The 144179-nt window shown below is 38.6% G+C and overlaps 2 protein-coding genes across 3 annotated transcripts; both read left to right on the plus strand.

The window, feature by feature from the left end:
- Positions 1-8066: 8066 nt before the first annotated feature.
- Positions 8067-21265, plus strand: PSMA1 (proteasome 20S subunit alpha 1). The gene is made up of 11 exons (XM_012552486.3): positions 8067-8188; positions 8386-8562; positions 10054-10098; positions 10389-10490; positions 10624-10727; positions 15895-15983; positions 16544-16614; positions 18001-18130; positions 19414-19493; positions 20331-20441; positions 20902-21265. Exons 2-11 carry the CDS (start codon positions 8560-8562, stop codon positions 20956-20958), a joined length of 792 nt encoding a protein of 263 aa, XP_012407940.1. The 5' UTR covers positions 8067-8188; positions 8386-8559; the 3' UTR covers positions 20959-21265.
- Positions 21266-27910: 6645 nt separating this feature from the next.
- Positions 27911-59964, plus strand: COPB1 (COPI coat complex subunit beta 1). 2 transcript variants are annotated; one of them, XM_031943984.1, is made up of 22 exons: positions 27911-28040; positions 29517-29662; positions 34359-34588; positions 35077-35246; positions 36941-37055; positions 37467-37559; positions 38508-38645; positions 39940-40059; positions 43646-43753; positions 43843-43989; positions 46053-46198; positions 47223-47319; positions 48401-48561; positions 51404-51524; positions 52120-52347; positions 52475-52654; positions 54601-54745; positions 56070-56189; positions 56854-56999; positions 57862-57951; positions 58417-58572; positions 59577-59964. In XM_031943984.1, the coding sequence occupies exons 2-22, from the start codon at positions 29572-29574 to the stop codon at positions 59634-59636; spliced, it is 2862 nt and encodes a 953-aa protein (XP_031799844.1). In that variant the 5' UTR covers positions 27911-28040; positions 29517-29571; the 3' UTR covers positions 59637-59964. The 2 variants fall into 2 exon arrangements, with proteins under 2 accessions (XP_031799844.1, XP_012407954.1); XM_012552500.3 differs by having other exon boundaries at positions 27911-28033.
- Positions 59965-144179: the final 84215 nt, after the last annotated feature.

The raw sequence follows: 144179 nt of genomic DNA on the forward strand, positions 1-144179 counted from the left end.
CAGCAAAGAGGAGACATTTTATTTGATATTTAAATTTATATATTTAGGTAATAAAAGATATTTAAAATAAATGAGAGATAACATGGCTAGGCCTATGCTTTGGGAAATCACTTGGGGAGCTGAGTGGAGGATAAATCAGAGAGGTGAGAGGTCTTTAAACAGGGATGCAAGTCCCCACTACCATATCTCTGGTCAGTTTCCTGTATCTGGAATCCCCTTCCTTACCCCTCATCCTCTCCCAATGTTGAAATTCTATTTAGCTTTAACAATCCAACTAAATGCTATCTCTTCCATAACATCTACCCCAATTAGAAATAACCAAACCCAAAATAACATTGAAATTGCCCATCTTTTACCCATTTATCATATGTGAAAGACTTCCTGTTACAATAGAAAGCATGCTATCAGAAGACCTGGATTCAAATGGGAGCTCTGCCTCTTATTGACTGTGATCTGAAGAAAGTCACTTAATCTCTCTAGGTCTTAGTTCTTCATCTATAAAATGAGGTGGGAATGATTACATGACCCCTGAAGCCCCTTAAGGTATGGAAGCAAGGAAGGAAAGAAGGAAGAAAGGAAGGAAGGAAGGAAGGAAAGAAGGAAGGAAGGAAGGAAGGAAGGAAGGAAGGAAGGAAGGAAGGAAGGAAGGAAGGAAGGAAGGAAGGAAGGAAGGAAGGAAGGAAGGAAGGAAGGAAGGAGATAGATAATAAAAGAAACAAGAAAGCTTCAGGACTTTGGGGCAAGAAAACTCTTTTCTAAGAGTAGTCTGTGTTTCCTTACTCTATCTCTTTCCTTGACAACCTATAGAAGGCCAGAGTAGAATAAATGTCTTAAGACACTTAAGACATATAAACACTGACTTTGGTATATGGGAGAAAGGTATAATTAATTATGATATTGAAACTGTGCCCCTAAATTCTAATGAGAAGCCAAATTAGGCTTTGAATGAACAAATTCGATTTCTACAAAGATGCTCAAATTTGGGAAGATTTCACTTTTCTTTTTATAACATCGGGGAAAGTTTTGAGTGATAGTAAGGTGTAGCAGAAAAACTTAGGAGATCTGAGATCATTTAACATTTCTGAGTTTGTTTCCTTATATGCAGAATGGAAATAACTGCATGCTACATCAAAGACTCATGAGGAATGTGCTTTGTAAACTTTAAAGTGCTACATAAACATCAGTTTTCAGTATCCTGTGTGAGGTTGAAACACTCATAGAATACAATCATAAAAAGTACACTTGCACCATCCCTTTTAAGGATAGTGAAATACATTGGAGAAAACAAAATAAACATACTGAATTAGAAAAGATGAATCAAAATAGTATCTATTTTTTGGTTTGCTTCATTAGTCCAACAGATCCTACCAAAGCTTTATTGACTACTGGCTTTACAAATTATTAAGGAAACAGAAGCATACAGGAATAGTGCAAGTGAACCTCAACTATTATCAGTTGTTCGTTTTTCTAATGCAATCTGACTGATAGGTTTGATCAGCTTAATGATCACATCAAAACTTTACTGGCCACATAGCTCTGTTTGCTACAATCTGGAGTTCTTGGAACCAATAAGCATCTCTGTCCTTAACCAAAAACTGAGAATGAGGCCTGTGAAGAAATTTTAGGGGGGAAAATAAGCCATTATGGTAGAATTAGACTCCTATTTTGGCATTATTTAGTAGATGGAATGCCGATTTTTTAGTGCTTAAATAAAAATAAATCCAAAATAAAGGCCAAGTTTTTTTTTTTTTTTTTTTTTTTTTTTATGACCATGTAATGTTTATGGTGTTACTCAACAAACTACATGAAATTCTGTAATAATTGCTTAATTTCTGAAAAAAAATTTCCAAATAACTATATTGCTTGCCAATGGCTTTTGTACAGACCTCTTTTTAGTTCCCAAATGAGGGGTAAAAAATTGTTAAACAGTTCACATACAATGCTGAGTGATTTTTCTTCCATAATTATCCTTCTTTCATAATATTCATGTTTTACAGATATCATCTTTGATCCTCACCATAATCTGTTGGGGAGATAATTTTTAGATAATAACAAATAATAATCTTTTATTATTAAGACATAGAGAGTTCAAGACAATTGCCTAAGGTGACAGAAGAGCAGACTCCATGCAAATCTTCTGACTCCAGACTTAGGGCTTTCTCCATTGTGCTCTACTGCCTCCCTGTGTTTATAAGAGTTGACCACTGGTGATTATTAATTCTACCTGAAAATTTACAATTCCAAATTTGTGCTAGTACATTAAGAGACATTTTTTAGTCTCAGTTAATTAACAATCATTTACTAAGAGCCTACTTTGTGCCATATCCTGTCCTAGATTCTGGAAATATAAATACAAACATAAAGCTGTTCCTGACTTCACATGCTCACAGGTAAATAAACATAGAATATATGTATGTATGTGTGTATACACAGTAATTTGGAGGGGTAGAAGAATATATTAACAACAGGAGAAATAAGAAAAGATCTCTCAGAGTATTGAAGGGAGCTTACAGTTCTAAGAGGCAGAAATGAGGAAAAGGAAAACTTCAAAGGCCTTGAGGCGAGAAATAGAAGGTTGTACACAAGAAATAGCAAAGAGATAAGTTTAGTTGGTACAGAATACACATGGTCAACCTGAACAAATAGACTGAGATGAGACTATGCAAGAGTTTAAAAAGACAGAGGGATTTGTGTTTTAATCTACAGGCAATATGGAGTCTCTGAGCCTTCTTTAAAAAAAGAGTAATAGAATGAGAGCTGCACTTTAGGAATATTGATTTGGCAGCTATATGTAAGACCCAGGAATTGAGGATAATCAATTAGGAAGCTATTGCAAAAGTCCAAATGAAAGGGGTTAAGGACTTCAACTGCCCAGCTACAGTTTGAATAGAAAGAAAGTACTCAAGGAAATGAGGAAGCCCAATCAACAAGATTTGGCATTGGAAGTGAGGTTTAACAATAGAAGAGTCAAGGGAGATTCCTAGGTTGCAAACCTGTGCAACAAAAATAATTGTATTATCCTGAACAGAAATACGGACATTATGAGGAGGCATCAGTTCAGGAAGAAAGATAAGTTCTGATTTGGACATGGTCAGCTGAAGATACCTCTAGGACACTGAGGTGGAGATATCAAACAAGCAGTTAGAGATGTGGAAACTTTTTAAGGATCAACTCATTCAATCTATACTTGAACAAAAATTATTATTAATATTAGTAAAACTGTATAAGGAAATAGACTTCTTATACATAAAACAGTTTATATACGAATCAATCAACAAACATTAATTTTTTATAGTGGATGAAGCACTATGACAAATATGCTCTGGAAATACTCAAGAACTTACATTCTAACATACATTACATATGAGTATATACAGATATATATATGTACAGATACATACATGCAGAGAATAAATAGAAAGAACACAATATACAAAGTAGTTAAATATGTGGTAGTTATAGGAAAGGAAGGATGAGGAAAGGCCTATATAGACAGTGATGACTTGAACTGCATCTTGAAAAAAAAGGAGGATTCCACTTACCTCTTCATACTAGTTCCTAGTAAAGTGTAAGAAAAAAGAGTAACTGTCAGGCTTGTGTGATTGCCTATGTGACAAATAGAGAGACAAGGGTTACTGGATCTCAAAAGTTTGGGAAGATAAGTAACAATAAGTCTGGAGGGATCGTCAACATGAATTGTATTAAATACTTACTAAGTACCAGGTACTATTCTAAATACAGGGAATAGGGGGAAAAAAAAAAAAAAAGCAAAATCATGGTTCCTGCCTCAAGGAATTAAGAGTGTGATATATATAGATATAGATATGATATAAAAAGAGCCTATGAAAGGTAAGGAACTAGTATGAAGAGGTAAGTGGAATCAGGAAAGGACTTTTAAAGAAAGTAATATCTGAACTATCCTGAAGGAATAGCATGGAGGTAGCTGTTGAATTGTAAAATATGAGTGACAAAATTATAAGAAGGAAGACTACAAAGATAGGGAAAAGGTCCGTTTGTGAAAGGCTTTAAATGCTAAACAGGATGCTTTGCATTTGATCTTAGAGTTAATAGGAAGACACTCAACTTTATTGAATAGGAAGGTGACATGCACTTTAGAAAAATCACTTTGGCAACTTAGTGGAAAATTGGAATGGGGAAACCCTTGAAGAAGGGTAATCAACCAAAAAGATATATATACTGTTGTAAAAGTAGAAAGGCAGGTGGAAATAAGATTATGAAGGACTTTTTAAAAACTGAGAGGAATTTTTTATTCTAAAGGAAATAGGAAATGACTAGACTTTATTGAGGAGGGGTGAGAGATATGATCTGACCTGATCATTAGGAATATCAACTGGTAAAAATATGTTTTATATGATTGCACATAAGCTATATCAGATTGCTTGTTGTCTTAGGAAGGGGGGAGTGTAAGGAGGGAGAAAATTTTGTAACTCAAAATCTTATTAAAATGGTTGTTTAAAATTGTCTATACATTATGAATGTTATGGAATATTATTGTTCTGTACAAAATGACCAGCAGGATGAATACAGAGAGGCATGGAGAGACTTACATGAACTGATGCTAAGTGAAATGAGCAGAATCAGGAGATCATTATATACCTCAACAACAATACTGTATGAAAATGTATTCTGATGGAAGTGGAATTTCTTTGACAAAGAGAAGATCTAATTCAGTTTCAATTGATCAACAATGGACAGAAGCAGCTTGCATTTGGTTTTTCTTCCCAGGTTATTTTTACCTTCTGAATCCTATTCTCCCTGAGCAACAAGAGAACTGTTCGGTTCTGCACACATATATTGTTTCTAGGATATATTATGACATATTTAACATGTATAGGACTGCTTGCCATCTAGGGGAGGGGGTAAAGGGAGGGAGGGGAAAAGTTGGAACAGAAGTGATTGCAAGGGATAATGTTGTAAAAAATTACCCAGGCATGGGCTCTGTCAATAAAAAGTTATAATTATTTAAAAGAAAAAAAAGAAATAAAATATATGCAGTTTCTAACATTTAAAAAAATAAAATTGTCTATACATGTAATTGGCAAAATAAATACTATTTATATTTTTTTAAAATATCAATTTGGCAGCTGTATAGAAGATAGAATAAAAGACTTGGTGCAAGGAGACAAATTAGTGGATGTTACCATAAACTAGATGAAAGATGATGGACAACCTGCCTAAAGTAGTAGTTGTGATCAGATAGTAGAGAATAGATGAGCTGCAAGAGATATTGTAGAAATAGAAAGAACAAGATTTGGCAATGAATTAGATATTAGATATGTAATGTGAGAGACAGTGGTGAATCCAGGGGAAAAAAAAAAAACCTAGAGACTAGAAAAATGATGGTATCTTTGAAAGAATTTGAGACCATCAAGAGGGATGGTTTGATAGATGATATAATTTGGGGGGTGGAGCTTAAAACATCTAGCCAATAGATAAATAGTGATGATTAACGTTCAAGGAGGAGGCTAATAATGGATAAATAGATTTGTAAGTCATTTGGATAGACATGATAATTAAGCCCATGAGAGATAATAATGTCACTAAGAAAAAATATCGAGAGAAAAGGGGACTTAGGACAGAAACTGGGGCAACATCCACAATTAGAAATTATGCATGAAAAGCCAGCAGAGACTGAGAAGTGGTTAGACAGGTAGGAGAATCAAGAGAGAATAGTGCCATAAAGATCCAAAGAGGGAAAGAGTCCAAGAAGAGGAGGAAGTCAAAAGTGTCTAATTCAGGAGACAAATCTAGGTTGAGAACTGAAGACTATCAAATCTAGCAATTAAGTGACTATTGGTAATTGTGGAAACAGCACTGTCAGTTTAGTGATAGGGTGAAAAGCCAAACTGCAAAATGTTAAGGGAGAAAAGTATTAGAGGTACTAAAAGTAAACAACTTTTTCTAGTTTGAATAAGAAAGGGAAATGAGATATAGATGAAGGAATTTTGAGATCTAATAGAGATTTAAGAGTTTGTTTGTTTTTTTTAAGATGTGAGAAATTTGGGAATATTTGAAGATAGTAAGAAGTAGACTTGAAAACTTGAGAGAATGAGGATGAAAGAGTTTATAATCTGATGGAGGAGGAAAGGGATTAAATTAAGGATACATTTATTAGAGCTGACCATGTTAAAAAGGACCACTTCATGACCAGAAATTGGGAGAAAGGTAGAGAGTGAGAAATGATATTGAAGTGGGAGGGAAACTGTTCCCTTTACTGAAGCTGTGTTCCCTTTAAGATTATCACTCTGAAACTGTGTTCCCTTTTATTGAAACTGTGTTCTCTTTAAAATCATTACTCTGAAACTGTGTTCCCTTTTGATCTGTGATCCCTTTTGGAGTCTTAGCCCCTTCTGGGGAAGGCTAGATAAGTTATCTTTCGGGGACGCCAGACCCTTTGATTCAATTAGAAATCCTGGTCAAAAAGCACCCCTTTGAAGTTATTAATTGCAATTGTTAATTGTTATTTGTTATTGTTAATTGCAATAGGAAATGAACAACAAGAAAACTGTTTAGTTCTGCACACATATATTGTATCTAGAATATACTATGACAAATTCAACATATACAGGACTGCTTGTCATCTAGGGGAGGGGGTGGAGGGTGGGAGGGAAAAATCGGAACAGAAGTGAGTGCAAGGGATAACGTTGTAAAAAAAAAAAATTACCCTGGCATGGGCTCTGTCAATAAAAATAATTATAAAAAAAAATTGCAATAGGAGATCAGGGCTGGAAACATCAAAATAAGCATCTAGACTGGGAACTTTGGCTTCTTGAAACCTCAAGACTACTTTTAAAGTTCAGTTTCTGGACTCACTCCTTGCAGAGGCCCAAGCAATTTGCTAGGACCCTGCCCTCTGAGAAGGCATTCTCTTCTCAGTACCCGAATCCATTTCCCTAATAGGATTTTGCCACTATAGAAGTCAGTCTCTTAGCAAAACTGGCTTTCTGTCCAACAATAAACTTTCATTTCTGCCAATAATATTCCAGGATAAGTGAATTCTTTCACTTTGAACCTGCCACCGACCAAAAGGAGATTTTAGCAACTCTGTTATTGCCACTAACCTCATCACCCTATCAAGAGGTTTCGAGGTGAAAATTGTAGAAGACAAAGGGCATTTTTAAATGGTCTCAATTTTCTCAATAAGTAAGAAATGAGAAATTTAAAGAGAGAAAAGGAGATTTGAAATAAATTATGTGAAGAATAAGAGAAGTACTCTGGGAGGGATAAAAGTTGGATGACACAAATTTATAATGAACACAATTAACAAAGTTGTGTGACTTTCTCCATCTCTATTTAGCATATGAATAGGAGGAAACAAGGCAGAAGAAGGGAGTTACCCAAGCCTTAGGCAAGGAATAAGTGGTAATAGAGATTTTGAGAGTAGAAGACAGTGTGGAGTTTGAATTGACTAACTTAGGGCTCATACTGGAAAGGGAGGACTTGAGCAGGGAAATAGTCTGAAAAAATAATGATGAGCAGAACTAGCGGTCTCAATGAGTGAAAAATCCTTATCCATATTGATGACAAGCTCCATACGTTTTCCATTCAACTGCATGTAACAGCTGGCATTTTTCATCCATTCGGTGTTTCCTATGTGACTAGGGTTCTCAGCTAGAGAATGTTCTGGGAACCGGTGCAAACAGCACCTTATCACCCAGAAACAAGAGGGTTTGGAGGGCCTCCCCCCAATCCCTCTTTGGCCGGAGTTTTCTGTTGGACTCCTCCACAGCCGGGCTAAAAATCTCTGCCTTGTGGGATAACAGCGATCAGAAGTTGCCTTTCAAAATCTCGGGCGAATTTTGGCACGCCCTTGCCAGAAACGAACCTCTACGGCTTTCCTCTACTCCATCCGGTGCTTTCTTAGTGTCAATCATCAACACACACAGGATTAAAGCGTTTTAAAACGCTTTAAAACGAAATAGCGTCTTTTCGGGCAACGCCTCCCATTTTATAATCACTCCCATAATACATAGCAGCAGGTCCAAATATCGAGAGCGTGACCCCGTCCGTGAGAGATAACGTATAATGCTCCCCGGTTCAATGAATTAACCGTAACCGGCGGCCCTTTCCACGGCACTTGGGGGGTTCCGACAAGCACGGGGCACACACACACAAATACCCGGCGTCCCTAGGGGCGGAAATCGCCTCCGGCTCCGCACGGGCCCAGGTCACCAGAGAGGGAGGGGTCTCCCGGCTCTTTCCTTGGGCCTGAGGAGGAGACTGAGGAGGCCGGGCGGGGGATGGACCCGAATTTAAAGGAGGCCCTGCCTGGACGCATCCTTGCTCCAGGCTTCGAAAGCGCCTGGCGGAAGTGCACGGATTTCCCGCCCAGGCTGAGCCTCGATCCCGTTTGTTTTTTAGCAGGAAGGGAGAAAAAGCGATGGAGCCGATCGATGTCTCTCTCTTGGATTGCTCCTGCCTGCGCCGCAGCCGCCGTCGCCCCGCCCCGCAGACCCGCTTTGTCGTGCACAGAGCAGCAGCAGACTCGCCCGGTGCCGCCGCTCCACAGAAGGTCTGCGCTTAGCCAGCACAGAGAAAATGGTGCGTCCGGGGGAGCATGGAAGGGGAGCGGGGGAGGGATCCTGGGGGGGGGCGCCGCATCCTTCCAGGGATTGCCGGCGGGCGTAAGTTGACCGGGCTCCTCGGCCTGGTGGGGAAGCCGTGATTCAGCATGTCGGGCCGGATGCTGGCCCGGCCTCGGCCTCGGCGCTTGCGGCCTGCTGCTGCCCGCCCTCCCGCCGGCGGCCCCGCTCTCTCGGCCTCGGCTCCTTGCCCTCCGGGGCCCGCGTGGGTGGAATTCCCGGGGCGGGGGGGTCTGTCCCCCACGGGTCGCCCCGCTTTACGACCCAGCCTTCCTGTCCAACCCTTTGACTTCCGGGGAAACAGACCCAGAGTGGGAAAGGGCCTCAATTCTCTGACCCCTCGGGCCATCACTGACTGCCGGGACAGGGCCTCAGCCAAGACCATTCGGCCCAGTCCCCCTGCGCTCTCAAATGACTTCATTGTAAAGCGCACGGATTCCCCCCCCCTCCTCATTATATTATCGGAAATTGACCCGAGAGGAATATGAATATTCATGGCAGGGCCCTGCATCCTTTCCCTCCCCGGAAGCTTCTGACACCGTCCCGGGGAGTCTTGGCAGAGGGAGCCCCCGACGCCTGCTGGGGGCGATTGTTTGTATCCGCGCAGCGCAGCCTTTCTGCTTCTTGGAAAGTTACACATTGCCCTTACTACGCAGCGTGCCCAAGGGAACGTGCCCTCCCTGCCCTCCCGTTGCGCGATCTCTTGTCAGACGGCTCTTTTTGCCCTGGGTGGGGGGGAGCGCCCTTAAAAACTATCGTGAACAGAGCTGCTGGTTTGAAGTTAGGGGACCTGGGATCCAATACACAAAGGTAGGCAACTGCTGTGTATCGACCTCTCTGCTTTTGCTTCTTCCTCTCTAAAAGCAGGGGCTTAAACTAAGATTTCTTAAAATCTCTCCTATCTCTGCGTGAACCATGAGCATTATTAGCTGAGTTGGAACATTATGGAAATTTGAGAGAGCCTGTATGTTTAACAACATGGAAATGTTTTGTATGATTTAACACGTACATGTAATATATCGATTACCTTCTTTTTATGGAGGGGAGGAGGTATGGGGAAGAAAGAATTCAAAACTCAAAAATTTTTTAAATGGGTGCTAAAATTTTAAACTATTCAGTGAAATAAATATATTTTGAGGTTAATATTGGAAATTATTTTTTCTTTTTTGATCTGATTTTTCTCGTGCAGCATGATAATTGTGGAAATATGTATAGAAGAATTGCGCATGTTTAATATATATTGGGTTACTGGGCTTCCAGAGGAGGGGGCAAAGGGAGGGAGAAAAAAAAAATTGCAAGGGTAAATGTTGAAAACTATACATATGTTTTGGGGGAAAAAATATTAAAAAAAAAGAAAATTAGAAAAAGAAAGGATATGTGTTGTTAGATCAACAGCTAGGATTTGCACTGATGCCCTTTATACTTAATGCAGTTTTTCCTTTGCTTTCAGTTTCGTAACCAGTATGACAATGATGTCACTGTTTGGAGCCCTCAGGTAAAAAAAAAATTCCCCTCCTTTTCGATTGTTGGGAATATCTTGGTGATTTTAAAACTATATTAAGAACACATCTCATGAGATCCTATCATGTGGCATAAATCTCATTGAGTAAATGGAAGGTGATAGATTTCTGTAGATATTTCTGAAACTTTGTATTTTTTACTAAATTGGAAGCTAAGCAAAAAAATTGACAGACTTGATTTAACTATATATATAAAATAATACATTGATTTCACATTACAGAGTTTCTAGAATATTTATTATTTCCTCTTTTTTTTCTTTTTTAGGGCAGAATTCATCAAATAGAATATGCAATGGAAGCTGTCAAACAAGGCTCAGCTACTGTGGGCCTGAAATCAAAAACCCATGCTGTACTGGTTGCTTTGAAGGTAAGTAAAGTAGAAGATTGAATTTTTAGAATAAATATTTCACCTTCTTAGAAACTTTGATAACTTCAAATTTCATTGCAGAATAACAGACTAAAATTTGTTTTCTTTTTCCTTATTGTCTCCACATATGTAGAGGGCACAATCAGAACTGGCAGCTCATCAGAAAAAAATTCTACATGTTGATAACCATATTGGAATCTCAATTGCTGGGCTCACTGCTGATGCTAGGCTCTTGTGGTGAGTACGGAGTGTTTGGGGGCCATTTCTGTGCTAGGAGAATAATGTCCTTTCTGAGTTGTGTAGCAACAAGTTCTGCCAAATGATACTCAGATTAGCATTTACTTTTTTGAGAGATGGCCAAAACCACATCTTAAGGGCTATTATTTAGCTACTGTGGAGGAGGCAGTTTGACAGAGTGCCAAGCACTGGATTTGGCGTTCTCTCCAAGATAGAGGGCTCGGACCAGATCAGAGGAGTAAACCCGCCTGAACCAGATGCACTTGTAATTGGCAGATAGAAGTCAGTGGGCTCCATTTGAGTTTGACATCAAACCTCTAGACGATCTCTACAGCTCCTTCCAACTTATTGTGCTTCCACAATCATTTGAAGGAAGGCAGTTATGCTCTCTGAGCCAGACCATGTGGAATATTGGGGAAGAGACCTGAGTGGAACCCCAGGCAAGTCATTTAATCCTAATATTAGCACCGGGTTATTCCAGGGTTGTTGAGAAGATCCAGTGAGACAGTCATAAAGCCCTTGGGGCAGAACCTGGCACCAAGCAGCTGCCTTAGAAATGTGAATTGCTACCATTCTTACTGCCTGTGGGACGCTAGACAAGGCACTCGACTTCTCTCAGCCTCAGTTGTCTCATCTGTAACATGTAGATAATAGCACCTGCATCTCAGGGTTGTTGTGAGAATTAAACTGGATGATGTATGTAAAGTGCTTTGCAAACCTCAGAGTGCAGTGTCAATGTTAGCTATTACTTATACGACTATCACACACCTGGATGAGAATCCAAACTCCTATATTCAATAACTTTGAGCAAGAGTTTGACAAGGATTTTTTAGCACCTACTATGTGTTATGTTCTGGGCATCTGGAATGCAAAGTCAAAAATGAAACTGTCCCTGTCCTCAAAGTGTTTGCATTCTATGAGTAGAAAATAACATGGAAATAAAAATCAAATACAGACTATTTATCCTCTCATTTCTGTGGGAAGGGCACAGGTATAAAGGAATTTTGTTAACAAAGGAACGAGAGTTCCAGAGGGTGCAATGGAAGGTTATGAGAAAGTGGGATGGTTTGAGGAAAGGTAAGCACATAGTACCATAGAATCACAGTGACAGAGAGACATGGGGCACTAGACTGTTAACCTTTCATGGTAGTGATGCTTGTTCATCCAAGAGGGAGAGGAGAGCAGGTGTGTTTACAGTAACAGGGAGGAGCCAGAGGTTCTCCTGCTTGATGGTCAAAGCAGAATATTGTATCCTGGGGCCTGCCTGGTTATGATTCCTAGTTACAGTTTCCTATGGCTTTAGTGGTTTCCTAATTAAATGGAGAGGAGTTGATATCAGATATTGCTAAAAGAGAACTTCCCCTTCCTTCACATCAGATAGACATTAAGGAAGATGGGTTTTAGTTGTTTGATTTTTTTGTTTTGTTTTGGGACTCTGCCCAAAAAAAATCAGCTTATTTTTAAAAAATAATATATATCCAACTTATGTTTTTTTAATTTTACTTATGAATCAGAGTCAACAAACAAATTTTCGTGTCAATCAAGGAAGAAACTCTTATTCAGATAATTCATTTTGGTCATAGAAAGTGAAACAGAAACCTCATGTTTGCTTTCATCTAGGCAATAAGAGTTTTGTCTTCAACTCAGATACATACACAAACATCCAGTCATACCCAGAAAGCAGTCTCTAAAGAAGTATACCATTTTAGCCACCTATTTATTTTTGTGAATAACTAGCTGAATATCTCTTTAAATGGTGGTTTATTTCTCTGCAGCTGTAAAATTAGTCCAAATTACATTTTGAGATATAGAGGACTTATTTACCAGAAATATTTTGCATTATATAGAATATCTCTGTTCTTTTTAGAACTGTTTTGAGTCAGACAAACACTTCATTCAGTTTGACATTAGCACTGGGAGAAGCATTTTGGTGGGACATAGTTGTCTTCAAAAAGTTAAGGATGTTTTCCAGATATCCCCAACTTCCCTTAAATTCATGCGTGACAGATCCATTAGAGGTTATTTTACAAACCCTTCTTAGGCATATGTGTGAATGTATATCAAAAAAAAAAAACCTTTTGTTACATATCATTAATATATTCAACAGTTTGTTTTGCCACCCTCTAAAGTAGCAATTCTTAGAGCATCAGACTGTACAATTCAAATAGTATTCTAGAATGATGGAGAAGGAAGTGCTTTCATGCTTTAAGTGTTCCCTGTTTCTCTGGGATTTATCGGAGAAGTCTGTGTTGAGGCTTTTTCAGTGTTAGGTACCTGGGCTGTAGTTCTGGAGACTTTATTCACATCCCTTTTCTCTTAACACTTTTCCGTAACTAAGTTTTGGCCATTTTTTACTATGTCCTTGTGCAAAATCCTTTTCCTAGAACTTTAGAATCCTGGTCCAATCTTCTTGTGATTCCTCCAGAGTCATGTAACTGATTAGTGACAGATGCGGGATTGAAAGTCAGAGCTCCCGAGTCCTGACCCGGCATTTTTCCTACCATACTGCTTTGCTGATCTCTTCAGTTGCTTTCTTCTGTCCAAGGTGCTCAGGCATGACTCGCACCTCTGACACAAGGGACTGCCGACCCCCTTTCAGGGCTACTCTTCCACCTGTGGTGTCCGCCTTCACCCAGCTCCCACTGGGGCTTCAAGAAGCTGCAGCCTGGGCCGCAGTCACACCCACTCAGACTGGTCACGCGTCCTCTTGGTGACCCTCGGGCCTGTGAGGACTTAACCCTGAGGAAGGGGGACGAGAACAGTTTGTTCCAATGGCCATGAAAGTGGCTGAAGCGGGTGTTTTGGAACCTTTGGAGCTTGACCAGCATTAAATCTGCTGGTGCCATCCATTGGCATCCCTGGCATCCCTACTTGTCTTGCCGCTGGACTTTGATGACTCAGGAAGAGAGAGAAGCTGACACCTTGGTACAACTTTGCCTAACCTAAATCCAGTTCTTCTGCGAGTTGAGATGTTACCCTTGATGTCATTGGTTCTCCAAAACAAAGGACAAACAACCCTTTTGTTGAGGGGCAGCAGCTAAAATGGAACACACTAGGCAGATAGACCATGATTTCCTACAGGTTTTTTTCTGGTTCCCAAATTTTTGCTGGTGCTTAGCATTTCCTTGGCCAAAGACTGTCCCAACTAAACCCTTTACCAGTTAAGTGACTAGCGGGCAGCCCTCAGATGTTGGCTTTATCTTGGCCCCAGCACAATAAAAGCAAACTCCCAGCAGTGACTACTCAGCCCCTTTCCTCAGCTGTAATTTTATAAGTATAACCTGGAACAGTTTTCCTTAAATATACTACCTTGCATCTGCTGCTCATTATGAAGCTCGATTGCCACTCTTTGGACTCTTCACACATCCTCAGATGCTCTTCACATAGTTTAGTCGATAAAATTCAGCCAGTATTGGTTGAGGACTTGTAGCATGCTATGTGCTTGTGGCAGCCTGGCACTCTGCTCCTAGGAGAGCTCAGGGTGAGCTGCCATCTTGGAAGGTTTGCTGCATACTTTCTTCTAGATTACTTATAAAAAATTAAAGATCAATTTGGCACTCAACATTCATCTCTGGAGAGGGTGATCCTGTTTTTATGGGCTTCTGGAGCACCTTCATTTTTCATAGGCTCTGATCACAGCACTTTATATTCCTATTCTAATTTAGAACACATTTATCTGAGTGCTTGTTTCTTCTCCAGTACACAGAGCCATCCCAGTGTTCTGTACCTTCACAGGAAGGGAGTCATGTATCCCAGGCCCTGGATACACTTACTGATCCCATTCCACAAATATTTACTAAGTGCCCTCCAGTGAAAATCTCCTGCCAAGGACTGGGGGCACAAAAACGAATCGGGGCCTGCCCTCATGGAGCATCAATAAGTAAATATAAAGAATGGTGCACTTTGGGGTTGGGAGAAGGCAGGGCCAAGGCCTCATGGAGAGAAGGAAATCCCCAAAGGCCAGCAGGCAGCAGAGGCGGAGCCATGCTGGTCTGTTTGGAATCTGTTGTGAGTGAGGGGGAGTCACATGATAACAGATGGGTTAGTCAGCCAAACAATGGCCACAAGGAGCCACTGCAGCTCCTTGAGGAGAGCAGACATGGTCAGGGCTTTCTGGGGGGAGAGGAGGGGAAGGGGGAGGGCTGGATAGGAGAGGGAATCTGCTAGGGAGGGATAGGTGGGACAGGATTGCATAGTGCAGGAAAGACAAGAAAAGGCTGAACTGAAGGAACGGTGTGGCAGACTGGGAAGAGAAGACAGGAGACATGGTGCTGAGGAAGACCAGGAGTCCCAGGGGACTCCTCATTTTGAGAGCTAAGTGATACCTCAGCAGGAATGCAGAAGGTGAGGAAAGGGGAAGAGCCACTTTTTTATAGACCTAGGAGGTTTCGAGCTGGAAGGGTCCCTTCATTGTACAGATAGGACATTGAGGCCTGCCTGGCCTCCTGCCTCTGAGTCCAGTGCGTTCTCTCCCAACCATGTTGACATACTGAGTTAAGCCTCATCCCTTTGGGACATTCAGACAGATGCCCAATAAGTTGCTGGCAAGGTAGTAAGGTCACCAAAGCAACCCAAGGAAGAAGTTTGGCTGAGGCACACAGATGGTGAGAATAAGAACCAGCTTGGAAGGAGACCACAACAGCTTCTGTTCATGAAAAAACGGAAGCAGATCAATCAGAAATTACTTTTACCTTTCAAGAGTCATACTGCCTTCTCATCACACATTTTACAGGTTCTTTCTTTACTTTTCAGTGGAGACAATCTGCCCTTGTAGATACAGAACAGGAAATTTTGGCCCTTTATGGGTCAAGAATCCTGTCACTGATGAAAGCAATGGACCTCTTTTTAAAATCATTAATGAAAATGCTAGATGTCATTTAGAAATAAAGATGTAATTTTTCTCATCCAAGTTTATAACAACATCTTGGAGGATTTATACATTCCAAATTGAGAACTATAATTCTGTATCTATTTCTATCATATATCTATAATTCAGTACATTTACCTTTATTGATCTAATAATTCTGACCTGTTGGCTTCAAAAGGGAATCTTCCTGATTTTTGTCAAAGTCTGAAAAGAATCCCCAAAGTCACATAAAATTAAACCAACATATTCATTTGGAGAAATTGTCTTGGGTTCTAAAATTCTACTTTTTTTGTTTTCTAGCAACTTCATGCGTCAGGAGTGTCTGGATTCCAGATTTGTGTTTGATAGACCTCTTCCGGTGTCTCGCCTAGTTTCTCTAATTGGAAGCAGTATCTTTTTGTGTTAATAGTTATGGGTATGAGCTTGGAAGTTGTAAATGTGTTTAAGACAAGGGATTTGGTTGCCTCTGACCACATCCTTGAAAGTGACTGATGTTGCCTAGAATCCCACATACATGTGCATATGCGCATACTTACTGCTCCTGGAGCCATGTGGAAACTGGAGATTTTAAGTCCCAGCAGACTATCCCAAATAATGCATAACATTCATGCTTCTTGAAAGTTCTGCACCATGAAATGGCATCCTGCATGAGAAGAGAGTCCTTGGGGATTCGTGCTTTAATTTGGTGAAGACCCCAAAATGTTGAATTTTAGTCTAAAGAGAAAACTCAGACCACTGTGTTTTATCAAACAAAAAAATGAGGTGATTTCACAAATTTGTACTGGCATATGAGGGGGATTTTTAGTGTTTATCATAAAAATGGTATAATTTGAGAGCTAAACCATGATGATACCCCAAGAGTCCCATGGTTTCCTTAGATTAAGGAAGACATCTTGAAAAGAAACAGCCTGTTTATGCATATTTCGTAAAAGTCTTTAACTAGATTAAGAGACCCAGATACCAACACAGCGTTACGGCCGGAGACCATATGGCGTGGGACTGCTTATTGCTGGCTATGATGTAAGTACAAACTCATCTCTATTGAATGAAATTAAATGTTTAAAGTAGCTTTCCTTTATGAAGTGCTTTTCGTCTCGTAAGCAGATATAGATATATGCCTATAATCTGTATTTGCATATTTTTAATCAGAGGCTGTGCAGTACAGTCAGCAAGATTCAGATTTAGTCCTGCTTCTTACACTTACTGGCTCTGTGACCATTAGGCAACTCATTGGAGCTTTGCCCAGACAACTCCCTTGAACTTTTCTGTTAAGCATTGTAATGAAGCAGGTGGAAGGAGTTCCCACACTAGAAGTCCTTCTGCTGCTGACAAATCTCAAATCCTTTGCATATTCATATGTATACTAATAACCACTGTCTGAAGCAAAAAGGCACATTCACATTTTGACTTACTGAAATGTTTAAAGAGTAGCATGGTTGGCTTAATTGAGTTTTTATAAAACTGCATTTTAATTGGAAAAACTTTATTTCAACTTTCTTTCAACTACTTTTTTGAAAATCTTTCTGAACTGTGAGTCTACTTTTCTGCTATAGTAGGTATAGTGTCCTGAAAAAAAAAAATTGAGTTCTTAATGTTAGATATTTTGTTATCTTTGAACTGTCATTCTGAGCTTCATTGGTAATTATATGGAATAATAACTTCAAAAGGTACTTAATAACAATTACACCAATAGCTAGCATTTTTTCCCCCATGTTTTTAGGTTCCCTAGGATTTTATAGTTATGATCTCATTAGATTCTTACAGCAATCCTGGGAGATTAGTGCTCTTAATATACCCATTTTACAGATGGGGAAACTGATACAGGCAGCAGTTATATGACTTGGCCAAAATCACTCTGCTACCAAGTGTCTGAGGATTTGAACTCAAGCCTTCCTGACTTCAGGTTCATTGATCTGTCAGATTCAGCAGCTTGAGCTGAATGCTTATATACTGAGAATTGGGTTAATAGGCTCATATAGATGAGGAATTCTTTTTTTTTTTTTTTTTAATATTTAAACCACTGGTGTAAGCATGTTTTATATACATATTTTCTGCAAAACAAAACCAAAACTAGTAAACATGGTTGTGGTTGGGAGTTTGCTATAATTTATCTCCTTGGAGGCATTTTAGTCTGTCCATAAATTGTTTTCTTATTTAAGCAAAATTTATCTTTTTTCCAGATTACAAAGTGAAATTATCATGTACTTTGTATTTAAGAAATTTAAAAAGAAATTTTAAAATTGCATTTAAAAAATTAAAAAGGGAAATTAAGAAATTAAAAATAAAAAAATTAAGAAATATTAAACTTTTAATTGCATTATACCCAGATTTATTATAAACATCATGGAATTTTTTTTCATGCATATTTAGCTTAAGCAATTAACATGTATTTTTTTCTTTTTGCAGGATATGGGTCCTCACATCTTCCAAACTTGTCCATCTGCAAACTATTTTGATTGTCGGGCTATGTCCATTGGAGCCCGTTCACAGTCTGCCCGTACTTACTTGGAGCGGTGTATGTCCAAGTTTAGTGACTGTAAGTCATATGCTTGTTCTTTTTCAACTCTTTAATGAGAGGGTGAAAGTTACAGTCCTTTAATGAAGAAAATTAACAACCTTATTATGAAAGCTCCCTCTGCTGAAGTGTCCTGCCACGGATATAACCTACCTTCCTTCCTTCCCCTGCCATACTCTGGTCTTTACCCCTACTCAGAGGCCTTTCTGAAAGCCTGAGATTCTGCTCCTTCAGCTAGCCAAGTCCATAATCTGATAATAATCAGCATCTTTCAACTTCCAACAATTGAGAGAAAGACTATAAAAAAGAGAGCTAAGAGATGAGACTAACAAAAGGCTATACTTCCCTATAGTGAGGAAAAGGGGTAGGGAATAGGAAAGGAAAGACTAAGGGTAAGGTATATTAAAATTCCTTAAGCCTTTTTTCTGATTTCTTTTTTATCACTGAGTCCATTTTGACCTTTATATGTAAGGCATCTTGGAGAGAAAATAGCAAGAACGGAGTGAAATTAGAGAAGTTAATCCAGAAGGCAACGCTTGCCTGGCAGGCTCATTCTTTTTTTATTTTACTGTTTTCAATTATTGTTTTTTGTTTTAATTTCTAATTTTTATTTTTATTTTCAAAATACATGCAAAGATAGTTTTCAACATTCACCCTTGCAAAACCTTATATGCCAAATTTTTCTCCTTCCCTTCCTCCCATTCCCTCCCCTAGACAGCAATCTAGTATAGGATCAACATGAACAACTCTTCTATAATTTTTCCACAATTATGTTGCACAAGAAAAATCAGATCAAAAAGGAAGAAAAAATAAGAACGAAAACAAAAAGTAAGCAAACAACAACAAAAAAGGTGCAAATATTATGTTGTGATCCACATTCATTCCCCATAGTCCTCTCTGGATGCACTCTCTCCATCACAAATCCATTGGAATTGGCCGGAATCACCTCATTATTGAAAAGACAGGCTCATTCTTACAGCCTAACTATAAAGACTATGTGTTTTTATGACCCAAAACCTCAGTGTAACCTCACATAGTAAAACAAACTGAAGAAACCATCGAGTATTTTCGCCAGAAGGCAAGCTTAATCTTGACTGATCAGGTGCTGTTGATGAGTGTGTTTTTTTGTTTTTTTTTTTGTTTTTTTTTTATTAAAGTATTTGTGACTAGTTACTGATTTTGATGGCTGGTTTGCCTGATAAGTGCTAAATATTTGGGCAAAACATGGATTTAAAATGGCAGGTTTGATAAATGGAAGTTTAACTTGTAAGGGAAAGCGAATTCATTTATTTTTGCCCTTCTAGGCAATTTGAATGAGCTGGTGAAGCATGGTCTGCGTGCCTTACGGGAAACACTTCCTGCAGAACAGGACCTAACTACAAAGGTAAATTTCACTGCTTTTCAGTTACATTCCATTCATTAATGGAATTGACATGACATCAATGAAATTAACGTCATGGTGCTGAAATAAAAGTCATATAGCTTGTTTTAGATTGGGAAGAGGTAACTTGGCTTGTCTTCTCACCAAACAGTTGTACCTTCCAACCCCAATTTTCCTAGCCCTCTTCCCAGATGGCCATAATTGAGTAAACATTTTAACCTGTCTGGGGCTTAATTTTTCTAGCGAGAGCTAGCACTGTACATCTAAAGTTTTGTATGCTTTATTTGTTATTTATATTTATAATATTTTTATTATTGTTTAATTATATATTTATATTATGTATGCATTATTTATAACAAATGTATTATTTATTATGGTCTGTCTAGTGTTATAGGAAATGCTGTATTTTTTTCCCCATTAATTCTGTAATTTCTTTTAGCTGATAAATCAAATTTTTTTTTCCATTTGCTAGATGTTAAGTTTCCTACTAGGGAGTTGGTAAATTTTGCAAGTAGATTATCTAATATTTCACAGAAATCAGAAAAAGGAAAAAATATGGCTATAATCTGATTTTTTTTTTAAAGTTTAACTTTATAAATGATCAAATTTTTTAAATAGATTTTTATTTTTTGTAAAACTGTCTATTCCATCCCCTTTTTTAATTTTAAGACAAAATCCATTAAATCCAATAAAGAATTTCCATCTTTCTTTTCTTAATTGGGTGTTTCTTGGCCTGATTTTTATTTCTGTCTCCAGATGGAAGAGTCAATTTAATAGCAGCTTATTGAGGCATTTATAGCTTATTTGGTATCTTGATATTTTTTTAATTCTGCTTCCCAGAATGTTTCCATTGGAATTGTTGGGAAAGACTTGGAGTTCACAATCTATGACGATGATGATGTGTCTCCTTTCCTGGAAGGTCTTGAAGAAAGACCACAGAGAAAAGCACAGGTAGGTCATGGAGCTCCTTGCAAACCAGACTTTTTTTTTTCTATCATGTCCTTTGTAAAATATATATATCTTGCAGTCCCATTGAAAAGATTTTTCTAACCTTTTGCAGAAGTATAATCAGATTATAATCTAAATGATGGTTAAAGAATAGATGAATGTAAATTCTGTTTTGATAGGAATGAGTATCAAGTAGTTTCAAGTAGGAATGAAAAAGTACTTCCATTAATATAAGAAAATGACAGAAAACAAAGACAGAGGTGAGATCTAAGTGAACATTAACACTAAGTAGGAGTCAGTGATGGGAAGTTTAGGGTCAGGCCTTAATTCTTGTCAGTATAATTTTACAAAACAAAAATTACCCCATGTTATTCAGAATTTGGCTTGGTTTACTGTCTGGAACTAACCACCTGCTGTGTGGTTGCTGTTGACTGAATGTCCTCTTTGTGTTTTTCCTCTTCAGCCTGCTCAGCCTACTGATGAACCTGCAGAGAAGGCTGATGAGCCAATGGAGCACTGATTTGTGTCGGCCAGTCTATGTCTATATTAGCAAGTCTAAAAGGAACACTTCTCTCCATATGCCAGTTATTATCCATGCTTTCAACAAGATGCAGAGTTACAGAATGAGACGCTCTTAGGAATCAGTCCTGGAAGGATTTTCCCAAGAAACCTAACTGAAAGGTTATAACTGGGTGCATTTTCTTTAAGAGGGAGGATGTAATCATTTTCTAGAAAGAATGGGGTATCAGCACTCCTGTTTTTATATGGGAAACATTTTGTCTTTATGATTTTAAAGGCAACTGTGAAATAAAATTGTTTCAACTGATCATGGTATTTTTTTTCTTTGACAGTTTCAACAAAAAAAACTTTTGTCACTTGATGTCTCCATTGTTAAAAGTTACTGTGTGTGATTTTAATTTTCTTTTTTTTTTTTTTTTTTTTTTATTTAATAGCCTTTTATTTACAGGATATATACATGGGTAACTTTACAGCATTAACGATTGCCAAACCTCTTGTTCCAATTTTTCACCTCTTACCCCACCCCTCCCTAAATGGCAGGATGACCAGTAGATGTTAAATATATTAAAATATAACTTAGATACATAATAAGTATACATGACAAAACATTATTTTGCTGTACAAAAAGAATCAGACTCTGAATTATTGTACAATTAGCTTGTGAAGGAAATCAAAATGCAGGTGTGCATAAATATAGGGATTGGGAATTCAATGTAATGGTTTTAGTCATCTCCCAGAGTTCTTTTTCTGGGTATAGCTAGTTCAGTTCATTACTGCTCCATTAGAAATGATTTGGTTGATCTCGTTGCTGAGGATGGCCTGATCCATCAGAACTGGTCATCATCTAGTATTGTTGTTGAAGTATATAATGATCTCCTGGTCCTGCTCATTTCACTCAGCATCAGTTCGTGTAAGTCTCTCCAGGCCTTTCTGAAATCATCCTGTTGGTCATTTCTTACAGAGCAGTAATATTCCATAATTTTCATATACCACAATTTATTCAGCCATTCTCCAACTGATGGACATCCATTCAGTTTCCAGTTTCTAGCCACTACAAAAAGGGCTGCCACAAACATTCGTGCACATACAGGTCCCTTTCCCTTCTTTATAATCTCTTTGGGATATAATCCCAGTAGTAACACTGCTGGATCAAAGGGTATGCACAGTTTGATAACTTTTTGAGCATAGTTCCAAACTACTCTCCAAAATGGTTGGATTCGTTCACAACTCCACCAACAATGAATCAATGTCCCAGTTTTCCCACATCCCCTCCAACAATCATCATTATTTTTTCCTGTCATCTTAGCCAATGTGATTTTAATTTTCTTGAAATTTGCTTTACTGAAAGGGGAAAAGTATATGCCCTTTATTCTCGGCCCAAATGAGAGTGACAAGGCAGTGAGGCTGGAATAGAGGATGGGAGGAACCACCAAATTATCTAGGACTGATTCTTCTTTAAAAATCACTTTTGGGGGCAACTAGGTTGCGCAGTGGATAGAACACCAGCCCTGAAGTCAGGAGGAGTTAAGTTCAAAACTGGTCTCAAGACACTTAACACTGCCTCGCTGTGTGACCCTGGGCAAGTCACTTAAATCCCAATTGCCTCGAGGGGAAAAAAACACTTTTTAAAAATTGAGACCTTCCATATTTGTTTATTATAAAAAGGAATGACAAGGCCATAAACATCCTGTTTGTTTTCTGCTGATCCTTTCTATGTACATCATCCATTTTTGTTGTTTTTTTAATGACCCCTTTCAGTTGGGAGAGATAAGAGATTGATGAAGGATCAGAAAATGTAAATGTAGAAGATGCTACCTGAGCTTTAAAGGAAATTGGACAGCCTCAAATGTGGGGGGAACTCTTTCCCATTCTGGGAAACAGATTCTACCATTCCTCAGTCTGGATATTTATATAGTTAATAATATTTCAATATTATAAATAACACTGCTACACTACTATAAGTACTTTTGTACTGTCAGGTCTTTCCTCTTGTCGTTAACATCCTTAGGTTGTTCCCACCAGTGAGATCACCAGGTGAAAGGAGATGGCCTCTCCTTTCTGTTCTTAAACTTGTGAATTCTTTTGTTTTGTTTTTTTTAGGTTATAAGCTTTATAAAAATTTATAAAAATGTGTTTTTTTAAATAATAATAGCTTTTTATTTTTCAAAATACATTCTAATATAGTTTTCAACATCCACCCTTGCAAAACCTAATATTCCAAATTTTTCTCCCTCCCCTGGACAGTAAATAATCCAATATAGGTGCACTTCTTGTAAATATATTTCCACATTTATCATGCTGTACCAAAAAAAAAAAAAAAAAAAGATCAAGAGGAGAAAAAATGAGAAGGGGAAAAAAACAAGCAAACAAACAACAAAAAAGGTGAAAATGCCATGCTGTGATCCACACTCAGTCTCCATAGTTCGCTCTCTCCATCACAAGTCTATTGAAATTGTCTTGAATCCAAGAGCCAAGACCATCAAACTGGTGAATTCTTAATCTTAATCACCAGTTACTGATCTCTTTGCCGGCCTCTTAGCACTATTGTGCAACATTAAACTCATTTTGGTCTAAATACACTTAAGAAAGTTAAGCTTGTAAAAAATCACGGCCCAAAGACCCATGCCAAAAGTGGAGGTTATTTGCTAGTTTGGCCTTAATGGTGATAGCTGATGTCTAGGGAGCTTTATAGTTTCTCCAGGACTTTGCCCACAACAACCCTGTGAGGCAGATGGTACAGGTTCGGGGAGGCCCATTTTTGAGATGAAACAGGTTTAGAGAAGTTAAGCCAAGGGCTCCAGGTGAGTCAGCCCTGCCCACCATCTCCCTTCAGACTAATGCAAACGTCCCTGGACCCTGAATGCAAGAACCTTGGGAATACCAATGCTTCAGCCAATGTCCTCGGCCATTTATCCTGAGAAGCAGCTCCTGTGGACAGCAGACCAATAACCCACCCTTCACCGCCTCCTAGTGCTACTCTAAAAGAGAGGCTGTACTCGGTGCCAGCCCAGACAAGCCACTGTTATCACCTCCATCAGGGCAGAGCCTTGGGATTATCCTGGCAGGATCCTCAGCCGGGACCCTAGGCAGCAACCCCTGTGAGCTGCTCCTGGTCACTAAGCTCCTACCTTAGACATGGCCTGTGTGATGCTGGACCAGTGAATTGGGCTCCTCATCCATAAAATGGGGATATGACTTTGGAAACCCATGCAGCACTCTGGGTTGGTTTTTGCTATTACTATTTATTATGTATGTAACAGGTTAACTAGCATGGTGAGATTGAAATTGACGTAGGAACTGGTTGAATTAATAGGATTCCTCAATTACTATCAATATTGTCTAAAGTTATTTTGTCATGTGTAATAGGGAATCGATTTGGGGGTTTTTTGGCCCTGGAAAGCAGAACTAAAGACAATCGGAAGCTACAAAGGTGGGTATATAAAGAAATACTTCCTAACAATGCTGTGTAAAAGTGTAAGGAGTTACTTTGAGAAATGAGTTTCTTGAAGATCTTCAAGCCGAGATTGTATGACTTTCTCAAAGATCTTCATTTTAGATTTGGAAGGAACCTTAAAAATCAAGTACTTCACCGTTGACCTCCACCCATTTTACAGATGAGCATACCAAGTCCCAAGTTTTACCTTTTATTTTTCATTTTTTAAAAATTATCTTACAAGAAGCACCTTAATATGAGTGCCTGTTACCTCTTACTACCTATTATCTCCAGTTTAGCCTTCTGTATCTTGTTTGTACACAGTTCTTTGTATGTTGTCTTTCCCAAAAAACTGGGTTCCCTTGAAAGGACAGACTGCTTTTCTTGCATATCCCCAGTTAAGTGGTAATGGTGGTTTCATTGACTTGTCAATGACTAAAGAACTGAAATGATTTGCATGACGTCACAAGATCACATAAGTAGTTGAGCTGGGACACAAAATCTCATTGTTTTCCACTATAGTGTACTGGGTTGGGACAGAAGATCTCCTGGGGTTCCTTCTAGCTCAGATTTTATGGTGTCATGATTTATGCGTCTGATCGCATCTAAAATTGATCAAAACCACTACCTTGTCACCAAGAGCAGAGCCTAGATGGAAAACTCCCTGAGAGCAGGGACTGTCTTTTGTGTATTTTTTGCATCCCTCATGCTCACCATAATGTCTGGCGCATAGAAGGTACTTAATACATGTTGACTGATTGATTGCTAAGGACAGAGGGCACAAGTATAAAAATGAAACTCTGCCTTTAAAAGAGTTTACTACAAATCTAGTAGAAAGAATCAGATGTGACAAACAGCAAATAGAAGGTTCCTGATCCCATTTGGGGTTTTCTTGGCAGAGATACTGGAGTGCTTGGTCATTTCCTAATCCAACTCATTTTACAGATAAGGAAACTGAAGCAAATGGTGAAGTGACTTGGACAGGATCACACTGATAGTGTCTTAGTCTAGATTTGAACTCAGGAAGATGTTTTCCTAACTTCAGGGAACATCCAGCTATCTCATATCAGGAATAAGTTAGAATGTTGTAAGAGATTTCAAGAGGAAAAGATCACTTCTAATTAGGGAGATAAGGAAAGATTTTGTGAAGCAACAGGCATTGACCAAGAACTGGTCAAAAGAAAGGAAAAAAAGATTTCATTCAGGAGGAATGTAGGTGTTGACTTACCCAAGGATATATAAATGTCCTAAGAAAAGAAGTAAGGTGAGAAAGGAGAAGAGTGGGTAGTCCAATTGGACTTAAACAGAATATGTAAACTAGAAGACTATGATAAAATAAAGTAGATGGGGCTATATTTGAGGGAGTTTAGAGAATATTTTATTCAAATATTTCAAATAATTTATAAATAATTAAACTTAGGGGGCAATTAGATGGTGTAGTGTGGGTAGAGCAACAGTCCTGAAATCAGGGGGACCTGAATTCAAATCTGACCTCAGACACTTAACATTTGCTAGCTATGTGATACTGGGTAGGTCACTTAACCCCATTTGCCTCAGCAAAATAAATAAATAAAACCTTTAAGTAAATTTATAGATAATTAAAATTAAGTGTTCACTTTATGGATAATTAAATGCCAAGGAAGTTTAAGTGATTTTCAGAGAAGAGATGTACAGACCCAAAGAGTTGGAAGGGACTGCAAAATCCATCCGATCTAATACAGTCTGGTCCAAAATATCTTCTGATCCCAAGCTTATGCTTGAAGAATTTCAGGGAAGGGAAATCCACAATTTCTTGGGGTAGATTCCCCTCTATGGTAGATCTAAGAAGTTTGTTTTTTAACTGCCCTCTGAAGCCAAGCCAAACAAGTCTAATCTATTTTCCACATAGTACTCCAGCTACTTAAAGGCAGCTTACATGTTCCCTTTAAATATTTTCTTCTCTCTAAACAAACTTAAGTTCTTTCAAAAGTTCATCATCTGTGGGAAAACTGGAACAGTAATGCTTTGTTGTTGGAGCTATGAACTTCTCCCACCATTCTGGAGAGCAATTTGGATCTATGCTCAAAGGGTGATCAAACTGTACGTACCCTTTGACCCAGCAGCGTCTCTCTTCTGGGCCTGTATCTGAAAGAGATCATAAAAAGGGAAAGGGACCCACACGGGCAAAAAGGTTTGTGGGCAGCCCTCTTTGTAGTGGCAAGGAACTGGAAATTGAGTGGAGGCTCATTAGTTGGGGAAAATGGCTGAATAAGTTATGGTATATGAATGTTGTGGAATATTATTGTTTTATAAGAAATGATCAGCAGGTTTTTGGAATGGAAAATGCCATCCATTTCCAGAGAGAGAACTGTGGAGACTGAATGTGGATTGAAGCATATATTTTCACCTTTTTTTTTTCTTTCATTTTTTTCTTTCTGGCAGTTTTTCCACTTTTGGTCTGATTTTTCTTGCTCAGTATGAGAAATATGAAAATATATTTAAAATATTGTAAATGTATAACCTATACCATCTTGCTGTTTGGGAGATGGGGGAGGTAAGGGAGGAAGGGAGGGAGAAAAAATTTGGAACACAACGTCTTACAATAAAGCATATTGAAAAATATCTTTACATATATTTGGAAAAATAAATACTATTGAGAAAAAAAAAAGTTCATCAGGTCACTCACTGATGACTTATCACCTGATAAGTTGGAGAGTGTCCCAATGAGACAGATCGCCTTTTTGAAGGGTTTCAAGATCATATTATGTAGATTGTTTGAAGGAATAGGGGATTTTTTTCCCTGGGGGACAGCTATCATCAAGCGTTCAAAAACATGTCATTTGCTCAAGGATAGACACTTCTCCTTCAGGGACCAAATGGTTGGAAGCTGCACCTTAACTCATTATCTCCCCACATTCTAAGCTCTAAGAATCATCAGTTCTCCGCCGCCTCCTTTCCCCTCTTACCTTGCCTTCTCCGGAGTTAGTCTATGTAGTAGCGCTCTGTCTGGTATGCTCTCCCTCCCGTCTCCTATCCTCCTTTAAAACGCAACCTTAAGCTCTGTTTCCCGGGAAGGCTCGTCAGTTGCACCAGGGTTCCTGCGTTACAACGCGCTTACACCTCGCGCATCCCTGAACATTGCTGCTGGCTTTACCTATCCTCTCCTTAGATTCTCACAAACACCCTGGGAGGGCGACGCTGTTGTTACCCCCATTTTACAAGCGAGGAAGCTGAGGCAAGCACAGCCGGGCTTCCCGACTCCGGGAATTTCAGGGTATGTCCACGTTAAGTTGTACATTACCCTGTGGTATAACTTCTGGGTCTCTCCAGTGCCCCGTAAGCAGCTGCCCGGAGCGCTGCAAACCAGACCGCTGCATGGGGGGCAGCAGATACACACCAGCCCAACCAGAGCGCTCTCGGGCATGCGCAGCCGCCCAGCAGGGGGCGAGTTCCTGGACCGCTCCATTGGTTTCACCAATCAGCGTGAGCGGAAGAGGCGAAGGCGGGGCCGAGGACGTGGGACGCGAAGCAGCACGGCGGGAGGAGGCGTGTCCTCTCCGGGCCTCCGTAGACGCTAGGTGGCTTCGGTCTTCATCCCTTCCACGTCAGCCCGGGACTCTGTGGAGCTGCCGCTGCCGCCGCCGCCGCCGCCGCCCCGGACCAGGTAGCGGGTAGGGGTCCAGGTCGGGCCGGGGTCCGGGCCGCGGGCCCCAAGATCGGGCCGCGCCGCTTCGCTGGGAAGGAGGTTGAGGGCGGCCTGCGGAAGGGGTCAAGTCCCGGGGCCTGTTCGGCCCTTTTCCCGGAGCCCTCCCCCCAGGCGAGAGTGAGAGCGGGGAGGGGGATGTGTGTGAGGCCTTTGACCCCCACCCTCAGGGCAGTCCCCCCCGCGGCTGACACCCGAAAAGCCGGGGCCTGGTCTCCAGCCGCGCCCGCGGGCCTAGGCTTCGGGGCCTCCGAGTTGGAGGCTGGAAGGCCGGGCCCTGCCCAGGCCGAGCCCGGGGGGCGTCCGTGCCAGAGTCTCCCGGGAGCGCCCCCCGGCCCCTCACTTGCGTGCCCTCCCCAGGAAGTGCCTCCCCCCTGTTGTTTGCGCGCAGGTGCTCGCCCTAACGTGCGCTAGCCGGGAAGCTCCCCGAGGGCGGGCACCGCAGCGCCTTTGCCTCTCTTTGCGCCCTGTGCGCTGCGGCCGGCCACGGCGGCTGCAGCCGCTTATAATGCGCGTGGACCAGTCACCCCATAGCCACGCATCGTCTCCAAAAATATCCCACTTTGAAGACTTAGAAACACTGAACTAGGTAGAATGAAATTGGAATAGGTATAAAAAAGGGGAAATAGGTGGAAGAAAACTCCTCTCGGGAGGAGAAACTGAGCCTTGGAAAGGAAGCGTGATGGGCCAAGGGTCACGCAGCGTAAATGAAGGCTCTGCCCAGGCCCAGCACTTTGTCAGAGCTGTAACCGTGTCTCACGATGCGTGCAAAACGGCGAGAGAGACTGCATAAGTGAGTAGTTTTGGGATTTTCTCTCCCAAAGCTGGTTGGCGCCTTCTCTGTGGCTTAAGGAATCTTTATTGCCTAAACCGCTGCAAGTTCTCATAGGCAGAAGACTGGGCAGAAACCGTCTCTTTTAAAGAAAAATCAAATACGCTTAGAGTGCAAGGCTTTCTTCACAGGCGTTTGACACATATGTGTATTATTTACATATTCATTCTAATGAAACAACTTCCTTTGAATCCTAGATTATGATTATTATGAAATATTCTGATTGGGTCTCCTCACCTTGTCCAGGCTGGATGGTCATTGGCCACGCACGGGTTAATCTCAGGAAGGATCAGCACAGGAGCTTTGGTTTTGCTGCTTCTCCAGCTTGGGCCACTTTGCCCCCTCCTTAGGCAGCCCAGGGCCTTCCCTCCCAAAGGCTCACACCAAATCTAGTGCTGACACCCAAGTGACTTCACATTAAAAATGTCCAATTTAAGCGGTCCACCAGCCTCAACTTCAGTAGCAAGAATCACAGGCATACAGTGCTGTGCATGGCCAGTCTTAAACTGTTTTAAAGTTCTTAAGCACAGCTGAGTATCTTTTATTTGCCAGTTGTGTTTATTGGCTTTTTGAAACTTTTTAATAAGAAATGGTATTTTGTGCTTATTTTAGAATTCCCAATATCATCAAAAATACCTATACTGTGGAGTCCCCGTAAGCAAACACCATGACTGCTGCAGAAAATGTATGCTATACATTAATTAATGTACCAATGGATTCAGAACCACCGTCTGAAATCATCTTAAAAAATGATCTTGGTAAGTGAAAGATGGGAAACCTTGATATGGATGTATTTGTTTTTGAAGCTGATTTATAATTGGAAACAGTAGTTTTTAGTTTTATTTCAGTACAAGAGACCCACGATTTCATCTTTGTGGGGACTGACTTAGCAGAGCTCACAATCTTCACTAAGGTTTAGTGTACTTTCTTCATGAATTGTGGATGAAAAAAATCATTACTTTTTGGCTAACTTTTCTGAATGGTCCTCCAGTGATAAAAAGCTCTGTGTGACTCATGTCAAGATCTTTCACTTCTCAGTGCCCCAAGCAATCCTGTAAGCCTGTAAGTCACTGAGCGTTTGATGATCTGCTTCCATATGGATGATTTCATAAATCCATTTAAAAAAAAAAAAAGTTATGAGGAAATCCAGGAACCAGATGGAAGAAATTGGGTAGAATGTATTTGGGTAAAGAACAGCAGAGGGAGGTACTAGAATGTTAATGTCATTATAGTATACTACTGACCACCAAGATAAATGAGCAATTCAGGAAATAGATCTTAAGACTGGCTTAGAGCCTTGAGCTAGTATTGGGGAATGAGGGGTCACTTATCGAGATGTCTTTTAGAACTGTTGATTCTAAAAGCAGAGCACCTAACAATTTCTTGACTTGCAATTATTATAATTCTACTCTTTAAAATGTGAAAAAAATTCAAGAGAAATTTCTGTTGTGTGCCAGATTCTTATCAACAGGAGTGATTTGATATTGGGGTGGATATGTTGGGAACTTTGAGGGAATGTGATGAACCACTCAATCTTAGAATTCATGATACAGGATAATAGTATAACAACATTCACCCTAGGTTTTGGGAGAGTAAATTTCAGAGTTAAAGAGCAAAGACAAATAGATTCCCGGGACCCAAAAATCTACTGGAAAATATGGATAGGAACTTGGAAGGAACAGGAGCTTCTCAGAATAAGATTCTGAAAACCCAAAGAGAAATAATTTTTATAAGATTGAAAGAAGGATATCTAAAGAGATTGGTGAAGGGGAATTTACCAACCAAATTGAATTTTTAGAGACATGCAAAAGATAAAAAAACAAGTACAGGTAATAGAGATTCAATCAATCAGCAAACATTTGTGAAGTATTTACTATGTGCCAAATACTGGGCTAAGCCCTGGAAATACAAAGAAAGAGTAAAAACAGTCCTATCTTTAAGGAACTTCACGTTCTAATGAGGAGAAATAACAATGAGTCAGTGAACACAAGATAAATATGCAACTGGTGGGTGATTGTCTTAGAGGAAATGGCATTAGTAGTTGGGGGGGATCAGGAAACACTTTTTGTAGCTGATACTTGAGCTGAGTAAAGGAAGACAGAGATTCTTCTAAGAGTTGAAAATTAAGAGGAAGAGCATCTGAGTATGGCAAACAGCCTTTGCAAAAGCATGGAAAAGGTGTGCTGTATATGAAGGACAATGAGTGTGTCAGTAGGACTGGATCATACAGTATATGGAGAAGAATAGAATGTAAAAAGGTAGGGAAGTATACATAGTGAAAAGATTTAAATACCAAAAAAAAGAACTATATTTGATCTTAAAGGGAATAGAGAGCTGCTGAATTTTGTGTAGGGAGTGAAGGGTGTGATATGGTTTTAGCAATTCTTTTTTTTTTCTTTTTATTATTATTATTATAGTTTTTTTATTTAAAAAATATATACATGGATAATTTTTCAACACTAACCCTTGCAGAACCTTCTGTTCCAAATTTTCCCTTCCTTCCCCTAGCCCCTCCCCTAGATGGCAGGTAGTCCAATACATGTTAAATATGCTAAAATATATGTTAAATCCAGTATATGTATACATAACCATACAGTTATCTCGCTGCACAAGAAAAATTTGATCTAGAAAGGGGGAAAAAAAACTGAGAAGGAAAACAAAAATGCAAGCAAACAACAATAGAAAGAGCGAGAATGCTATGTTGTGTTCCACACTCAGGTCCCGCAGGCCTCTCCCTAGGTATAGATGGCTCTCTTCATCACTGAACAATTGTAACTGGTCTGAATCAATTCATTGTTGAAGAGAGCCACATCCATCGGTCTTAGCAATTCTTTAGGAAAATCCCTTTGGCAACTCTGGAAGATGGATTGTAGTAGGGAGAGACCTGAAACAGGAGACCAGTTAGAAGCCTAGCAGGAAAGAGATACTGCCCAAAAATGCTGAAGAGATTGTAGAAGAAGAAATTATAAGATTTGCCAACCGATATCATATGTGAAGAAAGAGGAGTTGAAGATGACACTACGCTTTCAGATCTGAAAATTGAAGCTACCTTTAACTATAATAGGAAAATTCAGAAAAGGAGAAAGATAATGAGTTCTCTTTTGGACATCTTGAGTTGAAAACAAAAAGTAAACATTAAAATGTGACACAGTCCTGTAGGAATAGTATCAAGAGCATCAACACTTGGATTGAACTGAAGTTGGTAAGGAAAGTGAAGGATGGCCAAAAAAAAAAAAAAAATGTGGTGTTTTTAAAGCTATGTTTTAGCAAAATTGTTGGAATACACAGGAGCCACCTGACAGTGGCTGCTGGAGCTCCAATCCAGAATGGATCTTCTCTTGTAAGGGGATGAAACAAGAAGATTGAGAGGCCATTGCCTTGTCTGACCTCTCTCCTCTTCCCTCTGCTTCCAGTTTATCTCATTCCCAGTCCACAAGCAACCACCTGTGTCAGCAAAGGCTGTCCTGCAACTCCTTCCTGCAATAAGCTGTGTTATGATCCACAGCTGTGGGGGCTCTGGAGAATTGACCTGTCCCTTAACACAAAGTGGAGTGTTTGAGAAGATCAGACTAATGAAGGGATCATGATGGAGGAAAAGAGACTGCAGAGAGACTTATGCTTATTTTACTTTTGTTCTCTCTGCAGAGTGGAATGACAGGTGGCTAATAGGGAGGTAGTCTTGTCCCTCTGAGATTGCCATAAGTAGGTAGGGACAACATTGAACAAATTCTTGTACTTATATTCTTGGGTTCAGAACTGGTTGAATGGCTGGATGTAAAATTAGTTATTGATGGTTTGATATCACCTTAGAAAGGATTTTCTTGTACCCCAAGGAACAGCGGCCTTGTACTGTTTTAATGTCCTTATCATTGACTTGGATAAACACAAAGGACACGCTTACCAGGCTTTCAAATGACACAAAGGAATAGAAAGTCCACTGGGTGACAGTCACAAATAAGAAATGCCTTGACAAAGTGGAATCTTGAGTAAAATCCATTAAAGCTTAAATAGGGATAAAGTTTTACATTTGGGTTTTTAAAAAATTGGTTTTCCTAACATGAAAGGCAGGGTGGTTGTGGGGGGCAGACAAGAGACATAGCTAAATAGAAGTTAGGAGTTTTAGTAACTACAAGTTTACTTATAAGTCACCAGGATGCTATGATAGCCAAGAAAATGAATTCTGCCCTGGATTTTTTTTGGGAGATGCACAATGTAGAGTTATGGAAATGACAATCCCAATGTATTCTGCCCTGGTCAGACTTTATCTGGAATATAGTATGCAAGTATATGGGCCATCTTTTACAAAGATAGAGCGGAAAATGCTTCAAATGTAATAGGTTGGTGAAGGGCCATAGTATCATGCCATATGAAGATGAATTTAACTGGGAAGAGGTGAAGATCCTAGCCCTGAGTCAGAGGACCTGGATTCAAATCCTGCTTGTGGTACTTCCTTCCCGGGGTACCTTGGACGAATCATATCTCTTACCCATACCTTCTTCTCCTCATGCATAAGATGAAGGCGTTGAACTAGATGGTTTCTAAGGTGTTTTTCTACTCTGATGCTCTGATCCTAAAATCCTTTATATCCTGAAGAAAAGATTTGGAGAAAAGAATGGGTCCCTAGAGCTGACTTCTACTCTGAGAGGATGCAGATTTTTGTTCTTGATTCTAGAGAGCAGAACTAAAAGCAGTCAGGGGGGTATACAAGATCAAGGCAGATCTAGCCTTGATCAAAGTGAGAAAACTTCCCTGCATTTTTTGTTACAGAATGAACCAAAAACTACTAATGATTTTTAAGGGAATGTACATCTCTTAGTTTTTGCTAGTTTATAAATAGTGATAAAAATCCAAGAACAAAATGAACAAAAATTATGGAAAAACAAAAAAATTAGAGATGCTTTCTGAACTTGGTGCCTGCTATAGTGCCAAGCCAACATATGCAGTTTTCATATTCAGGATCATAGCTGAGAGAAGGGGAAAGAGAAGGAAAATTCTTTAAGTTCATTGAATGTTGCTACATGGAACTCTCTAATCAGTCTCAGAGCTGTAATTACCAGCAGTTTACTATCATACAGTTTTCTGAAAACTAAGGATTTGCCCAACCTGAAACACCTCTCTCTACCAAGATACCTTAGCAATCATCTAGACCACTCCTTGTACTTTTACAGATGAGAAGACTGAGAACAAAGACGGAAGGCAAGAACTTAGATCTGCTGACTCTTAATCCAAGCCTCTTACTGTATGGGACCCTACCACATTCTCATTTCATGTGATTTTTTTTTTTTTTTCTATTTGATATTTATCACAGATCTTTACAACTTGAATTTTTCATGAAACAGATTTGGGAATTTGTTGGCTGAATATTTGCTATTTTTTATTTGGGTGTTATTTTTAAAATTTTCTTCCTAAGACTATTATGCATTCTTTTTTTAACTTGTTCATGCTTTTAATTAGAAAAGGGAGATGTGAAGTCAAAGACTGAGGCTTTGAAGAAAGTAATCATTATGATTCTGAATGGTGAAAAGCTTCCTGGACTTTTGATGACCATCATTCGCTTTGTGCTGCCTCTTCAGGATCACACCATCAAAAAATTACTCCTAGTATTTTGGGAAATTGTTCCCAAAACAACTCCAGATGGTCGACTTTTACATGAGATGATCCTTGTATGTGATGCTTATCGAAAGGTAAGCCATTTTGCTTTAGACCTAAAATTTGATAATGGCTTTGTTCCTTTTTCTGATTTTTAAAAATTATTTGTCATTTCTTTAAAGTTACATTTCAAGCAGAAAGTGCAGTGATATTCAGAGCTAAGTTATTTGTGAAATGGGAAAATTAATTTTATTCCAAAATGAATTCATTTCTTGTTGTCTTTCCTGAGATTCCCTGTGTACGTATTGTGAATGAAAATTAGGATACTAAAAAAGATTTATAAAATTATCATACACTAAGGATACATGGATATTAAAAGTATAAGTTAATTCGGATGAGCAGCAGTAAGAATGAGGTTCACATGTTCCATTTGATATATATGAAAGTAATCAAACTCTCTACGCTCTTCAAAACGTTAAAAATTTTTGGTGGCTTTAGCATATTAAAAAAGATTTTGAGGGATGAACATTTCTTTTTAAAAAATGAGGACTGCAGAAAAAAGAAAGTATATGCTGTGTTTCAGGATCTTCAGCACCCTAATGAATTTATTCGGGGCTCCACTCTTCGTTTTCTTTGCAAACTGAAAGAAGCTGAGCTACTGGAGCCCTTGATGCCAGCTATCCGGGCCTGCCTGGAGCATCGGCATAGCTATGTCCGAAGGAATGCTGTCTTGGCCATCTATACCATCTACAGGTACATGAGTTATATAAGTTAAGTTGGGGAAGGAGCTGACACCATCTTTTATTTCTTCACTTCTGGGATCACTGGACAGTCTTAGATGCCTTTTCTCTCCCCAAGAAGAGCCCAGTGACTCCTTCCTCAAGTAACTTGTAAAATAAATTTACATACTCAAATAAAATATGAGAAGAAAAAAAATTCTCCAAATAAAATGTAAACTATTTGAAATTAATTTAAAATATATTTTTTTTAAATGTATTTTTTATAATAAGCACAGATTTCACTTTGAGAATTTTTTAAATAATACTTTTTTATTTTCAAAATATATGTAAAGATAATTTTCAACATTCACCCTTGCAAAACCTTGTGTTCCATATTTTTCTCCCCCCCTTCTTCCCACTCCCTCTCCTAGACAGCAAGCAATCCAATATATGTTAAACATGCATAGTTCTTCTATACATATTTCCACATTTATCTAAGAATGTTTCACAAGAGTACAAATGCAATTCTTATATTTGTCTTCCTTGCTGTCATTTACAAAGCCCATGTTTTCAACCCTTCAGAACACTTGAGGATCCATGTTTTCACTTGGGTCTTACCATTTGTGGGTATATTATGGAGTTGGGTGACCCTTGCCAGATACAGAAAAACCTATGAGTTGTTGTTGAATCCATATTCTCACCATCATTTGCTGCTTGGGGCTGTGCATGGTTTGATATCACCTTAGAAGGCATTTTCTTGTACCCCAAGGAACAGTGGTCTTGGGGTTTTAATATCCTTATCATTGACTTGGATAAACACAAAAGACACGCTTACCAGGTTTTCGAATGACACAGAGGAATAGAAAGTGCACCCCCTGTGCACAGGGGTATTTCTGGGACATATGGACAGCTCTTTGTCTCTTTCCATCTTCCATCCCACTGTCTTTGCTTTTGAAATGTTCTGCTTCCTGACTTGCTGCCAGGCTCCCTCATATGTTGTTTGCTATGAGCCTGCCTCTAGAAGTGATAGTAAGGCTTGGGGCCATCTGCCCTGGGGAAGGAGGTGGGGGGGGGCTTTAGAGCACAAAGATTTTAGTGCTTTGGGGCCTTTTTCTCTTCCTGGTTCTCTTCTGCATCTCTGATAATTGAAAAACGGCCGATTTGGAATTAATGTAGAAGGTGCTTGAGCATGTTGCAGCACCTTGGGATCACCATTTATCTTTATATGACTCTTGAAAGAAATTTATGTTTGATAAAAAAAAAAAAAAAAAAAAAACCTGGTTATATTGTCTTTTACTATTATTTGTAACATTTTTCTAAAGTAAAGAACAATTATTTAAATAAATGACTTATTCTAGCTTAATTCAAAGAGAATCAGACTAGAAAAGAGATCTTATTGCTTGTCCAACCTCCATTGCCCAGGGAGTGTGACCTTGGAGAAGCTATTTCCAATCTTTAGACCTTAGATTCATTTCATATAAAATTAGCATGATTGGCTATCATGTTATCTGCTGAGGTCCTTCCCAGCTGTAAAATTTGGTGATCCTGTACAAGATACTAACATAGGTTTTGGTACTTGCTACTGACTCAACTGGGGCAAATGTTTGGAGGACCCAACCAATGCATTGACTAGTAGCACCCTAGAGTCTGATCTAGGACTGAAGCAGCAAATGTAGAAAGGTTTTCTTTTGGGGTCTTAGTATTGTTTTTCTACCGTTTTACTTAAAGGAATTTTGAACATCTTATACCTGATGCTCCTGAACTTATCCACGATTTCCTGGTTAATGAAAAAGATGCAAGTTGTAAAAGAAATGCATTTATGATGCTCATCCATGCTGACCAGGTGAAGTACTTTTGCTCTTGTACTTAAAATGAAGCTTAGAACTGAAAACTTTATTCTTAATTGTTTCTCCTAGTAATGATTCTTACACTAAAATAATTTCATTTGCAGTGCATGAGATTTGTGTCATTTTGCTGACTTTTTAGACCTAAGAACCCAATTTGAACAAAGTGAAAATTCTTTTTCTTTCTTTTTTTTTTTTCCTGAGGCAATTGGAATTAAGGGACTTGTTCAGAGTCACACAGCTAGGAAGTGTTAAGTGTCTGAGAACAGATTTGAACTCAGGTCCTCCTGACTTCAGAGCTGGTGCTCTATCCACTACGCCACCTAGCTGCCCTGAAAATTATTCTTCTAACAGGGTTTCACATTTTCTCTGAATGGTGGCATTATGTTATTCTTTCTTCAATTGTTTAGGACCGAGCTTTGGATTACCTAAGTACTTGCATTGATCAAGTTCAGACGTTTGGAGACATTCTTCAGTTGGTCATTGTTGAACTGATTTATAAGGTAAGAGAAAAAAGCAACATCATGTTAAAGCAGATTCTTAAAACTTAACTTTAAAAGAACATTTTAAATACCTGCCTATTTCTGGGATCAAATTAAACTAATTAACATTTTAAAAAGCAGCCATATTGCCACAGAATGGGCTTGGAGTAAAACTCAGGGCAATTACTTGAGTATTGCCACCACATATTTTGATTAAGAGAATCTAATGCTTGTTGGAGACACTTCACTTTAATGGCTTAGCTTTGTCAATTTATTGTTGTAAAAAATAGAAATGGGTTAAGTTTCACATCGGATGCTTAATTGGCTGTATCTTAACTGAAGAATTCAGAAAATATTTCTGTAAGAATAGAACAAATTTTAATTTACTAAATTAAAATAGCCAAATTCTTATTTGTAGAATGGGGAAAAGTAGTCAAGTAGCCAAATGCTACAAACACCTGTTTTTCTTTAATAATACAATGGTAATTTAGGGTATCTAGAAGATTTTCTCAGAGTAATGTCTTCTTGCTATCTAGGAGCCTCCTCTTTGCCTAAAAGAAAATAATTTCTAGACCATGATGCTCTCATGGGATTTTGACTGATAACCCTTACCATAAGATTCTGAAATAAACAAACAGTCTTACAAAGGAGATAAGTTAGTGAGTGATTCTCTTAATTAAGGGTTCACCTTTCAATAAATGTTTAAAGTATATTAGAATTTACAAAGATTCGCTTTTCCATGACGAATACATTATATGTAAAAGTGTTTATATAAGGTAAGAAATGATGAAAAACATTCTCTTGAAAAATTATTAAGTATATTACTTGCCATAGTCACTATGTTGGCCATTTTATTGTCTTTCATTCTATTTAAGGGTGATCTTTCATAGAATCAATTTCTATAGGAGCTTTCTAATTGTATAAGTTTTCCTACTCTCAGTCAATACCTTGCTGGTTTTTTTCCTCTAGGTGTGCCATGCAAATCCATCGGAAAGAGCTCGTTTTATTCGTTGCATTTATAATTTATTGCAGTCATCCAGCCCTGCAGTAAAATATGAAGCTGCCGGCACCTTAGTTACATTGTCTAGTGCTCCAACAGCAATCAAGGTATTAAAGTCATTTGTGTCTTTGGGGGTGATGTTGAACAAAAAAAACGAAATGTCTTAGGGATTTTGAGTTGCAGTATATTTTGTATTTATGTGACACAAAATGAATAAGGATTACATAAAGCCATTTACCTAATGTGAGTCTTTCCATTATCTCTTTTTTGTGTAAGTTTTATTTTACTTTTTTTTAAATTAAGCATTTTTTCTCTCTTCCTCCCCAGCCCTAGGGAAAAACTCCCCCACCCACAAATCTTTGTAGCAGACATGCCTGGTCTAACAAAACAAATTCCCTGTTAGTCCCACTTTATCTCCGGGGCACACCAGGCCTTCCTCCTCACCAGAGGGCCACAGATTAAAACCTTGCACAATTTCTTTCTGGGTTTGAGGCGTGATCTTAGCCAGTCACTTTATTGTTCCAGCTGACCTCAGTTTTGATTGGAAAATTAGTAAAAGAGCAGCTCTGCGCAGGGAAATGAAAATGTTGCATATCCCTCCTTTTTGGAGGACTAGGTGTCTCTTTAAAGACCAAGATCTGTTTTATATTTAAATCATTTTGGATGCAGATATTTCCAGAATGAATTTTAGGTTATCTTGTTCCTTATATAGCATACTGACCCCACTTCTTGATTATTCTGGGCCTTTTATCAGTCAAGTTTCCTCAGAAGGGTTCCTAAGAGCCCTCTTCACAGCAGCCCTGAGGGGGAGGGAGCCCAGCCCTTGGGGGAGGAGGCCTTCTGGGCCTGGTGTTTGCCTCCTGGACAGCATGAGTGCCCTCTGCTGTCCCCGCCTCTCAGAGCATCGGCCACCCGGGGGCCCTGCTATGGGGGTTGGGCAAGTTGTGGGCAAGTTTTTATGGACCAGTTCTTTGTGTTTTTTCTTTTTTTCACCCTTGCTCTCGGTGTCACTTTTTGTTACCAGAGCAGCCTTGTCTCCCTTCCTACTTTGCTCCTGCTCATCTCCTGTCACTGGGAAACCAGGTAGTAGCAGCAGCTGGCCTGCGGGTGTTATGGTGCTTAGAAGCTGGCAGTGCACTTAATACAATCTCTCTTCATCCTCATGGCCATCCTGGGCGGGGCATGCAGTTACTTCCATTTTACAGATGCAGAGACTGAGGCAGGCAGCAGTGAAGGGACCTGCCCAGAGGCAGCTAGATGGATATAGCACGGGGTGAGGGGGTGGGGGGAAGGGGGTGTTGGTTGTTTGAGGTTCTTGGGGGTGTCAGACTAGATCACTGTGGTGTGTGTGGTTGGGGGTCAGTACAGTAGTTCTGAAACATTTGTGCTTTTGTTCTCCAGGCTGCTGCTCAGTGTTACATTGACTTAATTATAAAAGAGAGTGACAACAATGTGAAACTCATTGTTCTGGACCGACTGATCGAGCTAAAAGAACATCCTGCTCATGAGCGTGTGCTGCAGGTAGGTCTGATCTCAGCCCTCTCCAGGGAGGGGGCAAAGGCTTCCCACAGTTAGTGAGCATCCATGGCGTGTGTTGTATGTGCCCGGCGCTAGAGAGGCAAGCATATGGTGTGTGAGAGTGGCTGGAGAGCCAGAGGGTTGAAGGATGTTGGAGGACTAAGTGCACATAGAAGTATAAAGCATACTCTGTACTTTTATATTTGTATACAGACATTTATAAATGTGTGCATATACTTATATGTGTGTTTATATGCTTAATAAATTTAAAGAGAATCAATACAAATAATGGAAAATAGTTAACTACAAGAAGTAGCAGGATGGCTCAGTGGACAGAGCACTGGGCCTGGAGTCAGAAAGAACCAAGTTCAAATCCAGTCTCAGACAATCAACAATTTTGTGACCCTGGGCAAGGCATCTGTTTGCCTTAATTCATTGGAAAAGGAAATGGCAGACCCCTCTGGTATCTTTGCCAGAAAAAAAGCTCACAAACAATAGGGTCACAGAGTCACAGACATTTGGATATGACTGAACAACTAAACAACAAAACTAATTACAAGGTAGTTTGGGAAAGTGATGCCCCTAGCTGAGGAAGTCAGGACAGTCTCCATGTAGTAGTGGTGACTTGGTTCATCTCTGCTTATAGAATCCTTCCTCCTCCTTCATAGTAGTGCTCATTGAGCCAGGTCCTGAAGGAAGAAAAAGATTCTGTGAGCATAGGGGAACTGACTCCTACTGAATCTATTGGTATAAGTCCTACCTGAAGTGAGCACCTCAGAGGTTGAAAGTGTTGGTGGTTGTGTGTTGACTGTTCACTTTCTAGTGCATCCTTCCTTTCTAAGCATCGACATGCTTCAGCTTCCCAGTCCAAAACCTCCTCCCTGACTCTGCCTTCCTGACCTTCACTGCCAAATTGGTAAGAAAGGCCATCTGCACTGTCTCTTCCCCATCCCCTCCTCCGTCATCTGCCATCCAGTTTCTCCCCCCCGAAACAGCTTTAGCTTTGCAAGATCCCCATGAACCTTCCTTGTCATACCCACTGTCTGAGGATGTTCTCAGGCCTTGTGCTCTTGACTTTCAGCAGCTTTTAGTACTATTGGCCACAACCTCCTTAACCTTCTGTCCCGTGGCTTCCATGACATCTTTCCCTCAATTTTCCTCCTCTGTGCCCATCAGTCTATCTCCTTCATTTATTCAAATTGCATTAATTTAAGCACCTGCTTTGAGCCATTGTTGATAGAACCTATAACAGTCTCTGATTTTATGGACTTTTCATTCTCTTTCTCTTGTTGCCTAGTTCATTCTCTTCTAATTGTAGGTATCCCTTAAGGCTCTGTTTTCATCTAACTTCTCTGAATTCTCTTCTTTTGATGATCTCATCCAGTGCTTGTGATTTCAGTCAACACTCCTATGGAAATGTTTCCTCAGTCTTTGTATCCATCTCTGCTCTCTCTCCTGGGCTCTAGTCCTGCATTTCCAACTGCTTGTCAGTCACTTCTGTGTCATCCTGACACTTCAACCTCAGTAGATTCTTAAATGATTCTTCCCCAAACCAGCTCTTCAGAGTCCCTTTTTCGGTCTCTCCTTAGTCATTCAGACTGGGTGTCAGGCATCCTACTAGGCACTGGGCACACAACTAGGACGAATAAAACGATCCAGACTTCCAGTATTCTTGCTCAAGTTTTTCCTCTTACTCTGTGTTTCCAGTCACTTGTTAAACCCCATCAGTTTCCTCCATGCTATCTTTCTTTCACTTAAACCATGGCTGCCCTCATTTGGGCCTTTGTCCTATTCCTCAGGCAGTATTTCTTCATAACTGTTCCCCTTGGCTATAAGTCTTTCCCTTCTCCAGGCTACCCGTTCCCCAACTTCCTCTCAGAGCTGCCAGAATAACCTCCCTAATGCACACTCCTGGCAAAATCACTCCTCTGCTTAAAAAACATCATTGACTCCTCAATGCCTTGAGGATGAAATGCATCAGTTTTATTTTCAGTTTCAAGTTGTCTCTCTTCTCCTCTCCCACCCATTGAGAATGCAAGAAAAACAAAACCCATTATAAATCTGTGTAGTCATGCAAAACAAATTTCCTCATTAGCCATTTTCTTCCCTCTTTCACTCCCCCCCCCCAAAAAAAAAACCCAAAAAGGTAAGAAAAAGAAAAAAAAAATGCTTCAATCCACACTCTTGAGTTTATTAGCTCTCTCCTGAGTTGGATTACATGCTTCATCATCATTCCTTTGAATCCATGGCTGGTCATTGTTGATCAGAGTTCCTAAGTTTTTTATGTTGAGTCTGTTTTAATTGTGCTCACTACACTACATCATTTCTTGCAAATTTTTCAAGGTTCTTTTTGAAATCATTTCAGTGATGGAACACATGCTCTTCAGTAGCATTTTATTTTTCCTGATTACAATTGTGAAGATAATTTTTAACGTTCATTTTTTATAAAATTTTGAATTAGCAATTTTTCTCCTTTCTCCCCAAGATATATGTGCAATCATATAAAACATATTTCCATGATCGTCATACAATATAGACTATTTAGTGAGGCAGGTAAGGTATGGCTTTCTCCTACTTAACCCAAGCTTCCACAGCACTTCCCAGATATTTCCAGCTGGGTAGTCTCCACTCAGACCATTATTTCCACTTTCTCCCCACATTCCAATCAAACTTCAAGAGGCCAGTTTGCCTTTATCTTACTCAATTCCTGACTCCCATAGCTTTTGTGAGATGTTTCTAAACACACTACTGCCACCATGTATGTTTCCCTCACTCTTGGCTTCTCAGCTTTCCTTTATTTTGTCTTTCTTTATTCAAATATAGGCTCTTTGAGGGAAGTCCAACTCTTTGTGACCTATTTGGAATTTTCTTGGCAGATACTGAGTGGCCACTTCCTTCTGGATGTCCCTTGGCACAGAGTAGAGGCATAATAAATGTTTATTGAATTTGAATTGAACTCTATATATTTATATTGCCAATAGCTGTTAGAGCCCTGTACATAATGGGCACTTAAATGTCTGTTGAATTGCATTGAGTTTATGCTAACTCCAAATACAATATTCATGCCCTTGAAGGTTTGTTTTCATCTCAGATATTGCCTAGTTTGTTGACATTTGCCCTTCTCATAAAAATAGAATGAATGACATGTAAATTTCTGAAAGGTTTTTTTTTTCTTGAAGTTTTTCATTAAGTGGGTTCTAATTAATTGGGGGGGTTATTATATAACATTTCAGAAAGATAAACTTTATTTAGTAATGGTTATCTTCATCATACTTATAGTTTACTTAACATTATTACATTTAGACATTTAAGATTTGAAGGACTCTTAGAGATTATTTTAGAGATTGGTCCTTTAATTTTGCAGATGAGCTAACTCAGCCCCAAAGTAGACTGTTGATTTGTCCAGCATCATACAAATCAAAGCCAAGTTTCTGGACTTCTCATATGGTGCCCTTTCCCAACATTGCTTCTGTAGTGAAAAATATATTCATGTTTTGAAATTTTTTGGAAAAATTATGTTTCTGTATTTGATCTATACGAGTTCCTGTAAAAGGAACGCTTCTTTAAACAGAATGTTTGTTCTTTCTAGGATCTGGTTATGGACATCTTAAGAGTGTTGAGTACTCCAGATTTGGAAGTGCGAAAGAAAACTCTACAGTTAGCGCTAGACCTTGTGTCATCCAGAAATGTTGAAGAGGTAAAAGAAAGCTCTCAATGGAGTGTTCCATCCACTACAATGTACTATAATGTCTGGCTCGGGAACTTAACCTGTATTTGGTCTTACAGCTAGTCATCGTCCTAAAGAAGGAAGTGATTAAGACCAATAATGTGTCTGAGCACGAAGACACTGACAAGTACAGGCAGCTCCTTGTCCGCACGCTGCACTCTTGCTCTGTTCGGTTTCCAGACATGGCTGCAAACGTCATTCCAGTGGTAGGTGAAACTTGACTGCTCAGAAAGCTGTCTCCATTTTAATATTTCCAGTGGGCATGAAAAGGTCTAGATTTAGGGAACCAAAATGGTGGTCAGGGAGTTAAATGATAAGGTCTAGTGGCAGGTTCAAGGTTCAGGAAACCAAATGGAAAGGTTTGGCTCCCCTGCAACCCGTTGGGATTCAGCGCAAGGATAGGGAGTTTTGAGGACTCCCATCTGGTGGTGCAGAGATTTTCTGTAAAGGAATTCCCCAAAACCTAAATTGATAAAAGAAGTTTAATTATCGGGATTGGGGAATAAGGTTAGAAATCCTGACAGACAGGTATAAAGTCTGGTAGGTAAGGGTAAAGAGAGGGTGGCACTGGAAAAGAATATTATCCAGGGGGCAGAGGCCTCCTTGGCATACCAAGCATGGCATAGCTGGCATGTTTGGAACCTCTGCAAAAAAAGGGGGTTTTAGTTTGGCTCTTTTATACTGAGTGTCTTAGTGGGGACTGGGACAGCCCAGATCTCCTATTGGAATTCAAAGGGATGCTTTTTGACCAGGATTTGTAATTGAATCAAAGGCTTTGGCATCTCAGAAAGACAACTTGTCTGGGGAGGATATCCCTCAGCCAGGAGGGGCTAAGAATCTGAAAGGAATCACAGATCAATAGGAAATACAGTTTCTTAAAGGAACCACAATCTACTTCAGGCACATTGTCCTACTCCTTAAAGGAAGCCAGGAAAATACCTGCCACTTACCTGTGTGCCTTCTGGAAAACATCCTAAAACTCCAAAGCCCTTTGATTTAGGATTATATATACAATTTATCTTTCTGATTCACTAAGCTTGGTTTCTCAGCTTTCAGCACTTCTTAGATTATATTGAGCAGCGTACAGAAGAAATGAGCAGGGATCCAAGAGATTCTTTGAGATCCTGCTGAAAAGTGAAAGCCCTAGGAGGCCATGGCAGCATGCCACCTGCCCCTGAGAATATTGCTGTTGTTACTACCCAAAGAGTCTAGAATATTAGGGCTGAAAGGGGCAACCTCTTCCTTTGGTAATATTTCAACCCCTTATCTTGAATCATCAGCAGATAGTTAAATTGTAGTCTGCATATCATTATAAAGTAATAAATATTACAAATTTACTTTTGTGTCTTTTAAGATTTCCATCAAAAGAGTATTTTTTTAAAATTCAGCATTTAATACTGTAACATTCAGTTATCTAGAAAATTTACTTTGAGAATTTTTGATTCTGTAAAATTTTATTTTTTATGTCTTTTAGCTCCTAATGTGATTTCGTTTTCATTTATGAAACTATAGAAATTCATGATGGTTTTTGAGTTATAAACTGGCCACCCCTCCAATAATGAATATATCCAAGAACAATATTTTGCCATCAGTTCCTGCTTCCAGTAGTTATGTTAAACAAATACCACTTATTTCAGCAGCTTTATTTTGTTTTGGCAAAGCAGTTGGGATTAAGTGTGACTTGCCCAGGGTCACACAACTAGTAAATGTTAAGTATTTGAGGCCAGATTTGAATGGAGGTCCTCCTCACACCAGGGCCGGTGCTCTATCCAGTGTGCCACTTAGCTGCCCCATCCCACTGAGTTTAAAATGAATATTTCTATTCTTATGGGATAACAGTTGCTAAGGGGACACAGCACTGACAAATGGGCAAGAGCAGCAACTTCAGAGGAAGAAGACCCAGTCACCTTTTGCCTTCTTCCCCTGATAAAGCAATTCTTTGGAGCCTGAAGACCTGGCTTCAAATTCTGTCCCTGCCTATGTACTGATTAACACATCATGTCACACATAGGCTGTAGCTTCTTTTTCTATATAGTTACAGTCTGGAGAAGACACATGATCCTAGGGAGAGTGCTGAGTCAGTCATGGGGAGGGGCTCCAGCAGGGAGAATGTGGGGCCAGCAAACCATCTGTACTCACCCCCACAGGGTATGGTCCTGGCACACAGTAGGCTCTTTGTAAATGCTTATAAACTAATTCTCCTGGAAAATGGGCGTCTGGCTTGGACTCTCTGAGTTGTACAGTGTCTGTGATTTTGTTTTTATTATAGTTAATGGAATTTCTCAGCGACAACAATGAAGCAGCGGCTGCCGATGTCTTAGAGTTTGTCCGGGAAGCTATTCAACGCTTTGATAATCTCCGATTGCTTATTGTGGAGAAAATGCTTGAAGTCTTTCATGCTATTAAATCTGTCAAGTAGGTTTAAAATCTTCTCAAAACTATACACTTAACATTTGAAACATTTGAAAATTTGAAAAACTGAAATAGACAATAGTAAATCCAATGAACAAGACTGATTTAGGATAAATAGTCCAAAGAGGACCAGTATCATATTAATATCACTGCTTTTCCAGTGTCTTTAATTATATTAAACTTTATATGTGGTAGCAAAAATTAAGGGCAAGCTTTATCTATATGTGCCTTTGTTAAAATAAAATTATGTGCCTTCATTAAAATAATAAAGGATTGTTATATTCAAATTTTATTCTATTTAAGTACACATAACACTGTACCAAAGTAGGATATCCACCCTGTAAAGGACAGTTGTAAAAATAACAGATTTGTATTATTGATATATCATCATTTGTGTTGATCACATGTCGCTTCCGTGATAAGGAAAAAATAGCAAAGAACTCCCCACATATCAATTTACTATCATATTATCCAGCCCCTGTTGTTTACCCACTTCTCTTTCTAAACAGATGTAATGAAAAAGTTAATGAAGAGTCTGTTTAAGTCTCTTACAACTGTTAATTATACAGATCTTTTACAATGACCTCTTTCATATAATGACAGGAACTAAGGCCCAGAGATTCATAACCATGCCCAAGAGCACATATGTAATAATGGAAGTCCACTCCAGAAAACATTTTTGAAATTTGTTTTTCCTCTGTGTTTACCAGTTGTACTGCTAACATTTTAGAATGGATTTAGTTCTTAATAGTGAATCAAACATAATTTTCTTTTTAATCTTATGGTATATAGAAAGATTCCCAAGGAATATAATCTGCCATGCATATATGTATATGCTCTATTACACACATACACCCCCCCACACACACACATGTGCCTTCTTTATGGTGTCATCTACAGTTCTTAGAGTCACACTGTCTTGTGTTTTTATCTGAAATTTAATGATGTAAGTTGAAATCTTTGTTAGTGGAACTAAATTCAGTAACAGCTCAGAGTCTCTAGTGCACCTGTTTTTTCTTTTTGTTAGAATTTACCGTGGAGCATTGTGGATCCTGGGAGAATATTGTAGCACTAAGGATGACATACAGAGTGTGATGACTGAAGTCCGCAGGTCCCTGGGGGAGGTAGGTTTTTGCTTAGTGATCCTGCCACATGTAAGACAAATGATGTGATACTGTTGTATGACCTTCTGAAGTTCACATGCTCACGTTGAGACAGAAAGGTAAAGTCTTCAGCCAAGTCCAACCCAGTTTTCAGTGAACACAGAGTCACCCACAGACCAGAGTTGGGAGTCTGGGACCTTTTCTCATTGGCTTAGTGATTTGGGGTAATTCCCTTAACCTTTGGGGACTTCAGCTTCCACATTTGTAGGACAAGAGAATTGAACTAAAAGTGTCTCATGGTTCCTTCCCAAGTTTTAATTTCTTGGATTCTATAAAAATAGAAAATTAATATTTAATACTCATTTGGGGTTAAAAAAGATTACTAGATTTAGAAGAAAAGAAAGACCTGGGACTGGAGCTGATCACATCTTACTAGGTGACCTTGGTCAAGTGATTAATTTCTCCGGTTATAAGTTTCCTTATCTGTAAAATAAAAAGAATTGGACATAAAGACCTTCAAGGCATCTTGTACCTCCAAAAATCTGTGAGTTTGCGAATTCTGCCACCACTGCTCATAAATTATGTGACATTAGACAAATCCCTTATTCTCTCATCAGTAAAATGAGAATAATACTTAACCGCCCACCTCAAAAAGTTATTAAGATTCAATCAGTTACTTTCTGTGAAAGCATTTTATAATCATCAAGCATCGTATAAACATAAGCTGTTATATATAGTACATAGGAAATTTCAGATGATAAAAGTAATATTAATACCTGGAAAGAATGACTGCTTAATACTTATGATTAATATTTCGAGGGAAGAAAGAAGAAGAGGCAGAATTGAGAACTGGAGAGACATAGAAATAATTGGAATTGGGAGTATATTATCATGAATACAGTTAATACCAAATAAACTTTTCCTTCCATTTAAAAATTTTCTTTCTAGTTAAAAATTGTAGTCCTATCTTACAGCACAACTTATAGTATCTCCTGAAGTAATTAAGTTTAAAAACATCATCAAAAATGAGAAGCATAATGCTATCTTCATTATCTCTATGGTTGAAATTGTTGCTAGAGTCATGCTTCTGATTGATTCTTAGATCCCAATCGTGGAATCAGAAATAAAGAAAGAAGCTGGTGAATTAAAGCCTGAAGAAGAAATCAATGTGGGGCCGGTTCAGAAACTGGTAACCGAGATGGGTACTTATGCTACTCAGAGTGCTCTCAGCAGTTCCAGACCAGCCAAAAAAGAGGAAGACAGGTAACCAAGAATTTTAACTTACAACATGTGGGGCTTCATGATTGCAAATTCTTTATAGATTTTGTCTCGGTTGATTTCATAAAAACCCATTGTGCAGATGATGTAAACTAAGACAGATACAGGAGTTCTGTAGCATTTGTCCCCCATTTCAGCATTTCTTGGAGATCACTGACAATGATTTGCTATCAGCTTGAAGACCCTTGTGACCTGAGTACATTCAGAATAGTTAGATTTTGTTTAACCATCACACAATTCTTTTTTTCCTATCCTTAATTTAAACATAAACTCTTTGGAGAAGGGAACAAAGTAAGAATTGAGTAATTCAGTCTGTTTTGCCATCACCTGGCATTATCCCACTCTCCTTTGATTTTTCTCTTGCTCCCTATTTAGCTTAAAAAAGACCCTTTTCTGTTGTCCTTAGCATTCATTACCAACTTCAGTCCGTTCTGGGATTTAGCAGTCCTGATGCCCTTCTTACAGTACTCTGATCCTTTTTGGTATTCATTCTCAGTTAATAGACTCCACAACCATCTTGAATACATCTCTTCCAAATATGAGTTGGTCCCTATTCAGCTACATTAGTCATTTTGCATAGTTCTTGATTTTCATTCTCATGGGAGTTATTCTATTTCACATCTTTACAATTTTATTCTTGAGAACATCCCATCTTCCTTCTGCTTAATTCCCTTGTAAAATAATAGAACATTGAAGCCTTTCTATTCTTTACTTGAACTCTTTGAAAACCTACTCTTTTAAGATCTCTAGTCCCCTTTTGTGCAACATGGATGGCAATTGGGATTTAGTGTGTCTTGTGTTTCTTCTTTAGTGCTTTTTTTGTTGTTCTAATCTAAATATTTTTTTAATTCTGTCCATTTGGGTGAAAGAGTTAATTATAGAAAATATCATTTCTGTGCCATATATTTCAGGAAAAAACCCAACATTTTGTTAAATTGTAGTTAATTTCCATTTTACTTTGAAAGCTATAAAATGTTTTACATATAAACAATTTTTAGCTTTAAGAACTTAATCTCAATTCTTTGAGCCATTCTGAGGAAGCTTGTAAAACTTATTTTGATTTTGCAGATGAGAAAACTAAAGCTCAAACCATTCTCCAATTGATAAATTGATAGTCAAAGGAATAGGCAAGTTTTAAGGAGCACTTGACATATATAAAAAAAGATGCTTGAAGTCATGAATAGTAAGAAAAATTCTCATTAATGTTAACTCTGAGGTTCCAGCTCATATGGATATGTTGGCACAAATGACAAATCATGAAGTGAAAGTTGTTGGCGGGGCTATGAAACAAAAGACATGTGGAGGAAAGCACCGCTGGTAGAGCTACAAATGGTCTGACCTTTCTGGGAGCCATTGTGGTCCTAGGTCCCCAAAGGCAGTAAAGACTACATATCCTTCCTTTAACTAAACTATAGTACTCATAGCCCTGTACTTCCAAAGAGCAATGAAAAGAGAAAAAGACCCATATATACAAAAGTATCTAGTCATTTTTTGTGGTGTAGAGAACTAAAAACTCAAAGATGTCCATGAGCCTAGGGCCAGCTGCACAAAGGTGCTTCTGTGCTGTAAAAAATGATGATGGGGGTGGTCTCAAAGGAAAGGCTTGTGTGCACTGATACAGAGTGAAGTAAGCAGAAGCAGAGAACAGTTGATCTAGTAACAACCTTATAGGGATAAGCCAGGTCTTAGAAAGACTTAATAACTGTGACCCTATCTGTATGTTCACGAATGTTTGTGGCAGCCCTCTTTGTAGTGGCCAGAAACTGAATGGATGCCCATCAATTGGAGAATGGCTGAATAAATTGTGGTATATGAATGTTATGGAATATTATTGTTCGGTAAGAAATGACCAGCAGGAGGATTTCAGAAAGGCTTGGAGAGACTTAGACAAACTGATGCTGAGTGAAACGAGCAGGGCCAAGAGATCATTATATACTTCAACAACGATACTATATAATGATCAATTCTGATGGACCTGGCCATCCTCAGCAATGAGATGAACCAAATCAGTCCCAATAGAGCAGTAATGAACTGAACTAGCTACGCCCAGCAAAAGAACTCTGGGAGATGACTAAGAACCATTACATTGAATTCCGAATCCCTATATGTTTGCCCACCTGCATTTTTGATTTCCTTCAGAGACTAATTGTATAATATTTCAGAGTCCGATTCTTTTTGTACAGCAAAATAACGGTTTGGTCATGTATACTTATTGTGTATCTAATTTATACTTTAATATATTTGACATCTACTGGTCATCCTACCATTTGGGGGAGAGGGGAGGGGAAAAATTGGAACAAGAGGTTTGGCAATTGTCAATGCTGGAAAACCTGTAAATTAATAGGCTATAACCTGTAAATAAAAGGCTATTAAAATAAAAAAATAAAAAAAAAGGAACTGTGACCCTGGTAATGGCCAGCCACAATTCCATAGGGTTGGTGGAGGTCCTCCCACCTCTTGGAGGACAGGTAAAAGGTTCAAGGTGCAGAATGGTACTTCTCTCTGTTTCTGGCCAGCAGGGAATTGGTTTGGCTTGATGCTACCTATTTATTCCAAGAATCTTCTCCTTGCCCCTACTCCCCTATTTGGGGGGAAAGGGAGAACTAAATGCTTACTAAAAGACGAAAGAAAGCAGAGGTTCCAGGAGTTCATGCATCAAGGATGTGGCAGAACCCAATAGAAACACTAGTGGTTTGTGCTCTAGCTTCTTTCTCTTTCTGTCTCAAAGAAGGAGGCACAGGAAATAAGAGTCAAATGGACTCTTAAGTGTGCTGGTCGGCAGGCTTTTTACCAGCATGAAGATTACCCCTTGTTTCTTTCCCCACAGGCCTCCGCTTCGGGCATTCCTCCTCGATGGGGACTTCTTCGTTGCAGCCTCCCTTGCCACAACTCTAACCAAGATTGCCTTGCGTTATGTGGCCTTGGTTCAAGAGAAAAAGAAACAAAATGTAAGTCCATTCCCCCCAATGGTCATTGAGCAAAGATTGGCTCATTTTCAGTCTTCAGACCCATCCTCAGGCAATTCAGTCTAGGAGAGGAAACAAGTAACAGGCAGAAGGCAGAAAAGTACAGACAGAAGCTTGTGGGCACTCAGAAGAGGAATGGGTTGCTTTTAGGTCAGGAAACCAGAGAAGCCTGCTTGAAGGGAGAGGGACATTTAAGATGAGTCTTAGAGACCCCATAGGAGTTGTACTATCACAAATGACACAAGTAAAATGCCATTTCACCTGAAAGGAAAAAGTGGGATCTCTTTGGGGAATGACAAATGGTCCAGTTTAACTGGCATATTTAGAGGGAAGTAATTGGAGAAAGGGTAGACATGAGGCTTGGGTCAGAGTGTAGAAAACTTTGAATGGCTAAAGATTTGAGCATTATCTTTTAGGCAGTTGGGTTACCATTTCGAGTTTTTGGCAATTGAATTGGAGAGAAAAGAGGCAGAGAGTAAAGAAGTTTGATTTTATTTCCTGGTAAGGAATGTTTGTTAAAAGATGAGAAGCTCTTTGTTGGAAGTAACCATTAAGGCAAATTTTTTTCCCCATGTAGTCTTTTATCGCTGAAGCTATGCTGCTCATGGCCACTATTCTTCATTTGGGCAAATCCTCTCTTCCCAAGAAGCCAATCACAGATGATGACGTAGACCGCATCTCCCTGTGCCTCAAGGTCTTGTCCGAGTGCTCACCTTTAATGAATGACATTTTTAATAAAGAGTGCAGGCAGTCCCTTTCCCACATGCTGTCTGCTAAACTGGAGGAAGAAAAGCTCTCACAGAAGGTAGGGCGCCTCCCACTGTGCATGCCAGCCTGGGTGGTACGGCCTGGGTGATCCGGCCAGGTGGCGAGTCACACAGAGGGCAGACCTCATTGTCCTGAGAGCGCTCTGTGTTGCTTTCTCAATCTAGAAGGAGTCTGAAAAAAGGAACGTGACCGTTCAGCCTGATGACCCAATCTCCTTCATGCAACTCACTGCCAAAAATGAAATCAACTGTAAGGAGGACCAGTTTCAGCTGAGCCTGCTGGCAGCGATGGGGAATACACAGAGGAAGGAAGCAGCCGACCCACTGGCGTCAAAACTTAACAAGGTAAAAGATGAGGATCTTTCTCTTATGGAATATTTTTGAAAGTTTCTTCTGTAATTACAGGAAAAATATTTAGAAGTCCATAGTTTAAAGAGAACCTAGCTGACTTTTGGTGTCAGTTACTTTGTTACACTGCCCTGAGTTGACAGAGATAACTTCATAAGTTTTTAGTGCAAAAAACAAACAAACCTATGAAGTTTTGTTTGTTCTTGATTTTCAGGGAATTGAGTGATTCATACTCTCTTTGACCTGTTTTCTATTTCATTTGTTTAAGATAAGATACTTCCGTTCTAATTTTGTTACTCTTTTAACTTGATTCTAATAGCTCTTGTTGTCTCATGGAATCATTGAGTTCTTTTTGCTTCATTCTATTTTTCAGGTAGTTCAGAATGTGATTGAGCTATTTATTCTCCGTCCAATTTGTTTCAAAAGCTCCAATTCTATTTTTTATCTCTTGATTCATTTTTTCTTGATATGGAGTAAAATAATTTTTAAAAAGTTTCTTGTGTGGATTTTGCCTCTGGGCTGCCACTGTTCTGGATGGAGCAGCTGGGACATGGTCCCCTCTGCCTGGATCTGTTCTCTTGTCTCCTGGTGGCATTGTAGCTCTTAGCCTTGGTCCTATCATTGTCTCTATTGCTGGTTGAGAGCCCCTGCTTTGGATTTGACAGACCACGGTCAGTCAAAGATTGGAGACTGTACTGGTCTCAGGTTCTCTAAAAGTCTCTATAGTAAATTTACCTAGCAAGCTAGCCTTGTCTCCTGCTGTGCCTCTAAAGGAAATGCTGTATTTTCGGGTTTTGCAAGGCTTTCAGCTCTACACCTACTCTCGTCTCCTGTGGCTCTGAATATCCCAAGGTCCAGCTCTATCTCCCTGTGTAGTTACCTGCAGAGACTGGTTCCAAGAGGGTCAGCCCTATTTACCAGAGTTTGCACAGTCTTCCATATTCCCTGACTCATTCCCTCCCTAAGAATATGCAGACTTCTGGCCATCTGGTACATTTCTGAACTGGATAGAAGAGCTAATTAGTGTTCCTCTTTGGTCTCTTGATCATTAGTCTGGTTCCCTATTAGCTCTTTCTTGCTGTAATTCTGGGAGAAGTGAGTTTTTCTAAGACCTTTCAAGATACTATCTTAACTGGAAGCCCCCCCCCCCCCCCCCAAAAAAAAAAAAATATGATATCTAACAAAATAAGTTAACATCTTTTTTTTTAACTTTCATAACCATAATGAGGAAGCTACTGCCACCATTGGTGCCATTACAGAAAAATACCTCACTTCCCAATTCCCAGTCTGTTCATGCCCACTGTCTCAATATGTCCAGAAAATCTGTATTTGAAATTACAAAGACAGAATATTAGAGCTCGACCAGACTTCAGATATCACCTATTTCAAGCTTCTAATTTTACAAAGAAATTCTGGGGCCTAAAGGGAGTTATTTTCCCACAATCATGCAAATATGGCAGATTGTGGACTGAAAAGCAAATTTCTTGTTTTCAGTCTGCCTGCTTTCTACTAACTTATTATTATTTTTTTGGCCACAGAAAGTGAGAAGTGATCATGAGGAGAAACAGTATGTTAAAAGTTGTTCCTCTAGTATTGTTTGTTATTTATATGCCATATCTTCCTTCTGACAAGCTAAAAAGGAATGGAAGTCTGGAAATCATATTAGAACTTTGGAACATTCAAGTTATTTGTTAATTTGAAATTCTTTTGTAACTGCTGAATAACTCTTAATTCTCCAGGTCTTTTTGGATTAATTTCCCATGTAAGTATTCTAGAAAATTTTATCTGGGACATTGCAACTATCACAGAGTAGCTTATGAAATCCAAACAGCATTGTGTCAGATGTCTACAAGGTATAATCATTTGGCATACAGATAACTTGATGTAAAATTGATATCTTAGAAATCCAGTCATTCAGTAATCTCTTTATTTCTTTTTGGCAGGTTACTCAGCTAACAGGTTTCTCAGATCCAGTCTATGCAGAAGCTTATGTTCATGTCAACCAGTATGATATCGTTCTGGATGTACTTGTTGTAAACCAAACCAGTGATACTTTGCAGAACTGCACATTAGAACTAGCCACACTAGGTGAGGACATATCATCTTCAAAAAGTTATCGTGGTCCTATCTATGAAGCCAAAACTTAGCCACCAACACCCAGTGACTTGAGTTGAAGAAATGACAGTTCAAATTATTAGATTTCAGATAGCCATATTTTTCAAACTCCTAGCCTTGGGGACTTTTTTAAAGTATCAAAATGACATTTTCCTGGGTCTGAAATCCTTTGCAAGATACTTATCAGTAACTTACAGTGTAACAATTTGTAAATATATTCATCATATTTCACTAATTAAAGTGACATTACTCAAGTGAACAAACAAATAAAGTTTTAGCATAACATGATCTGAAGCTTTTTTGGGTAACATTTGGGATGATGGATTAAATGCTATACTTAACAATCAGAGCTTTGCAACTCAGGTTTCCTTGGGCCTCTGTTTTTACACTGAGTTTTTTCTGTTTGGGGCATTTGAAGTTGAGCGATTCATTAAACCTGATAGTTCTGATATGTGTAGATTTTTCCGGTTGTCAGTGAAGGGAACAGTTGAAATAGAAGACTATTTGTGTTACTTTACTCTTTTAAAACTGTTAATTTGCTCAGTACAGAACGAGATACCTGTTCACCCATAGACTTTGTAACTTAGACATAATCAAGCAGGGGCTCGCATCTGTAAGGCTCATTACCTTTGCAGGATCTTTTTGTTCTTCCTCTTGATCCATTTTTTCCTCTGCCCTTAGCTTTTTACAGATGTTTGAAGTAGATTGTGTCCTTATTCTCTTTCATACTTTTCTTTAAAAAGCAAAGATGTGGAATACTCCCAGGATCATAGGAATCTGGAATGATAATGTAAGGCAGAGGAAAATGGAGGGGGAGAGAGCATCTTAAATATAGGAATTCTCCCTTTTTCCTTTGGTGTAGCTTGAGATTCCTATAGCAACTTTTGTAGAAGTTCCTAAGTCTAGGCATATTTGTTGTTGCCTTGTGTGGTCCGATTTCTCCTTTAATTCAGAATGCATACTTCTTAACTTGAAGTCATCTTTATCAGAAGTTTGAGTACATGCATTGAAATGAATTATTCAAAAAAAGAAATGAATTATTCAGCACCCATCATTTCAATCTCTGGTATATTTAGATGAAGAATCGCTATAAAATTATTCTGAAGTTCCCAAGTTGTTTTAAAACAAATAAAAATGCACAGACTGCATGAAAGATAAAGGAAAGATTAAAAAGTGGCATAACTCTAAATGTTTCCCCCTTTCTGGTATTATAATAGCTTAAAAACTTAAACAATTTATGTTTTGATGTCTAAGACTTTATCAGATACAAACTGATTGTTTTTTTTTTCTCCTTCAGGTGATCTTAAACTTGTGGAAAAACCATCTCCTTTGACTCTTGCACCTCATGATTTTGCAAATATTAAGGCTAATGTTAAAGTAGCGTCAACAGAAAATGGAATTATTTTTGGCAATATAGGTAAGATGCCATACATGTTATACAACAGCAGATTGGGCATATACATCATGAAAAAAGGAGTCTAAAAAGGTCTTCTCTAATAAGTGGGTGGTGGTATGAGATTAAAGATTCTTTGAAGTTACAAACTTTGTCTTATACTACTTTTATGTTCCTCCCAAAAAGTCTAGCACAGTACATCAGTATTTCAAATATTTCATTCAGGAATTGATAGTCCCATCATTCCATAGGCACCAGCACTCCAGTGGTAAGCCTTTCTGCCCTTAGTTAACTTGGTCCTCAGGTGACAGATCTGCAGTTTATTGCCAGGCGCATAGTCAACTCCTTTCCAGCTTGGGTTGGACATGTTAACCATTTGTATTCTCATAACATAGTCTTATAGTCTTTAAGAACCCAGGATGATATCCACAATATCTACAATTAGGTATCAAAGGACATCAGTGAAAGGATATTTCACAGTACTAGGCATAATACTAGTTGGTTAATCTACTTCTTGAATTGTAAAAATAAGGTTAATGTTGAATGAAAGAAACCTTCTTAAAAATGAGATTTTAAAGTATGTTTTGCTTTTGTAAATGTTGAAGTCATGTTTTTCATTCATATGAATTAACCTGCCAATCTCACAGTTGTGTGAGGATTTTATGTGATTTTAAAATTATATCTGCAGTATATGATGTGTCTGGAGCAGCAAGTGACAGAAACTGTGTGGTCCTCAGTGACATTCACATTGACATCATGGACTACATTCAACCTGCTTCTTGTACGGATGCTGAGTTCCGCCAGATGTGGGCAGAATTTGAGTGGGAAAACAAAGTTAGTACTTGGGAAAATGGTGGGCTTCTTGGTCTTATTTTCCTCCCAGCTTTTTGGTAAATATAGTAATCAGGAATTTTGTGGTGAAATCTTTTCCTTTGGCAAATGACAGATACAGAAAAAGACATTCCAACTTCGTCAGCCCATTTGTACTACCTAGAAATTAATTAATCTACCTAGAAACTGATTAATCTTATCAAGAAGACATTTGTGTGGTTTGTTTTCCTAAAAAAAAAATCACTTACTGTTCTCATAAATGAGATTAATAGCTGCATAGTTAGTCGACTACTAATGTCATAGGCTATGTCCCCTATAGTCAGGATATGAAAGATGATTGAATCTAGTTACCACAAGGGGCTGGATGAAACAGTTGCTTTTAGAGACATTATTTAGTCTTTACTTCCATATTTGGCAGTTGTTGTAGATGTTCAGCAAGAAATATAATTGATTTTTTTTTGGAAGTCATTTTCTATCAAAAAGTTTCATTCTAGCATTTAATTGAAATATGAAGAATCCAGTTGCTCCTCTGAAAGCAAAGGTGTTTTTTTCCCCCTTTGATATAAAATAAAATCAAAATAATGCTATTGTTTACCTTTTAGCAATTATAATGGGTTTTGCAACACTAAGAGAAATTGTTATAAGATTTTTTTTTCTTTTTGAGATTGTAGTATTTTAGACTTGAGACTTTCTTTAGAGGTTATTTTAGATTGATTTCCTTTTTTTTTTTTTTTTTTTAAATATAAGAAGAAACTGAGACCCAGAGGTCATGCAGCCAGGTAGTATAGACCTAACAATAGTGTAGTTTCCCTAACTCCTGGTCCAATGTTCTCATTTATGAGATCTTTTTTTTTTTTCTTTGCAGGTGACAGTTAACACAAATATAATTGATTTAAATGAATATTTACATCATATTCTAAAGTCAACCAATATGAAGTGCCTCACTCCAGAAAAGGTAATACTCTATCTGAATTTGCTGAGAGACAATCTGAGGTGGCCTTCTGGTGAGAGTCTGCTATAGTAAAGAATTACTTAAATCTAAACTACTGAATGGCCAGGTTTCCCCTTCCCTCCCCTCCCTTCTCCAATTAATCATTACTTCCCCATTTTTTCTTAATTTTTATCTAATGGAGCACTTGTAAGAATTCGTTTTTGCTCTTGTCAGGAAATACTAGTAACTCTTTATTTCTCTCCCATTCTACCTATTTTCAGTAACTATAATATGAATCAGCATGTATCTGCTGATAAACAAGGATTTTCATTGCAATATAGATTTCTTTGGCTTCTGGTTATTGTAAAACTATAGGTATCTAATTCTTAGGACTCCAGGCCCTGCAAATAAAGGCTTCGTATAGATATACCCAACCTTGAATGCTGAGCCCATAGGGAAAACATTAAAGTTCTTAATATTCTCTTTCAGGCTCTTTCTGGATACTGTGGTTTTATGGCTGCCAACCTGTATGCCCGTTCCATATTTGGAGAAGATGCACTTGCAAATGTCAGTATTGAAAAGCCAATTCATCTTGGACCAGAAGCCCCAGTAACTGGCCACATACGAATTCGTGCAAAGAGTCAGGTAATGAATGATTGTCCTTTCTTTGTACTGACTTTGTACCTTCTGCTCTTTGAATGTGGGAAAGGAAGTTGTCTCTAAAAACTCCTTTTTAATTTCTTTCTGCATAACTGTGTGATAGAGTCAGCACGTTCTCTTAAAAAGTAAGGTGGTTAATTCACTTACCTTGTACACCTTTGGGAGCCACCGTTCTCCTGTGTCATACAATCAGTTCTAAAATTCTTAAGAGAGACCTTGAGAGTGTCCTTATATCACTTTTTCTGACTACCTTGTGAGAGCTTGCCCTGTGAGTTCTGCATATGATAATTTTTTGGCAAGCGTACATTTGGCATTCGAACAATGTGGTCAGTCCAATGGAATTGTGCTCTCTGCAACAGAGTTGGAATGATTGGCAGTTTAGTTCAAGAAAGGGCCTCAGAGTCTGGTATCTTATCCTGCCAGATGTACAATCAAAGATTAGGTGAGATATTTTTTGATTGTTTATTATATTTTGAAATTGCACTCCACAAAGTGCCTCTTCTCCATATTTTTGCTTTTATATGAATTTATATGAATCTCCCTTCCCCTTTGGAGGTACACAGAATAAATGTGATCCCTTTTTCAGATAACAGCCTTTTAGATATTTGAAGATAGTTATATGTTCAAAGTTTTCTCTCTTCAAAACTAAAACACATCCAGTTACTTTAATCATTCCTCATCATCTGGGTCTTCCTTTTCTGGATATGCTCCATTTTGTCAGTGACTTTCTAAAACAGGTCCAGAGTCGGACATAATACTCCCAAGTGTGGTCTAACCAGCATAGAATCTGGCTCTCTCTTTTTACATGTACTGTGCAAAAAACTATGCCTTCTGTAAATGCAACATGAGAACTCTGAGAATTGGGATGGAGTTAGGTGGCAGCTATTTCTGGGTATGTTTATGTCTGTTTGTGAATTGGGGCACTGTGCAAATGGCTCACTGCTTTTATGTAGTGTCAGAAATACCAACATGCTCTTTCTTCTTTACAGGGAATGGCCCTTAGCCTCGGAGATAAAATCAATCTGTCCCAGAAGAAAACTAATGTATAAAGTCAGAAAAGGCCTTTTCAGATTTCCAGATTTAGGTATGTGTCTTGTTGGACTCCAGGCAACTTGTATTCCTTCATGCTCTGTGTAATGTAGAATCTGAGTTTGTGCTGAATGCATTTCAGCAGATAATTTATAACGTTTACCCTAAATCAAGACTGAGTTTAAAATTACAGTTTATTTTTCTCTTTCGGTCTTAGCCATTCTGTGTACTGTCTTTAAAGCATATAACATCTTTCACATGTACTAAGAATGTTTCACAGTACAATGAATCTGTCTATTCTTAGGACATTTTGTCATTTTATAAATAAATGCATAATTTGATTTGCTACTTATCTGTGTATCTTCTTGAATGGGGAATAAGATAGAGTTTGAGTTCAAGTATTGAAACTATTCTTTGATTTTAGAATTGGAAAGAAGTTTTGAGGTTGACCCCAGGTGGGCATCTAGGTCCTGCAGGAAGGTCTCCAGCTCCCAGAGCCACTTAGCAGCAGAGAAGAGATCTAGCTTTTCAGTGTGCCCTTGGATCAGCGTTTTTCCTACTGTGCTGTAAATCATCAGAATTTTTAGATACAGGTCAGCTCAGCAGAAAAAAATTGCAAATAATCAGTTTATATAACATGTTTTACTCATGAATAGATGTAAATCTTGAAGAGAATGTGAAAGGGAAGTATAATAAAGAAAGATACCTTGATTTACCTACTTAGTGGTGTTCATTTAACATCCGAACACTGACATTACTGAAACTACTGTATTGATTCTTATGTTTTTTTAATTTGATGGAATTTAGCACTAGAGAATCAGTTTCAAATTAATTTTTAAAAGATTAAGCTTCAATATGAAGAAATGTGAGGAAGTACACACATGTATACAGTTCCTTTGGCTCCACTAAAGGAGAAGATTGATAAACTTATTTTTAGAAATCATTTACATGTGACTTTGGAGTTTTCTGTTTTATTTACTGTGTGTTCATAGTGGTTTAAGTTAATTAGGAAAGCCATATTATAAAAACTAAGGTCACAAGAATTTAGAAAACTCTGAACTCTGACATGCTCAACTCTTTTGTCTCCCACATTATCCCTCTAACTGATGTCAAGTAAATCAAATGTCTTGATTTTAAGAGTTATTTCCTCTTAATGAAATCTGAGGATGTATCTTAAATCTCAAGCATCATTGCCTTCCAGCTTCTGTATTCCCACTGTATTCAGGATAATCCAAGGGAAAGAGAGACCAACAGTGCAGTGACTAGAGGGTATTTTGCTCCATGAGCCTGAATGAGAAGTGAGATATTTATCTAGACTATACTAAAGGAAAATCTGCTGTTGATATCTTTTGTTATGACACAAAATCATTTTCCACACTATTTTCCAGTAGCCAGAAAAAGTCAACCACTGTAAATCATTAAGGTAGAGCCATTTGAAACTGGAACAAAGTAGTGGTTGTCAGTCCTCCCTCCCCTAATAAATGTATTTATGCAGTGACTTGATGACTCCCTGTGGAGGATGCTCTGGAAGCGATTCATAGATAGTAAGGGGTTATAATGGGGTTATAAGGTCTATTCTGTCTCCTCTCTGCAAGATTTAAGGCTTTTAGAATGATAGACCAGGGATGATCTCTTAAAGTTCATTCAGTTCAACTGCTCCTCAATTGAAGAGGAATTCCTTCTAGAATATCCTCAGCAGATGGCACTTGTGCCTTGAGGGTTTTAAGCACTAATAAATAGTAGTGCCCATCAGCAGAGCAGGGAAGGGATTATTTGAAGATGGAACAGTTTGAGCCACTTGTAGATCAGAAAACAAAATGTAACATGTCAAGACCCAGGGATTCTGATAACAGGAACAGAAGATGAAGTAGAACTTTGAAGATGCGTTTTCTTATTTGGATTAAATTATCTATTAAAAATAAAAACAACAGGGGCAACTAGGTGGCGCAGTGGATAGAGCACCAGCCCTGAAGTCAGGAGGACCTGAGTTCAAATCTGGTCTCAGACACTTCCTAGCTGTGTGATCGGGGGCAAGTCACTTAACCCCAATTGTCTCAGCAGAAACAAAAAACATTGAGCTCCAGATTAATATACATTAATTATTATATTGAACTCCTTAGACACTTTATGGTAGCATAGTGTAGAGATAAAGGTTGGAAGGGACATGGCAGTCGTGTTCTGGATAAGATAATGGTGAAACTAGTGGTGGGTGAGGGGATATAGATATAGATATCACAGATTTGGGGGACCTGTGAATGGGGAGTCTCATCTTACAGTAGAGAAGGAGATGTATGTGCTCCAAGTGTAGGCAGGATAATGAAGGCCAAGAAAACCTGGTTCTGAGCAAGATGAAAATAGCTATTTTATTTGTCTCTAAGTTAATTGGTGGTTCTGGAAAGCTGAATAAACTTTGCGCTGTTCATTTGTGGTTTTAATGAAATGAACATTCAGCTGGTCATTGGGAGGTTTGTTTTCTCCTTCCGGGTCTTCCATTGACCACAACTTTAGGAGAGCAGGATTCCCACACTGGAGTCCGGAAGGTGATCTGAGCCAGGAGAGAGTTGATCACAGTCTGTAGTAGAGATTGCTCAGTGAGGCCCAGGGAGAGAAAGCTGCTGGGAAGGAGATGGAGTGGATCTAGCAGGGCTTTGCTGCCCCTTAGTTCTCCTGGTGCCCATGCCAGTTCTCTCTCAAACTGTCATAGCCCGTGTCCTGCCCCAGAGAGCAGTCAGGGGAGGACCAGCATCCCTCCCTGCCCCAGAGAGATTGGGGCTCGCAGGCTGGCCCTGCAGAGAGGAGACAGGATGGACCCTGGACTCCAGGTTGTAAATCCTTATCTTTTCTCCTTCACTAATTACACTATACATGAAATATTCAAAACATTTCTTGACAGTTAAAAGGAGCTTCCCTGGGACCAAGGGATTCATTAATCGATATTGCAGTCTTCCTCCATTTTAAATAAGGTTTTGGCTTGATGAGCCTTAGAGCCTGATCCCATCTTTAGTTTATGAGAATCAACAAATTATCTAAAAACATTCCCACGAACTGGGGCAGAGTAAAATAAACAAAACCAGGGGCACAATTTACATAATGACAACAGTTACATGAAGAACCACTTTGAAAGAGGCATCGGTTCAACTCTCAGTGGCCCATCATATTAGAAGACCACTGACTGTGTTTTATGCATCTTGGCAGACAAGGGATAGAGCTGAGATGCAGAATGAGACATACATTTTCGGGCACAGCTAACATGTTGAATCATATGGCCGGCAAAGGAAGAGTTTTACTGAGGGGAAGGAAGAGAGTAAGCATCGATAAACTATTTTATAATGCATAGAATAAAACGAGTTTCAGATAGTGCACAGATTGCAGTTTTGTTATTAAGCTATCTTTAGGTCTACCTTTTATCTTTATTTTTTAAATATTTTACTCAGTTACATTTAAAAACAATTTTAACATTCATTTTTTTAAAATACCAAGTTTTCTACTTCTCTGCTCCCTGAGATGGTAAACATCAGTTTTACCTTTTATTTTAAAAAATCAAACCACATGGTCACAATACTTATACAACAAACACCATTATTAAGAGAAACATAATGTACATGTAGTCAAAGTGCAAATAAACCTGGTCTAGAGGAAAGGGAGCTCCATTTATTAAGTCCTTACTGTGGGCAGAACATTGTGCTAATGTCTCTGCCTTCACAAAGCTTACAGTCTTAGTAGGGGGGATAAAATACAAACAGATGATTGGAATTCACATTTTTCCAGGAAAACAGTTCTTTCTTTTTACAGTTCTTTAGTCCTGCTCCAAGAATCAGGGCATGGGATGTAGAGCTTGTCTGCCTTTCCAAGCCCAGGTACTTAGTAAGTGCTCAATGATGGGACTTGGAGGTCATGTTTTTCAATGTCCTCCCTTTACAAACGAGGAATTCCCAGAAAGGGGAAATAGCTTATCCCAAGTAACACTAATAAAGAACTGGAAACTGAACCCGGCCTCCTGCTTCCAAATCTAGTGCTTTCCTGTCTTGCCTCAGAAGACTTTGCCCTCCACGTTATTTATTGTGTGTCCTTATGGAGTCATTTTTTCCTCTCTTTGCCTCAGTTTCCTTATCTGTAATGTGAAAGGTTTAAACTAGGTGGCCTCTAAGGTTCCTTCTAAATGCTCTTATCCTGTGACCTTAGAGCTTGGGTTCAGCCTTTTCAACAATTTGCTTGCTACCATCTGGGAATTCTTCCACCTTTGGGTTTCTTTACTCATCCCTGGGTTACCGAGCACCCCCAAGCTGGCAGTTGTGGGAGAAGATGGAGTTCCATGCTTAACTAAAGGTAATTCTGTTCAGTTTGAGTAAGACCTTTGTGTAACACCCCTGAAGATGGCTGTGATAGACAGTGCTTTGTAAACTGGAAACTCAGTCGGCCCTTGGTGCTGCTCAGCAGCACAGGCCTTCGCTGTTCCTGTTAGCCTCTGAATTCCTCTAGAATCTTGTACCTCTATTGTGTACATAATATTTTCTAATTTGTATTATTGTTATTTTCATATCAGGTCAGGTCATTTCTTATTTGTTCTCTGGGGGCTCCCTTAGCCCTGAGCTGGATATAATAAATATTTAATAAGTTTCTGTTGAATGGATGAGTAAATGTCTAAGCCTAAAGACCCAACTGCGCTTTCTAACTATTAACTAGTAAGTTTGTGCTCTAAAAGTCAAACAGAACAAGTGCACCAGGCACAGGGCAGCCAGGTGGCGCCATGGTGCACAGCGTGCCGAGCCCGCAGTCGGAAAACTCATCCTCCTGAGTTCAGACCTGGTCTCTCTCACTAAGCCCTGGGCCAGTCACTTAAGCCTCTGTGCCTCAGTTTCCTCATCTGTAAAATGAGGTGGAGAAGAAGATGGCAAACCTCTCCAGGATCCTTGCCAAGAAAACCCCACATGGGGTCACAGAGAGTCAAAAACAACAAACACAACTGAATACCACCACCATCAAAATATTCATAGCCACCTCTTGGTGGTAGTAAAGAATTAGAAAGTAAATGACTGGCAAAATATTGTGGCATGTAAGTTGTACCATTAGAAATAATAAGTATGAATCAGAAGCTTAGAAAGACATAAATTGAGGTAAAGTAAAAAAAACAGAGCTAGGAATTAATTATATAAATATTATATAGTATATAACAAAATTAATAATATAATAATTATAATAATGTAGATGAGAAGAATTATTTTTTTAAAAAAAAAAGGAAATTGAAAGCTGCATACCTACAATAAGAGAGTCTGACTTAGAAAAATTAAGCATATAATGTCCCCTTCCATTTGCAGAAGTAACCCCAACAAAAGGAACAGAGGTATGGAATATATATATGTATGTGTTGTGTGTGGGTACATATATTATCAGAGTTGGGGGAAGTGTTGATGTTATTGAACTTTCTAGACTTTTTTTTTTTTTTAAACAAAGGATGACTTACAGGGGACAGGAGTAGAAGAGGATTATTTTCAGAAATAAAAGTGATACAAAAAATAAGATAAAAATAATATCTATGGGAAGATAAAGTTCCAAATAACTCAGAAATAAAATTTTAGAATGCAAACCGCTTTTAAAGTAGGGGCTATCTGCTGTTAGTTTGCTACTGATTATTTGCTTAAAAAAAAAGAAAAAAAGCCTGCCTGTTACTCCTGCTTACAGAATAATAATAATAATAATAATAATTGCAGAATCACACAACTGAGAAGTGAAAGAAAATCCAGCTACCATCTAGACCAGTGAGTACTTGGATCACCACCATAATATGCCCAAAGATCTCCCTGGGAGGAGCAATCAGCTCCCTTTGGTCTTTCATTGTTGGGAAGTTTTCCCCTAACCTTTGGGAAAAAGAACCTAGCAAAACCTGCTTTCCTCAAGTCTTGTCATTATAACCTTTAGGGATCCCAGTGACCAAGAAAATTAGGCTCATTTGACTCAGGAGCTGAGTCACTCGGGATTTCCTTTTAAAACCTTGTTTGGGGGGGTGTTAATGACATTATAAGGAAACGTGGGATAAATCCCTTCCCTGGAGAAAGTGAGAGATTCTCCAATGATGGACCAGGGTTTAAGATTCCCAGCTCAGAACCAGGGGAAAGAACTTCCCAGCCCTAGTGTCTTTGCGTGTAGTTAAACCACTAAGGCTGTTCTGCTGTGTGCTCAGACCTCAAAGGGACACACATTTCCGTGTGTCCCGTCTGGGTAACCACATATTTATGAGAAGTAAAACTAGGTGAGTAAAAAATAACAACTCACAGAGGGGTAAATGAATGAGTTCAGAAAAACGCCCAGCCAAAGTGGGAAAGGGGGAGGGGAAATAGAGCTAAATTCCCGAAATGTATCTGCTTTGAGCTGTGCTTCTGCCACTGGGGTGAGTGACCACAATAAAAAGGTGTCTTAATTAACACCTTGTCTCTCTGAGGATCATGCAGGGAAGCCCCTTGGCTTCAGAGAGAGAGAACCAAGTTTCCCTGGTTCAGAGATTAGTGCAAACTCAAAAGCCCACAGATGTGTAAGTATCTAAGCTAACTCTCTCACTTGCAGGGTGGCTAAAACTTGTCACTCCCTTTCAAAAAGGGGGACACCCAACTCGTGTCTTTCTCGCTTGATCACTCTTCTGCGGACCAGACGACACAGAAATGATGGCTGCATTAGCGTGTGTGTGCCTGGACTCAGTTTCCCTTGCTGCGCTATGAGGGGCCTAGACTGTCTGATCTCTGAGTTCTGCCCATGCTCTTGCCACCACCCCACACTGTCTGCCTCTGTCCGTAATTACTGAACACAACCACTGGGACGGACTGAGTGGCGGCTCCGCAGCAGTCTGATAAATGAAACTTCACTGCTAGAGGATTGTCACTGGAGTAATCTGGCCCAGGACTTCCCACAGAACGGCTCCGCTCCTTCCCTTTGCATTCCAAGAGGGGAGAAGCATGGGGCAGGAAGGGTGATTCATGATCACTGCCTTGGAGCTTTTGGAGATCCTCACAGGGGAGAGGAATCTGCTTTGTGCTGCTTGGCTTCAGAGCATAGAACTAGGAACGTCAGGATGACATCTCGGGGAGGAGGATCTCCTCTCAGTATGAGGGAAAAAATCCCAACAATTAAAGGAATGAATTGTTTCAGTCAGTGATGAGCTCCCTTTCCTTGGAGGTCTTCCAGGGATTTTGGAGAGGCAATCTCGTTCAGCTGCGAGATGAACTAAAGGACTGGCCTCTGAGATCCCTTCCAATTCTGATGTTCTCCACAATGTGCCATGAAGCATTTTGCACATCCCCCCTTTAATAGATCATTATGGGATGATGGCATTCAGTCCTTTTCAGTCACGTCCCACTCTTCATGACCCCAACTGGATTTTCTTGGCAAAGATAAGAAAAGGTTTTGCCATTTCCTTCTCTAGCTCATTTTACAGACAAGGAAACTGAGGCAAACTGGATAAAGTGACTTATGCAGGAACACACAACTGTTAGCGTCTGAGGCCAAATTTTAACTGAGGTCTTCCTGTCTCCGTGTCCAGAGCTCTATGCCCTGTACCTGGCTACCCCCTTATTACATGTAGCATGCACAAGGATGGGCCCCGTTTCCATATGACAGGAGCTCTGAAGGGCTTTTGAGATGGTCCCTTCATCCCCATCATGGGAGAATCTGTGTTAAAGATAATTGACTACTAAGTCAAGAAACATACCCCTCCATGGGTGAGATCAGTGATTCTCAAACTTTTGTTTTTAGTATCTTTATACTATTAAAAATGACTTGAGGATCTGTCCAAAGAGTTTTGTTTATGTGGCTTATATTTACAAATACCATATTAGAAATAAAACTAATTTTGAACTTGAAGAGACTTTCAGAGATACCTCCTTTCCCAGATTCTCTGGATCACTCTTTAAGAACCACTGGGCTAAATAAAGGATCATGAAGAAAATTTTAGAAAAAAATTAGCCTCTTTCACAACCAACACCAGCTTTTGGGGGAGGGGCGTGTTGAGGGCAGAAGAAGGATTTATGTATGGCAGGTAAAAGCACCTAAGAGCAAGGTGAAGGAGCCTAATACTAGATCTTAAATCTCTGGCAGCCTCTGCTACTTGTTCCTTCCCCTGAAGGCAGGTGAATGATGGATGTTTCCAGCCTTGGCAACTACTCTGTGAACTTGAGGTTTTCTCTGGAATTCCGGGAAGGGGACATAATGAACCAGAAAGTTAGAGGAAAAAATCTGAACTTCTCTTTGGAGGCAAAGTCCTTCTGAACTGAATCTGGTCCAGAGATAGTACCGATCCCACTTGTGGGACAGGGTCTTCCCCACCCCATTCCCCCAAGACACTGATCCATTATAATTTGTCTTTGTCTCTTATTTCCCTCTTTGACTACTAATTCTGTAAGAGCAGAAGCATGTCTTACTTAAGTTTTGTGTGTTTTCCCATTGCAGAGCTTAATTCTCTAAACAGTTGATGCTTAAATAAATGTTTCTTAAATTAATGACATGTAGCCTCTCACTGGTGCTGTTCATTCTGCTAGAGACTAACTCCCTAGTAAAGAATAATTTCTTTGGTCAAAGGAATCAATCCCTGTGGTTGACCCAGGGCCCAGAGGTTATGTCCATGGAGGCCTTAGAGAGAATACAGTAAAGTAGAATGCTAAGAGATCACAGCCTCTGCTCGGGAGAGGGTCCTGTGGCTGACCATTCCCTCCCTACACAGACCAAGTCATTTAAGGCCTAAATTGAGTAGTTGAGCCCGCAGAGCTGTTTTACAACATCCCAAGCTGTCTGGTTATTTCCAAGGAAATCTCTATATCTTCAAATAAAAACCAGTTTTCATTTTGTTGAAACTCAAAACATCAGATAGTCTTTCTTTGCAGAGCAAGCTGAACGGGTCTGCAATATCAAGGAAAACGCCAATGAGCCATGCATTACAGCAGAAAGGACACTGGTCTGAGGGAGGATGCGTCAGTTGGGCTTAGGCCTTTACAAGACCTTGGGCACTAAAAGGATTTGTCTTGTCTAGCCTTCAGTTTCTGTCTTGACACACTAAGATTAGCCCAGGAGATCACTAAGGGATTCTTTCAGCTTTAGCATGTTATTGTTCAAGGACTTAGAGTCCATTAAAAAAAAAAAAAAAGGAAATTACCTGCCTTGGAAAAAGGTCTCCCTGACCATCAGACATTGACCTGGGAAGGACAAAAGTTAACGGGCCTTCAGGGCCCCCACTACATCCTTCACCAGGAGAACCAATATTCTTTAAGAGAGGCCAGATTTTATATAAAATGAAAATATATCATCACTGAGTTTCCACTAGGAAATCACTTTCAGTATTGAAGGAGTAGGAGCATTGGATATGGCATCAGGGATACTTATGTTTGAATCTGTCTCTGCACTTAGGTGTGTGACCATGGCCAAGTCCTTAACTTCCAGTTGATCTGGTTCTTAATTTATAAAATAGGAGAATAATTCTTTAGTATGAACCCCAAAGGTTTGTCTTAACTATCAAATGCAATCATGAATGAAAGCAATTTGTAAAACTGAATATATGCTCTCTGTCTCCCTCTCCCTCTCTCCTTCCTTCTCTCTCTTTCTCTTTCTTTGTGAGTGTATGTCTGTGCATCTCTTTGTCTCTCTCTGTCTCTCTTTCTGTCTCTGTTTCATTATGATTTCTGATTCCAGTGTCATTTACGTATAAGAGAAAGGAAGAAACAAAGATAACATACTCTTACATATTATACTGATGAAGTGTTATACACATGATGAATGTATCTATATGATGGATTATAAATGTAATGTTAAAACAATATAATACTTTTAATCATTCAATACATTCAAACACACAATCATAATGATAATATAAATGTTTGCATATGTTCAAGACCTAAAACAAATTTAAGCCCATAGCTGGAAATAAATATCTACAAACTAGGGGGGAAAAAATCACTTTCACACACACACTTTATACAAATGGAAAAACTAAGGTTCAGATGCCTACGATTGTTAGTAAAGTAGAATGCCGTCTAATTGTTTTTTGATCTCCTAGTCCATGGCTTTTTCCTCATCTGAACTGTTTCTTCACAGCAGGACTTCTTAAACTTTTTTCACTTGAAGACTTTTTTTGTCCAAAAAATTTTTACTTGACCCTGAGTATATAGGTATATACAATAGGTATACAAAGCAAACATTTTCCGACAATAAATCATATTTTTATGCCCCTCACATTCAGTTACGAGCTCCCATGGGGTCTGGATCCCCACTTTAAGAAGCTGGACTCCCCCTGATCTTATCACAGGGATAAGAAGGGCACAGATCTGCAAGCGACTCCTTCCTAGGGCCGACTTGGAGCCGAGACCATCTGGGACCCAGGACTTCTTTCATCACTTAATTAGAAATGCAATACGCCAAGCAGGGGTGGGGGCCATGATCTGTGTTTCTCAAAAATAACAGGCTTAGGGTATTTGGTGCTAAAAGGATCCATCTGTCATCAGAGCCCCCAGATTGGACAGATTTCATCTTTATGTCAGAATGTTGTCGCTACAGATAACTCACTTTGGAGACGGAGCCGTCGCTGCCATGGCAACTGGAGCCTTGCTTACAGCTTTGCGCCTCAGTCAGGCCCAAAGAGGGGAGGGCTCTCTGATGATGATGAGTAACAATGGCTTATGTTTCCATAAGGTTCACAAAGTGCTTTCTCTCCCCCACCCCCAACACCCTTGTCAGGTAGGTCATGGTGAGATTATTATTCCCATTTTATAGATGAGGAAACTGAGAGACTAAGGCTATCAAATACTTGGTTCAGGATTCAAGTTTCCTGAGATCAAAACCTGGGCCTTTTCTAGTAGTCTTTCTAGTTTCATCTAGTAGTGAAGTATAATAGACAGCAAGGGCCATTGGGGGGTCAGAGAAAAGGTTGCATTGAGGCAACCAGTACAGAGTCCTGGGACTGGAGTGCAAATCCAGCCACAGACACTTACTATGTGATCCTGGCCAAGTCACTTAAGCACTGCCTCAGTGGCCTCATCTGTCAAATGGGAACAGTGACAGCAGTTACCTTCCAGGGTTATCACGTGAGATAATACTTGTAAAGTGTCTGGCTTCAGACACTAAAAGCACCTACCTGCAGGAGAATCAAATGAGATCTCTATAGAGCACTTAGCACAATGTCTACCCCATAGTAGGTACCTAGTAAATGTTTTCTTCCTCGTTATTTGGCGGGGAAAGACAAGAAAATTTAAAAATAAGATTGTGAAAATTTAAAAAATAAGGAGTTCACAGAATGAGAGATTTAGTGTTTAAAGGCCTTAATTAGAAGTCATTAAATCAAAGAACAAACTGAGTCACAGTGAGGCTAATGGGTTACTCAGGGCCCTTCTCCCCGCCCTGCTGCCTTCTCTGGGAGGAGTTGGACTAAACGCCTTCTGAAATCATTTTCAGGTTGGATAGTCTGTGGGTCTGTTGTTCTTCCCCAGGTCCTTGCTCCTCACAGAGCAGGAGGACGACTGTGGTCTTGCTGGTCCCAGGTCATTCCTAACGTCCCTGACCCCTGAGGACACAGCCCGCCCTCCCCTCCCCCCCACTCCCAGACCCTCAGAGGGGCTTTTGGGCAAGCGGCCTGCCTCCCACTCCCGCTCCCTTCTCTGTCCAGGACCCAGCGGGGGAGGGAAGCCTGGATATCTGGCTGGAGGTCTGGGCCAGGGCCCAGCCTGTCCCAGTAGTCCTTGGGGTTGTGCTCCCGGAGCTGCCCAGTCCTTCCTCGGGGGAGGGCCTTCTCTGGGGAGGAAGAAATTCCCCACCTTCACAGGCCCTAAGGGAACCAGGCCATTCTTAAGCTTCGGCGGCCCCCCCTGGGAATGGCTAATAAGTCATAAAATGTCAGTGCTCGGAGGACCCGTAAAAGTCATCTCGTCCATCCCTTTTATTTTATAGGAGAGGAAATAGCACAAAAAAGGAAGGGGAGTTGGCTGAGGTCAAAAGAGGCAGGATTTAAACCCCGGCTTCCTGACTGTTCCCAGCTTCAGTCTCAAAACAAGTGGGCAGTTAGAGGATCTAGAACACTTACGGTCCCAACCACGTACACAAGCCCCCACACAGAGGCCCACAAACCAGTGTAGACATGCTTCCTAGGGGAGGCTCACAGAAGGACCCCTGTGTGATACTCTCCTACTGTGTACCAAGCACTGGCCAAGTGCTTTACAGTTATTATCTCATTTAATCCTCACAACCACCCTGGAAGAAAGGGTCATCACTATCCCCATTTGGCAGATGAGGCAACTGAGGCAGGGGCGGGCAGTTCAGTGACTTGCTCAGGGCCACACAGTAGGTCTTCTCGACTCAGCCATCTGGAAGAATCAGGGAGCCAGTTCTGTTACTTATCAGCTGGGCAAGTCACTTAATTAAAATGAATATCTCTTAAATAAATAAAGTGAATAAATCTACATCTATTAAAAAGTGCCGACTAGGGGCAGCTGGGTGGCTCCCGGCTGGCTTGGAGTCAGGAGGACCAGTTTTCACGTGCTGGGCTTTCAGATCTGGAGCTCTGGGAGGGAGACTGGCAGCGCTCCGTGCGTCCGTCCGTCCGTCTGTCGCTCCCGGGCTAGGGCTGCTCTGTCCCCCACGGGAGCCCAGGCTGACCTCAGGCCGTCGGCACGCAGAGTATGCAGCTTCAGTATTCCCCCCGGGGCTGAATCATGCTTCAGGAGCCAGCCTGGCAATGATTTATCATATCTGAGCGAGATTCGGGCAAAACAAATGACTCGTGGCCTTGGCATGTGGGCTTGTGGGGCAGGAAGGGGGAGACGCGCGGCGGGTCATGAGGAGCTGCTCCTGGCTTCCGGAAGGGTGGGCCTTTCCCCACCCAGGGCTTCCTCTGGCCATCCCCAGCACTGGTGCACTGATGGGCAACACAGATAGAAGCTTTCCACATCTCAAGATCTTTTCAAGAGAAAACCCGAGGCAGGGAAAGAGCCCTGGGCTAGGGGACAGAAAACTGGGTTTTTCCTGCTGCTTTTTCCCCTGACCGACAGGGTGAACTTTTCACTTTTTCATCTGGGACTCAGTTTACCCAGGTGTAATACCTTTGGTCCTCTGGCCCCCAGAGCCAGAATGAGTTCTCCTGGAATCATGTCAAGTTTAGATCACCTAGAACTAAAAGTTAGTGAGAGTGAACAAGCAGTTATTAAGTACTTTGTATTGTTAGGCAAGGAGCTGGACACTGACTAGCTGTGTGACTTGTGTCACTTCACCCTGGTTGCCTCAGTTTCCCCATCTGTAAAATGAACTGGAGAAGGGAACAGACCCAAATGGGGTCACAGAGAATCATACATGACTTAAACAACTTGACAACAGCAGCGACATTCAAGCACTGTGCTAAGCACTGGGACCTCAGAAGCCTTCTCATTTAATTATCTTATTTTACAAATGAGGAAACTGACACCCTGAAAAATTAAATCATTTGAAAAAGTCACTCAAAGACATAGACCAACAGGAGAGCTCTGGAATATTCAATTAATTAATTGATTAATACATTGAATTGGTTATATGCTTTAAAAAAAAACTATATACCATAGAAATTAGATATTTCTTATACAACCCCCCCTCTTCTGTTCTTTGTCTATGGAAATATTCATATTTGATGTGTGCCAAGATCAGAATAACAAGAAGCTTAAATTAAAATCCCAAAGGAAAAAAGAAAAAGCTCACTCATGGAATATCAGATCACTATCACCTTCCTCATTTCCATTTATAGTCTAATAAATCTAAATAAATAATCTCTAGTTTCCTCTAAAACTCAGCTGAAGTACCTCCTCCTAATGAGTTTATTTTATCCCATTCAATTTTTATTGTCCCCCCATTCCAAACTAGCTTTTTCTTTTTGTGGGTGTTTTGTGTTCTTTTGTATTTTTGGGTGAGTATTTTGTATATCATTGGGTATTTTTGTGTCTGTGCTCTCCCCTAATAGATTATTAATTCCTTGAGATTAAGGATCGTTTACTTTTGTCTTTGTATCCTCAAACCTTAGGATGGTGACCAGCACACCGTAGGCATTTAATAAATGCTCATTGGGGTAGCAAAATGGCAGAGTGCAAAGAGCAGCAGTCCTGGAGTCAGGAGGACCTGAGTTCAAATTCAGCCTCAGACACTTGACATTTCCTAGCTGTGTGACCCTGGACATGTCACTTAATCCTAATTACCTTGAAAAATACCAAATGAATAAATAAATGCCTATTGATGGTGGCCATTCCTTCAGATTATAACATACGGGGCCTTGGGAGGATGTGCAGATTGTGCCTCTTAGTGCCTCTTGCTCCCCCTTTGTCTCACCCACAATCTCTAGACATTCCACTATCATCCGTGAGGTTTTCTTGGCAAGGATTTGTGTGAATTAAAACAGAGGGTAAAGTGACTTGTTCAGGATCATACAGTTAGGAAGTATCTGAGGCTAGATCAGGTCTTTCTACACTGAGCCACCAGCTGTCAGGAAGATCTGGGTTCAAATCCAACCTTACCGGCTGGGTGACACTGAATAAATCAATCAGAATTCCTTATTTTAAAAATTAGGATGGTAATAACATCTACCTCTCAGGGTTGTTGTAAAGGGAGAAAGAGATAATATTTGTGTAAAATACTTAGGACAGTGTTTGGCATATAGTGGGTACTAAATAAATGCTTATTCCTTTCCCTGCTTAAGGAACTTTTCTTTTAGGTTAAACATGTAGAATTCTTCTAAACATATTCCTCGCGCTGCACAAGAAAAGTCAGATCAAAAGATGAAAGAAAAAATGCAAGGAGAAAATAGTAAACAAAGATAAATAATGTGAAAATACTAGGTTGTGGTCCACACTCAGTCCCCACCCTCCTCTCTCTGGGTGGAAATGGCTCTCTCCATCACAAGATCACTGGGACTGGCCTGAATCACCTTAATGTTGAAGAGAGCCACGTCCATCACAGCTGATCATCACACACAGTTGCTATTACTGTGTACAATGATTGGTTCTGTTCACTCCATTAGCCTCAGTTCATGTGAGTCTCTCCAGGCTTTTCTGAAATCATCCTGACCATCATTTCTTATAGAACAATCATATTCCATAACCTTCATATACTAGGTAATATTACACATGGTCTTAATCATGTCACTTCCCTGCACAAAAATCTTCAAGATAAAACACATACTCGGGGTCTTTGACAAACTTGCTTGCCTCAGACACTTAACACTAACAATGGGACCCCGGGCAAGTAATGTAACCCCAAATGCCTCGCCAACAAACAAAAACAGGGAATAGGAGAGAGGCACTGCTCCTGCAGTCAGCAGTCCAGGAGAGACAATGGCAAGAGCTCTGCTTTGGAGTCAGAGAATCTGTGTGAACTGGGGCTCATCAGCTTCATCTCCTTTGGTCTCAGTTTCCTCATTTGTAAAATAAGACCTAGATGACCTGTAAGTTTCTTTCCATCAGTCAAACTATGAACCTTGACTTCCCCATCTATAAAAGGAGGAGGATTAAATAATCTCTGAAGACTTTGCACTAATAGTCTTTGTTTCTGTGAAAGGGACGTATAACTCTCACTATTATAGAAGCCAGGACACTATATTCTAGCTTGCCATCTCTCTAAGCTCCTCTGCCCTGTAGCCCTCCAGGACGCACACCCTTTGTTTGCTCCCTCTTTCCCACCCTGAATCATCTTGCCTCCCATTCAGTCTTCCTCACTCCACTCATTCAATCTCATCTCCCTTACTCCCTACCAGTCTCAGTTATTACTTGGCTCTCCCTACCTGCTTCCCTCAGTTTCCAAGTAAAGACAACCTTTCTTTCCCTCCAAGAAGGTAGGGGAAAATCTGCCTAATTTTTTCTCAGTTACATTTTTTGATCCTAGGACAGGACAAAAAGGGATGAAAATTATCTTATATGGTTTAAAGTAGACCTTCCTCTGAGAAGAGAGAGAAGAGAGAAGCCATAAAGAAGTATAATACACCCTAGGCTTTGGGGGTCACAAAAAGCACTAGAATATGTTGGAAAAAAGCACTGGATTGAAATCAGAAGCCTTGGACTTTACTCCCAATTCTGCCTCTCACTGTCTGAAGCTTAGACTCCTCAGCTATAAAATGAGGGGATTACAACAAATGAACCCTCATTTTCCTACTGTGAAAATTTTTTTAAATTTTTTATTTTTAAAACATATGCATAGATAATTTTCATCATTCACTCTTGCAAAACCTTGTATTCCAAATTTTTTTCTCCCTTCCCCTCACCCCCTCTCTTAGACAGCAAGTAATTCAATATATATTAAAAACGTATACTTCTCTACATATTTCCACAATTTTCATGCTGCACAGGAGAAATCAGATCAACAAGGGAAAAAAAATGAGAAAGAAAACAAAAAGCAAGCAAACAACAAGAAGAAAAGGTGAAAATACCATGTTGTGATCCACAGTCAGTTCCCAGTGCTCTTTCTGGATACAAATGGCTCTCTCCATGTTAACTTTTAAAATTTTTTTATTAAAGCTTTTTATTTTCAAAATATATACATGGATAATTTTCAACATCGCCCTTACAAAACTTTGTGTTCTAATTTTTTCCCCTCCCTTCTTCCCACCCCAACCAGATGGCAAGTGATCCAATATATGTTAAACATGTGGAATTCTTCTATATATATTTCTGCAAATATGCTAAACAAGAAAAATCAGATCAAAAAGGGGAAAAAATGAGAAAGAAAATAGCAAACAACAAAAAGAGTGAAAATTTATGTTGTGGTCCACATTCAGTCCCCACAGTCCTCTCTCGGGGTGCAGATGGCTCTCTTCATCACCAGATCATTGGAACTGAATCATCTTGTTGACAAGAACCACATACATCAGAATTGATTGTCATATAATCTTGTTGTTGCTGTGTATGATGATCTCCTGGTCCTGCTCTTTTCACTCAGCATCAGTTCATGTCAGTCTCTCTAGGCTGCTCTGAAATCATCCTGCTGGTCATTTCTTACAGAACAATAATATTTTATAACATTCATATATCACAACTTATTCAGCCATTCTCCAACTGATGGGCATCCACTCAGTTTCCAGTTTCTGGCCACTACAAACAGGGCTGCCACAAACATTTTTGCACCTGTGGGTCCCTTTCCCTCCTTTAATATCTCTTTGGGATACAGGACCAGTAGAAACACTGCTGGGTCAAAGGGTGTGCACAGTTTGATAGCCCTTTGGGCATAGCATGTGAACTTATTTTAAAAAAAAATTTGATAACTATTTCACTATAATTGGTTACTTGTGTAATCCTATGCATTTTATCATTTTAACTGCCCAAAAAGTCACTGGGCTTTTTTAGACTTCCCAAGGAATCTATCAACTTCATCAGACTTCTTTTTTTTCCTTTTTCTTTTTAATAGCTTTTTATTTTTCCAAAGACATACAAAGATAGTTTTCATCATTCACCTTTGCAAAACCTTGTGTTCCAAATTTTTCTCCCAGCCTCCCACTCCTTCCCCTAGATAGCAAGCAATCCACTATAGATTAAACATGATTCACCAGATTTTTCAAAGAATCTATGACAGTTCTAATCCCATCACACCGTCTTCCTCTGTTTGAAAAGAACAGTAAATAATGGGCTAATCCAAATATTTCTGGAGGAAATTGACTCAATACCCAAAGCCTGTGATGCTGACCCCACCCTGCCTGTGTCCTGGGGTTGGGCCTGAAGGATCTGAGCTATGCGGTGTGTCCCCAGGTACTGTGAGAAGGGTCTGAGACGTGGAGGTCAAAGACCTTGATTTGAATCTCAACTCAGTTACTCCCTTGCTAGGTTACCCCAAACTTCACCTTTCTGGAGCTCAATTGACTCATATGTAAAAGGAGAGTACTGAGCTAGGGCTGTAAATTCCCAAATGTTTGGGTCTCAAATCTTAAAAATTATTGAGGATTCCAAAGAGCTTTTGTTTCTGTGGGTTCTATCTATGATATTTGCTGTATTAGGTATTAAAACATGCTAGCGTTGTGGAAATAGTTTTTGATGAGGTCCTGGGTAACTAGGTGGGGTTGGCAGAGAAAGCCTGGAGTACTGATAAGATTATAATACTCCCTGAGGTAAGCAGGGCAGAGCACTGATGGGGATCAGCTCAGCATTACAGTCCCATCCCAATGGAGGTCTTGGGTAACCCCACCTTACTGTCTCTAATCAGAAAGCCAAATTATGATGTCAGACCCCCGAAGTTAAGTTTCCTCAATAAGTCTGCCCAGGGCCTAAACCATCTTTGCTGAATCCACACCATATCGCAGTATTCTGCCTTTTGGTGTCTTTCTTCTGGCTCTTTCCCTCTTACCTCATGGTATCTTCTCATTCAAATCCCCTCTCCCCCTGCTCTTTAGGATGTCTTTCTCCTTGTTATAGCTAACTGACTTTTTTACGTGCCAAATTTTTCCATGGATTTTGCCTGCAAGTCAATGATGTAGTTCTACCTCATGGCGTTTTCCTTTCTCCTGGTTAATTGTGAGTTCCACCGGGGAACTTGTCTTTTTTTCCATTGTTAATTGTTAAAACCCTTTTCCTTGCTAACTTTTTGATCTCCCAAATCTATTTCATATTTACCACTCCTGGTTCATTTTGCCTGTAACAAATATTCCTCATAAATAAAGGTACCTTTTGGCAAGGAGAAAACCCCTGTGAGCTCTTCACAAGTAAATTGTTACTGAACTCCATCATTTGGTACCGAACCCCAAGCTCAGCAGGTTTGACTTTTGTGGATACCCTGAAAGACTAGGGGTTATTAGTAAAAATTCCTACTAGCTTTAAATTCTATGAGTCTATGTCATCATGTGTGCAGAGAGGTGACTAAAATCCCCTTTTTTTTCTCTTCCTCCTCCCCCACTCTTTCCCCCCCACTCACTGTTCTTGTCTCGAGCTGAGGTATCTTTGTGGGTCTAATTTTCTTAGAAATCTTTGACATTCTGAGAAGGACACTCCCTCCATTTCCTGTTTCCCATCTAGGGCCTTGGGGAGCAGAACAAGTTGGGGATCCACACCATCCACCCACTCCTATCTTGCTTATTTATCTCAGAATCTACTCTCTGGGGTTTATCCTATTCCATAATGTTCCAACTAAAGCAAGAGGGGCTATAATGGGATAGAAGAAGTAACTTCCTGGAAGTGATCTATAAGATTTGGTGACTGACTGTTCTTGGAGATGATGAAGAAAGGAAGAAATGAGCTTCTTTCCTGGGGGTGAAAGGAGAGTTGAAGATGCCTGAAAGCTAAAGAACTAGATTTCAAAAAACCAAAAACCTGAATCTGAGTTAAATGCTTACTAGCTTTGTGATTGGGAGCAAGTAACTTGCTCTTTCTAAATCTCAGTTGTTGAATGGGGATAATACTCCCTGGTAGGGAGACTTCTGCTAAAGGGAAGGGAGCCTGACAAGGCAGGTCAGAGCCCCTGGAGAAAAAGGGCAAGCAGGCTGGGGGGAAGGAGACTCATCCTCCAGGCAACATAGCCCACAGCACCTTAATACAACCGACAACCAGATCTTTCAGATAAACACAAATTCTCCTATCTGCTAGTTAAAGCCCTTTGTACTCCAGCTCCAAACTTTCTAGATTCATTTTATACTATATTCTCATATTCTCTACATGACAGCCCAGTGACCCTATTTCCGGCCCCCCACACGTGGCCTTTCTACATCTCTCGCTCTCCACACTTAGCTCAGACTGTCCCCCCGCATCTAAAAGGTTCTCCCTCTTCATATTTGAGCCCCCAGTTCCTTCAAGGTTCTACTCAAAGGTCATTTCCTGTAAAAGGCCTTTGATCTTTTCTAGTTATTATTAGAACTTTCTGGTTCTACCTCTGAAGTTTTTGGTGTTTTGTATTTAATTAGTTGTATCCTAATGTCTAACATTTACATAGCTCTTTGGATTGTGCAAAGTTAACTCATTTAATCCTCAGAACAGCCATTTCATCCCCATTATCACAGATGAGGAAACTGAGGTTGAGAGAGATTAAAGAGATTTATCAAAGGTCACCCAATCTAAGTCAGTATCTGAGCCATCATCCAAACTCAGGCTTTCCTGACTCCAAGTACAACATTCTATCTGCTATTCATACTTATGGCTTTTAAATGGCTTCACATGTTTATGCCCAGTAGTATGCAAACTTCTTTGGGGCAAAATGCTGTTTCATTTTTCTCTTTGTAACCCCTTTCTGGCTCACACAAGTAAGCACTTAATAAATGAGCATTGAATTGAATCAATCGACAATGTTTATTGATTATTAAGCACCTACTATATGCCAGACACTGTGCTAAGTGCTAAACTGAATTAAATTTGTAGCGATTCCCCTGATTTATTTTTGGGCAGAGCAGGAAGCAAAGCCATTAGGCCCTGAGCCGAAGAGATGTCTAACCCTCTATGTCAGGGAGCAGGTCCCTAAAAGTCTCTGCAAAGACAGAGATCAGAACTGAGCTGCAAGGGGCAGCGAGGTGGCTCAGTGGATAGAGCACCATCCTTGAAGACAGGAGGATCTGAGTTCAAATCAGGCTTAAACATTTAACACTTCCTAGCTGCGTGACCCTGGACATGTCATTTAACCTGAAGATTGCCTCAGGGGGAAGAAAAAAAAAAAGAACTGAGTTGTAAGAGCAAGAAACAGGCCATGAGTCTTGGATGTGAAAGAAGCAATAGTAGGAAGGAGATGATGTTGGGAATAGGGATGTAGAGAAGGAAAAGGGTCAAAACCAAGAACCACAATGAATCTGAAAATAGGTTAGCCAAGAGGAGAGACCCAGGGTTCAGACAGCATAGAAGGCAGAAGAGAAGGCAAAGAATGAAGTTTACAATAATCAATATATAAGTAATTTTAATTTATCACCCCAGGTGATCACCAATCACCCGGCAGGTGCCTCCATCTGGAGAGTTTCCTCCAAAACCCTCATGATTCTCCTGGTGGTTTCAGGCAGGATCCAGAAGAAGCCTGGTTCTGGAACTCTTTCACTGGATCACAATGTGGATACCGCAATGAGGTCTCTCTAGAACTCTCTATCCATTTTCCCATTCAAACTCTCAGAAAACTGGCTTTTCTCCAGTGACAGTTATTGAAATTTATTTAATTATTCTTTGAAGTCACAATAAACATTTCCCCTGGGCCCCACTTACTGCCTGAGTCTCATTACCTTCCAGGAATTATGCAAAATATATTCAGAATCTTCACTAATACCTTCAAGTGCTAATTTGGTGGAAATTCCCTGGAGCCAGATGGGAGAACACTCTCCCAGAAACTGACCTACTAATTAGTGACCAAATGGTCCAGAGTGACTCCTCCCTCCCCCATAGGCCAATCCCAAGGGGACAGGCTTGTCCAGCCCTTCTCCTGTCCTCCAGATGCCTGTGACTTCTATGACTAGGTCAATCAGCCAGCGAGTACCTGGAAAAATGCTAAGAAAGCACTCCAGTTACAAAGGAAGGGGAAAACAATCCCTAACTTGCAGGAGTTCACTGTCTAATGGAGGAGAATTGAGGAAAAATAGCCCTGAGACATGGCTGGCCGAAGAAGACATGGAACCATCAGTCCCTTCCTCAGTATCCAGACCTTACAAACCAGCATAGAACATCCAGACCCTGTCCCCAAAGCATCCTTATCAAAGGGTCTCCCAGCTAAGGGCAAAAAGGATGCAGACAAATCATACGAGCTGATTTCTACTTTGGATTGAAATGAATATATCAAATGTAAACCCAAAGACCTGTGTCTCAGGGATATACACTCAGCAAATCAGCATCACTGCCACTGTCACCAGCTACAACAATAACTACCCCATGTCCCCAAGCAAAACAATAGGCACTTTACTAAGTGCTTTTCAAATATTATCTCATTATTTTCTCAATAACCCTGAATCCAGGCCGAGTACTTTATTCACTGTACCACTTCTCTGCTCCAGTAAGGAATTATCCTAAGAATAAAGGTTCTCTCTGCCACGGATTGGTCTGTCTTATGAATTGAGGGAAGTTGAAAGGAGACCAAGCCAGTGTATAATCTCACTTCTGTAGCTCACCTGGAGGGACCAATCACCTGACCAGAGTCTACCCTCTGAACTCCAGCCAGCCATTCACCATGGAGTCACTTCTCCTTGCCCCAGAATATCAATTAGGACACTCATGTCCACTTAATTAACCCAGTCTTTGAAAAAAGAAATTGGACAAGCCATAAATGAACTCCTAAAGGAAAAAAATCAACAACAATCAGAAACAGATGGATTTACAAGTAAATTCTATCAAACATCCAAAGAATAATTACCACATTATATAAATTGGAAAAAATAAGAAACGAGGCCTTGTTAAATTCTTTCTGTGATATAAATATGCTCTTAATACTTAAACTATGAAGAATCAGAACAGAGAAAAAAAATTATAGACCAATATCCCAAATGAAAAGTGAGATAAATTTTTTTTGCTTTATTTTTTTTCTGGTTATACGTGTATATTAATTTTAATTCACATTTCTTTCTGAATCATGTTGGAAGAGAAAAATCAGAATAAAATGGGAAACCCACAAGAGAAAAAAAAAACAAATGAAAAATTAAAAAAAATGTGAACATACCATGTGTTAATTTACATTGAGTCTCCATAGTTCTCTCTCTGAATCCAGGTGGTGTTTTCTATCCAAAGATCACTGAACTGCTGAGAAGAACCAAGTCTTTCATAGTTGATCACTGCACGATCCTGCTGTTCCTGTGTACAATGTATCCCTGGTTCTGCTTGCTTCATTCAGCATCAGTTCTTGTAAATCTATCCAGGTTTTTCTAAAATAAGCTTGTTCATCTTTTTTTTATAGAACAATAACATTTCATTACTTTCATATACCACAACTTATTCAGCCATTCCCCATTTGATAGGCATCAACTCATTTTCTAATTCTTTGCCACCATAAAAAAAAGCTGCTACAAACATTTTTGAGCATGTGCTTCCTTGTCTCTCCTTTATGATTTTCTTGGGATACAGACTGGCTGGTAGCACTACTGGATTAAAGGGTATGCACAGTTCGTATAGACCTTTGGACATGGTTCCAAATTGCTCTCCAGAATAGTTGGATCATTGGTATGAACATTTTATTATTTTTTTCATGATACATTAGAGAATTCACTATATTTATTTTCTTTAGCAGCAGCAACAACAACAAGAAAGACAAACACAAGGGCTGTTGAATATGTGCACTTGTATCACCATCTCCCAAGGTTCCAGAAACATGTAATTTTAAACAAGCAAACAAGAAAATTATATATATACATATATATATAGCAAATTTTTTTAAATTTTCAATTCACCCCAAAGATCCTAGAAGTCTTAGTTTTCCCACCATGTTCAGTAATGGTATATTATTTTCTGGGACTAATTGTGAAAAATTAATTCTGTTTCTATATGAAAAGAAAAACTGTGCCTTTGTACTATTACAATATGAACATTTTAAATAAAATAATAGCAAGATGTTCCAGATCTTCTCAGTGAGGTGATAGGAGATACCTCTTTGATGTATCTTAACAAATCATCATACCTTATAATTGGGACATTCATTAGCTTGATCAAGGATTTCCCTGATCAACCTCCCTCACACATATAAATCATCACTTAAAATGTAATTACTTAATGTCATTTAATATGTTGCAGATAAGTAAGTCCACTCTAATGCTCTTAGGACAAATGCTTCTAATAAATCTATTTAAATATAGGAAAAGAACATCAAGACCCATGGGGCCTAGTCCCATTTTCACACCTGAGTAATTAGGAAAATGTGAAGTAAGTACCATTACTAAGCTTCAGTCTTTCCATCTCCAAATTGAGGAATAACTATACTGACTGCTCAACTCCCAGAAAAGACATACCAACGGTGTACTGGACTGTTGAATTCTAAATGTCCAGAAGACAACAGGGAACATCATTAAAAGAATAAAAGACCTTTAAAAGGCCAGGAATCTCCATCAACTGGCAGAGAAGCTTCCAATATAAGCCAGGGAGCTAGGGAGACCAATCTGCCAAAATATTAGAATAATGTGGAAGCAGTAGTGGGATATGTCCTGCATATTTTAATCCATATCCAGATGCCTTCTGGACCATTGTGAGAGTTACTGCCTGTACCTTGACCTTGTCTGTTTTGTCCATGCTTTTTTTTTTTTAATTAACAGGTGAATAGCTTTCTAAAGAGTGGAATCCTAGCAAGACCCTACCCTTGGCTCTCAGATCCACTTTTGAATCAAGACACATCAGATTTCAAGGTTAAAATAGCTTTGGGCTGGTGGAAATCTCAGTCTCTCCCCTAACTCACTTCTCAGACTTAGCTTGAGGTGTGAACTGCATTTCTTTTTTTTTTTTTTTTGTCTGTATCCACATGGATAAGATCATGAACTCAAAGTATAGAGAAAATTCCTTACAAGACATGTTCTTTATTGTGAACAGCTTATGGTTGGTCTCCATTGACCCATATTATAGTAGAAAACTATGCTTCCAATGAACGTCAATGGAATTATACATTTTAAAAATCAGATTAAAATGTCCATACTCAATAGAGCACCAGCCCTAAACTCAGGAGGAATTGAGTTCAAATCTGGCCTCAGACATTTAACACTTCCTAACTGTGTGACCTTGGCAAGTCACCTAACCCCAATTGCCTCAGCAAAAAAAAAAAAAAAAAGTCCATACTCTTTAACAGAGAAATTCTATTATTAGGCTCTCGGGCAGTAAAAGCAGAAAGGAAACTTCCATCCATTCACAGCGAAATATTTTAAAATTATTAAATATTTATTTATTATTTTATTATATTTATAATATTAAATTAGTAAATAGCTATAAATATTTCATACCTATATTTTTTCATAATAGCAAATAACTGGAAACAAAGTTGATGCTCATTTCGTTGGGAGTTAGGAAGGGTACCTGGGTGAGAGCAAGTTGGTTAGTTGGTTACTGTTCTTTGTTCTCAAAAAGGACCAAAAGGACATTACTATGTTAGAGCTGAGGTTCAATGTGTCCTACTGTGGCTGATCAGACCAACATGAGCTTGGAATGTCTTGCCACAGATCAGACACAGAGAGTCCCTATGAACATTCGGGATGCTTCTCTCACTTTGCACAAAAATTCTGCTCTACTCATAGAGAACAGTACCTTGTTTGATGAGGGCATGCCGTGCTGGGTGATCCTGCGCCAGTGTCTCCTGTGTCATGCAATTGATTCTAAAGTTCTTAAGAGACACCTTGAGAGTGTCCTTATATCACATCTTCTGACCACCTTGTGAGTTCTCTCCCTGTGTGAGTTCTCCATAAAATAATTTTTTTGGTAAGCACACATTTGGCATTCGAACAATGTAGCCAGTGTTGGTTCTCTGCAGTAGAGTTTGAATGTTTGGCAGTTGAGTTCAGGAAAGAGCCTCAGAATCTGGAATCTTATCCTGCCAAATAAGTTTCGGAATCTTCCTAACACAATTCCAGTGGCACCGATTCACTTTCCTACCACGGCACTGGTACTGTCCAGGTTTTACAGGCATCCAGCAGTGAGGTTACAACAATGATTCTATAGACCCTCAGTTTGGTGATCAGGCTAATCCCTCTCCTCCCCCACACTTTCCTTTGGAGCCTCCCAAACACCCAGCTGGCTCTGGCAATGCATGTGTCAATCCCATGATGACTATGGACATCCCTGGAAAGTACACTGCCAAGATGAGAGAACTGATCCCCAGCATTCAAAGCCTCTCCATTTGCTGTAACCGATGGTTCCACATCTGGATGGTGTGATGCTGATTGATGGAGGACCTGTGTTTTCTTGGTGCAAATTGTTAGGTCAAAATTATCACGAGCAGCAGAGAATCAATCCATACTTTGATGCATCTCAGCTTTGGAGGCTGCATTGAGTGCATAATCATCTGCAAACAAAAAATCATGCATCAATGTCTCCTCCATTTTAGTTTTAGCTTGTAGCTTTTTCAAGTTGAAGAATTACCATCAGTGCAATAACTGACTCTGATTCTGTTTGTCTTCACTGAAGGCATTTGACAACATGGCTGAAAACATCATGCTAAAAATCATGGGAGCAAACACACAGTATTGTTTCACTCCATTGGTAAGTGGGAAAGCTCAAGAGCATTGCCCACATTGCTTATATCCTAAAGAGATCTTAAAGCAGGAAAAGGGATCCATGTGTGCATGAATGTTTGTGGCAGCCCTTTTTGTAGTGGCAAGGAACTGGAAAATGAATGGAGGCCCATCAGCTGGAGAATGGCTGAATAAATTGTGGTATATGAATGTTATGGAATATTATTGTTCCATAAGAAACGATCAGCAGGATAATTTCAGAGAGGCCTGGAGGGACTTACAGGAACTGATTCTAAGTGAAGTGAGCAGAACCAGGACATCATTGTAACAACAAGATTATATGATGATCAGTTCTGATGGATATGGCTCTTCTCAGTAATGAGATGACTCAGACTAGTTCCAATGATCCTGTGATGAAGAGAGCCATCTGCACGCTGAGAGAGGAAAATGTTATGGATCACAACATAGCGTTTTCCACTCTTTTTGTTGCTGTTTGCTTGCATTTTATTTTTTTCCTCATTTTTTCTTTTTTGACCTGATTTTTCTTGTACAGCAAGATAATTGTATAAATATGTATGCATATATTGGATTTAACATATTTTTTTACCATGTTTAACATATGTTGGATTACTTGCCCTCAGGGGAGGGGGTGGGGAAAAGGGGAAAAATTGTTACACAAGGTTTTGCAAGGCTCATTGCTGAAAAATTGTCTGTGCATATGTTTTGAAAATAAAAAGTTTTAATAAAAAATATGAACAAAGCAGAAAAAAATTGCCCATTGTCCAAAACTTGGGCAAACATGCCATCATGAAATTAACACACTATACTGATGAACTTTTCTGGGCAACCTAATTTTGACATAATTTTCCATAAGCCCTCATGATTGGCAGGATCAAAGGCTGTGGTCAAAGCTACAAATGTTGTATACTCTGGAATTTTTCCTGGAATTGTTGGACAATAAATGCCATATTGACTGTTCCTTATCCCTTCTGAAAGCCATACTATACTGGCTTTCAGGTAAATGACCTTTTTCTAAGTGTAGGGTTAGTCTATTAAGGAGGATTCTAGCAAGAATCTCGCCAGCAATGACTAAAAGAGAGAAACCCTTCCTCCCCTTCCTTCCTCTTCTCCTCCCATGATTGTCACAGGACAATCTATTCCCTTTACTTTTACAAAGATGGATAATGGAGGCATCCTTGAACTCCTGGGGCATAATTTATTCTTGACATACAATCTGGAAATTTTCAGTCAACTTTTATATGATAAATGGACCCCCTCAGCTTGTAAATCTCATCTGGAATAGAATCTGCACCAGGTGCTTTACCATACAAAAGTAGCCTAATGGAATACAGAATCTCTTCTTCAGTTGGAACTTCAGCTAGGGAGTGATTGATTTCAACTTGAGGTAAATGGTCAGTGGCCTCAGCAATGATTGATGACAGTCTGTTCTATAGAAATGTTTAGCCCATCTCTCTAGAATAATATTCTTATCACTAATCAGTATGGCACCATCAGCACTAAGTAGTTGAGGTGCACTAGAGGCCTTTGGTCCATAAATAGTCTTCAGTGAATCATAAAAATGCTTTGGATTGTTACTATCAGCATAAAACTGAATTTCATCTGCCTTTTTACTGAGCCAAAAAATCCTGCTTTTCTCCAAGTTTCTATTATACTTTACTTTAAAAAAAAATAATAGATTTTTATTTTTCAAAATACATACAAAAATAGTTTTCAACATTCACCCTTGCATAAACTTGTACTTTTACTTTTGATGGAATTGAATGCTACCTTCTTAAAGATGAACTATCCTATTGTTGCACCCTGTGGAGCTCTCGATTTTCATTTAGTAGCTTTTGAATTTCCTCATCATTTTGATCAAACCAGTCTTGATGTTTGCAAGTGTTCCTACCCAGATCAGCAAATGCAGTGCTGTAGACCACATCTCTGAAAGCTGCCCACTCCTTTTCTGCTCCATTGTTGCCAACTGTGAGTTGTCTCAACTTACCCTTCAAGTTGGCAACAAACTGTTCCATGCCAGAGAAACACTCTAATCTGTGGCCATTAATATGCAGCTTGGAGAGGATATGATCAGTCCAGCACTCTGCACACATTGCCATGATCACTCTCACATCCTGTCTGTTTCTTCTTACAACCACATAATCTATTAAGTGCCAATAGTTGCCGTGAGGGTGTATCCACAAAGTTTTTCGCACTTAGGTACATAGAATACAGTGTTGTGATGAGATGGTCATAAGATGCACAAGTCTTCAATAATAAGCTTTGCATAAACAATAGAAAATAATTTTTTCTCTCTTTTTAAATCTTTGATGTCTCACTGAGGTTGGGAAATGATCTCTTTTGAAATGAAGGTTAATATAAGAACAAAAGACAAATTAAAACACAATTTTTTTTAAAGTTTATATTTTTTGCTCTGCAGTTGCTCTGACTTTTTCTGGTAGAAGACAGTTTTTTCCATTTGTTTCCAAGATATTCTCCCAATAGAATGTAGGCTTTTATTATTATTATTATTATTATCATAGCTTTTTATTTACAAGATATATGTATGGGTAATTTTTCAGCATTGACCCTTACAAAACCCTCTTTTTCAACTTTGTCCCTCCTTTCCCCTACCTCCTCCCCTAGATGGCAGGCAAACCCATACATGTTAAATATGTTAAAGTATATGTTAAACACAATATACGTATACATATCCATATAGTTATTTGCTGCACAAGAAAAATTGGACTTAGACATAAGGTAAAAATAATCTGAGAAGGAAATCAAAAATGCAAGCAGACAAAAACAGAGAGAGTGGAAATGCTATGTTGTGGTTCATATTCATTTCCCATAGTTCTTTCGCTGGATGTAGCTGGTTCTATTCATTGTTGAACAAGTGGAGCTGCTTTGGTTCATCTCATTGTTGAAGAGAGTCATGTCAATCAGAATTGATGATCATACATTATTGTTGTTGAAGTATATAATGATCTCCTGGTCCTGCTTATTTCACTCAGTGTCAATTCATGTAATTCTCTCCAGGCCTCTCTGAAATCATCCTGCTGGTCATTTCTTACAGAACAATAATATTCCATAACATAAAACGTAGGCTTTTTGAAAATAAGAATCATTATTCTTTATATTTGTATTTCCAGGCCCTAACACAGTGACTGGCATATAGTAGGCACTAAATAAATGTTTGAGTTGATTCTTCCCCTATTTAGCCTTCCTTGAGGGACCTATAATCATCTATATAGTGAGGTATCTAGTGAGGAAATGGATTGCTTGGGATCAGAAAGACCTGAGTTCAAATTAAACACTAAGTGTGCGAACCTGAGCAAATCACTTAAGCTCTGTTTGCTCCAGTCTCCTCATTTGTAAAATGGGGATGATAGTAACAGGCCAACATCATGGGGTGATTGTAAGCCGCAAAGGAGATAATAATTTTAGCTTTGTACAGGACCTGACACATAGTAGGTGCTATATAATCTTAGCTATTGTTACTTAATGTCTCTGTGCCTCGGTTTCCTTATCTATAAAATGGGGATCATATTGGCATCTTTTGCACACAGGATTGTGAGACTGGAATGAGATAATATTTATACACCATGAGATGCTTGTTCCTTCTCACCCTTCACTCTTATGGGAGGTTTCCTGTAGCTCTGCTGGGCTCTTAGAAGTCTTACGCTAACCCAACCCATTTTTCTCTGTTCTTGTTGGTTGTCTACAATGTATTCGGCAGCCCATGAATAGTTCAGTCTTTCAGGAAGAACTAGCTTCTTCCCCCATGGTTCTAAATTCATCTCTCAAAGCCACATAGCCTAAATGGTAGCTACCTATCTACCTCACACCCACTCCCTGAAGCTACCAGGATAGAGCTGTGGTCACTTTTTGTGGCAAAGCAAGGCTCCCTTTGCACCTCCCACTAAGTTCCTGTTTCTTCTTTGAAGAGGGTTTGCTGTTGCACCAACAGCACTTTTTCCCATGAAAGAAACACCTGGGACCTTCTTTGGGAACTGCCCAAACTGAGAGACAATCAGAATAATTATGGGAAATGGATGGGATTTGCCCCAAACCCTAATATTTAAAAGTATACTAAGACACAGATGCAAAAGCACCTCTTTGAATGAGCTTAAACTTTATTGCACCTCCAGTTTTATGAATTCCTTCTAAACCTTAGAAAGGCTTTTTAGTATTTTTTTGTTGATGGACCTTTGGCAATTTGGTGAACTTAGTCCCAGAATATTTTTTTTTAATATCTCAATGGTATTTTATTTTTTCCAAATAAATTTTCAGCTTTCTTTAAAAAAAAAATTCCTAGTATTTTATTTTCTAAATACATGTAAAGATAATTTTCAACATGCATTTTTGTAAGACTTTATGTTCCAAATTTTTCTCCCTCCCTCTCTCCTTTTAATTCTCCCCCTCCAAGATAGCAAGCAATTTGATTAATGTTAAACATGGACAATCCTTTTAAACACATTTCCATATTTTTCATGATGTGCAAGAAAAATCAGACAAAAGGAAAAAAAACAAAAGAAAGAAAAAACAAACAGCAAAAAAGTGAAAATACTATTCTTCAATCCACATTCAATCTCCATAGTTCTCTCTCTGCATGCAGATGGCATTTTCCATCCCAAATCTTTTGAAATCATCTTGGGTCACAGCATTACTGAGAAAAGCTAAGTCTTATAGTTAATCATCACATCATTTTCTTACTGTCTATAATGTTCTCCTGATTTTGTTCACTTCATTCAGCATCGGTTCATGTAAGTCTTTCCAGGCTTTTCTGAAATCAGTCTGCTCATCATTTCTTATAGAACAATAATATTCTGCAGAATAATGTTTTAAAACAATTTAAGAAAATGCTAAAATTCAGTTTAGATGTTGGTGAAAATAAAGATGTAATTGCTTTCCATTCTTTTTTTTTTTTTAATTTTTTATTTAATAGCCTTTTATTTACAGGATATATACATGGGTAACTTTACAGGATTAACAATTGCCAAACCTCTTGTTCCAATTTTTCACCTCTTACTCCCACCCCCACCCCCTCCCCTAGATGGCAGGATGATCAGTAAATGTTAAATATATTAAAATATAACTTAGATACACAATAAGTATACATGACCAAAACATTATTTTGCTGTACAAAAAGAATCAGACTCTGAATTATTGTACAATTAGCTTGTGAAGGAAATCAAAAATGCAGGTGTGCATAAATATAGGGATTGGGAATTCAATGTAATGGTTTTTAGTCATCTCCCAGAGTTCTTTTTCTGGGCATAGCTAGTTCAGTTCATTACTGCTCCATTAGAAATGATTTGGTTGATCTCGTTGCTGAGGATGGCCTGATCCATCAGAACTGGTCATCATCTAGTATTGTTGTTGAAGTATATAATGATCTCCTGGTCCTGCTCATTTCACTCAGCATCAGTTCGTGTAAGTCTCTCCAGGCCTTTCTGAAATCATCCTGTTGGTCATTTCTTACAGAACAGTAATATTCCATAATATTCATATACCACAATTTATTCAGCCATTCTCCAACTGATGGACATCCATTCAGTTTCCAGTTTGTAGCCACTACAAAAAGGGCTGCCACAAACATTCGTGCACATACAGGTCCCTTTCCCTTCTTTATGATCTCTTTGGGATATAATCCCAGTAGTAACACTGCTGGATCAAAGGGTATGCACAGTTTGATAACTTTTTGAGCATAGTTCCAAACTACTCTCCAAAATGGTTGGATTCGTTCACAACTCCACCAACAATGCATCAATGTCCCAGTTTTCCCGCATCCCCTCCAACAATCATCATTATTTTTTCCTGTCATCTTAGCCAATCTGACAGGTGTGTAGTGGTATCTTAGAGTTCCATTCTAAATTCACAGGCTCCCTGAAACTTTTCCATGGATCCCTTTGTGGTCCTAAGCTCAGAACCGTGTCTTACATAATGTTTTCCTGATTTTCTCCTTGGATCTCATCTCATTTGTTCATTAATTTATTCAACAATCATTTTTAAAAGTAATTATTATATACAGGCACTATATTAGATGCTAGCGACATAAAGATAAAAACAAAACAGTCTTTGCTTTCATGGAATTTACATTATACAGTCTCCCAGTTCACTTGGACTCCTGTCTTCTTTTTGCTGGTTATTTCATATTAAATAATCTGAATATAGATACTTCTGTCAAATAACTGAATCCTTCATTCATATAACTGAGACATTACCATTATGTATGGTTCCACCCAGACCAGAATGTCCAGAGAGTTTTGTAGAGTCACATCAGGAAAGTCTCTTGCTTGCAACCCCTAGTTAGGCCTCAGGGAAAGTTGATGGGATCTGTGCAATTGACAATGTTAGGTCTTTTCCCTTAGGTGCTAAAGATGCATCTGCCCGGAGGAAGAGAACATAGATAAGAGGTATATTTGTGTGTTTGTGTGTGTGTGCACGTATGGATTTTTGAAAGGACAGATCAAAGGTTAGCCCAAGTCAGGATCCAAATAAATACTATTTATCTTCATATACTCTGTGTTTCAGTCAAACTTGCAAATCCCCACATAGGACATTCCATCCTCTCTATATTTTTGCACATGCCTAGAGTACCTTCCACTATTTCTGATTCTTAGAATCTAGAGTTCTTTTCAGGGTTCAGAGCAAGAGCAATTTCCTATATTCAGCTTTTCTTGATTCCCTTAACTCCTAGTCCCATCAATTTTGCATTTTCTACCAATGTACATTTGTTTCTTCCTAGAAGACAGGAATTGTTTTGGATTTTGTATCTCCAGTGCCTACTTTGAATGAATGACTGATATAGATGGATGCACAGAAAACTGGGCTAAGGTCAAAGATAGGAGTCACAGAGATAACTGATCAGTGGGGATGGTGCTGGAGACTTATAAATTGAATCTGAAAGTCAGGAGCCCCTAAAGTCAGAGAGAAGTCTTCTGGGAGTAAAGGTCAGACAAACCTCACAGGGGAAGGATAGAATAAGGAGGAAGGGTGGGACAGACAGGGATGGGAGAACCACCAAGCATCCTCACCAGCAGCTTCTCACACAAGAATTTATCCAGTCTTCTCAACAATGTGGTGATTCAAGACAATTCTAATAGACCTGAGATGGAAAATGCCATCTGCATCCAGAGAGAGAACTATAGAGATTGAGTGTGGATTGAAGCATAGAATTTTCACCCTTTTGTTTGTTTTCTTCCTCCGTAGTTTTTTTTCCCTTTTGGTCTGATTTTTCTTGCACAACATGACAAATATGGAAATATGTTTAAAAAGATAGCACACATTTAACCTATATCAGATTGCTTGCTATCTTGGGGAAGAGAAAGGTAAGAGAAGAAGGGAGAAACATTTAGAATGCAAAGTTTTACAAAAATGAAAGTTGAAAATTATCTTTACATGTATTTGGAATAATAAAATACTATTAAAAAAAAAAAAGAATTCAGCCCGAGACAGAACTCTTTTACCAGAGTAGCATGCTAGCCACACTGCTTTATTTATCCTCTGCAGCTGTGGGTCCCAAAAGCTCCCTCCCCCATTCCACCTCGAGTTCTCAGCTTGTGGGCAAAGCAGAGATGACGTGGTCCAGGTCCCTGATTAGGTTACCAGCACAACCCATTCCCAGGTTCTCTTTCATCAAGCCAAAATTACCCTATGGGAATACTAGGCACGTGCCTAAAGGGCCTCTCCAAGATTAGGGGAAGTGATTCTCCTTCTAGAAACCCAGAGTTTCCATACTGGGAACATCCTGCCCTTTCCATTCAGCGCCATATTACCTTGAACCCCTGGGCTCTAAGGGTCCACCCAGACATACTCCAGATAGGAAATAGCCTTGTCAGCCATCAGCTCTGAGGACCACCCTATTGTGCTCAAGCTGTAACCTGATTTCATATCTGTAGGCCCCAGAGTTCTGCAAACTCTACTTTGCAGGGAAGCACCCAATTTTCTTCTATGTACCCCATGGTTGTAGTCTTCTCATTTGGAGGGATTGGAAGAGTGCAATAATTTATGGAGATTTTTATTTAATTTTCTCAAATCAGTTGTATTTAAATCTAATATACATTGTACTATATATTGTTCAGTTTACAATCAACCTCAATTTGAATGCAGCTTTTCTTTATCAACTTCTCAAGGCCTTCAAAGGGGAGATTTGTTTTGCTTGACTATGCTTATTTGTTATAAAGGTTTTGCTTTGTTTCCTGTTTTTTTTTTGGGGGGGGGGGAGGAGGATGGGAAGGTGAAAGCAAGAGAAAATAAATGCTCATTCATTGGAAAATTTTTTTTCTACTTTATAAGGCCTCCTTATGTCTCAAAAGAAAAGAGTGCATTCATGATTTGTTTGTGCTTTGCTATCTAAAAATAGGTTAACATACTAAGAAAATTTCATAAGTAAAATAATAGAACATTTAAGTCTGTGTACCATTTTTAAGTCATAATTTTAAAAAAAGTTTTTCGGTATATCACTCATGATATGATAATATAATATGATTACACCATAAGAAATGAAGATTTCAGAATAACATGGGATTATTTGCATGAAGTGATATAATCAGAAACCTGAAAATAATATAATTAAAGACTGCAAAACAAATCTTTGCAATGAGTTTCTTTGATAAAGTCTTATATCCACAATATCCACAAGGAACTGGTTCAAATGTATAAGTTAGCCATTCCCCAATAGCTACATGAGATATATATTTGTTCCTTTTCAAATGAAGAAATCCAAACAATCAGTAGCCATGAGAAAAAATGCTACAAGTCATTAACAACTGGAGAAATGCACATTACAACAACTCTGAGGTGCTACTTTATACCTATCAGATTGGAGAAAAAGACAAAAAAAAGAGGAAAAACATAATTTTTGAAAAGCTATGAGAAGACATAGTGTCAGTGGAATTGAGTCAATATAGCCATTCTAGAAAACAATTTAGAACTGTGGCCAAAGAGGCATTAAATTGTGCATGGAAATATCACTACTAAGCCTAATGCTCCCAAAGAGATCAAAGAAAGAAGAAAAACCCATATATACAAAATTATTTTTAGTTATTCTTTTTTATGGTGGAAAAAACTGGAAACTAAGGGGATGCCTCTCAAATGGAGAGTGGTTGCACAAATTATGAATGTAATGGATTCTGCTGAGCTGTAAAGAAACCCTCAGAAAGGATCGTTTCAGAGAAAACTGAGGGGGCTTATGAGCACGAAGTGATTTGAGTAGAGATTTAGAAAACAATTTCTTCAATACGACAAAATCATGAAAGGCAAACAACTTAAAAAAAAGCCTTAAAAAGTCTGATCAATGCAGTGACCAGTTCCAAAGTACTATGATGAAGCTGCTGCCCAACCTAACAGATGTTTGAAAGACCCAGGGGGCAGGATGAAGCATGTATTTTTGGTCAAAGCAAATGTGTGGATTTATCTTGCTTGATAGGCTTATTTGTTACAAATATTGTATTTTTCTTTTTCCTTTCTTAATGGGAGAAGGGGGTTGGAAGGGAAAGATTAACCATAGTATTGCCATGGGGGGGGAAAAAGGAAAAAAAACACAAGTAGGTTATTGAAGCATTTGTTTTTTTAAAATACAGAAGAGAATGGAGGAAATTGAGAAACATAGACATTCAGGACAGACTTCAAAATAATATTGAGTTTTTTTATATACTTCTTGAAAAAGCAAGCTATATATAATGGAGATTTATGGTTTCACATGCAATCCTCTTTTTCTGTTATTTGGATGTGGAGATAGTTCCCTTCCTCCCTCTTTCTCTATCTCTCTTTTCCTCCCTCCCTTCCTTCTCCCTTCCCTCTCCCCTTTCTCTTTCTTGTTTCTTAAATTTAGAAGAAAATGACAAACTATTCCAATAGTTTTGCCAAGAAAATCCCAAATGGAGTCACAAAGAATGAACCACAACTGAAACTCAACTGAAATGACTGAACAACTAAACCAAATTTACAACTTAGAAAAATATAAATATATGTACCAAAGCTTCTTTGGGACTGATCTGATTTTTCAAGGTGCAGCAAGATAATTGTATAAATGTGTATACTTATATTGGATTTAACATATATTTTAACATGCTTAAAATATATTGGATTACTTGCCATCTAGGGGAGGGGATGAGAGGAAGAATGGGGAAATTTGGAACACAAGGCTCTGCAAGGATCAATGATGAAAAATTATCCATGTATATGTCTTGAAAATAAACAGCTTTAATAAAAAAAAATAGCAGTGACCTGATCCAAATTATCATGACTCAGTCATATCTTAGGCACTTTTAGCTAAAACTATTCTTGCCTGAATTCATATAGGAATTTTTTATTCTCGACTTTGATCTTGGGCTAATGAAGCAAACAATAAGTTTTTTATTATTATAGCTTTTTATTTACAAGTTATATGCATGGTAATTTTACGGCATTGACAATTGCCAAACCTTTTGTTCCAAATTTTCCCCTCCTTCCCCCCACCCTCTCCCCCAGATGGCAGGCTGACCAATATATGTTAAATATGTTAAAGTATAAATTCAATACAATATACGTATACATGTCCAAACAGTTATTTTGAAGCAAACAATAATTAATAACAATCAAGGAAAACAGTGATGATGCTTGATGGTTTCAAAAATATTTCTGTAAGTTTTGTTTACTCTATTTTTCATCTGCTCCTGAGAATATTAATCAATACTCTTCTTCCTTTCTGGAAGAAATTGTTAATGTTTCTGTAGATGCCTCCAGGTGATTGATCCAATTTTTCATGTATATTGTATGGTGGGGTTTTCTGTCATTGTTGTTTAATAACTTAGGATACAATCCCAAACTGTCATAGTCCATTTTATATTGAGATTTTATATTAAGACTTGTGTTTGGGGATTTGAAATTCATTTAAATTTATTCTTTCTTCCCTAAACTTTAATTTCATTGTGCCACTAAATCTTCTTTATCATCTTCAGCCATCATTTTCTCCTTGATATCTTTTTTTGTTTTGATATCAATGCAGTTTACTTTCAGGGGACTATGAAATCTTTTTCATTCATTGGTCCAGTGTGACCTCTGTAGTCAAGCTTAAAATCTGCCATTGCTATCTTTGTGTAGTGACAGAATTGTATATGTTTCAAAGTCAGATGCCATTTTGTTATCACCAGAGAATTTCCATAAAATCAAGTAGTCTTTTGATGTTTTATTTCAATGGAACCATGTAACTTGATTTCATTCTCACACATTCATTCATTAAAAATGAATAAATAAATGAAGGAGTAAAAGAGAAAAAATAATTAAATTTTTAAAGATTATTTTGTATATTCATTTTTAATATATTTCTATGAGTCATGATGGAGAAGAAAAATCAGAACAAAAGGGAAAAACCATGAGGAAAAAAAAAAGAAAAGCAAAAGTAAACTAGTATGCTTCAATCTGCATTCAGTCTCCATACTTCTTTCTCTGGATGCTGATGGTATTTTCCAGCCAAAGTCTTTTGGAATTGCCTTGGATCACTGGATTTCTGGGAAGAGTTGAGTCTATCATAGTTAATCATCATAGAATCTTGCCGCTACTATGGATAATGTTCTCCTGATTCTGCTTACTTCACTCAGTATTTGCTCATGTAAATCTTTCCAGGCTTTTCATCATCAGCCTGTTCCTCATTTTTTATAGAATAATAGTATTCCATTACATTCCCATACTATAACTTATTCAGCCATTCCCCAATTGATGGGCAGCCACTCAGTTTCCAGTTTCTTGTCACTACAAAAAGGGCTGCCACAAACATTTTTGCACATGTGGGTCCTTTTCCCTTTTTTACGATCTTTTTGGGATATAAGCCCAGTAGTGACGCTGCTGGATCAAAGAGTATGCACAGTTTGATAGCCCTTTGGGCATAGTTCCAAATTGCTCTTCAGAACAGTTCATGACAACACCTCCAATGCATTAGTGTCCCAGTTTTCCCAGATCCCCTCCAACATTTATCAAAATGACTAATGTTTAAAACTTTTTTTAAAGCTCCTAACATCTCCATTTCCTTTCCCCCAAAGTACCTTATGGTGGAAGATTGGACAACCTGACCTTTCAAACCCACTTCCCACTTGGACAGCATAATGCGTCTAGAAAGTTTTAATCAAAACATTTCTTGAGTAACTGTGGAATATAGAAGTACAAGGTCTGGTCTCTGTTTTTGGGAGAGAACAGTCTAGGGGGCAAAGTAAAATCATCAGAGAACTAAGAAATACTGAATGAATTATGTCTCTCTGCTCCTGGAGGTTTTGTTTGTTTGTTTCTGTCACACCTATGATTTTATTGTGTAGGAAGCCCCTAGTGAGTAATTGCCCCAAAAGTGGAACTTGAGGCCAGTTCTTCCCAGGCCAGTTCTGTGTCCAATACAACATCCTGCTTCTAATTTCCTAAAAAAAAAATTTCCCCTTGTCCTGGGAAATTACAAAGAAGGATCAATATTTCTCTTTTGTTCAGCTTGAGCCCCCATTCCCTGGTGAATTTTTGTACTACAATTGTGAAATCTATTTCTCTCTCCCAGCATATTTCCCTATTGCCTCTCTGCTGTCTGAATAATGAAGCACATAGATCCAAAATGCAATAGTTAAATCACATTTATTTTAGAAAACTGACTTTTACATAGAACAACAAGGAAATGGGAAGCAAATACATTCCTGAGAAATGGGTGTGGGGCAGCTAGATGCACAGTGGATTGAGCACTGGCTCTGGAGTCAGGAGGATCAATATTCAGATCTGGCTTCATACATGTACTAGGTATGTGACCCCACTTAACTCTAATTGCCTAAAAAACAAAAAGAAAGGGAGGGAGGGAGGGAAGAAAAGAAAAGAAGAAGAAGAGAAAAAGAAAAGAAAGGCACAGAGGAAGAATAGTAAGCTGCTTTACTGAATGATAAGAAAGACTGCTCCCATTTATAGGGGCTGAACCATATCTTATAAGCCCAGAATTTGGCAGGGTCCCTATTTAGTCAATTTTCTCTTTCAGAATAACTTATTCTTCCTTTGCAGGGCTTTTTAGGAGCTTATACCTTCATACCTCTGTTATTAGCACATGTCATCACTACTCTATCAGCAGTCATTCCATTGGTGGAGAGAGGATTTCCACTTGTTGCCCCAACATGTTTCTGTGGAAGTTAGCATCAGGGATCTGGAAGTCAAGGAAGCATCTGCACATGGGACTTAGCTAGCTGGGGGTGAGAGTGGGGGGAAGTGGCTTAAAGAAAAAGTGGTTTCTTCTGTGAACTTGGTGGAGTCTCCTGAGGGTCAGTAAACCTGAAGTACTGGGCTAGAGCCTTTCCTGGGAGGCCGGCAGACCATGCCTTCAGCAATAGCATGGGGAAAGAACCAAGACATAGAGTTGAGGTCTTGGGTTCCTATCATAGCCTTAAAATTTATTAGCTAATTGTAAGTCTATCTGAGACTCAGTTTTTGTAGCTTAAAATGGGAATAAGAATAGGGTTGCTTGAAGAAAACAGTTTATAAACTCTAAAATGCTATAGAAATGTTAGTTCTTTTCTTCTTTCTTCATAGTAACAATAGTATTATAAGTATTAGTAGATTAGTAGCAGTGACAGATTAGCAATAGTATATTAGTAGTAATTGTAGTTGACTGGTATTAGTATTATAGCAGCAGATTAATAGATTAGTAGGAGAAGTATTAGTAGATTAGTAGTAGTATTATATTAGAAGATTAGTGGATTGGTGGTGGTAATAGTAGTAGCAACAGCAATAGTATGGTAAAGTGATATATTAGTAGATTAGTAGTAGTAGTAGCAGCAGCAGTATTGTGTTAGTTGATTAGTTATTAGTAGATTAGAATGATTAGCATTATATTAGTACATTTTGGTGGTAGTCAGTACAGTAGTAGTAGTAGAAGTAATAGATTAGTATTAGAAATTAGAAATACTAATTAATTAATACAATAAGTATTAATTGTAATAGTAGTAATAGTAAATTGGTAGCAGTAGTAAGTTAGCAATAGTAATAGTGTTCTGATCTGTGACTAGTTTTCCTTACATGGGTGGTATGCTTTACAAAAATACTCAGAATGAGACAACTATGAAAATGCACCTCTCTCCTCATTTTGCAGAGTTTCAGAATCACAGCTGTAGAATATTGAAGATGGAATTAGATATTGTTGACATAATGATTTGTTTGACTAAGCTGCTTTTTTCTCTCTTTTTAATTTTGAAAGCTTTTTTTTTTTTTACAAGGGCTACCTCCCTGAAAAAGGGAAACTGAAGGTATAAATTTGAAATATAGGTGATATAAAAAGAAGAGCTAGCAATAAAATAAGATTTAAAATAACATAACCAAGATAAGTGACATAAAAGTATCCTCAAATGAAATTTTAAAAATTGATGCCTTTGGGGGGCAGGTAGATAGAGTATCAGTCCCTGAAAGTAGAAGGAACTGAGTTCAACTGTGACCTCAGACACTTAACACTTACTAGCTGTGTGACTTCCCCTAAAGTCACAACCTCAATTATCTCACAAAAACTCCCAAACTGATACCTTTTGTTTTTATATCACATTCATTTCCATTCTCCCCCAATTCTACTTTCTTCTTAAAGATTTTATTTCTTAGGCAAATTAAGAAAATTCTGGGATACCATTTCATTCAATGGATAAGATGATAGGAAAAGATGATAAATTTCTTTCTTTGATCTCTTTGGCTTATGAGCATAATAATGATACTGCTAGATTTTCAACTTTTTCTTGTCTACTATACCCTTCATTGCTGCCTACAAAACAATTTTCACAATGTGGCTCATTCTTACCTTTCTGGTTTCCTACTACTTTATTCTTCTCCATGAACCTCATAATACAGTTAGTAGTCTATTTTCTGTCCCTCATATGATATACTATATTCCTAACCTTTTTATATTCTTCCTCAACTCTGTCTCCTGCCATCCCTGGCTTCCTTCAAGACTCAATTCAAATCCCATTTTATGTAAAAGCTCTTTCTTGTTTCCCCCTACTGCTAGCATCTTGCCTTTGAGATCACTTTCCATTTGTACTGAATATTTCTTTCTTGTACATAGTTATTTGCAAAGTTGTGTTCCCAAATGTTTAACAACTAGCTGTTTGGGGGAAGGGGATAGATAGATATACTTAATTTAAAAAAAAATTGCTTTCCCCAATTACATGTAAAGACAATTTAAACAGTTTCCCCAAAATTTTTGAATTCCAAATTCTCTCCTTTCTTCCTCTACCCTCCTCCCATTGAGAAGGCAAACAATTTAATAAGGGTTATATATGTACAATCATGCAAAACATTTCTATTTAAGACAGATTGTGAAAGAAAGCACTGAAGAAAACAAGCTAGCAAGAAAGAAAGAATGAAGGAAAAAAGAAAGAAAAGGAAGAGTATGCTTTGATCTGTATTCAGACTCTATCAATTCTTTTTCTGGAGATGGATAGCACTTTTGGAAGTCCTTCAAAATTGTCTGGGATCACTGTATAGCTGAGAGTAGCGATTATTCACATTTGATCTTCACACTGTCTTGTTATTGTCTACAAATGGTTCTGCTATAATGGTCTAGAAATGGTTCTGCTCATTTCATTTTACATCCATTTCCAATGGGAAAGACTATGTAAGTCTTTTCTAGTTTTTCTGAGAGCATCCTGCTTGCATTTCTTATAGGCCAATAGTATTTATTCCACCTCAATCATATACCACAACTTATTCAGCTATTTCCTAAATAATGAGCATCTCCTCAATTTCAAATTTTTTTGACTTCCACAAAAAGAACTGCTATAAATATAAATAGGTCCTTTTCTTTCTTTATATATATATATATATATATATATATATATATATATATACTTTTAAGTTTAACTTGTATGATTAACATTTCCCCCATCAGTTTCTTAAATTTAGACATTCAATAATACAATACATCAAGCCTTGATTTGTAGTGTTCTGTTGATTTCCAAAGTATAAATGGTTTCACTGAAAATTTAACAATTTAGAGCTGCCTCCAGCACCCTCCTGGTTATTTGTTGCTCCTCTATCCCCATTAAAAATATTAACCTCCCTAGCTGTGTGACCCTGGGCAAGTCACGTAACCCCAATTGTTTCAGCAAAACAAACAAAAAAAATAGAAAAACAAAATAAAATAAAAAATATTAGCCTCTTGAGAATAAGGACCCTACCTTCCCCTCCCCCTTTGATTGTATCCCCAGTATTTAGCACAGTGCCTGACACATAAGTACTAAATAATTGCTGGTTGAATGACTAGTATAATTGGGTCAAAGATGATACTCCTGGTTATTTGTTGCTACCCTAAACCCATTAGAATATTAGCCCCTTGACAACAAAGACCCTAATTTTTTCCCCTTTTATTGTATCCCCCATGTTTAGCACAGTGCCTGACACATAAGTACCAAATAATTACTGGTTGAATGACTAGTATAGCTGGGTCAAAGAGGATATCCAATTTGATGATTCCAAGCTGCTTTCCAAAAGAACTGAGCTCATTCACAGAAAAGTTAATATTTAAATAGGGGAAGAGTTATTGCATATATCCAGATAAGTATAATTTAATCTATAACATAATGGAGGCAAAAAAAAAAAATCCAAAAGACCCAGGCAGTGTGCTCTGGGAAAACGAGGTAGGGAGCATTTTAAACTAAAAGGATTTGGAAAGTTTCACTGAAGAGACATCACTTAATCTGAACTGTGAATGAAGCAAAAGATTTTAAAAGGTGGAAATAAGGAAAGAGAGCATTTTAGGCATGGGAGACTACTTGCCTCAGTTGGCAGGAGGTGTTATAGGTTATCTTTAGGAAACATCGAAGGAGTCCAGTTTGGTCAGAATATAAAGCATGTATGGGAAATCTGAGGCTGAAATTGTGGGTTAGAGTCAGTTTCTGGGGGGCCTTAAATACTAGACAAAGGGATTTGCATTTTATTCTAGAAGCAATTCTGAAAGCCATTGGAGGTGAAAGGGAGTAACACGGTGAGACCTAACATTAGGAAAATTATTTTTGCAGCTGTAGGAAGAAAGGATTGGAAAGGAAAGAGATTACAGGCTGGGTGATTTCCTAACCCGAGATAATTTCCATAGTCCAGGAGAGAGATAATGCGGACCCAAACTAGGCTTGTGACTAATCTAGGAATCATTTTTAACTCCTCATTCTCTCTCACACTTCTCCCCTCCCCCATAATCAGCTGCTAAGTCTTGTCAATTCTATCCCAACAACATTTTTTCACACCTGTCCCCTTCTCTCCACACTTGCTCTAGTTAAGACCCACAATTCCCCTAGAACAGAGGTGTCCAACATGCTGGCCTGAGACTTACAGAGGGCTGTAACACTCTTTAGTATGGCCTAAACCAGATTGAAAGGTAACTGGGAGATAGTTAACAAAATAAGCAAAATAATATAGTAAAACAAATATATTCATATTTTTCTTTTTCTTTTTAAAATTTAATAATATTTTATATTTCCAATTACATGCAAAGATAATTTTCAACATTCATTTTTGTTCAATTTTGAGTTTCAAATTTTTTTCCTCTCTCCCTTCCTGTGCCAGCAATTTGATATATGGTATATACATGGAAAATCATTTTAAACATATTTCCATATTAGTCACATTGGGAAAGAAAAAGTAAAACAAAAGGGAAAACCATGAGAAAGAAAAAACAAAATAAACAAAAATAGTATACTTTGGTAAGCATTCAGTTTCCATAGTTTCCTCTCTAGATGCAGATGGCATTTCCATCCCAAGGCTATTGGAACTGTCTTGGATAAATATATTGCTGAGAAGAGCTAAGTCTATCATAGTGAAGACATTCATATTGTATTTAAAACTAAGTCACTATATAGCCCACGGGGATCTTTATATATGGAGCAGTGGTCCCCATTTCTATTTAACTTTGCCATCAGTGTCTTAGAATATTGTAATAGACTCCTAATTGGGCTCCTGCCCTCCAGGATCCAATCTATCCACACAACTGCCAAATTGGTATTCCTGAAAGACAAGCCTGACTATGACACTACCTCACTCAAGAAGTGTCAGTGGCTTCCTATTGCCTCTAAGGTAAAATTTTAAATGATTCTTTTTTTGGTATTTAGAGCCCTTTGCTGTCTGATTATAACTTATTTTATCTATAGTGATTACATATTATTCCTCTTCTTCTATTCCACCTTCCAGTCAAACTGGCACATTTGCTGTTCCCCATCCACGGCATCCCCCATTTCCATATCTTCATACAGATTGGCTTGTGTCGGAACCCATCCCTGTTCCCTCGTTGCTTCTTGAAGTGTCTCTCTCTGACTCCCTTAAAGCTTCAGACCAAACCTACAAGAAGAGGTCTTTATTTTGTACAGTTAAATTATTTGTTACAGGTTATATTGCGTAATTACTATGTGGCAGATTATAGGGGACCTCGGGTTACATACAGCCTCCTCCCCCAGGAAATCTGTTGAGGGCATAGACTTTCATGTTTGTCTTTAGTAGATACTTAGTAAATGTTTGTTGAATTAAATGCAAGGGAAAGCAAGAGAAGGATGTGAGAATTGTTTGGAAGGTAGAACTGATAAAAATTGGCAACAGTTTCTATTGAAGAGGCTAAAGGGGAAAAAGGAGTCAGTTGGGACACTGGCTACCCATGAGAGAGATAGTGCAATAAAGAAACATTTCGTTTCTTCAGCACTACTGTAGAAAATGTGATGGGTAATGTTACTTTGACATCAGGACTATATGTAGGAAACTATGACTAAATGGGATGAATGCTAATGGGAGATCTAATTAGAGGTGGGGACTCAAATGGGGGAATTAGGTGCTCCAGATAAGCTGTAATCTCTGTAGTACCCAGCCAATGGGGGACTTGCATTTTGGTACAGGGTACAAAAAGTCATACTTTGGTGCTTTAAGTGTGTGTCTATTGTTTTGGATACCCATTCTTGCAAGATCATGAATAAAAATCTTTTTCCAGCTTCATCAGCGAATCTACAGAGTTCCTGTTAAGGCACTTGTTTCTTAAACTCAGTTACACGTGGGACCATGAGATTTAATAAGGTGCTTGTCAGGGAAAGAATGTTTTGAAGACTTTGGGTCTTATTTCCCTGACCCAATTCCTTTCTAATATAATGGAAATATTGAGAGATTTTTTTTTCTGTCAGATTTAGTTATCAGCTTTGGTTATTCTCAGGTTCGCTATGACTGCTTTGAGGGGGGTGACTATTCAAATTACAACTGACGTGGCATTTTATTGCTAAAAATAAAAGAAATATGTCTAATAGCAAAAAATCACTTAAGACATGAATGACAAAAATTAATTTAATCAAATAAAAGAGAGATTTCCTGTAAAATTTACCATTCTCAGGGACGTGATTGTTGAAATCTTCAATCTCTCCAACTTCTTAGCATAGCAGGAGATATTCATTGTAGTCACAATTCAAGGTGGGACAGATTGGGGAGATGGATATGGGGCAAAGAAGATGTTTAGAGCTCAAGAAAGTCTGGGAAATATGAAGTGCATAGGTATAACTTAACAATTCCCATAAGCAGTTGGGGCAACCAGGAAATATGCCAAGGCAATTAACAGTAGGTTTGGGCAAAGAGGTTCTCTTTCTTTCTCTTTTTATCTCTCTCTCTTTCTCTCTCCCTCTTTCCCCCACCCCCCTTCTCTCATTTGCTCATTAAGGAGGTCAATCTCATCAGATATGAAAAGTGAGGGAATCGTTTCTCTGAATTACTAGAGAGTTCTATTCCCATTTTCCCCCACCAGATATCAACAATTATGAGCTCTCTCTGCTGGAGGTGAAGATAAAATGACAGGAGGAATAATCATAATTTCCCCTTAGTTTTTCCTCGATCAGATAATTAAAGAAATGCCCCAAGTGGAAAACAAAGGCAATAAAAGCAATCAAAATTTGGCCAAGAAGATGAAAAGTGGAATGGAACTCATAAAGAAGGAAAAGATATTTGAACTGCTGGAATATAATAGATATAAAGTTCTTCTCATAAGGGGTAAGTCTGAATTTTCTGAGGAAGTACTGTATAGAACTTTACAGAATATTGAAGTTTCACAAGTGCAACCTGGAATGAGAACATCTATTACTATATAAAAGAAGAGACATAATGTGACAGTGAGTGAATTCCTGCTAAAGAGTGGGGAAAGAACCATATATAGACCTGATGTGACCAGTTGGGGGATCTACTTGTTTTCCTAGGCCATCTGTCATAACACACTTGATGACTGCAACTCAGTTCTGATAACCCATGTAAATATACTGAAACTGAACTCTCATGTAGCATGGAGCTGTCATGTGGCTCTGAAGGAGGCAGAATAGACACTGAGTCTCTTCTTCTTCTGTCCTTTTTCCAAAGGAGACTTTAATTCCTCCCAGGAAGAGAAGCAGGAAATAGAAGAGAGAGGCCATTAGTCTGCTCTGCTCTTTTCAGAGAGAAGGGTACTAGACTAGAATTATTGATCTGCTCCTTAAATATTATTTATGTCTGGGATCAATCTTCCAGACTCTACTGTATTTCCTAACTGCCTCTAGAATAGTATTGTACAGGAATTTCAAGGTATTCAGGGGGGAAAGACCAGCCATCTAGTCCAACACTTATCTGAGAATGATTCCCATTTACAAATTCCTGAGATGCAATCATCCAGCTTCCCCCTCTAGAGCTATAGTGATGAAAAGTCCATAGAGACAACCAGTTTTGCTTTTAGACGTTTAAGAAAGAAAGGATGGCCAAATGTTTAAAGGTGAAGGTCTCCCAGGGCATCCAGGGCCAACTCTAATAATTCTAATCTATAGGAAGGGAAAGTAAGGCAGGTGACCTTGCAAAGACCAGTTAAAATCAAAAGGTCAAAATAATCAGTGTTCTTCCCTGCTTGCCTCAGGGAGCTCAGGCTGTAAAATTCTGACTTTTTATTCTTTATGTGAACCTCGATGGAGGTATCTGATTGAATTCTTTACATAGACAAAATCATCATAACTCCATAGTTACTATAGCTTATCAGAAAACTAAGATAATATGCCAAACCCTCTCTCCTATTATATTTCCCCTATACAAGCACCTTCTCAATAACTCCCTAAATCATTTTGAGGGTTACCCTACCTTAAGGAGTTCAGGGTTCATTGCCAAGACTTAATGGCATTTCCCCCCTGGTTAATTGTGAATTCTGCTTAGGGAACTTAGCTCTTATCTCTCCCTTTGATAATTGCTAAAACCCCATATGTATTTGGCCCCCTCTTGGCAAGGTAATAAAATTTTTGTTTCTTGATTTGGAAAATCAATTTGCCTACACATCCTTTTGAAACATCTCACAACATTGGCCCATAATCCCAATATACTTTTGGGGTCCAATACTCCTGAGTCCCAACACTACAACTAGAGTTTTGATGGCACAATTTTCAGGACCCTTGATGGTTGAATTCTCTTGGTTCTTAACTCCTATTTGTGCACATTCTTCCTTAAACATAATACTTTTTTTGCATTTTATTTTATTTTTAAAGCTTCTTATTTTCAAAACATATAGATAGATAGATTCAACATTCATCCTTGCAAACCTTGTGCTCCAATTTTTTTTCTCCCACCTTCTCCCCTAGACAGTAAGTAATCCAATATATGTAAATGTGTGCAATTCTTCTGTACATATTTCCACAGTTATCATGATGCACAAGAAAAATCAAATCAAAAAGGGAAAAAATAAGAAAACTAAAAGCAAGCAAACAACAAAGATGAAAATACTATGTTGTGATCCACACTCAGTCCCCATAGTTCTTTCTTTGGTTGCAGATGGCTTTCTCCATCACAAGCCCATTCGAACTGGTCTGAATCACCTCTCTGTTGAAAAGAACCAAAACAATACTTTAAATGTGGTCTGAGCAGAGGATAAAGGCTTTAGAGTTAGGAAGTACCTGAGAGACCATCTAGGTCTAGCCCCTCAATTTACAGAAAAGAAAACTGAGACACAGAGGGAAAAGGAATTTACTTAAAGTCACTAGGGCAGAGACTGAGTTTGAAAACACAGCCTCTTAAGTGAAAGTCAGCATTTCCCCCATTATCTCATGCAGATAGCAGAACTCTTCCTTTCCCCATTATGGTGGTGGTTGTTTTGTTTGTCCTTCCTTCTCGAAGAGGACCATGAGCTCAGGGAGATGATGCCATAACATGCAAGCGAATTGGATTTCAGGGAGGGTGCAAGATCACCTGCCTCATTTTCCCCTCCAGAGCCATCTGGGTGCAGTGGCCAGATGTGGATCTGGACGACTGGAGATGGCCCTGGATGCAGTGGGAGACGTTGGCCTTTTTAAGCTAAGATCTTCAACAGGTCTCAGTTTGACTGAAGCTGCACCCATTCAGTGATTAAGGCTAGGTAGCAACTGAGGCAAAGATCTCCTTTTCACCTAGTCAAAAAACAACAACAAACTAACTACATGAATGAATCTGGGAGGGGAAGATTCTCAGGATTTCTGGCTCTGCTTCTAGGAAGATTTGATTTTGGAGTATTGTTTTGTTGCTTCAATGATACATTGTTGACTCATAATGAACTTAATGTTCACTAAAAGTCCAAGATATTTTTCCTATCAAATCAAGTATCCTCACCCTTCCCTCATTCTGAGGCCGCTCACAGTTAGTGATAGATCACATTTAAAGAGTTTCAAGAGGAATATATTTTTCTCTCCATCAATTAAGAAGCATTTATTAAATGTCTATTGTATTCCAGGTACTATAGTAGGTGCCCAAGGAAACAAACACAAGAATTAAAACAGTCCCTGCCATTGAGGTCCTTAAAATATAGGCAAGGGAGAGATATATTTCTATTTATCTACTTATTCATTCACTCATTTATATTTGTTTGTAGATATTTATAAAATTGACATGAGATAGTTAAGGGTAGGCAAGCAGATACTAGTAGCCTCTCTGGGTTGTACTCCCGGCTCTCCAGACTTTCTCTGCCTTGGTTTAGCAGCCTTCTCATCTTGGAGTTATCCGTCAGCCCTGTAGTCCTTCCTTCTTATTGGCTGTTTCCTCTCACCAGCATCTCCATTTAAAGGAGCTCACAGGATTTGCTCTACTATACCTCTTGCCAGGTGCCTTGCCTCTCCCTCTTCTTTTATGTGTAAGTATCTCACATTAAAATTTAAGTTCATTAAGGGCACAGATTGTCCTTTTTGCCTGCATTTGTATTCCCAACTCTTTGTACAATTCTTGGCACATAGCAAGCACTTAATAAATGCTCTTTGATTTGACTTGATAGTGGTAGGTAATGAATCAAGAAAGATTTCATGTAGAACAGAGTTTCTTAAACGTTTTTGCATCATGGATCCTTAGAGTTGTTTGGTGAAATCTATAAACTACTAAGAATAACAGTTTTTAAGAGCATAAAATAAAACACATAAGGATTAACCAATTATATTAAAATATAATTATTATAACATTTAAAAATTCCTTTTAAAAAGGAACTTATGAAATATAACCATGGACCTCCAAGAGATCTATAAGCTAAGAACCTTTTATATAAAAAATAGAACTTGAACTGTAGTAGGAAGGAAGTCAAGGATTCTAAAAAAGCAGAAATAGGGAGGGAGTGCATTCCCGGCATGAAAATTTGCCAAGATATGTAAAGAGGAGATGTAATACGTATCAGGAACAGTAAGAGGCCAATGTGGCAGGACCATAATGTGTGTGAAGGATTGTAATGTATAATAAGTGCGAAAAGGAATACTGGGGTCTGGTTGCAAAGGGTTTTAAATTCCAAACTGAGGAGTCTAGCATTTGTTTATTTTAGTTGAAACTCAAAAGTTTGTGTGTTTTGTGTGTGTGTGTGTAGTACAGGGCCAGATACGGCAGCTGAGGGCGATTATCCCCCTCACCCAGGGCTATGAACTTTCTTTATTTAAAGGCCCACAAAACAAAGATTTTGTTTTTACTATAGTCCAGCTCTCCAACAGTCTGAAGGACAATGAACTGGCCCCCTATTTAAAAAGTTTGGGGACCCCTGGGTAGGAGGTGTTAAGGGGTATGTGTGTATATGGAGGAGGTGTTACGTATATATGTCTCTTTATGTATCTATATGTGTATATGTTTCTCTGTGTGAAGAACCCCAATAAAAGCATTTAAACAGATGCCAACTAAATTTGCAGGGACAATGGAGGAAGATGAGTAATGGTGGAGTTGATCAATAATTTACAGGAGAAAATGACAATGAAGAAAAACACTGACATTATTAATGACCTCAGACTCTTTACCCGTTCTCAGTGTAAGAGCAATAAGCAATATAAACTACTAAAGATTTAATTATGACCTCATAGGTAGCAATGAGATATGGTCAGATGTGACCCATGACTGGAATAAAGACGTGGGAGTATCTTGTTCCAAAGAAGTTCATGAGAGAGATGTGATAATGAGATGGCATTTTAAATCAGATATGTACACACACATACATGTATGTTCATGTGAAAATCTATGGGGGACCTATAAACTGATGCTGAGTGAAGTGAGCAGAACCAGGAGAACACTAACTGCAGTAATGCAAGGTTATGTGATGCTCAACTTTAATAGACTTAGCTCTTCTCAGAAATATGATGATCTAAGACAATTTCAATAGACTTGGGATGGAAAATGCCATCTGTGTCCAGAAAGAGAATTATGGAGATTGAATGCAGATTGAAGCATTCTATTTTTACCTAGTTTGTTTGTTTGTTGTTTGCTTTTTCTTTCTTATGATTTTCCCTTTTTTATTAATGCTTTTTATTTTCAAAACATATACATGAAAAATTTTCAACATTGACTCTTGCAAAACCCTCTGTTCCAAATTTGCCCCTCCTTTGTCCCCCACCCCCCTCCTTAAATGTCAAGTAATCCCCTTTTGTTCTGATTTTACTTTCACAACATGACTAATATGAAAATATGTTTAAATGACTACACATGTATAACCTATATCAGATTCCTTGATGTCTTGGAAAGGCGGAAGGGAAAGAAGAGAAAAAGAAAAAAATTGGAGTAAAAATGTTATAAAATTGAATGTTGACAAGTATCTTTACATGTAATTAGAACAAGAAAATACTATTGGGAAAAAATTTGTGGAGGAAGATTTGGGTAAAAATCAAAGAAGTGATATCACTTCTAGAGGAGAATAAACAAACACAGAACACTGATTGGCCAGATGGACAGAACGGATGGGGAACTCAAATTGATCACAGTGATATCTGCTGAAGCTTTCTTTCTGCTAAGAAGAGAAAATATAATAAATTCTTGCCTTAACTGGGGATATCAACAACATTTGAACAAGCCATTCAGGTTCCTGATTCCACGTATTTTCTTCAGCTGTTCCTCATGTCTTGAATGCTCTCTCTCCTCATCTCTGTCTCCTGACTTCAAGTCCCAGCTAAAATCCCATCTTTTAAAGAAAGGCTTTCCCAATCCTCAGTAATTCTAGTGCCTTTTTCCTGTTGATTATTTCCAATTCGTTCTATCTATAACTTGTTTGTATCTGTTGTATGTAGTCCCCCTCATTTGATGGTGAGCTTCTTCAAGACAAAGAGTATCTTTTATGCTTCTTAGTGCTTAACAGTGCTTAACATGGTGCCCGGGACATGGTAGGTACTTATTGACTGACTGATTGATAAATCATCTTTCACAGAGCAAAGAAAGAAGAAGAATCTACCATTCCAAACCTGATTCTGACCAGAGAGGAATGACATGAATTTCAGAAAAAGTGTTTATGATCAATACAGTGGTGAATGTGGGAATTGGATGAGGGTTTAGTTTCCATAGAGTTCTTCCTAAGCTTAGAGAAATGAAACTGAAACCTAAGAAATGAAACCTAAAGATTACAAAACATAAATTAAAAAAAGAAACGGGGCATGAGATATAATCAGGGATGAGGACTCATACTCACATGTAGGCATTAAGTGTTCATGATGGCTGTGACCTCTATAGTTCCCTGACAAGGTGAAATCAGGAGAGGAGCTAAATTATGTCCAAATAAGGTGACCCACAAGGGGAGTTATAATTAAGGATGGAGACCCACACTCATATGGGGGAGTTAGGTATTCAAAATAGGAGAATCAGGAGAGGCACTTGCATTTTAGGGACAGGGTATAAAAAGACAAGATATATTGATTTTAAGTGTGTCTACTTGCTTAGATATCTGACTCTTGTAAGACCATAAAATAAAATTGTTTTCTTATTTCATCAGTTGATCTGTAGAATTCCTTGTAAGATGCTTGTCTCTTATAGGGAACACTGGGAATAGGAGTTTGACTTATACCTACATGGATTTCAGAGTTTCAAGAAAGGACAGGTAGGATTCTATGACATGACTCTAAAAAGCAAGTGTGCTTAAAAAGGGAAACTCAAAAATAAAATTCTTATTCTACAAACACAAACAACCTGAAAAGTAGGTATCTGAAGAGATCAATGTGGCTGCAAAGGGAGCCCATCATAGTGGGCAACATAGTTTGGTGGAGAGAATACTAACTTAAGAGTCGGGAAGATGTGAATTCAAATCCTGCCTTGAATACTTACTAGCTATGTGACTAGGCCAGCCGTTCAACTTTTCTATGAATCAGTTTCTTTGTTGATAAAATGAGGGGGTTAAATTCCTTTCCAACTCAAAATCCCATGAGATGAAGGTGAGATGGTCCAAACCTATTACTAACAAACTACAAAAGATGAAGCGAAGGACAGGCGATTGAGAAGGAATGCAATGAGTGTCTGGCTTGTAAGAATTTTATGTTAGAAGCACTAAAGCTCAGACTCTAAGCCTAAAGAATGATAAATGTGGAAATATGTTTAGAAGAATTGCACATGCTTAATTTGGATTACTTGCTCTCTAGGGGAGTGGGGAGAGAGGGAAGGAGGGAGAAAAATTTGGAACACAAGATTTTGCAAAGGTAAATGTTGAAAACTATCTTTGCATGTGTTTTGAAAAAATAAAAAAGCTATTAAAAATGGGCTATGAGTGAATAGTGAGTTCTAAGGATATCAAAAGGACTTTTTCAAATAGTATATAATATTCACTATATTATATATTATGTTACATTTATATTATAATAAAAATATAATTTTAAAATTATAATTTATACAAAAAGATTAAAATGCATAACATATTTAATCTGTATCAGATTATTTGCTGTCTTGGGGAGGGAGGAGGTAAGGGAAAGAGGGAGAAAAATTTGAAACAAAAAGTTTTACAAAAATGAATGTTGAAAATTATTATTATTATTATTATTATTTTGCTGAGGCAATTGGGGTTAAGTGATTTGCCCAGGGTCACACAGCTAGGAAGTGTTAAGTGTCTGAGATCAGATTTGAACTCAGGTTCTCCTGACTTCCCGGCTTTTGCTCTATCCACTGAGCCACATAGCTGCCCCTGAAAATTATTTTTACATGTATTTGGAAAAATAAAATACTATTTTTAAAAGATTAAAATGAAAATAGCATTGCATGGAATAGACAAATGTTGATAAATGCTGATAAATGTTTAACAGCTGGCTTAAAAAAAACCAAAATGCAATGGGACACACTTTTAAGTTTAATCTGCATTATTAATAATTTCTCCATCACTTTAAAAAGTTTAGCCAATCCATAAAGTATTTGCTGATTTCTGAGATGTCAATGCTTACACTGAAAATTTAACAATTGACTCTGGACAGTCAGAAAGAGCTGGCTGGGGAAGCACTCCTGGATAACAGAAAGACAAAAGGCAGAGTGGTATTTTCAAAAAGCTGCTGGATTTGTACTAAGGAAACCTGACATTTACCAGCTGAGTAACATTATGCAAGTCACTTTGCTTCTCAGAGATTATTTCCTAATCTGTAAAATGGGAATAATAATAACACTAGAACTACTTTCTTTCAAAGACTTTTTGTGGGGAAAATGCTTTATAAGCCTTAAAGCACTATAGGATGTGAGTCATTTGTCTTGTTATTGATTCTAGGATGTAGCTGTTAACTGAATTCTACCAATTTATACAGGACCTAGATGTTAGACCTAAAAGAGAAGGTGAAGATAGACAAGTCTTAATGAGAGACTAATGAGTCATCCTTAGACTGCTGCCTTGGACCAAGAAATGGGAAGCTATCTTAGCCCTCAACTTAGCCCTGAGTGAGATCTTCACATTCCAAATGACTCACTACTCAAACATATCTCAAGCACTGAGTACCATGGAGGGGTCAATGTATACCTGGCTTGTCCCTAAGCCTTTTCTTTCCCTCTCCAAATGCAAAGGTATGGAAAAGTTCCAAGGACAAAATGGCCATCCTTCCCCCTAACTCGGGCCATTTCACCCTGAGTCCTAAACAGGGCAGTAGAGGTCCCCTAGATTAAATAGCCTCGAGAAGCTCTACTCCATACTTCCCAATTTGACTTCTCAAGTGAGTTTGGTTTGTCCTCCACAGAGGAATGGTTCTGGCAGTTTCTCCAGATGCTACTGGGACTTGAGGCAGCTTTTGGTACCTGGAGATAGCATCCATTGAGAAGTTCCCAGATTTCAGAGCATATCAAGTTGTCCAGGTCTTTTTCAAGTCCATTTAACCCACGTCCTAGTCTCTAAGGATCCTAGGATCTTATCCAGAACAGACAAAATTACAACGGAAATCTCATAACTGTAATGGAAATTTATTTGGCTTCCTTGAGGAGATTTAAAAGCTTACTTTAAATGTAAAAGGCCATTCTGCATCGCTCCTCTATTCTTATTCATGTTTTAATGACTCACAAGGCATTCTTTTCCACTCTTCCCATAGGGCAGTGTTTCTATGGCATTATTAAAAAATCCCGTCATAGCAATTTCGCAATTACATGTTCTAGGGAGGGCCCATCTTGAATGCCAAGAGATGGATTCCCATGAGTTGTCTAACCTGTATTGGCCTTGGTGAAGATAAGGCCAGTACAGGTTAGATAACTCATGGGAATCCATGGAGATAAAGAGCAACCAATTCCTCTACTTATGACAGTCTTGTTTATCTTGGATATGAGTTTTAGAACTCAGTAAAATCTCAGCATTGGAAGGATCATTTAATTCAATTCCTTTCTGAGCAAGAATCTTCTGATACCATTAAGAAGCGGCCTTCAAGATTATAGCTGTAAGGACCAAAAGGATCTAAAGAGACCATTTTAATCAATTAATTCTCTTCTTTTAGGAAGGTCACTTAGGATGGTGTTTCGTGTAATGAGACTTGTCTAAGACAAGGTATAAGAGGTAAGATGAGGATTGGATTGTCTAATTGCAAACCCAGAATCATTTCCACTGAGCTACAATAATGTAGCCTCCCCAATAATGATGCTATATTGCCACAGAGTATGCATCTTACTGGGTGACCATAATCATGTTTGTACTTGAGCTGCTTTATTCCAAGACTAATGATGGATAATGGAATCATGGATTAACTCTGGAGTTAAAAGTCTCCTAGTCAACCCCCTCAATTTCTATCTGAGGAAAAATAAGGCCCACAGATCTTCTATGATCTGTCCCAAGATCATGCAAGACTCAAACCCACTTTCTACCAAATCATGTTAGGGGCTCTAGTGTGTCAAGGTCTTTTGAGATCTTGACTCTGACATCCAACCCATTGATTAATTTTTCCTAGTTTCCACAAGTTTGATAAGCATGCCCTCTATGGCTTTATCCAAATTATAGATAGAGACTATACTTTCTTTCCTTTTCAACCTCCCCTTCTAATTATACCATCCCTGTTCCTTCACTCTTTCTGTTTTTCAGTTCTTGAGACCAGAGAATATAGACAGCATGTCAAAGATAAAAGTACTCTCAGAAATCCTTAGATCCAACCCCCTCATTTTATAGGGAGAGAAGCAGGCTTAGTTGGGAAAGGGACTTGTCAAACATCACACAAGAGTTAAACTCAGAGCTAGCACTTAAACCCAGGTCTCTGGACACCGATCAAGCCCCTTTCTCTACATGTCTCTGTCTCAATTCATGTCTGGATACTCCTCTCTGGATTTTCTTCAAGGGTCCTAGCAACTTCTTAAAACATAAGCATTGTCACAATTAAGGAGAGTGGTATTTGGACAAATTTGGAACTTAAAAAATTCAGGCCTGAAAGTAAATAGGGCTAAGAGGTCTGCATTCCTTGGAGACATTCAGGGTGGACTAGACAGATCCTTCACTGGGACTTCTTTGTTGGGAAAATGTCTAACGTTGAAAGCTAAGCAGATAAGGCTCTTTCTTTTGCCTTCATCCGTTCTCTCATGGGCTGCCATTGCTGCAGTATCTAGGACTCTTCTTTCCCATCAAGCCCCATCTCTAGGACATTGAAGACTATTTCTCTGTAGATCTGGTTATGGGGGTCAGATATATGTGTGTATCTTCCTACACAACAACTCTTATTATCTAAACACTCTAACTGAGTTTTTAATGGTAGCTATTTCTGAAGAAAATAAGCTCATATGGAAAAGATCTGGAGGCTTTGGAAGATTTCAGGCTTAATGGGAGTCAGTCTTCAAACTTAGTATGACCTTAGGCTGCCTTTAAAAAAAAGCATGATGTCCAAGACTGGAGAGGGGATTGTTCCTCTGTGCTGATCAGATCCCATCTGAAGTAGTATGTGTAGTTCTGGCTACCATGGTTTAGAAAAGATGGGCATTTTCCAGAGCAGGGTGACCAGGACAGTGAAGAATCTCAATACCATGTCATGGAAATATTGACTAAAGAAACAAGGGATGTCTAACCCAGAGAAGAAAAGGGTTGGGACATCAGGGAATGTCCTCAGGGATCTGAAACCAAGATTTTTGTCATGAGAAAGAGAGATGAGACTGGCTCTGAAGAACCAGAGGATCTTTGGGTAAAAGAAAGGTGTTTAATATTTTTAAGTCTCAGTGTCCCCATATGTAAAATGGGATCGTGAAGCCTCTGAGATCTTTTCCTGCTCTATATCTCTATGATCTTATGAACTCTAAAGGCCCTTCCAGCTTTGCCATTTTATCATTCTCCTCAGACGAATCGTCAGCCTAACTAGCTGATGTGTGTGCCAACTGTACTCTCAGCAGCAATGGTGTGTGCGTATGTGTGTGTGTGTGTGTGTGTGTGTGTATGTGTGTTTCTATTCTTAGCCATATGATCTTTAAACAAGGAATAGATTTGTGTTTCTGCCTCATTTCTGATGCATACGGTTTCCACTGACTGCTTTGAGCCTTCCCCAAACATTCATTTATCTTAGAGATGCTAGCTATTAAGGGAAAAAAAATCTCACCCCATTCCATCAAGAGTCATCATTCAATCAGTTAATCAACAAACAGTTATTAAACACTCACTATGTGCCAGGCACCGTGCTAAGAGCTCAAGACAGGAAAAAAGGTAAGATGAGTGCCTGCCTTTAAGAACTTATATTCCAGCTGGGGGAACAACAGGCAAGTAAATATGCAAATGTATAAAGTGTCCTCTAGGGAAAGGCTAGAGGAAAGGGGAAAATGGGAAAGACCTCCTGTAAAAGATGAGGCTTCAATTAATTTCTGAAATAAGCTTAAAGTTCTCAGACATGGAGATGTGGAGGAGAACATTCTGTTCATGAGGGACAGTCATTGTGAAAGCAGAGATAAGAGTTTTTCCATGAGAACCCACAGGTAGATAATAGTGTTAATGCCTTGTAGAAGCCAAGGAGAAGTCAAATGTAAAAAGATCAGGAAGAAGGCAAGGGCCCAATTTATGGGAGAACTTTAAAAGCCAGACAAAGGATCTTAGATTTGTTGAAGGTAATAGGGAACCACTGGAGTTTAAGAAGACCAGGAAGAGATGAAGGGTTCAGTTTGTGAAGAGTGGAAGGATTTTAGATTTGTTGAAGAAAATGGGGAATCATTGGGGTTTATTGAGCAAGGAGGTAACCCAGTGATGCTTGAATTTTGGGACAGTCACTGGCAGTTGAATGGCACATGAAATGGAGTGTGGAGAGGTCTGAGGCAGGAAGGTCACTTAGGAAACTACAGGCAAGAGAAGAAAAAGCCCCAAATTAGAGTTAGAGGAGATGTACGTGAAGAGAAAAAGACCAATATGGCAGATGTTGTGAGAGTCCAAACAATAAAATTTGGTAACAGATTGAGTATGTATGATAACTGTGAGGTTTGGGGGACTGGCACAATGAAGCAAAGTCCAGTATTGTGCCTGCAGATTATGCTCTTTCCTTTGCTGGGCTTAAGAACTGGCCTCTATTTGTTCCAGGAATGGTTATCTATTTTAATCAGTACTTGTTGGCCCTTCACTTGGCCCAGAAACTTTTTGCTGCTCTGTCACTGTTTTTATAAGTTGTAGTCGCTGGAGCCACATGGTTCCTTGGAACACATGCAGGAATGTTCAAGCCTCCCCATAGGCAACGGCATCTGAGTCTCCATGTAGTTCTCCTTTCTGCTCCAGTCTTTCTCCAGTTCTAACCCCTCTTTAAGGACTTGTAGATTTAAAACTAAAAGAGACCTTATTTATTCAATACCCTTAATATATATATATATGGAAACAAGCACAGAGACATGCCCAAGTTCTCAAATATTTTGAAAATGTCCGAAGTAGGTGCTTTTATAGGCAAGTCCAAAGATATAATTCAGTTGTATGAACTGGCCAGAAATCAATCATCAGCCTTCAATTAATTCTTATTAATGTGATGTAAATCAGCCAACAAGTATTTGGGACTAGACAAGAAATTCACACCTTGTCAAGACTATATCTGTGCAAGAACAAAGGGTTGTATTAATAAGGGAATAAAGTAGCAAGACACTCCTACAAAAACATTCTCACTTCAGTTTTTCCTGAAGATGGTCTATTGTAGTTCTAGACTTCATTTCCACCAGGTAGCACCAATTTTTTTATTTTCAAAATATATGTAAGGATAATTTTTCAACATTGACCCTTGCAAAACTTTGTGTTCCAAATTCCCTCCATACACTCTTCCCCCCTCCCCTAGATGGGAAATAATCTGATATATATTAAACATGTTAAAAATACATGCTAAGTCCAATATATGTATACATATTTATACAATTATCATGCTGCCCAAGAAAAATAAGATCAAAAAGGGAAAAAAATGAGAAAGAAAACAAAATACAAACCAACAACAACAAAAAGAGTGAAAATGCTATGTTGTGATCCACCCTCAGTTCCCACAGTCTTCTCTCTGGGTGTAGATTGTTCTCTTCATCAGATTATTGGAACTGGTCTGAATCATCTTTGTTGGAAAGAGCCATGTCCAGCAGAATTGATCATCATATAGTATTGTTGTTGAAGTATATAATGATCTTCTGGTCCTGGTCATTTCATTCAGCATCAGTTCACGTAAATCTCTCTAGGCCTTTCTGAAATCATCCTGCTGGTCATTTCTTGCAGAACAATAATATTCCATAACATTCCGATACCATGATTTATTCAGTCATTCTCCAATTGATGGGCATCCATTCAGTTTCCACTTCCTTGCCACTACAAAAATGCTGCCACAAACATTTTTGCACATACAGGTCCCTTTCCCTCCTTTAGTATCTCTTTGGGATATAAGTCCAGTAGTAGCACTGCTGGGTCAAAGGGTCTGCACAGTTTGATAACTTTTTGAGTATAGTTCCAGTCTACTTTTCAGTATGGTTGGATCCATTCACAACTCCACCAACAAAGTATCAGTGTCCTAGTTTTCCTACATCCCCTCCAATACTCAGCACTATCTTTTCCTAACATCTTAGCCAATCTGATGATTATAATAATAATAATAATAATATACTCCAGTTCTTCTTTGGCCACAATTACCTTCCTTCTCCACAGATCTGAGAGGTAAACCATCCTTTGTTCTTCTAATTTGCTTACAATATCACTCTTTATGTCTAAATCATGAACCCATTTTGACCTTATCTTTATATAGTGTTAGGTTAGGTTAGTATCTAGTTTCTGTCATACTAATTTCCAATTTTCCCAACACTTTTTGTTAAATAGTGAATTCTTATCCCAAAGCTGGGGTCTTTGGGTTTATCAAACACTAGATTACTATAGTCATTGATTATTTTGTCCTGGGAATCTAACCTATTCTAATGATTGACTACTCTATTTTTTAGCCAGTACCAAATGGTTTTGATGACCCTTGCTTTATAATACAGTTTTAGGCCTGGTATCCCTAGGCCACCTTCATTTCCAGCACCATTTTGAGTGGGCTTTCAAAATCAGATTGTCTGGACATGGTGGTAAAGTCTTCTGTCACTATTAGAATATCACTTATATGATTTTTAGCTCCTTCCAGAGCCAGGATTTCCATGCTCCATTGTGTGTGCTCTCCAAGTAAAAAGTTCAGTTTTGGAGCACTTTTCAGCAAACATACTAAACCCAGCTGTCACATCTCTTGCACACGTCCACTGATGACTTGGGTCAGAAGACTGCGTTCCACATCAAAACTAGATTTTTCCTCTTGGCTCACATATTCAAAGTGATCACAAAGGGATTTTCCAGTCATGGATCAGGAAGATGCTTTTAGCTGCATTAATTGCTTTCTGCTATAGGACAAACTATGGTAAATATTCTCTGGATCATTGGAATGGTTTGGATATCATGGCTCATAAGAATTAACCTCAAGTGTATCTAATTTTAATAAATTGATATACAAAGTCCTGCCTGAGTCTAAAATAAAAGGTTATAAATAGTGTGATTCATGGCCCGAGGGGTAACATTTCCTTCTAACAATTCTTCTTGCCAAATACCATGAAGATTTCTAGCAGGAGAAATGACCAAGGCCCACTCATCAAATATTTTAGGGCCTGGCAGTCCACATGCATAGTATTGCCCCACAGAAGGCACAGTAGTAGTTAAAAAAAATAGAACTCAAGTGGAAACAATAAAGCAAAGCTTTAACTAGGGCAGGGAGGCCAGAACTTCAGCCAAGAGTGTCAGCATTTACAGGGTGCTGAAAAGTTGAGAAGCTGCTTGCCTTGAGATGTGTTTTGGGTCAGCTGGACAGAAGCTTCAGTGGACATGATTGTAGCAGTCAAAAAATTCTAAAAACTTTGTGAATCTTTAATACTTGAGATAGTTACCGTTTTTCCCCCTATGTCCTTTCTTTCCTAGACTTATTTATCCTAGTGAAAGGAGAGGTAAATTTAGGCTTGATATCAGGAAAATCTTAACAATTAGATCTGGAGAAGGATGAGCCAAGATAGCAGAGACTTTAAATGACAGAGTAAAACAATTTTCCTGTCCCAAACAACCCAAAAGATTAGGAGGAAAGGTATGTTGCAGCAGAGTGAGATTTGAGTGGGTCAGGGCAGAAAATACTCCAAGCCAGCAGCAGGCATTAGGGGCAGCTGAATTGGCTTACAGAGCTCCCAGCCCACAGACAGTAAGGGCATCTGAACAACTGATCAGAAGGACATTACAAAGGTCCTTTTGCTGGCACTGGGCACGTGACTCTATTGAATTGCCTACACTCAAATCACTGAAACAGTCCTAAGGTAAAAAGGAGTATTAACATACCAGATCCTGGTCATAGTTCCAGGGCAGAAAAGAATGCTTGAGGGTGTTCAAAGACCCAGAACATAAGCCATCAGTATAGTAAACAACCTCTCCTTAGCTTAGACCATGTTGAAAAAACTTAGAAACTCCCACAACTAGTTCTGAAAACAACTGCACAAAAATCCCAAAGCTTGGGTCAGCGCTCCCTTTATCCCGGGAGCAGAGTCCAATTTTAACATACAAAGTTAAAAATCAAGAAATAGACTGGAAAAAAAAAGAACAAATGAGAAAAACAAATGACCATAGAAAGTTACTATAGTGATAGAGGTCAAAACATAAACTCAGAAGACAACAAAGTCCAAATTGCTATGTTTGCAGCCAGGAAAAAAAAAGTGAATTGATCTCAGGCCCAAAAAGAATCCTTGAATGTGGTCAAAAAAGATTTTTTAAAAATCAAATAATCTAAGCACTAAAAATATGGAAGAAAATGACATCTTAAAAAACAAAATAAGTCAAATGGTAAAAGAGGTACAAAAATCCAATGAAGAGAAGAATTTCTTAAGATGTATAAAAACTCACTGAATAAAAGAACTCCTTAAAAAACAGAATTGGCAGGAGGTGGAGCCAAGATGGTGGAGTAAAGATGGTGGAGTAAAGGCAGGAACTCACCCAACTTCTACCCCAAATGGCTCCAACTTCCCTTAAATAATGACTTTAAACAAATTTTAGAGCATCAGCACCTCCAGGAAAATGGAGGAACATTTTCCAGCAAAGCAACTTAGAAGGTTAGCAGAAAAGATCTGCCCTGGATTGAGATCTAGCCTCAGCCAGACCTCTAAATGAGCCATAGTACTGGTGGCTTCCAGACCATTCAGCTCAGAGACACCAAAGAGGACTTGGAAGGTCAGCAGAGAAGGTTTATGATAATAGGGTGGGAGCCCAGCACACAATCCCAGTGCACCTGGCCCAACTCCAGCCTCAGAGTCAGCCCCAGGTCCATCCCAGTCCCAGGCCTGCCCGGGACTCCAGCATTAGTGATGTGGGACATCTGAATCAGCAGCAGTGCTAGAGGCTTCTGGACTTCTTAACCTCAGGAATACCAGGGAAAACTCAGAAGATTAATAGAGAGGGTCCAGGGCAATGAGGTCCAAAGTACAGTTCCAGTGCAAACCATTCCAGGACAACCCCGGCTCCAATCTCAGGACCCCAAGCATCCCTAAAACAGAAGTATTGGTTTAGTAACTAGATCTTATAGCTACAGTGGGATGGGGACCCTCCTTACAGCTCCAGGGCAGAAAAAAGTGATTGTATTCAGATTCTTAGAAGGATCTCTGAAAAGTGTACCCTCCATTCTGCAAACAGAGCCCTACTTTAATAAAGAGTTAAAAGTTGAGTAATAGGTGAGGGAAATGAGCAGACAACAAAAAAAGTTTCTGACCATAGAAAGTTATATGGTAACAAGGAAGATCAAAACACACACTCAGAAGATGATAACAAAGTCAGAGCTCCGACATCCAAAGCCTCCAAGAAAAATAAGAATTGGGCTCAGGCCATGGAAGATCTCAAAAGAGATTTTAAAAATTAAATTAGGAAAAGAATTGAGGTGCAAAAGGAAATGCAAAAAGCTAATGAGGAGAAGAATACTTTAAAAAGCAAAATTGAGCAATTGGGAAAGGAGGTACAAAATCTCACTGAGTAAAATAATTCCTTAAAAAACAGAACTGAGCAAATGGAAGCCAATGACTTTATGAGAAATCAAGATACAATAAAGCAAAACCAAAAAATTGAAAAAATAGAAAAAATATGAGATATCTCATTGGAAAAACAATTGACCTGGAAAATAAATCCAGAATAGATTATTTAAAATTTACTGGTATGCCTGAAAGTCATGATCAAAAAAAGAGTTTGTACATTATCTTCAAGAAATTATCAAAGAAAATTTTCTAATATTCTAGAACCAGAAGATAAAATAGAAATTGAAAGAATCCATTGATCATTTCCTGAAAGAAATCCCCAAATGAAAATTCCCAGGAATATTATAGCTAAATTCCACAACTCCCACATCAAGGAGAAAATACTGCAAGCCATTAGAAAAAAACAATTCAAGTATCCTGGAACCAAATTTTGGATTACACAAGTGAGAGAAAGAGGGACAGGGTGAGAGAGTGAATCTTACTTTCATCAAAATTGACTCAAAGAAGAAATAACAAATATACTCAAGAAAGGTTTAGAAATCTATCTTATCCTGCAGAAAATAGGAGAGAAATTGGATATGAGCAAGGTGGAGGGTGATAAAAGAGAGGGTTTATTGGGGGAGGAAGTGGTCAGTATCAAAACACTTTTGAGGAGGAACAGGGTGAAAGGACAGAGAATAAATGGGAGAAATACAGTTAGCAATAGTAATTATAAAAATAATTTTGAAGCAAGTTTCTCTGATAAGGCCTCATTTCTCAAACATAGAGGGAATTGAATTAAATTTATTTAAAAAAAAATAAGAGCCCATGTCCCAGTTGATAAATGATCAAAAGATATGATCTGTGCTCAAAGAGCTATAAATTCATGCATATTCTTTCACCTAATAACACCACTACTTGGCATGAATACTGAAAGAGATTCAGAAAAAAAAAGGAAAATGACCTATATGTAAAAAAATATATTCATAGCAACTCTCTTCTCAGGGCAAAAAAATTAGAAATTGAGGGAATGCCTATCAATTGAGGAATGGCTCAATAAACTGTTGTGTTTATGTGTGTTTATGACGGAATATTACTCTTTTAAGGGAAATGATGAGCAGGATACTCTCAGGAAAAAAAAGAAAAAAAACTTGGAAAGTCCTTCAAGAATTCAAACAAAGTAAAATGTACTATATTACAAAGTAATAGCAACATTCTGGGCTGTGAATAAATTTGTTATTCTCAGTAGTACAATCATCCACAACTACTCTAAAGGACTTGTGATGAAAAATCCTATCCATTCTCAGAGAAGGAACTGATTGTGTCTCAATACAGAATGAAGCATTCTCTCTCTGTCTCTGTCTCTGTCTGCCTCTCTCTTTCTCGCTTACTTAATTTTTTTTGAGGGTTTTTATGGTAGGAGATCTATTTTATTTTTTACAACTTGACTTTTATGGAAACATTTTGCATAACTTCACAAATGGTTTCTTAAGTGTGAGTAGGGATAAGGGAGAAAATCTAGAATTCAAAAATTTCAAAAAGAAATCTTTAAAAAATTGTTTTTTTTAAGAGGCAGCAAATGGCACAGTGGATAGAGCACCATCCCTGAAGTCAAAAGGACCTGAGTTCAAATATGACCTCAGAGACGTAACACTTTGTAGCTTTGTGACCATGGGCAAGTCACTTACCCCCCAATTGCCTCAGCAAAAAAGTAAAAAAAAAATGTTCTTAAACAAATATTAAATAAATATTTAATGTATTAAAAAATAAAGTGAAAATTTATTAAATAAATAAAATAAAAAAGTTTTAAGAAAGAAAAAAAAGTAGAATTGGTCAAATGAAAAAGGCAGTACAAAAGCTCTCTGAAAAAAATAGTTCCTTAAAAATTAGAATTCGCTAAGTGGAAACTAATGACTACCTGAGACACCAAGAAACAAGACATATTCAAAAGCTTAAAAAAATAGAAGAAAATATGAAATATCTCATTGGAAAAACAACTGATCTGGAAAAATAGATTGAGGAGAGATAATATAAGAATCATTAGATTACCTGAAAACCATGATTTAAAAAAAAAGCCTAGATATTGTCTTTCAAGAAATTATCAATGAAAACTATCCTGGAATATTCTGGAACTATGGGGCAAAATAAAAAAAATTTAAATCCACTGATCACATTCTAAAAGATCCCCAAATGAAAACTCCTGGGAATATATAATAGTCAAATTCCAGAGTTCTCATGTCAAAGAGAATATATTACAAGCAACTGGAATTCAAAAATTAGAGAGCTACAGTCAGGCTAAACCAAGATTTAGCATTTTCTATGTTAATGGATCAGATGATTTGGAATATAATATTCTGGAGGGCAAAGGAAATAGGATTACAACCAAAAATCACCTACCCAGCAAAACTGAGTATTATTCTTCAGGAGGGAAAAAAAAATAAGAATATTCAATGAAACAGAAGGCTTTCAAGAATTTCTGATGTAAAGACCAGAGCTGAATAAAAAATTCGACATTCAAATACAAGATTCAACAGAAGCACAAATAAGTAAATAGAAAAGATCATAAGGAATTTAATAAGGTTAAACTGTTTACATTACTACATGGGAAAATACTTGTAACTCTTAAGAACTTTCTCATTATTGGGGAAGGTAGGGGTATATATATTCAGAGCATATAGATATAAATTGAATATAATGAGATGATATTAAGGAGTGAGAAAGAGAAATTTACTAGGAAAAGGAAGAAGTAGAATGGAATAAATTATTTCACATTAAAAAGGACATGAAAAAGCTTTTATAGTGGAGGGGAAGTGGGGGGGGGGAACGCACATGAACCTAATTCTTATCAGAAGTGGCTCAGAGAAAGAATAATACACAAATTCAGTTGGGATTCAGAGAGAAATCTATTTTACCCTATGGAAAGTAAAATGGGAAGGAGATGAGAGAAGGGTGCTTGCTAATAAAAGGAATAGTAAATTGGGAGAGGCAGAAAAACACTTTTCAAAAAGAACAGGGTAGAAGGATAGGAGAATAGGATAAATGGGGAAAATAGGATAAAGAGAAATATACACTAAGTAATCATAACTGTGAAAAAAATTTATAACAAGTTTCTTTGATAAAGATCCCATTTCTCAAATATAGAGAGAACTAAATCAAATTTATAAAACATAAGAGCCATTGCACAGTTGATGTTAGATCAAAGGATATGAACAGGTAGGTTCCATATGAAGTAATCAAAGCTATTTATAGTCATATGAAAAAATTCTCAAAATCACTATTGATTAGAAAAACTCAAATCAAAAACAACTCTGAGGGGCTGCTAGGTAGTACAGTGGAGAGAGCACCAACTCTGAAGTCAGGAGGAACTGGGTTCAAATCTGATCTCAGACACTTGACACTTCCTAGCCGTGTGATCCTAATTGCCTCAGCCCCCCAAAAAAAACCCAACCAAAAAAACCCATCAAAAATCCCCTCCAAATCCTCTGAGATTGGCTAATATGAAAAGCAACAAATGTTGGAGGAGTTGTGAGAAAATTCAGATAGGAATGTCCTGTTGCCAGAGTTGTAAATTGATTCAACCTTTTTGAAGAGCAATTTGGAACTATGCACAAAAGGCTATTTTTTGATCCAGCAATATCACTAGTTCTGTTTCCCAAAGAGATAAAAAACAAAAAGGAAAAGGATTTATACATCCAAAATATTTATAGCAGCTTTTTGTGGTGATAAAGAATTGGAAATTGAGGTGAAGCCTGTCAATGGGGTTGAACAAGTTGTGGTATATGATTGTAATGGGATACTATTATGCTGTAAGAAATTATAAACAGGATGTTTTTTTTAAAACCTGGTAAAACTTACATAAACTAATACAAAATAAGGTGATTGGAACTAGGAGAATATTATACACAGTAATAATAATATTGTACAATGATCAACTGTGAATGACAGCTATTCTTAGCAATATAATAATCTGAGATAATTTCAAAGGACCTAGGATATAAAATGCTCTCCACTTCCAGTGAAAAAGATAAGAATCTGAATATAGATTGAAGCATTTTTTCTACTTTATTTTTCCTAGTTATGTTTTTTTTTTGCTTTTGTTTTCTTTCACAACATGACTAAAATGGAAATAAGTTTTAGCTGACTGCATATGTATGACCTATATTAAATTGCTGAGGGAGGGGATGAGGGGAAAAGAGAAAATTTGAAACTCAAAATTTAAAAAACTGTTAAAATTATTTTTACATAATTAAAAAAAAATCACAAAATAATTAGAATTGCCCAAAAGTGAATGGTCTCTCTTGACAGACAGTGCATCTGTCCTCCATCCTTGGAGAACTTCAAACTAAGGCTGGATGATTATTTGTCAGGTAGGTTTTATTTGAGTTGAACTAGATATCTAAATCCTTTCCAACTCTCAAATTTTTATGATTCTGTAAAGGGCTGAGCCAAACAATTATAGCTCAGTTAAAGCTCTGAGAATCTCTATTTTTACTCTCATTCTCACAGACGAATTTCTCCCTAGAGCTTGGCTATCTCTCCCTTGAAGTCCTAAGAGTCTTCCTGAGAAGTGAGTAGAGATTCTCTCATGGCATTAGCTCAAGCCCCCACCGGTGTGCTTTCCCAAAACTATCAGCTGAGAATCATTTAATCAGCGGGTCTTAAGTCGCCTTTATAACGTGGTATTTACTAAGGTGGTTGTAAGCCAGAGAAAACCGGTTTGACCGGTATGGCTTTCAGGATGCATAGAATGCTAAAGTTTAACTGAACTGGAGACACAACGTGGCTTCCTTCTGCTCCTCACCTGCTTGTTTGTTGTGACACAGGTAGAATTAAATTTCTTGAGTCCCTGCCCCTTATTCCTTATTGAAATTTAGAGAATACCCTGATGATAGTGGTCTAGACCAGCCTCCTTTCCTGAGGCCTCACGAAACTACAGCTCAGTTTCCAATTGAAAGCCATGTCATTTCTTTGTCTAATATTTTCTATGCTGTAGAAAGCTTGAGCCCTGAGCCGCTTTGGGCGTTGGATTGAAGTGTCTGTCTTGCTACACACTGGAGCCAGCAGCCTACCCATGGATCTGAGAAGAGTGGGAATTCCACTCTCCACTTTTATTGTTCCCTGGATGCATGTTCCCTTCTCATGGCTGCCATTCCTGTGTGGCAATGTTATCCTCCCTCCTCTTTTGCCCTATGGTGATATAATTGTTATGAAACAGCTGTTTTTTTTTTTTTTTAAGAATGTTATTATGAAATGCCCCCTCCCCTTCAAAAAGCACATTTTCCCATGTGTACATTCAGAGCACAAGGGAGAGTAGACTCAAATTTAGAGGCATTTGTACCAAAGGGGTAACTCGGATCTTGGTTTTTAGAACTTCTCAGGAAATTCCCCTAAAGCATGTAGGTCTGGCCCTGGCTCCTGATGCAAAGACTGATGCTAATCTAGGCTCGTCCCTAGTACAATGATGGGAAGTATTGGGAAATGGAACATCACCTTTTGAAATTTGAGAGAAGATCTGGTCAAGGTCAAACTTGAAGTCCCAGCTCTTCTTGCCTACCTATCTTCTACCTGCCTTTCCCTTTCCCCTATTTCTCCTTAAGCATATACTGAAAAACTAAACGTGTTTTAACCTCTCAAATGATTCTGGTTTTCAAGGATAATAATTTATAGAAGCCCCTGGGGTATGGCTAAATGATCATTCTTGTGTAATATAACTAAAGAATGAAAGACTTATTCTGAAGCCTATGGTTGAGTAATTACAATACTGTTAGCTGTTATATTGTGCTTTTAAAATTTTAAAATTCAAATACTCTCATTTTATCCCCACAACAATACCAGGATGTAGGTGTTATTTTTATCCCCATTTTGCAGATGAAGAAACTGAATTTCAGGCAGAAAAAATTTCAGTGACTTACTCAGGTTCACACAGCTAGTGTGAACAGCTAGACTTAAACTCAGGTTTTCTAACTTCAACCCTAGAGCCACTGAGCTATCGCTTGGATTAAATGGGACGCAGGTTGAGTAAATCAATTAGCCATCCTACATAAATCACCAATTAAAAGAATAAACGGCAGTTAACAATAACTTCCCCAGCTTCCAAGAAGCTGTTTTGAATCATTCCAGTTATTTTTTTTTTAATGCCAACTGCTTGAAGGTGATACAGTCTGGGGAATGTCTACATTATCCCATGTTTGTTCCATTATTGGACTTGCAGGGGTAAAGTGGATCATTAACTGGAATTCTGTATGGAATTCTCCACTAATATATCAAGCATTCTGTTAGCATCCTAATTATACTTTCTACCAGTATTTGGCAGTTTTGGAATGCATGGCCAAATCCTCAATAAGTATCCAAGATGATTCTCCTGGGGTATTTTGCCATCTCTGAGTCTTAAGGCAGATCATTATGCTAGTAAGCTGATGCAGTGGTTCATCAAAGAGGCAAGATTAGATTAGCTATATGGCTTTTTTGAGGAAAAAATGCTGAATGAGACAAATCATAGTATTTTCACTTTTTTGTTATTCTTTGCTTGTTTTATTCTTTCTCATTTTCCCCCCTTTTGATCTGATTTTTCTTGGTACAGCATGTACCAAGATGTTTATGTTTAGAAGAATTACAAGTGTTTAACCTATATTGGATTACTTGCTGTCTAGGGGAGGGGAGAAAGAAAAGGAGGGAGGGAGAAAAATTTGGAACACAAGATTTTGCAAGGGGGAATGTTGAAAACTATATTTGCATGCATTTTGAAAAATAAAAAGCTATAATTCTTTTTTTAAAAAAAGTTTTATATGATGGTGTGATTTTTTCAGTTCATACATAACCATTGACTACCCTTTCTCCTACATCAGACCCATGACTTGAGGGCCAAGCCTTCCAGGGAGTCTCCTGCATTGGCTTCTGTTTAAAGGTTCTACTAATCTACAGCAATGGTCTTTCAAAGTTCAAAGAATCTTGGGAGCCTCTAAAACCCTTTCAGAGGGTCTACAAATTCAAAATTAATTTTTATTTCTAATAGGGTCCATAAATATAACCCACATCAACAAAAACTCTTTAGATATATCCTCAAAGCTTTTTAATAAAGACGCTGAGAATAAAAGTTTGAGAACCACTGATCAATAGCCTGGTTAGAACTAGTCTCCTGTGGTAGGACTTTTTGGGTTGGTATTAACACTTATCCAGCCAGTAAGCTCCTCTGAAAGGATCCTGTTCTATCTCTGTCTCCAACCTTCCAATTAGCATTTACCAGAAATAACTGTTCACAATCGTGAATCAGGGTAGCTATGTACCTCCCCCAGAATAGTGCTATTTTCTGAGCCAGTCGAGGGTATTTAAATATCAGATCATTTCTGTCATCTCAGTGACTGATAATAACTGATGAAGGTTATTTATTCCCACTGAAGGTAGGTAAAAGAAAGCCTTCGTTCCCCTATTGGACTTCAGCCCAGTTCTGAATAGGAGAACTGGAACCGGCTAAGATGAAGGTACCAACAGAGAGAAGCTGATGGAAGTACCTTTCCTCCTCCCCACGGGCTTTCTGACCATGCAGATCTAGAAGCCTGCTTGTAATCTGTTTATTGATTTTACCCTTCGGTCTCTCATTACATGTATAATTTATCAGTGTTTGCGCTGGCTGGCCTATCCCTGGCCCCATATATTTGAGGCTGGGCAACACCTCAGGTGGCTGGGAGTGGATTTAAAGAGGAAGGGGAGCTGTGTATCTTCATTTCACCTGGCTTCTAAGTCTTTTAAGTGTCAAGGTCAAGGTCCTCCCCAATTAGTGACTGGACCTTGAACACAGAGACCTGTTACAAGTTAGCTTTTCTTTGCAGCACAAACAGGATCAGAATCTGTTTTCCTCGCTGCACTGGCTCTACTTTGGCCGCCCTCCAAGGACTCTAGTAAAGTTAACTTGGGTGCATTTAGTCCTTCCCACTTAAGCACCATTCTGTTCCCTCTCTCTCTCCAGTTTGCTTAGTTCAGCAAAGCAGCAGCTGGCCTGACTCCTAAGCTCTGAATTTGTGCATTATTTTACAATCCTGGTCCCCATTTACTCCCAAATCTCTCCATCCAGAGAAACATCTTGATCCACAGGGTAGAGATGGGCAATGTGCTGCTCCACTGGAAACCACGGCTAGGCAGTCCTCTGCCTCAGATCTGGGAAGCTAGAAGCCTCTGCCCTGCCTGACATACCCAGTGATTTTTCTATTTCCCAAAGCTCACACAATTTGTTCCAGTATTTTTCATTGCTATTGAGATTTTAGATCTCTAATGGAATGGGTGACTTCCAAAAGAATTTAATAAAGACTTGGGGGGGAGGAAGAGTAAAACTAGAGCCTCAAGGGAGTTTAGGATCTCACTGTTTGGGGTTCCCCCAAGAACACCAATTCTAATTTATCCAAGCCTATATGTTGGTTGTTGCCCAAGTGGATCACGGTTCTACCTGTTTTTCTCTTGCCCTTGCTACAGGATCAGCCCATTTTCTCTTCCTAACATACATGAGATATCTTTAAATCCTCTTGGAACTTCTTCATTACTTTCATATTGTGACCAGCTCATATTCACTTTGTGCTTTGCCATTATCTCTATGTGATATTCACTTTTAGCTTTGGGGGAGTCCTATGTGTTCCCATGTTCCCCAGCTTGTAATCATACAGCAACAACTATAAGATATCAGTATTCAGAAGATGGGCCTTTGTTCCTGGGAGAAGATGGAAGTCATTAAAGGAACTTTGTTATTTTCTGAAGGCAATCTAGTCAGTTCTGCAATTCCTGATTAACTCTGGGCTGAATTCATTATCCATTTGTATTGTGTGCCCCAAGCATATAGATTGGGCCTCCAAATACATGGCACCATCTGATCAAGAAACAGTATTTATCCATTTTATCTTTCCTCTGGATTGAAGACCTTGGTCAGGTCTATCAATGTTGTCTGCAGACCTCTGTTCTGTTCCTGGCATTTCTCTTGGAGTTTGGACAGAAAACATCATCTATCTGAGAACCAGTTGATATGACCCTTTTCCAGGTGTGGGATCAGCCTTTTAAGGAAGACTGAGAAGAATCTTGCCCACAATGACTAAGAGAGACCCCCATGTGATTGTCCCAGGACAATCTCTTCCCTCACCTTGATAGAGATGGACAATGGACACATCCATGAGCTCCTGGGGCTAAAAACTTTGGATTGATTGTATAAATGGGAGACACTGGCACAGGATGGTGTGCCCTCATCAGAGAAGGGATGTATGAGCAAAGCGGAACTGAACTAGCTCACAAATGCACAAAGTCAGAAGCCCCCCCCCAAATATTCATAGGGACTATGTGTCTGACCCATGGCAGAGAATTCTGAACTCACATTCATTTCATCAGCTATATGGTGATGTCATTTTGATCTTGTTTAAGAAGGAAAGACAATTGATGTCATTCTGACTCTTCTGGTACTTTATTGCAGCATGGAGGTTACTTGGGATTTGTAAAGCTCCTACTTGGAAGATTCCACTAAAGTTGGAAAAACTATAGGTATAGACTTGATGATGGGTGGCCATTCCCCATTCTCTTCTCCAATCTCCCTTGATCCTTACGTGTGAGCCCTGAGCTCCTCAAAAAAGCAGAGGGGGATGTTTTCTCCGATTTCTTTTTGGGCACCAAGTTGTTCTTTACAATTTCACAATGTTCAGTTTTGATTGTTTTGGAGCTGTTGTCCTTTTTGCATTGTTCTTTCTAGTCATCTCACATAACCTTTCCTCTGTGCATTTCCTTGACCACTGTACCTCCCTGATTGTTTTCAGAGGTATGAGACCAGCTGGATTAGCCCAACAAGACACCCCATCCATCTTCTAAAATATTAGATCTACCTTAATTGACCCTAAAACAGCCTGAACTGACTTTATGCCTGGAGTGCATATACATAAATACAGGAATCTCAGTGAGACCTTGGGATAACCAAATCACTTTCTTGCAAGACCTTAAAAGCATTCTTCTTTCCTACTATGGCCAGGGGCTCATCATGTCCCAGACTACCTGGGGGGGGGACATCTTTGGAGATACTCCTCTCTTATCAGTTCTGCTTTGAAGGTATCGGCTCCAGTCCTAGCAGGAATGAAGAAGTGCTATTACCCAGGGAACTAGGTTTCCCTAGTATCTTCCCTTTGTGTCTCTCCCTTCCTACCCTCCAACTACCAAGAAGCTCCTGGATATCTTCATTTCAGCTATGGGATTTTCCCTTAAAAGTGCCCAGTGAAAAAGTCTATTATTTTCAATATTGTCTGTCTCTTCTCATTCTTCTCTGTATTCGTTAGTCCCAACAGAGGATCCCAACAACTGTCCTAGGCTGTAACTCTTTCTGGAAGCAAAGACCAGTCAGGTCTTACAGCTGGGCACCATGTTCACCATGAAGTAGCGTACAAAAGAAGCATAAAGGATGTCATTAGGGAGATAAGTGACTAAAAAAAGAGGTGAACTGGTCTTGCAGTAAGAGTGAAGAATAACCAGTGTATTGGATAGGGGTTCCTCTGGTACCCATGCTAAAATTGTTCAAGAGAATAAAAGCATAATGAGTGAACTTCTGTACAAGATTAATAGATGGATATAGGCAAGAATAGCTTGGGATGAGATGGATGGGTTGACATTTAAATCATTGGTGGGAATTCTCAAGATCCATTGAATTATAGAAATATGCTCAATATAACGACCTTTCATAATTGATATCATTCTGACTCTTCTGATACCAGGTAACATGAAGGTTACCTGGGATTTTTAAAGGTTATGTTAAGAAGGTATACTTGAAAGGTCCTACTAAAGCTGGGGGGGGGGAGGGAACTATAAGTATATGACAGATGGCCATTCCCCATTCTCTTCCCCAAATCTTCCCTGACCCTTACTTGTAAGCCCTGACTCCTTCAAAAAAGCAGGAGATTTTTTACATTTCTTTTTGGGGGCCCAAGTTGTCCTTTATAATTTCCCAACATTCAGTTTTGATTGTTTTGGAGTTGTCCTATTTACATTATTCTAGTCATCATATATATAATGTTTTTCTGGCTCTGCTTCACTTTGCATCAGTTTACATAGATCTCTTCATGCTTCACTTTATTCATCATAGGAGATGTTTCTTACAACACAATAACACCCAAATATGTGCATGTTTCATGATTTGTTTAACCACTATAACTCATGAAAGCTAAATATGGAGAATTTTTTTTGAAGAAAAAGTAGAATCTCTTTTGGGAAATTTTATCTTGATGTCTGGTAAAAATGCAAGATCTATTTATTATTAAAGGGATTAGTAGTAAACATCTAGAAAAGGAAGTGCTGATAACAAATTGCTAGCATAGATTCATCCAGAACAGATCGTGTGAAACAAAACTAATTTCCTATTTTGATGTGGTTTCTAGATTAGTAAACCAGAGGAATGCTGTAGACGTAATGTCCCTAGAATTCAGCAAAACATTTGACAACATCTCTCATGTGAAGATGGAAAGATGCAGGCTAAATGATAACCCAGTTCAGTGGACTTAGAACTGATTGAATGGCTGAACCAAAAATGTAATCATTAATGATTTGATGTCAGCTTGGAGGGAGGAGAGTACTCCTGTAGGTCTCAACTTGACTCTATAAAAATTAACATTTTTGTCAATGACTGGGATAGCGGTGTGAATGGAATGCTGATACAATTTTCAGATGACACAAAGCTAACAAGCATGAGTACCATAATATATGATAATCCAGATTCAAAGATCTCAACAGGATAGAATGTTGAGCTAAAGCTCATAAGACAAAATCGAATAGAGATAAATATAAAGTCTCCCGTTCATTTCAAAAATTCAACTTGACACAGATGTGAAAAGGGAAACATAACTAAGTAGAATTTTGTCCCCCCAAAAAATTGACAGCAGGATTATTTCAGAAAGGCCTGGAGAGACTTACATGAACTAATGCTAAGTGAAGTGAGTAGAACCAAGAGAACATTTACAACAACAAGATTATGTGATGATCAATTATGATGGCCTTGGCTCTTTAACAACAAGGTGATTCAAGCTAATTCCAATGGACTTGTGATAGAGAGAGCCATCTGCATACAGAGAGAGGACTATGAGAACTGAATGTGGACCACTACATAGTATTTTCACCTTTTTTATTGTTGTTTGCTTGCTCTTTTTTTTATTTTTGATCTGATTTTTCTTGTGCAACAAAATAGATATGGAAATAAGGATTACACATGTTTAATCCATATCAGATTACTTGCTATCCAGAGGGGAAAGGTAAGGGAAAGGGAGGGAGAAAAATTTGGAACATAAGGTTTTGCCAGTGTGAATGCTGAAAACTATTTTTGCATATATTTGGAAAATAAAAAACTTAAATTTTTTTTTAGAAATCTAGAGTTTTAGCAGACTACAAGCTCAATAGGAATTAAAGTGTAATGTAACTTATGCAATTTTTGGTTATATAAGAAATGTAGTACCTAGGACTAGAAAGGTGGCAGCCCCTTTGTACTCTGCCCTAGTCGGACCATAATTGGAGTATTGGATTTAATTCTATGTGCTATATTTTTAAAAAACTATTGTTAAGTTAGAGATTTTATAGAAGAGTGGGTCTAAAATGGTGAAACGATTTGAGTTTGTTGGAAACAAACCTGTTGGAGACCTGTTGGGGGAAAAAAAAGGGAGATTTTTTGCCTAAAAAAAAAAAAGTGAAAGGACATGTTAATTGCCTCAATATTTAAAAGCCATCATGTGGAGAAAGGTCAGCTTTGTTCTATTTTGCCCCAGAAGAACTAGAAACAGTGATTGGAAGTTGTAGAAAAGCAAATTTAGATTTGATGAAAGGAAATTTTCTGGATAATTAGAGCTATTAAAAAGGTGAAATAGACTGCCTTGGGAAACGATGGATTCCACTTCCAATGGGTTTGAATATCAGAGTGTAAAAGACTCCATATTATGAAGGGGTTTCATGAGGAGGGTTTATGAGGAGATCCTTAAATAGATGGAGGATTGGTAAGAACCTCAGAAGCCAAGATTCCATGACTTTGTAACATAACATTCAACACAGTCTTTGATAAAAAGCCCAGGACTGAAATCAAGAAACCTGGTTTCCTGTTCTATTTCTGCTACTAACAAGCAATTTAAACTTAAGCCAGTTCCTCTTCCCCTTTCTGGGACTTACTTTCTTCTGTGTATAGTGCTCCTTTGGACTATGTTTCCCCACTTCTCTCCTTCATATTTGTTTCCTAGAGGTCAGCTACTTGCTCCCTTGAGAACAGGTTCAAAGTACTGAATTCTTAAAACTATAGCTTAAGACTCCCCAGCAATGTATTACCTTCTCAATAATCAGCCATAGGACACAATTAGCTCAAAACAAAGGCAAACCAGAATGGCACTGTTCAAAAAATATTTCCCCCATAAACATGGGGTACACTCTCCCAAGAGTATACCCATGGAGTAGAAATGCATAGTAGTCACAAGTAGAGAGGTACACTTTTAGGGAACATGTGTGGCCAGCACATATGTGGAAAGGTACAAATTTAGGGAATATATGGCCAAAGCAAGTATAAAGAGTGAAAACTCATGTCTCTGAAGAATGGAAGTGCATTAATGTCTTTTTATTGATCTTATTAATCTTGATCTTTTAGTCTCCATGTAGTATATATTGCCTCTAGCTTCTGATGAAATCCAAGCTAGGGTATTGCTATGATCTCTCAGAAAGAAAAGGAACCCTTGTGTTAAAATCAGCAAACAACTTCCTAGTGCTCTGAGGCCTTCTATCTTCAAAGGAGGCAGCAAGGTTATCCTAGAAAGCTTTTAGACTTGTTTTCTTTTGAGAATTCCTTCTGGAATGGGGCCAGACCCTTAAGGGTTAAGGACTCCACCTAAGAAGCTTATGGTGACTGTCCAATATGTTGCCAATGTTTATTTCTACAGATTAAACTATAAATCGGGTAATGGCCGTTTGCTCAGTGATAACTAATCAGCTCTAGGGCTTGAAGTTCCTCAATATAAAACTCTTAAGTTTCTCCTGCTCATTTATATCAGTGAATGGGTGAAGAAGAGGGACAGAGGAGAAAATCAGTTTTTGCCAGAGGCTTATCTAAGTTTCCTGCTCTTTTCATGTACAAATAGTCCTTCAAAGTCATAGCTCTACTAGTTCAATGAGGAGATTGCACTGAAGATCTAAGTCCTTTCTAGCTGCTTTGATACACTATTAGTTTATAGCAGTCTTTAATGGAGATTCATTGGGTCTGTTTCTTATCTTCCAAGTGCCCATTCATTCAGCCAACCAGCTATTCATTTAATAAACTTTCACCATTTTTGTGTGAAGAGTATTATGCTTTAGGCAGGAGAGATTGATAATTGTGGGCCACTAAAGATTTTCAAGGATAGAAATGAAGTGATCTCTCTAGTGCTAGGACGATCACAACTCCAGCAGTCATGTGAAAGGTGAATCGGAGCGGGAATAGACTGGAAGACTACTTTGGGACCTTATTATATTAGAAAGGGAAAGGTAATGAGCACCTTTAGGGTGGTGGCAACAAATATGTAAAGACAAATGTAAGAGAAATTGTTTAGAAAGTAAATATGTATGCAGTAAATAGGGAATGAGTGAATAACATGTGAATGTAATCAAATATTCCCGTACTATAAGGCAAAGCTTCTTAAACTGTGGGTTCTTAAATATGTGGGTGATAAAACTGAACAAGGGAGTAGCAAAATTATGATTATTTAATTTATTGAAAAATAACTGAACATGGGTCACAAAATTATGATTTATTTTTAGTAAATATTTGATTTGTATATCTATTTTATATATCTATATACCTAGGGTCATGAAAAGATTTCTCAAGCAAAAAGGGGTCATGAGTGCAAAGAGTTTAAAAAGCCTTGCCATAAAGAATGAGAGAAAAGAAGATGTGGGTGAGAGAGTGAAGAAGGAAGAAACTGGGGCCAAAAGAACAATATGCACAATCGCAATGACAAATCTAGGACAATTTATAATGTAGGTTTCGTACTTTCAGGGTTAAAGCCCATACTCTTCTTTTCTGTTAATAATCAGCAAACTCTAATAACTAGAAAATGACATACCTGTTCTATTTACGGCCCACCTACAGGGATTGACTTAGTCCTTCAATGGAGGAAAAATCAGGCTAGAAAAGGAATGATGCTAGAAAAGGGGAAAGGGAGACAGACTGGAAGTCCTGGCTAAGACAAATGATGAGTTTAAGAGGAATGAAGAAGAAGAAATGGAAGAGCAGAATATTAGTATCAAAGGAGGATTTCAGAGTTCAAGACCACAGAGGCAGTGATGCAGGGATGTTAAGATTGAAGGTGTGACAATCCCTTTGAATATCTGGGGCAAAGTGAGGAGATAGATTGGGAGGTGAGGAGATGCTAAATTGGGAGAGCAGAGTTTTTGAAAAGATATCAATCTAGATAATAAAGTCTTAAGTAAGAGGGCATAGGCTCCAGGTCTAGAAACTGAACTTTGTGAGAAGAGGGGAAGTCACTCAGACAGGGAAATCATAGCAATAAGAATGGAGACCAGGGGAAACTCCAGAGGAGGAAAGATTGCTGAGTGTCAGAGGGAAGCTCTGGAGGGACAGAGTGGAATCAAGCATTTGCTATCTCTTCCTCCTGGCTTCTTCGGCTGAATAATGCAAGAAAAAGCTCCACTTCCTGCCTTTTCATTTTTGTTGGGACAGAGTCCCATAGAAAGAGCAGGTCTGCATGGACTGCAGTGTTCATCACTTAACTTATTACATCAGGTGGAAGTCGCAACCTTTTTTCCTTTATGGAGCCTTTTGGCACTCTAGTGACATTTTTGTAATTCCCCCCCCCCCTTTTTTAATTATAGCTTTTTATTTACAAAACATATGCATGGGTAATTTTTCAACACTGACCCTTGCAAAATCTTCTATTCCAAAATGTAACCGTGTTGAATAATATTTCTAAATGTACAAAATAAAATTCAAAGCAGGTATGTTAAAATACAATTAACAAAATATTCTTTTTAAAAATCCAAAAAACCAAGTTATTGATACGATAAGAACTTTATGTTTTCCTGATATCCACCTTTCTCCTACACTTCCCCATTTCTGCTGAGAACACTTCTGTTTTTCCAAACAATCACATTTATAACATTGGTATTATAAACATACAAATATAAACCATGCTGACTCCTCACTCTCTTGCCCTCATATCCAATCAGTTACCAAATACTGAGTCATTTTAACCTTTCAAACAGCTTTCAAACAGCTCTTTTCTCTTCTCCTATACTAATGAAATAAAAGATAAAAGAAATACGATGTGCTAAAAGTACCAGTTCATTAGGTCCCCCTACCTTCCAAGGTTCTGTGAGGATTGTTTTCATCAGAGCAAGTGTATCATATCAGCATCTTAGCATTTTCTCTCTCAATTGCAGAAGAGTTGGGTCTGGCAGGGAGCCCAGGTATCAGTCAGTAATTATCTGGGTATTAATTTTCCTGGGCAAAGCTGAACCCAGATCCAGTGCTAACCATATCACTAGTAGAGGACCTACAGAGTTGAGAAAAGGAAGGGGAGTAGTTGTTGTCACAGATACAGTGGTACAAGGCTAGGGGGAGGACTCAGATGTTGGGGCTGTGATCCTCATTGGAAAGTGGGAAGTAAAAAGTCTGCTCTGAGGAATCCAATATAAGCTCTAGTTGCATTGTCCTAGTTATAGGACTGCTTAAAATTGGATTCCCATTTCTCTTTGATGGACACGTGCAAAAAATATTTGTAGCAACCCTTTTTATAGAGGTAAGGAACTGAAAATTAAGTGGATGCCCATCAGGGAATGGCTGAATAAATTATGATTCATGAATGTAATGGCATATTATTGTTCTATAAGAAGTGATGAACAGACTAATTTCAGAAAAAAACAGGTAAGACAAGACGTGATGCTAAGTGAAATGAGCAGAACCAAGAGAATATTGTACAGTAATGGTTATGTGATGGTCAACTGTGATGGACTTGGCTCTTTTCAACAACGTGGTGATTCCAGGCAATTTTATTAAGACTTGTGATGGAAAGTGCCATCCATATCCAGAAGGAGAACAACGGATACTGAATGTAGACCAAAGCATGGTATTTTCATTTTTTTGTTTTTTCTTTCTCATTTTTTTTCTTGTTTTTTTTTTTTCACTTTGATCTGATTTTTCTTGGGCAGCATGATGAATATGGAAGGATATTTAGGAGAATTGTACATGTTTAACCTATATCAGATTGCTTGCTGTATTGGGAAGGGGAGGTAGAAAAATTTGAAATAGAAGGTTTTGCAAAGATGAATGTTGAAAACTATCTTTGCATATATTTGGAAAAATAAAATATAATAATTTTTAAAAAAGACTCAGTGGCAGGGACCCCACATCTTCCAAATAGCCCTGGAAGTTACTTACCTCACCCACTTAAAACTTTCTTATTGCTTTTTGTCTGCTTTCTCTCTTGTAACCATCTGTGTTTCAGTTGTATTTGCTATCACTGGGCATTTACTACACTAACCTTTTTTTTTTCCTTGGGGTTTGAGAGTACATTTTTACACCTCTCTTCATTTTCATATGCCCCTTGTGAATAAGAGCCCAAATGAAATTATATTTCCCAGGCCTGGGGGACTATAAGACTCCTTCCCCTTCCTCATAATTCCCTATTACTGCTTTCCCCCCAAATCTGTGACTCAGAAAATCTCAGCACTATCCACCTCAGCCGATTGTAACTATGGCCACCTCAGCCTTCCTTCTCACTTCCTCAGGTCACCTAACTTACAATCTACATCCCCAACCCAATGCCTACCTTCTTATTTAACAGTCAACATGCATGTCGCTGTCCTTTCAAACATCTGACCTCCCATTTCATCAGATTCCTCAACTCCTTAGCTGAACTTTCCTTTCACCTCAGCCACATATAAGGACACATGTACCTTTGATATCAAAAAGCCCCCCCCACCATTTGACTTCCATGATCTAGAACTCTGAAGTTCTCCTACAACCATAGACTTCTATCTTTCTCTCTTTTATTCTCCCTGATCTGATGCAAAAAGTACCAGTTAATCAGGTCCCCTGCTTTCCATCTAACCCTCATCTAGTCTCTGGATTCTTCTCTGCTTCTATTCTTGCTCTGCCCTCCCTTTTCTTCTTTTGAAATTTAAACATTATATTGTTCCATTTCAACAATACCAAGGTATATTCTCTAGCTTTGAACCCTTTACTCCCTTGTCCTGTCATTTCTTATGATTTGCTAAATCCTTACCTTAGTCATCCTCATTATCTAATTTTTCCATTATTACTCACAATGTTAGTAAAAGTCAGTAGAGGAAGTCATACCAAGCTGTTGTCTGAATCTACCAGGATTTATATTATCTAATCTCAACTGAGACCTCAGAGCTGTGCTCCAATTCTTTTATTTTTTTTCCTGATTGACTTTCTCCCCATGGTAGAAATCCAATGCTGTTCTTCCCATAAGCATCCTACTCCCACTTTGCTTTCCCTCTCAACAGATAGCCTCGGCCCCTAGTTTCCTGAGAAAGTTGAGGAATCCAGTATAAGCTTCCTCTTTCCCCAAGGCTATATCCTGAAATTCTTCCCCATTTTCTGACATAATCTTCTACCCAGTGTGGAAATCAAAGGCTGTCTTTCCCACAAGCCTCCTACTCCCACTTTCTTTCTTTTCCCTCTCAGCAGATGACTTTGATTCCTAATTTCCTCAGAAGATTGAGAAATACAATATAAGCATCCTCTTTCCCCAACCTATATCCTAAAACCCTTTCCTATTTTCTGACATTCTCTTCTACCCAGTGTAGAAATCTTAATGCTGTCTTTCCCACAAGCCCCCTACTTCCACTTTCTTTCCTTTCCCTCTAAGCAAATGTCCTTGATTCCTAATTTCCTCATAAGGTTGAGAAATACAATATAAACTTCCTCTTGCCCCAACCCTATTTGCTAAAACTCCTCTACATTATCTGATATTTTTTTATTTACTCTTATTACTGACAAAGAAGTAGTTCTTCCTACTTGGTATGGTCAACATTTGTACTTGTGTGTTCTTGTTCCCATTTCCCTTTTTCTTTTCTGAGAGCTTGATCTTTCAATTATCCCCTCTCTCAATTTTAATTTTTCCTAATATACTGGTTTCTTTGGAAATATACTCAGGTCTTCAGAATCCTCAAAATTTTTCACTTGACCCTACTACCCATTATCAAACTAAACTATGGAGTCAAACTAAAAAATGGAGCCTTTTATATTCATTGCCTCTTTTTCCTCTCCTGCCAGTTATTTCTGAACCCCATTCAATATAGCTTCAGATTTTACCATTCAGATGAAACTGTTCTTCCCAAAATTACCAGTGATCCCTTCGTGACCAAATTGGAGGCCTTGTTATTCTTAAATTATCTGAAGAATTTGAGTATTTTGGCTACCCCCTCCTTCTGGACCATCTCTTCTTACTAGATTTTTGTGATACTTTTCCCTTCTAATTATCCTTCTACTTGTTTGTTTCTTCCTGACTCCTTTGCTTGATAATTTTCCATGTCTAATCATGGCTCTAATCTGGGTACTCCTATATTCTCTCTACATCTTTTCTTTTGGTGATCTCATCAATTTCCATGAATTGAATTATCTTTTCTATGCAGATGACTTCCAGATAAATCTATCCAAACCCAATTTATTATAGATTCCAGTTCTATGTCACCAATTGCATGCTAAATATCTCCAACTAGGGATATTCTGTCCTGCATTGACAAAGAATAGCAAGAAGGCAGGTATGCTTGTATCAGTGTGTGTGTAGGAACAGTTAAGACAGCAAGGACCCTACAATATATTTACAGTAAAGACCTGTAAATGCTAAATGGAGAATTTTCTATTTGATCTCCTGAGAAAAGGAATAATAGGGAGTCTTTAGAATTTTTGAATCAAGGGTGATATAGTGAGACCCATATTTTAGAAAAATCACTTTGTCAGTTGAATGAAAGAGTGGGGAGAGAGTAGGGACAGGGAGAATGATTGGAAGTCTATTGTAATAGTTCATGTGAGAGGGGACGATTGTAAGTGGAAAAAGGGGGATGGTGTATGTATATAAATATATGCAGGTGTGTACCTATATGAGTGCACATATAAGGCATGTATACATAGTGTGTACATTCATACACACATGTTCATACATGCATGTAGATATGAGAGATATTAGTGAGAGACTGGATTTGTTGGGTGACTGATAGAAGACTTAATGTTATCACTCAGGTCTCCAGTATGGGAGGAATGTGGTGTCCTTGATAGAAGGGAAGTTTGGAAAACAGGAGGGTTTGGGGAAAAGATAATCAATACTGTTCTGGACAAGTAGCAAAGAACATAGTGTCCTCATTGGAAAATCAGGTATATACTACACACCTGTCAGATTGGCTAAGATGAAAGGAAAAGACAATGACAAATGTTGGAGGGGATGTGGGAAAACTGGGACACTGACGCATTGTTGGTGGAATTGTGAATGGATCCACCCATTCTGGAGAGCAATCTGGAATTATGCCCCAAAAGTTATCAAACTGTGCATACCCTTTGATCCAGCAGTGTTACTACTGGGCTTATATCCCAAAGAGATATTAAAGAAGGGAAAGGGACCTATATGTGTCAAAATGTTTGTGGCAGCCCTGTTTGTAGTGGCTAGAAAACTGGAAACTGAATGGATGCCCATCAGCTGGAGAATGGCTGAGTAAGTATGGTATATGAATGTTATGGAATAATATTGTTCTGTGAGAAACGAGCAACAAAATGATTTCAGAGAGGCCTGGAGAGACTTACATGAACTGATGCAGAAATTAAATGAGCAGAACCAGGAGATCATTATACAAACCAACAGCAAGATTATACGTTGATAAATTCTGATGGACGTGGCTCTTTCTAACAATGAGATGATTCAGATCAGTTCCAATGATCTTGTGATGGAGAGCCATCCACACCCAGAGAGAGGACTATGGAAACTACGTGTGGATCACAACATAGCATTTTTACTCTTTTTGTTGTTGTTTGCTTGCATTTTGTTTTCTTTCTCAGTTTTTCCTTTCCTTCTTTCTTGATCAAATTTTTCTTGTGCAGCAAGATAACTGTATAAATATGTATACATATATTGAATTTAACATATATTTCAACATATTTAACATGTATTGGAATACCTGACATTTAGGGGAGGGGGTGGGGGGGAAAGAGAAGAAAATTTGGAACACAAGGTTTTTCAAGAGTCAGTGTTGAAAAATTACCATGCATATGTTTTGTAAATAAAAAGCTTTAATAAAAAAATGGGGAAGGGGAGGCAAATCAGGTTTAGTGAGAGGAACATTAGTTGAAAAGTTTAAGAATGTAAGAGGTTTTGTCGATTATGCAGACAGAAATTCTAAAGAAGGTTAAATAGGGAGGGAGGTTGGGAAACAGATCCCAAGACTGGCATGGAATCTAGACTAGTGATGGGGAACTTCAATTATTCAGATCTTGGCT

This window comes from Sarcophilus harrisii, chromosome 6 (assembly GCF_902635505.1).
Source record: "Sarcophilus harrisii chromosome 6, mSarHar1.11, whole genome shotgun sequence".
Lineage (NCBI taxonomy): Eukaryota > Metazoa > Chordata > Mammalia > Dasyuromorphia > Dasyuridae > Sarcophilus > Sarcophilus harrisii.

Excerpts from the sequence above, each read along its gene's own strand:
- COPB1 (XM_031943984.1), top strand. The coding sequence starts at position 29,572 with ATGACTGCTGCAGAAAATGTATGCTATACATTAATTAATGTACCAATG. Across the intron at positions 34,589-35,076 it reads TATGTGATGCTTATCGAAAG|GATCTTCAGCACCCTAATGA; the intron begins GTAAGCCATTTT and ends GCTGTGTTTCAG. Across the intron at positions 52,655-54,600 it reads TGGCGTCAAAACTTAACAAG|GTTACTCAGCTAACAGGTTT; the intron begins GTAAAAGATGAG and ends TCTTTTTGGCAG.
- PSMA1 (XM_012552486.3), top strand. Across the intron at positions 10,491-10,623 it reads CTGTACTGGTTGCTTTGAAG|AGGGCACAATCAGAACTGGC; the intron begins GTAAGTAAAGTA and ends CCACATATGTAG. Across the intron at positions 15,984-16,543 it reads AGTTTCTCTAATTGGAAGCA|AGACCCAGATACCAACACAG; the intron begins GTATCTTTTTGT and ends AACTAGATTAAG.